This window comes from Juglans microcarpa x Juglans regia, chromosome 7D, assembly GCF_004785595.1.
Source record: "Juglans microcarpa x Juglans regia isolate MS1-56 chromosome 7D, Jm3101_v1.0, whole genome shotgun sequence".
Classification (NCBI taxonomy): Eukaryota; Viridiplantae; Streptophyta; class Magnoliopsida; order Fagales; family Juglandaceae; genus Juglans; species Juglans microcarpa x Juglans regia.
The window spans coordinates 4,179,768-4,289,388 of NC_054606.1; the positions used below are offsets into that span (position 1 = coordinate 4,179,768).

Here is a 109,621-nt window from a genome sequence, read left to right on the forward strand (position 1 = left end):
CTGGAGAATTCTATTCGATCCATTCTCAAGTATCTAGCCATGATAATGTAACTCATGTGGAGCCACTTCATCCACTTTTAAAAGAGAGTGTAAGGGCTTCGGTTGTTAGATTGCATTCAATTCAACTGAATTTAGTTTCGATTTAAATATCTTCTAATATCTAAACACCTAATTTTTAAATTATTAAATTTATTTCAACTCAAAATATTTTTATACGTGATACTCATAATTTTTTTTAATTTTTGATAAATATATTTAAACTCATCTTAACATTCAAGTACATTTAAACTAATATTCGGTAGACTCCACAGAATTCACTCTATCATCTCAACTCATTACTATTTATAGAGAATTCAACTCAGTTCAACATCTTAACGCAACCTAATGATTTAAACTCAATTCATAGTTGACTTAATATTTTAAAATAATAATTAATGCTATAATTGAAATTCTTTTAAATCATAGCTGATTTTATGCTACATCAAGCTATGTCAATTTGTAAAATTCCTTTTATGTGTTTTTGTGGTTAGAAAATTTTCCAACTCATTATATCTGATTCAGCATCTCAGACTAACTATTCGCTAACAACTGAGCCATAAAGCCAGATCGTCTAATCACTTGAACTTTCTATTGATTCTTCTTGAGACATATGGATCCTACGTCCTCTACGCTCTTGACAGCTCATCTTTGTTCCATGGTTCAATTGCCTCTCCAATGTCTCCATCTACCGCCAGAGAAACATCATCATGTAAAGCAGCTTCATCAACTCACTCAATGTTGTAAAGGTTTTGTCACAGTGTCCAGTCCACATCCAATCCAAGGGTCCAAATGCTAAATTCAACATGAATTCTTTTATCGATCAAAAAAAAAAAAAACATGAATTCTTTTACAAGTGGATTTGGATTTCCTAGAGGAGCTAGATTAGAGAGATATAAATCGTGGATTTTTTGACATCATTAAATGCTTAATAAATACTGTAAAATATTATTTTATGTGTATCTCTCTCCTACTTAAGTAATGATATATATACAATACATTACACACAATGTTATAAAATGAAGATATTTTTATAAAATGATGTTACTTTTATAAAATGCTTTATAAAAATACCTCTCATTTAAAACATAATTATATAAAGTATTGTGAAAAATATCTTGTAAATCAATTTTTTTCCCTATAATTCAATCCACTCTTAATAACTTCAGTTCCGTTGTGGGATTTTAAGGGGAAAAAAACTATAGTTTCCACCCTTCAACCATAGAATGTCTCAAACTACTAAAAACTTGCAAGGTGCAGTACCCTTTGTTAAAATCCAACTCTTAAGATTCTCAGTGTCACCCATTTTGGCATATTGCCATCCATCTTGCAAAATCAGACAAATATACTATTTATCAGTTTATGATAGTAGGAAGTGCAATGTGTCGATTTTGATGTTTTTTGATGTAAAAATTGGACCAATATACCATGTATCAGTTTCTGAATGATTTGCCAAAGGCTAGGATTTTGAATTTGGATATGGGTGGGGGAATGAGGTCCTTGACATTCAGGAAAAAGGTTGAGGTATGATTGTTATACTACTATACACGGATGTAGGTAAGCCCGGAAGCAGCAATGCGCAGAGAAGCAGCCAAAATGCGTGCAAGTGCAACTGTCAAAAGCACTAGCTCTGCGTGCAGCCATGTTGTCCTCTTCTTCCATTCAAAGACGATCTATTCATATGGCTGCATTTGAATATTAAGTTAAATTCAGGTGAGTTCAGTTTTTTATAAATAGTAATGAGTTAAATAGTAAAATAAGTTGTATAAAACTCATTTAAACTGAATTTAAAGTGTGTTTTGATGTTAAACTAAGTTTAATACTTTTATAGAAAGTTAAAAAAGATTACGAGTCTCACGTATAAAAATGTGTTAAGTTGAAAAAAATTATGAGTCTCACGTGTAAGAAGATTTTGAGTTGAGATGAATTTAATAATTTAAAAGTCGAGTGTTTGAATGTTAGACTCAGCTTAAAATTAGATTAAACTCAACTGAATCTTGCAACCAAATGCAGCCATACTCTAAAATCAAGCATGATGAATTTTGGATGTCATGCTGGTGAAAAGCCATCTCACTATACTACCATTGGGGAGAGAATACTGTCCATGCCTCGATAGCAGTATAACTCTGCAGTGAAAATACTCGGTTTCCCGGTTTATCAAGCCATGGTTGAATAATAAACACGGAAAAAGAAAAAGGTATGAGAACAACAGTTATCTGTTTAAAAAAAATGCTTAATTTCCCAGGTCTACCTTTAACTTTCAGCTTTGCCTGAGGTATTTGCCAGATTTGAAGACTCCACTCTCTCTTGACTGCCTTCTTGCTTGATGTGGGCTTCATCCAAGGCATTTTTTATTTATTTTTTTTCCGTCCAAGGAATTTGACATATCTATCTTGGCTAAAGATTACAGCATCTTAAAAGTGGATTTGATAGCAGTTGACGTATCAATATTGTCTAAAGATTATCCCCAACATGTTTCTCTGAATCTTAAATAGAGGTTGTTCCTTGACAATGCCGAAATCCTTTGAATACATTGTCCTGAATTTGGTCTTCTATGAGAATCAAAAACTCGCCTCCTCGGTTGTTGGTCGCCTCAAAAAATATCGCAAGCTATTACGAAGAACCTGCCATATTGCATGGAGTAAAATCTACATCAGTATCACAACAAAAGAGCTACACCAGACTCCAAGTTAACGATCTTGGATCTTGTATCAATAAGAAAATAAAAATAACATTGATAGGGACAAAGCTAGTGTACTTTGGACGAATGTTTTTTCAAGTCACACTGGCATCATGGCATGGTCATTCGGAAGGTACTTAAAGTTTATCTGATAATTCGAAAAACAAAGCTGATGCTGCATAATCATTGCCAGAATGTTGGCTTACCTGCTGGAGAGGCTTGATAATGGCTTTATCCCTGTAGCTTACATGAAACTTTGCCTTAGCCAATAACCCCTAGCACCAAAAGACAAAATATACGAAATAAACTACTATACTTGACCTACAGTGGCAAATCAAAGCCAATAGATAGTAACAGAGATTTTATCACCTCTGTGTCAAATTCTCCTGATTTAACGTCAATATTGATGTCAGTGATGATCTTCACGAGATCCACCAATAATCCGGGGCGATCAGCTGTCTCCACATAGAGCAAACTGCAAAAATAATATTATGTTATGAGAAAAGAAAGGGGGGGGGGGGGGGGGATGCTAGGCAGATTTGATAATATGGGGGATGCAGTCTAAAAACTTGTCATAGGAGCAACCCTTGTTGGAGTGCAGGTGCAAATCACACATGAAAACAGCACTGATACATGCATTACCTCCTGTCAGGGCCATCATCATAGATGCTTATATGTGTTGCTACATCCACATCAACCTGGGGAATAACACCACAACATGTTTGAATCAAGCAAAAGTGTAGGTCTTCAACAATTGGCATATATTTTATTGGTTCCCTCCAATCCCTCAGGACACATAAACACTATATATTCCTAATGAGACATGAAAACAAAGCCTACTGTCTTACTTCCACCATGTCCCACAGATGAACTTGTGAACAAAAATCATGTCATGGCACTAGCAACTCTACATAATAGTAAATCAACATTTTGAGAATTTGACAAAGTACTTCTTAAACAAGTTCCAATCCACTGCATCAGGTCTGTAGAAGTGCAGAAAAGTATTTTATTCATAAGCATTTCTTTTTTTATTAAATTTGAAAATTTATTTTTCCAGGGAAGGGTGGGAAGGGGATGGCATGACTTTCTGTAACAGCAGATCCAATCATCATTTCTTAAATAAAATTATTTCTGTGATGACCAAGATGGAAAAGGCAATGTTACAAAAAAAATGAAAACATTGACATCATCAAATCAATGCCACATGCACATTCTCATGCACAATTGCACATGCATATTCAGTGTTCACAAAGAGAGAGCACAGGCATAGTGTACACGTGTACATACCACATAACCTCAAGCCACAGGTTTGAACCACAAGTATTAAAGACATTGCAAACATCTTAACTAAAGATACGTAAACCTAGAAACCTAGCATTGATCTTCCAGATACGATAGTTTAATCCTAGAGTTAACTTTGCAACAAGAAGTGTTCCACCACGGTGACCAAACTCCAAGCAGATGGAAAGTTTACAAATAAAAATATAATAATAAAGAGCTTTAAAACCTGTAGTTCAGGTGGCACTACTCCAAAGGCTACTCCCATTGCTAATTGGGCGCTTGATTCCTGGAACATGATCAGCAAGCTTATAAAGAGAGGAATCCTAGAATAAGTGCTTTACCAGATGTTATCTTGAGAAAATTAATAAAACAAAAGTAAAGTTAAAGATGAAATACCGGGTGATACTGAATCATATTGTTTATAATTGTCAGCCGAATTGCCTCGAGTAATTCTGGATCTTCTACTTTTCTACCAGTATCTCTGCAAACAAGCTCGGAACAAATCAATCAAAATCACCATAGAACAGCCATTACAAGAACAGATTCACAACTTTTTTTTATCAGTAAGAACAGATTCACAACTAGGAACAAGTAACATGTCAAATTCGTAAGGTTTTCAGAGTTATCTAGGAAACTAAGATTTGCAATCATCTCACAATTTTTTTTTGATAAGTATACAATCATCTCACAATTTAATAGCTGCATTGTTATCCATGAACTTGTGTCAAAGTTCTCTCGTATCTTTAGGCCTTTGCATTAGTACAAGGGGTTGTAAAATTTGTGATTCAAATACCACCAGTTGTCAGGAAGCTCACTGCTGAGAAAAGATAAGAAAGTATCTCTTTACAGGACAACAGAGATTTGAACTTTCCAATCTCTTTCCTGTCTAGAGTAACCAGTGGATTTGGTAGAAATCAAGGGAAAAAAAATCAATGGTATCAGTTGCAAATTCGGGAGCTGTCAACACAATATATGAACAGAGGTAGACACAAATTTAAATACGGAGTACAGTCCATATGAACATGTAGGGCACAATAACTTACGCTTTAGTGATGGCAAACTTGTTGTGCTTTCCAGAAGAATCCAAAAAAACATTTGCCTTTTCAACATTGAGTCCAAGATTTTTAAGCGCATTCATCTGAAACCCATTTGCTGATGGTTAATGTTCACTAGCTGACATACTCTCAATAGAGATTGAGATAGATCATACAGAATCATAAATCTTCTAATTCTCAATATACTAGAGACTCAAACATCAGTACAACAAAAACAAATAACAAAGGTAACATTATCATGTAGAGGAGGAGGTCACTAGCTTCATACAGTATCAAGAAGTGCTCCAAGCCGATCCCCAAAAGTTATCTCCACAATAGTTGCACTTGGATCGGAGTCTTGGTCGATAATAACTACAGGAGTTGGAATGGTATCAGCTTCACCGTGACTTGGATCCTGTTAGCCACCCATTTCCCAAATCCAAAACCCAGAAGAAACAAAAATAAGTTATTTTAAACAAGAGAAGATATTTTTTAAAAGTTCAATTAGAGAAGTAAGCGAGTTAATATGCAAAATTCCCAAACATGTTCAACCTCCACAGCAGTAGCCGATGATGCTCGTGGAGTGATTGTAGCCACTGAAGATAACCTTCTGACAAAAATCACACAGGAATTTAACACAAATAATGGCAACAATGCAATGCCTCAGTGTACTCTGAGGTTACATTCATGCACATACAAGCATATATGTATGTATGTATGTGCGTGTGTGAGTGTGGATGGGTGGCTGTCTGTGACCACGGGTATTAAGTACCAAGATTAAATTATTTCATTATTCATTCTGAGTAAGTATCCCTAAAAGATGAAGCTGTGCCAAGTTGAATTAATAAACAAACTAATTGTCTAACTCTGACAATGCAGAAACAGAATCATGGGACAATCACAAGATCGTCTATGCAAGACTTCCTAAAATTCTATCCAGCGAAATCCTTCCCAATGAGATTATTGTCCCATTTATCATTGATCTCCGGAATTATAAAGAAAATGCTATGCTTAGAGAGAATTTGCAAACCGCAGGAATGCCTGGTGCTTCGTGGGAGAAAATTTTGGAAGTGGAGATTGCAAATTTGGAAAAAAAAAAAAAAAAATAGCAAATACCAATCATTGTGATTTACAGTTCTCATGGTGTTTAGATTCACGTGAGGAGGGAGGAAGGCAGAGGTAGAGATAGAGGTGACAAAACATGCTTGTGGTGGAGCAAGAAAAGCAGTGGGTTTGGAGGGGGGCCATCATAAGAGAAATGCTAGTGGGATCAAGCATAATAGTGCCTCTACGGTTGCAAATGGTACAGCAGTTGAAGTCTAGTGACAATCCTCCCCTCTCAGAGACTGGTTCTCCCACGCAGTCATCAGAGGTGGCCTTGATGAAAGCTTGTGATTCATTGAGACCGGGTTTTTTATACCTGTTTTGAGGAATGTGGGATTTCCAAGCAACACGGACAATAGCATCAAAGAGTATGTCACTACTGCCAAATTCTCAATTAGATTGGCTACTCTTTAGGAGAACTTCCAGTTTCAGACAGCTAGGAACAACCTGATTCTCTCTTTCGTAACTCTAATAGATAGTGTTTTGTCCGTTGCCCTATGTAGGCCTGTTTTACAAAGCTTATATTGCTTTTTCTTCGTTGTACAGTTTGTTTGCTGGGGTATTCTTCCTTTGCCTTTATAGTTTTATCCCTTTAAAGACTTATTATTAATTGAAAACGGGAAAAAAAAAAAAAAAAAAAAAAAAACTAGAGAGACTATTTTCATGTCATAATTGAGAAAATTTTCCTTTTGAATAGTGTTCGTCGTATAAATCCAAGTTCATGACATAAAAACAGAATCTTAAAATACAAATAACTCGAACTATTCAAATGAGAATCAACAACACTTGCATCAAACTAAATAAGGAGATGATATTTTTTTCTTCCCAAAACCAAAAAAATAAAAGAATAAAACGCAATAGAAACCAGAGACTTTATGAAGAAAGAAGGTGGAGGGCTTACCGTCTCTTATGTAGAATGGAGAAAGGTTGGGTGGCAAACCCAAAGGAACTCCTGATCAAAGTCCCCATTGGCCCGCGACTCTCAGAGGCTTTCAGAATACTATTATTGTCACTGAGGTGAGTCCCAACAGCCAAGGAAGCCACGGTCATAGCCATTTGTGAATTTTCACTCAAAAACTAAAACCTACCAATTTACCAAAGGAAACCAGTACTGAAGGCAGTCAGGCAGAGAATGAAGAAGAGTCGAGAGAGAAAAGAAACCAAGAAAAGAACCCAAAGGAAGACAGACTTGAAGTAGAAATGCTAATGGGAAAAAGATTCTTTGGGCTAGGAAGATGAACAAAAAGGTAGTTGGGTTGGTAAGCTCCAGAAATATACGCCATCGGATAGAGTGAAAAAAAAAAAAAAAAAAAAAAAAAACCTTTTTTCATCAGCTACCGACCTCTTTCACTTCTTTTTATTTTTATTTTCATAGGCTAAATATCTCATCATCTGCAGCAAAATTTTCTAGCAGCGTCCGTTTCTAATCTCATCTCCATTTTTGTCTACTCTCCTCTACCTCTACCTCTACCCTTCATTTTCAATGCTTCATTGTTTTGTCGGCCCCCATTTGGCATTCAGTCTCATCCTCTGCCATTACATCGACGTGTTGGGTTCAAACTTAAAATAAATAAATAGATAGATAAATAAGATTGTGCTTTCCGTCCCCATCCACATCGTCGGATTCCACTCTCTTCTGTCTTCGTTTGCTTTCGATCGGATAGGCTGATAATTAGGGTCGGTTTGGATTAGAAATTAGATGAGGTAGTTTTAGATTACGTTTTGAATGTTGAAATGGGTTGAGTAGATATTATTAAAATATTATTTTTTAATATTATTATTATTTAAAAATTTAAAAAAATTAAATTATTTATTATATTTGTATTAAAATTTAAAAAAATTATAATAATAAATTAAGATAAATTTAATTTAATTTGATTTCTAAACGTATCTTGAGAAATAAAAAAAAAATATTGTTAAATTATTATTATTTTAGATTTTAAAAAAATTAAATTATTTATTATATTTTATGTAAAAATTTAAAAAAATTTTAATTATAAAATAAGATAGAAATATTTAGTGATTGCGTTGTTGGTACTGAGTCATATCAAAACATCGTATATCTAGTTAATTTTTTTTTTTTATAAAAATAAATTTATAAATAGATGTAATCTTATATTAAATGATTATTATTATTTTTTATTAAATAACTTGTAAAAAAATTTTTGAAAAAAGAAAAAGTTTATAAATTTGGATGGGCCGACAAAATTGAGCCTAAACCGGCCTTATTGCCTATTCTCCGGGACCATGTCTGAAAACATTCGGACCGAGTTGAATTGGATCCAAATATGGGTTTGATTTGGGTCACCCGACATATAACAGGCGGTGTCGTTTTACTGAAGGTCCGCACACCTCGTCCGCGACTGAGAGAGAGAGAGAGAGACTTTAGGGTTTTTCCTTTTCGCGTGGGAGAAGAACATAACTTTTTAGGGCAACGAATCTGATCGGCTGCAATGATTTACGACGTCAACTCACCCCTCTTCCGCTCATTCCTTAGCCAGAAGGGTGGCTCCTCAGACAAGAGGTTCTTCCTCAAATAGCTTTTTTTATGCGTATGCGTATCTTTGGTTTTATATGCCTAGTGATTGCTTTGATTCTTCTGTAGGTTTTTTATTTTTTTTATTTTGATGGTTAGGTTGTGATTCTGTTAAAAACTTAGAAATTGTGAAATCATGAATCGAATAAGTGCCTTTTGGGGTGATTATTTTGAAGCTTTCCACAAAGGGGTTGGATAAAGTAAATTATTTTGGGGACAATATGGTGCGGATTGCTGCTTTAACTCTGACCCAATAGGAGAATAGAACGATACTAAAATGGCTCTTTTTTATTGCAATTAAACCTCATGGAATGCTGTCAACAAATATTGTATTCGTAAAGGAAATCAACTCATGGGTGATTTTGATATTTACTCTTCTATTAATGTCTAGAACCAACCACATCTGTTTTTGAATACTAAATGTGTTGGATAGAATTCAATTATATATGGCATATGCATATAAACGAATTGCCAGCTCATTCATTATATTTCCAGTGCATCTAGTTTAGGAGGATCTGATTTTATCATATGAATGTGTATAAATACTTATATAATGGAGTGCTTGGAGAGGTATCTATGCTCTTTAGTTATACCCATATCATTTGTCTCTCTCTGTGGCTCCCAGTAAATATTCCTTATTATGTGTTAAAGTTCTTGGTTTTGTTGTTAACATTGATGCATGTGCGATAGACCCACCCATTTGGTGTTTGCAAAAGCACATATTGCATTAGACCCACCCATTTGGTGTATGCAAAAAGAACATATGCTTGCATAATTTTTGTTTCGATTTACAATCAGTTGATCTATATGTAATGACCTTTAAGTGAAACTTGTTGATCTTGTTCCTTCGAAATTGTTCTGATTTATGGACGACATTGCATTGTTGGGGTTTCAGGAAAATGGAAGAGCAGAAACCAAAGGAGCAGAGACCCAAAGCAAGTGAGAATAAGCCTATTATGACAGAATGATATCTGTTAGGGCTATTATGTCTTAAATGGGGTAGGATAGTGGATGTCCTAGCTGCTATGGTAAGTGTTGGTGGTTACTTGATTTAACCATGCCGCGATTACTTGTCTCAACCCACGGTTACAGACTTTACTTTTGAGTTTGTAATGGTCTCTGTTTGGACATGGATGTTATCTCTATTTTCTAATGCCATAACTTTCCTTTGAAAAAAGACAAGCCACTTGTTTATGCATGTGGCTCTTGTACTTCTTGTTGTTCTTTTTCCCTAATTTTCTTTAGGTTCTTCTCTTTAATGGAATGATCAAGGACTGGTGGTTGACTTAAAAAGGATAAGACTATTCCTTTAGGATAAAATTGGAAGGTAGATGCAGCCTTTGCACGTTACGATGCCGAAATTGTCAACAGTAGGCCCTAATTGCAATCAGCTAAGCACATGTGACATGACTTTTAAGGTGGGGTCTCTACTGAAATGAATGGATAGCTCCCTATTTGAGTTTTAATAGGGTCAGTGTCTATTCATTTGTGGCCAGGGGCAAATATCAATATATATGCTACACGAAGCTCAAGCTTCATATGACTGTTTCGCAAAAATCTTGGATGACAATGAAATAGAGATTATGACATGCTTGAGCTACTTGTTGGAGCTTGCAATGTTGTGAACATAACTGCTCCAATGGACAATTTGGACTGCCAAATCCGTTATTAGGTTTTTGTGGCCTTTTCTTCCTGTAAAAGAATCCTGAGTTGATCGTCAACCTCGGTGGTCCATGGGTGTCCGCTGTCCGTACCTTGCCATGGCAAGCTACTGGTGTTGAGGTGCTAAGAAAATCAATCCATATGCAAATAAGAATATCAAATGCCCAAGGAAACTAACGAATTATACTTAAAAGTTTGAGTAATTCTATTCATCATTCTATCTTCCATGATCCTTCTATCATCCTATGATGTTGCATTAGGTGATTGAAAATTATTTATTACATTTTACTTGTAAACTTTTTATTTAATGTCACATCATGAGATAATAAGAAGATGATGGAAGTTAAGATGATGAATAGATTTTTTCTAAAAGTTTTGGGGGGGAAAATAGAGTCAAGAAATTTTATGTTTGGAGGGATCGAGGTTTGAGAGACTTGTAGGGGCAAAAGTGTGAGTCATGAGGAGCTAAAATATTAGTGTATATTTATTGGGATGAAACAAAGCTGTCCTGCCTATATTTTGTTCTCTTCTGCTCCTACGATCGGAAAGTGCAAGTCCCGCCGACATACAATAGGAGATCAGGTACATTTTGGTATCGATAAGTTGGTCAAAATGAGATGGGAAAGGAAATCTGCCAAAGGTTCCACTGAGAGTGATAGCATACCGGAGGACCCAAAAGGTTAGCCAACAAGCAGACAGGGTGGGTCTCTTGAGACGTTAAAAGCCATGGACCATATATATAGAGAGGTGCATGCAGGGCACGAACTTGAGTGGCAATGAGTGGCTTCCCATGTGCACTCCCATCTTACCTTCCAAACGCTTCAATCACTCTCTGTCTCCTTATTATCAATCTTCGTATTGGTGAGGCACCCACTCCCACTTTTCTAGTTTAGATATGTTCCATCTACATCTAATTTGAGTTATATCTTCATAGCATTGTTAGTTTTTTTCCCCCATTTTGGAGGGAAAAAAAGGCATCGAATGGATGCGAGGTTATAGGACCTACTTCAAATGTCCATCTCTCATGTTCTAAGTTTTAATTGAAGGTAGATTCGTATACATTTTGTATACAGCAGTAGCAACACGAAGACCAAAGCATTTGGGGGAAGCAAGAGTGGTGGAATGACCATGTTTCACATATGTCATCATGCCGATCTTTTGAAAGAAATATACGTTGTAAATCAGGGTTTTGATTGCTTCAATACTTTCCATTCCGGTCAAAAGACAACTTTTGCAGCCAAATGGGCATATGAAGTTTGATACAAAAGAGATCAAGAAAAGTCCAACCAATGTGTTCCATTAGATTCCACCCATACATACATACATATATATATATATATATACATATATATATTCCTCTTAATTAATTTAACTTGTAATTAATTGAGGTTCATTGGGGATGAAAGAAGATATAGTGCAAGAATTAACACACGATTTTGCCTGGAATAGTGCCTGCAGATAGCTGGGAATCTACCTGTAAATTCCAAACTTTAATATCCTTAAAACAATAAGATGTTTACCATGATAACCATTGTACAGGCATGGTGGTCACACGAAAATTCACAGCAATTTCCTCGGAAAATAGGTGGTTTCCTGGAAATATATGAAACTCTATAAGCCTGTTATATTTTTCTTGATGTGATGTTCTTATTTGTCTTGTACAAATAATAGCGAGCGATAGCGTGAACATGTTAGTTGGTAAATCCTTGTCGGGCAACCCTCTGATTTGTTATTTGCATGCAGAAGATGCTTCAAGCGAAGCTCGAGATTTTTATTATATTGGTAAAAGGTACAGTGCGACATCTAGCAGCAGATTTTCCACTTCTTTACTGATAGTATAAACAGACTCTTCCTTCGACAGAAGTTGATTGGAAGTAATTTTCTTTGAAAAAGACGTTTAGTTTATACAGACTCCATGTAATTATTAATGTGGTCTTACGGGTTTGTTTATCAAAATCTGAAGGAAGAAGGTGAAGAAAAGAAAAGAAAACATGGTGGTTACGGACAGGAAGGAAAAAAGTTTCTAAAGGTGCTTTTTCTTTCTAGCGGTAGTTAGTATTCTCTCTCTCTCTCTCTTCCCAGTCTCTTCCCTTTATTCACGCCGCTCTCACTTCCAATCTCATGCTTTTCTCTTCCACTGCTAGGAGAAAAAAACAAGGAGAAAACTTTCCTGTATCTCCATTCCATTACCATAGCTGAAACAGAATATCACAACCAAGCCTCCGGCCTTCACTCTCTCTTAGATCCCAACAGAGATAATGTCTCAGTTCTCTTTCTCAGCAAGCACCTTCAAGAAAAGAGAATTCTCTAGTCTTCTCCTCTCTGACTTCTTCCATATTTGTTTCTTCATCCTCTCTCACCCTCTTTACTTTTCTTACTTCATTTTCTTCTCCCCATATCTTCTCAAGCTTCTCTCTTTCCTGTCTCCTCTCTTCATCACCACCTTTCTTCTACTCCTTGTTCTTCTCACTTTTTCTCCCAACCTTGTCCAAGAACACTCTCACTCCGAATTGTCAGAATCCGGGTGGGTTTTCTTGTTGGTACATGTCATTCTGTTTTCGAAAGATTACAGTCTATAGGGCACGATGAAGATGAAAATTCTCAACAATTTGAGGATCTTGAAGTGTATAAGATTGTTTTTGACACATCGACGTTTGAAATTAGAGAGGACCCTGCGGAAGTTTTGGAGTTGGAAGTTAAAGAAGTTTGCTCAGAAGCATATGATGCACCGGTTGACAAGAGTTTGGATTGTGGGGACAATTTTATTGGTGGATTGGAATCTCTAACAGGCAATTCAGATACATATCCGGCTGAGACAATAAAGCCGGGAATCACTCAGCAGATTGTCGATGTGAAGAGATTAGAATGCTTTTTTCAAGAAAAGAACGAGTTAGAAACTATGTGGGGTATGGAGGAAGAGAAAGAAGTCAACCAACCAGGCGTAGAGTCCTATAAAGTGGAAGAAAGAACAGAAAAACTGTCCATGAGAAGCGGATCCGAGGCAGTGTGTAATAAAACAAATGATACTACTGTGAACACTGACTATGGTGGAAAGCTGGATTCCAAAATGAGGGTGAATTCCAGGAGACTGGGTGCAAGTATGGAGAGTCCTAGTAGTGATGGAGGGTATAATTCCCCAGTTATGGAGAATTATCAAACATTTGACTCAAATCTAGGAAGTTTTGGCTCCATGAGGAAAGAGAAGGAGTGGAGAAGGACATTGGCATGCAAGCTTTTCGAGGAACGACACAATGTGGATGGAAGTGAAGGGATGGATTTACTTTGGGAGACATACGAGACAGAATCGAGTAAGGTGCAGGCAAAAAGCAACAAGAAGAAGGGGAAGAACAGCGGGGTTGACTATGAGGATGAGGATGAAGAAGAGGAAGACATGGATGCACAGCTGTGCTGCTTACAGGCTTTGAAGTTCTCAGCAGGGAAGATGAACTTAGGAATGGGAAGGCCTAATCTTGTCAAGATCTCCAAGGCCCTGAAAGGTATAGGATGGTTGCACAATCTCGGCAGGAATGGCAAGAAAGTGTACCATTGAATCAAGATTTTATCTTATCAATGTCATATTGGCAATATCAGATATGTGTAATGTTCAAGGATCACAAGTAAATATTGCCTCTTGTTTCACATTTTATTGATATGTTTTCTTCCCTTCAATCTGGGGACAGTGTGCATGTAAAAATTAAATCTCCAAACTGTGTATAGAGAGCAGAAGGGCAAAAGATCACTTCTCTCCAGAGCTTGGATTATTATTCTCTGATTTTGTTGGTGGAAGTGGGTTTGAGATGATGGGTGAGATGGTTACCAGATTAGAGACCCTCCATTCTGCACAATCAGCAATAAGTGTGCTAGGGGGTACATGATGTATTATAGAGAGGCTCCAGCATTTTGCCTCCGAACCCCCCCCCCCACCCAAAAAAAAGAGTGATCAGAGATATATGGTAAAAGTATGCATGCTTTATAATAATGGTGTTAGGGCCCTTTAATCTTATAATGCATGTCATGCGTTATGCTGTGATTTATTTGGGAGACAACCAGATAGATAGGCGTTGCATCCAACAGCCATAATATATATGATATTTGGTAACCTTTAGTAGGTATTAGTTACTACCTGCTTTCACACGGCTAACGTGGGCATCCTAGGCATAACCAAGGTCCAAGGATGTCATGTTTCTTTGTTTGATCTGAAATCCTCTACTTCTTTTTTATCTCTAAATTCCAACAAGATACGTTTAACATAAGAATTCAGTTCTTTAACTTGCAGTAGGTTTTGTATGACGATAATTCATCTTCCAGTTTCTGTTTTAGGTATGAGAAAACATGAGAATAGGCAGCCAACATGTATCTGTTTCATGAGGGATTTGCCAGTTTGTTTCAGGAAAACTCTCAATTTCGTCGAGAGAAAGTTAGGAAGGCTTTGCTCTATAGCATGCCGCCCTGTAAAACAAACATATCATATATATTCATAGACAAATCATCTATCAGTTATTCATCTTCTCAAATGCAACTAAATTCAGAAAGAAGCATGCTATTAACTTTGGAGAGAATAAACCTCAATCATTTTCCTTTTGGAGCAGGGAAACAACCTTAATCATGATCCTAGAAAAAGCAACCCAAGCATGCTTCTTGTAGGATGCTTGTGAGTGGAATATCATTATTTTCTTTTAGAAGTTTCATATTCTTACTGAACTTTCTCAATCACCCTAAACTAGTTTTTTCTTGGAGGAGGGATCTTGATCGAGGAGGTCTATGCACCCAACTATATGAACAATGATCCCTTCTTTAGATCAACTTCTAAGACCTCGTTTGTTTTCGCAGATAAGATGAATTGAGATTAAAGTTAAAAGTTAAATAAAATATTGTTAACATATATTTTTTTAATATTATTTTTGTTTTAAAATTTAAAAAAGTTGAATTGTTTATTTTATTTTATATAGAAATTTAAAAAAATTATAATTATTAGATGAGACAAAATGAGTTATGAAAATAAACTAGGTTAAACCTCTTCCTTCAATGTTAATTTGAGCGAAGTAGAAGATGATGCGCCTAAAGATAATTTTTTATTTAAGAAATTAAAGTCAACACATCCTATATATACATCTTACCTAAATTTGACTTTAAAATATCATTTTCAAACTTCTTAATGTCAAAGGACGTGAGTGAGTGAGGACCAAACCTATTAGCCGTAACGTTTGACAAAGTTTTTCTTCCAAGAAAAAAAAAAGGAGATATTTCTTCGCTTAAAATAAATCAAATACATTTAAACATAATAAATACATAAATAAATTCCGATAACTGTGAATTATTATGTACTAAGATTAATATTCTTATTTCCATATAACTAGTTTTTATAATTAATAAAGCCGACTGATACATTATTAATTAGAAAAATGCTAATGGAGTCTCTTCAAATTATTGCTCAAAGTTACAATTTTATTATTTTAATTATGCTTTATCAATTCATCTTAATTTATTATTATATATTTTTTTAAATTTTAATATAAAATATAATAAACAATTTAATTTTTTTAAATCTTAAAATAATAATAATAATAATAATAATATTAAAAAATAATATTTTAATAATATTTTATCAACTTAACTTATCTCAATTTAGTTTCACATTTTCAATCTAAAAAATTACTAAAAAAAACTAGTGGCACGCGTTAATGCTGGTCGGTCCTTTAGCACTGTCTTATCAATTAAGGATATTAAAAAATTATTAAAAAAAAAAAAAACTAGCGGTACGTGGGTTGGCCCGGTTAGCACTGTCCTATTAATTATAATAAAACAATTATTATATAAATATTATTCCGATAATGTTCTCTGTTTGGGAGGCTCTATTCGGAGAGAACAGTGAGGATTCTCTCTCTCCGTGTCTGTCTTTCAGACAAAACACAATTAACTGAAGTCGAGTTTTCAGATTAGCGAGAAACGAGCACGAGAATGGCGAGCATTCGGACTGCCCGCACTGCCGAGAGAGTAACCGGAGTGGGAGGATCGATCCGGAGCCTGAGTTTCATCTTCCGACTCTTGGCGTCTGCCATCGCCATCGCTCTCTGCCTCTTCTTCACTCTCTCTTTCCTCTTCACTTCCCGCACCGACGACAACACTGCCGACCTCCACCACTTCGTGAGTATCCCTTTGTCCTTCTCTCTCTTAAAGATCTGATTCCAGAATCTGTTTTCTCTATAGACGAAATGCAAAGCAATTTTTTTTTTTTTTTAAAGAATTGAAGTGATTAGATTTCCTTGCTTTAATTGGGGTTTAACTTCCGTTCCTTAATCTATCGTTCTGGATCCGCTTGAAGGAAAATAGTTTGTTTTTTCGCAAAGCAAACGTGTTTCTATTGTAGAATTGTAATGTAAATGCAGGGAGTTTTTATGGTGAAACAAGCAGTTAATTAATGGCTTTCTGTGGATCAGGGTTTCAGTTCTGGTTCATATGGATTTGGAATTACGAGAAGATCCGTACTCGCCCTCAAGTCGGACCCTCTCAAGCCCCGGCTGGATCAGATCCGGAAGCAAGCGGACGATCACCGGTCCTTGGCTCTGGCTTACGCCTCCTATGCGCGGAAGCTCAAGCTCGAGAACTCCAAGCTCGTTAGAGTTTTCGCCGATCTCTCCCAAAACTACACCGATCTCCTCAACAAGCCCTCGTATCGTGCTCTCTCCGAATCCGACGCACTCTACCCTGACGAGTCGGTTCTGAGGCAATTCGAGAAGGAAGTGAAGGAGCGAATTAAAGTGACGAGACAAGTGATTGCTGAAGCGAAGGAGTCGTTTGATAATCAATTGAAGATTCAGAAGTTGAAGGATACGATTTTTGCGGTGAATGAGCAATTAACAAAGGCTAAGAAGCAAGGAGCTTTCTCAAGCTTGATAGCTGCAAAATCAATCCCAAAAAGCTTGCATTGTCTTGCAATGCGGTTGATGGAAGAGCGAATTGCTAATCCAGATAAGTATTCGGATGAGGGAAAGCCAACTCTACCGGTATTTGAGGATCCAAAGCTTTACCATTATGCAATTTTCTCGGATAATGTGATTGCAGCATCAGTGGTGGTCAATTCGGCAGTGAAGAACTCAAAGGAGCCGTGGAAGCATGTTTTCCATGTTGTGACTGATAAGATGAATCTTGGGGCAATGCAAGTTATGTTCAAATTGAAGGACTATAATGGAGCGCATGTTGAAGTGAAGGCAGTTGAGGATTACAAGTTCTTGAATTCTTCATACGTGCCAGTGCTTCGACAATTGGAGTCTGCAAATTTGCAGAGGTTTTACTTTGAGAATAAGCTTGAGAATGCAACAAAAGACACCACAAACATGAAGTTTAGGAACCCAAAGTATTTGTCCATATTGAATCATTTGAGATTTTATTTGCCGGAAATGTACCCAAAATTGCATAGGATTTTGTTTTTGGATGATGATATAGTGGTTCAGAGAGACTTGACAGGGTTGTGGAAGATAGATATGGATGGGAAGGTGAATGGGGCGGTCGAGACATGTTTTGGGTCATTCCATCGCTATGCACAGTACATGAATTTCTCCCACCCTTTGATTAAGGCGAGGTTTAACCCCAAAGCATGCGCGTGGGCTTATGGAATGAACTTCTTTGATTTGGATGCTTGGAGGAGGGAGAAGTGCACGGAAGAGTACCATTACTGGCAGAATCTGGTAATGGCTTGATTCTTTTCTGTTAATTATGTTCTTTCTAACATGCTTGAGCAACATTTGGTCCCTTAAATCAGTATCAAGTTCGTATATTTTTTTATTATGCCTGTTTGCTTTCAAATTACGATGCACTATTTGAACCAATTGATCTTTTTTTTTTTTTTTTTTTTTTCATGCTTTCTAATTCAAATTATGAGGCACTATTTGAACCAGTTGATCTTGATTTTCATGCTTACTAAACGCCCTGCCTGTAGTTGTCTTAGAATTACTTTCTAGTTTCTACTGAACGTAAATGAGGGGGGATATCAACATTGCTAAAGGCTGCAATTTTGTAACAAAAAGTTTTTAGTTTATTGAAAATCATGAACGCAGTCATTAATTTGTTTCTCTTATGCATTTTTGTGGGTGTCTGAACTCTACAATTTATTTATAGGAACTTTCTCAGGTTTAGTATTAACCGATAGATAATCTTGTTGCAGAATGAGAACCGCACCTTGTGGAAATTGGGCACATTGCCCCCAGGTCTAATTACATATTACTCAACAACGAAGCCTCTGGATAAATCGTGGCATGTTTTGGGACTTGGTTATAACCCAAGCATTAGCATGGATGAGATCCGTAATGCTGCAGTGGTACACTTCAATGGAAATATGAAGCCGTGGCTCGACATTGCGATGAATCAGTTTCGGCCACTTTGGACAAAGTATGTTGACTATGATTTGGAGTTTGTCCAGGCTTGTAATTTCGGTCTCTAAACAAGGAGCCATACATACTCGAAGCCTCTCTCTCTCTCTCTCTCTCTCTCCAAGGAATTTGGCTATGCTTATTTAGCCGCAAGCATCGATGCCATAGTTTTGTTGCTATCGCTTATACATTATTAACCAAGTCATCTTATTCGATACTGAAGATAATTTCTTCTGTGTAAGTTTAGACTGCTGCCTAGTTGTATCAGCTTTAGATTCTTCTCTAATTTGTTCATACAAGATGCTTGTTGGGTCATCTCTACAATTTTCAAATTCCCATTTGCTCTTTTTTTCACCTCTAAAATGTAGTGACTTTTTTATATGACCTCACCTGTTGTTGAACATAAATCTATTTATAAAAAATCAGAGCCTGTGAAAATTGTAAGTTCAGTGTATTGCAGCATTCTTGTTTGTGGAATGTTTCTGTATATTTCTTTAATTCTCTGATAATGCGCACTCTATTGCTTATTCATCTCCACGATCTCTGTCTTTGTCGTATGGTAAAGGTAAAACATCAGAATTCCCATTCCGTCACCCTTTTGTCAGGCTGGCGACTCAAACGAGCTTCTTACTTTTTCTCATCTTCACTGAGATCCATTTTGCTTCCAGCACGTATAATGTCAATTTGTCATGCTGCTTAAGCATTAATGAGATAAAAACTTAGAAGAAAAGAAGACGCGAATTAAACGAGCCCATTGATTTCTCATGATAAAGACGAACACAAGGTACAAAAGCATCAAAACAGACTACGACCCAACACTAGCCACTTTCCAAATCTAATGGTGCATGGCTTTGCAACAGTTTCTTCGAACTGAAGAACATGAAAAATAATTGTAAATCCGGATGCACACATTTTTCCACATTCAAAATGTAAAACTGCTCAGAATAGAGACTCGAAATAGGTCTACTACATAAGCCGTTTTTGCCATTAAGAAAAAAAAAATAAAAAAACATATAAAGATGACCTATAGCCCAAGCATGCTCCTCTCACTCCCAGCCCAAACTCCAAAAACTATGATCGGAAGAAAATTAAAATTTAGAACATACTACTGGAGGGTGGACAGGACATACTACTAAATAGAATTTTTAAACAATTATCCACCCGAGATCAATGAAAATGACAGATGGGCGAAACCATAAATAAATTTCATATACCTCGCTCAAAAAAGATCCAATCACTTGATTAACCAACAGAAAAATCTTCAACTGCTATCCTCCTGAAAATCTTTGCTTCCTAGGCAGTAGCAGTTATCCGTGGAGCTGTACTTCTGGCTGCTGCATTTACAGCCAAGCCACCAGCACGATTCACACGCCCACCATTGCCGCCCGTGTGATCAGCCCTCTGATATCCCTCTCCACGGCTAGAAAATCCACCTCGATTCCCATTCCTGCTGCCAAACTCAGTCCTGCCATTAAAGTCACCACGGCCATAGCCCCTTCCACCTCCATAGTTTCCGTTTCCACGCCCTCTTACTCCTTCGTGCCTATATCCAGCTGTCCTTCCAGATGAAAATCGTCCCTTACTGTTCCCTGGAAATTGAAAAACAGCCACAATCAAATGTCACAATATCAAGGTGTTAACTACGATACCCTATACTGAGTGATAAGTATAGGTGTAAGGAGTGATATGGGTGGGTAGTATATGGAATCTCGCATAAAAAAAATGGAATCCCGCATTGCTTGGAAATGAGAATTTCTTGCTCTTTATAATGTTTTCAATGTGACTCCAATTGTATTATTAACTAGTCCTTTTGGAATATAGGCCCAAATGTGGCTTGAGCCTGTAACGGATAAGCCCAAATCTGCAGGTCAAACAGGGTATGAAAACCCTTTGTCTATTTATTACAAATTGCACCAAAGTCTAATCAACATGTTGCAAGTCCCCATCCCTCCAATAATTCAAGCGACATAGGTCTAACAGAAACAATTGCGATACCTAAACACTGCTTTCTTGATCGCTCTTCCAGTGATGAAAAATAGTATTTACCTTCAAAGAAATTTTAAACGAGTAAAGTCAACCACAAAACCCAACCTACCTCGATTGGTAGATCTCTTTTCCTCAACAACAGCTTGGCGTCCACCAATGATGATGGGTGAAGCCTGAAAGATAAATGGAAATATTATTACATAATAACAATATACAATATAACATTAGAAGCTAAGGGCAACAACATCGGATTAAAAAAGATATTATTCAAACCACTCATTAGGAAGAGGTTGAAACATCTACAATATTATTTTTTCCTTTTTTTTTTTTTTTTTTTGTTTTTGTTTTTTTGTTAAAGTGGAAATTTTATTAATAGAAGACCACGCAAAGCCTGAGCACACTGGATATATACAAGAAAAAACACCTAGTTAAGAGGAGGAATCTACAACATTTGTTAATTTTGAACTATTAGAAACATTTACAATAAGGCATCATTAGAGTAAACATAAGATCTTTCTTAAAGAAAATAATTACAACATTCTCTTCAAATTTCTATTAATATAAATTAATGAAGAATTACTGCAAACTAAATTTGGTCAGGTAATTTGGCAAATATCAATATTGAAGAACACCAATGAAAATTGACCCTATACCTCCCCAATAAGAAGGGAGGGAATTCTATATCCACTGAATTTAATGATTCAACCATTGACCAGATAGAAACAGGCAGGACTATCAGCAATCAATCTTCAACCAAACAAAAACAAGCACAACCCAGTTAGAAACAAATATGATCAATATAACTGAATTAGCCTCGACAAATAGGCATCTGCATCACACGGAAAGACAGGTATGAATACTTGATCTCATTAATTGTTGAGGTGAAAAGGCAACTGCACGGTGGGAGCAAAGAAACATGCTTTTAAATTCCAAGAAAGTATGACCATTGGGGGACATGACAAAAACATTAATTTCAAAGTGGGGGACGGGACAAATATTTATTTCTGGCATGATAATTGGTGCGGGGATTCAGCCCTTAAATATGTTTATCCTAATCTTTTTAGGATTGCTAGAAACAAAGGGGCTGCAGTGGCTGACTCTTACCAATTTTCTACTAATATGTTACATTGGAATGTGGAATTTAACAGAGATTTATAGGACTGGGAAGTGTGTGAAGCTGCTGATTTCTTTGTAAAGTTGCATTTTTTTTGTTGGCTGGTGTCTCTTGAGAAAATATTAACCACAGATAATTTGAGGAAAAGAGGTTTATTTGTGATTGATTGGTGTTTTATGTGTAAAAACGATGGCGAATCTGTTAACCATCTTGTTCTTCATTGTGAGGTGGTGACGAAGATGTGGAATGAGATTTTTGCAAGGGTAGGCATTGCTTGGATGATGCCTTAGCGTGTGGTGGACCTTTTGGCTAGCTGGCAAGGTTCAGTGGGATGTGGAGGCAGTGCAGCAGTGTGGAGGATGATCCCCTTGTGTTTGTTTTGGTGCTTATGGTTAGAGAGAAATGGGAGGTGTTTCGAAGATAGCGAACGTTCTATGGGGGAATTCAGGGATTTTTTCTTTAGCACTATAAGTTTTTGGGTGAAGAACCTTGTAAGGGATGAGAATATTTGTAATGTTTTGCCTTAGTTCTGTTTTGCTTTAGCTTGTATTTAGGTGTACTCACTTGTATACTTCTTGTGTACTTGGGCTATGTCTATTTACTTGAAATAAATTCTCTTATGGGTAGTTATAGGGTTACTATCCTATTACTACCCATCTACTACCCAAATGCATTTCAAGTTTTTTTATTTTTTTATCATTTTCTTTTAAGTATTTTTTTAACATCCTTAATCACTAAGAAAAAATTAAAAAAAATATACAACTTTACTAATACTCACTTTCTTAATCATTAAGTAAAATAAAAAATTAAAAAAAAATGTAGTAGATGAGTAGTAGTAAGGTAAGTAACCCTATCATTATTCTTCTCTTATTATCTATAAAAAAAAAAAAAAAGTATGACCATGTCATGTCACTAATTCAACGAGGATCAATAAGTATTGAGAACTTGAAAGAAGTCACTAGACCTTTTATGAACAAAAACAATTAGAGATTCAAAAATAATAAACATGTATAACGGTAATAAAAATTCAAATGAGCCATAAAAAAATCCAAAGTCTCATTCACTTTAAAATTCCACTTTAGTATTAATTAACCCTAGCATCAAAGTGAAGTCTGGTCAGATTAGCATGTAAAAACAGAAACGGCATGGAATCAAAAAATAATTAAATAACCATTATAACACAGCAACAGTTATAGTTAGAAGATAATGATGTCACTAAACATGTAGGTAGGTGTCAACACAAGGCTGAAGATAATTGTCATGGTGTATGTAATCATGTAACTCGCCCGATTGAGTCTAATGATGATAATGATGAGCTAAAAATGTAGGTAGGCGTCAACACAAGGCTGCAGATAATTTTCATGGTGGATGTAATCATGTAGCACCCCCAATTGAGTCTAATGATTAGGGGTGTAAGGTGGCCGGTCCGGACTGGAAAAACCGACCGGACCGACCGGTTCAGTCTGGACCGGACCGAAGAAATGGAGGGTCGGTCTCGGTCCAGAAAGTAGTGTGATTTTGGGGTTCGGTCCGGTCCCGGGGTGGAGATTTCTCGGACCGGACCGGACTGGACCGACCGAAATCTTTTTTTTTTTTAAATAAATATATTATTTTATATAATAATTGTAAAATAAATTATGTAGTTTTCATCTAACCTATCCCTAAATATATTATTTTATATAATAATTGTATAATAAATTATGTAATTTTTATCTAACCTATCCCCATTTAGAATATAAAATTTTAAATATGTAATTACAAATTGTGAATTATATTAATCATATATTATAAATTAACCTATCAATTCATAATTAACTAATGTGTGACCAGTGACTACTGACATCTATGAGACTATGACCTAAGTTGCAACTTTCAAGTAAATATAAAGCATGTATGGATGTAAGGAATCATGGATAATTAAATTATTTATGCTTATTAGTTATTGCTTCATATACAAAATGTAAAAAATTGTAAATAGCTCATTATAATTTATGCATTAACTTAGAAATATCATAAATTATAATACATTAATATACTCTAAGTTAGTAACAAATAACAATTAACATCATCAATATAATTATATAATTATATAATTATAAATTGATAACTAAACTAAATCACTATGTCTATAATACTATAACTATAGTCTATAGTCTATAATTAAAAAGAAATCACTATAAGTCTATAAGACTATAAGTTATAACTATATATAGTATTAAATTATTAATACCACTATGACTAATGACTAATGACTATAAGTTTATAATTAATACTAATATATAAGTTGATATAACTATACTAATAGTATAATATTAAAACTATTAATTTATATAGTCTAATATATTATATAACTATACTAAATCACTATAAGTTTATAACTAATACTAATATATAACTATACTAATAGTATAATATTAATACTATTATATAGTCTAATATATTATATAGCTATATTAAATCACTAAGTTTATAACTAATACGAATATATGAGTTTATAACTATAGTCTAATATTAAATATAGTTATACCAATATATAAATTTATAACAAACACTAATACTAATCACTATAACTAAAACACTATTGTCTATTAAAAATTTAAATGTATTACAAATATATAAATTATAACTGAATTACAACACAAACCCAATCCCGAAACGGCACTGTTTCCTCTCTTTTGCAAACCCTAAAGTCTACGCACAACTGCACAAGCTGCCTCTCTCTCAGTCCCTCGTCTCTGCCTCTCTCTCGTCTTTGTCTCGTCTCGGACTCTCGAGTCTTCACGAATCACAGACCCTCGTCTCGCCTCTCTCTCGTCCCTCGTCTCGCCTCTCTCAGTCCCTCGTCTAGCCTCTCTCTCATCCCTCGTCTCGCCTCTCTCTCAGTCCCTCGTCTCGTCTCTCTCAGCCCCTCATCTCGCCTCTCTCTTCCCCTCATCTCGCCTCTCTCTTGTCCCCGTCTCTTAATCACTGACCCAGCCACCCACGCAGACCCAGTCACCCACCCAGACCCAAACCCAGCCACCCACCCAGCCACGCATAGACCCACGCACTAACGCACAGACTCTTGGGGAATTGGCCTCACAAATTCACAATCACGGACCACGGTAATGAATCCGAAATCTGGAAGACGGTTTTATTAGGGTTTTTGAATCCGAAATTTATTCATTTAGTGATTGTGTTTGTGAATTGTGAATTGTGATTGGGTTTGTGTTATTAATAATTAGGGTTTTATTAGGGTTTTGTGAATTGTGATAGGGTTTTGTGAATTGTGAATTGTGATTGCTAATCACTGATTGGGTTTGTGTTATTAATAATTAGGGTTTTATTAGGGTTTTGTGAATTGTGATTGCCAATCACTGATTGGGTTTGTGTTATTAATAATTAGGGTTTTATTAGGGTTTTGTGAATTGTGAATTGTGATTGCCAATCACTGATTGGATTTGTGTTATTAATAATTAGGGTTTTATGAGGTTTATAACTTTAAGAAAATGATGGTTGAAGTGTAATGTGGGAGTAATGTTACACAGATCACTGATTCACTAGTGCTATATATGTTGTCCAGTTCTAGGTTTTCCCCCTTTTAAGAGTACTGTTTTTTCAAATATTGTTAATGTTGATCAATGACTATTGTTTTTTCAGATTGTGTATTTTTAGGTGAAATATTTTTTCTAAGAACTAAACCCTTAATTATTCTTGATGAGATCGTGTAAGAACTAAACCCTTAATTAGTATTTAATTCCCTTTATTTCTTTTCTAGATGGACTATATTCTAGAATTGATTCCACAAGATTCTACTACAGATGATGTAGAGTCAACACAGGCTATACATGGGCAAGGCATTCCTCCACTCTCATCCAATGTAAGTGCTAATACTAAACCGAGAGGTAGTGGTAGACATAGGTCAATGATTTGTGATCATTTTACAATAATACCAAAAGGTGATCCAACTAAACCTAGGGCTGCATGTAATTACTGTGGTGCTTCGTATGCATGTGATACGAAGACCAACGGTACAAAGTCCATGAAGTATCACATTGAAAAACAATGTAAGAAATGTCCATTGAGACAGACGGATAAGTCCCAAACTACTCTCGGTTGGAAGACGGGTGTAGGAAGTGATAGTGGGGGATTTGTGCCCATATCATTTAGTGTTGAGGCTTGCAGACAAGCCTTAGCAGAAATGATTATTCTTGATGAGTTACCCTTTAGGTTTGTTGAAGGAGAGGGTTTCAAGAAGTTTATGCTCATTGTTTGCCTTAAGTGGGTAGGGATTTCATCCCGTGTCACGGTTGCGAAGGATTGCTTTAGTGCATATATAAGGGAAAAAACTAAGTTAAGAAGTGCTCTTCAAGGGCAACGAGTTTCCCTCACCACGGATACGTGGACATCTGTGCAAAACCTCAATTATGTGTCTCACGGCACACTTTATTGATGATAATTGGAAACTACACAAAAGAATTCTTTCTTTTTGTTTGGTTGAGAATCACAAGGGTGATACACTTGGTAGGGCCATAGAGATGTGCTTGCATGATTGGGGGAGACCGAAAGTACTTGCAGTCACACTTGATAATGCAAGTTCTAATAACGGAGCAGTTTCTTATTTGAAGAAAAAAACAAAGTATAGGAAGGACACTGTTTTGGAACATGAATTCTTGCATGTTCGGTGTTATGCCCACATCCTAAACTTAATTGTCCGTGAGGAGTTGAGGGAATTTGATGAGTCAATTGTGAAGGTGAGATGTGTTGTGAAATATGTTAAGTCCTCACCTCAAAGGTAGAGTACATTTAAAAAATGTATTGGGTTAGAAGAAATTGCAAGCAAAAGTGGCATTTGTTTAGATGTACCGACTAGGTAGAACTCCACCTATCTTATGTTAGAAGGGGCTTTAAAATTTCAAAAAGCTTTTGAACGGTTGGAAGAAGAAGATTCGGGATTCCTTAGTAGTGTTGGAGACGATGATGATCAAATTGGTGATGTGGTGAATAGGAGAACATCAAAGAAGTTAGGGCCTCCCAATAATAACGATTGGGAGAAGGTAAAGTTGTTTGTAAGGTTTCTTGAACTATTTCATGATGCAACTTTATCTTTTTCGGGGAATGAATATGTAACTTGCAACTCTTTTTTTCTGGAGTTAGTTAACATATCCGATGCAATTGATGTGGAGTGTGAAAAAGGAAGCCCCGTGGTGGGATTAATGGCCACAAATATGAAGAAAAAATTTGACAAATATTGGAGCGACTTAAATAATATGAATATGTTGTTTGTTGGGATTATTCTTGATCCTCGGTATAAGATGCGATATTTTGACTTTGCATAGGAATGCATGTATGCCAATGATCCCACAAAAGCTTTTGATTTGAGTTGGAAGGTTAAAAATGCTTTAATCCGCATGTATGAGGCATACGCTGATAATGAGGGAGGCAACAATTCTGATCTACAACAGCAGTGCACAAGTCCCCTACGTGAAGAAGTAAATTCTACAGATGATAGTGGTAGTGGTAGAGTTGATAGGACGGCAGAAAGAATGTCCATATTCAAGCAACGGTTACAATCGGAAAACACTTTGGGGAGCAAGAATGAGGTTGATAGATACCTAGCTGAAAGTTGTGAGGAGGCATTCCCAAGTTTTGACATTCTTATTTGGAGGGTTAATTCAGTTAGATATCGTGTACTTTCAAAAGTTGCACGAGATGTATTCACAATACCGGTATCTACAGTGGCCTCTGAATCTACATTTAGCACGGCGGGTTGTGTCCTTGATCCTTTTCGAAGTAGTTTATCTCCGATGATGGTTGAGGCTCTAATTTGTACATAGAATTGGTTTCGTTCTTCTTCTACTCCAATCAACCTTAGGACTTTAATGAATGAGGTAGAAGATTTTGAGAGGCAGTTGGTATGTTTCTTACTTCATTTTATAACCTTTTTTTTTTTTTTATAAGTACTTCATTTTATAACTTTTTTTTTATAAATACTTCATTTTATAACTTTTATGATCTATAATACTATATGTTATGAAAATTTATATAATATGTTTTGTTTCTTTATTGTATAGAACTTGTTCGGGACGGTGACAATTCTATGGAGGCTTCAAATGCAATGTCTACAACCAATGCAAGTTAATGAAGTGAAATGTATTTTAACTCGTTAGTTTTCAATTTTTACTTTTGCTATTTGCTAATAATTCTTTTGTTTACATTTTATAGCGTATTGTGAAAATTGAAAAGTGAAAAGTATGCCAAGCCAAAAGATGTAGGAAGCTAAGACTTAAGAGCTGCCAGGAGAATAATTGTATAATTTGCATTGATGTAAATTGTAATTTATATTTAAAGCTTTTAATTTTTCAGTTATTTGGGACCTGTATAATTTTTAGTTTTTATTATCTATGCTTGGAAATGGTTTTTTTTTTTTTCTTCCTTCCTTTTAGAAGCCAAATTTGCTTGGGAATGTTTTTTCAATTTTCTTTCATTATCTAGTCTAATTTTTAGTTTTAACCTTGTTTAAATTGTTTGGGTGGATTAGTAGTAAGAAAATCAAGTAGTTATTTCTTTTTTGAAGTTTCTGATGGATATAGATAAAATTTATTTTTTGTAGTACAACCTTTTATTTAAATTTATTCACTGTAATTTAGTTAGCATATTGCTTTATAATTTATTCCTTTTTAGACTATCGGTGAATAGTTTTGTAACTTGCATTTTTTTTATAAGCATTTTGTGGGTGGCCTTATAAGTGTATTTTTTTGCTTCAAATTGGATAAAATGTTAGTGGATTTTACTATTGAGCCGAAAAAACAGAAGAATAAGGTTGGGCTATTGGCCCATCTGGAATAGGGTTGGACCGAATAGGACCGACCGGACTGGACCGGACCTGTCCTTATGCCTATTCGGTCCGGTCCAGGGTGAGAAAACCCTGGACCGAATTGGTCTGGTCCGGTCCATAAAACCTCCTCGGGACCGACCGGACCGGACTGAATTCACCCCTACTAATGATGATGAATGAGATCCCACATTTCCTAAGAGAGAGAGTTCTTGCAATTTGTACTGAAATAAACCATTCTGCTAATTCTGTTAGTGAAGCCTGAATTTGAGGCAAGCATGCCACAGCTGGTTTTGTATCTACATACGCTAGACCAATTGTATTTAGATTATAACTGAAGTGCTTATATATTAAAAAAACAACAGATCAGCACAGAAAAACCAAATGCATACCTCGATTGCGCATTGCACAGCGCTTGCCACCTCAAACTCCACAAAGCCAAAACAAAATCCCTGGTGTATTGATGCATGGACAATAAACATATTTTTATAATTCATGGACTAAAAACATTAGCTGAGGAAACGATCAATAAGCAATTTGAGTTTACATTATGGCATACCTTTTGGCTTCTAACTTGAATACCGTCAATCTTAATAGGTCCAAATTGCTTGAACTCACTTTCGAGCAAGGCAGGCGTAGCATTCACAGGGAGGCCTTTTACGTAAATAGAATGACCATCAGCTGCAGATAAACACAAACATATAGACAATAAATACAATCATACAGAATAACCAACACAACCAGGATGCAGATCATATAGTAAGCTTACTAGCAGAAATAATGGTACAATAACAACTACAAACCTTCAGATTCCTTCTCACCACCATTTTCAGCAGCATTGGAGCTGGAAACTGGTGTCTGAGACACCGGGGCAGGAGGAGGTCCAGCAGTCACTAGTTGCTCTTGGCTCTTGGAAACAGACTTCCGAGGTGCTGGCATTTGGGTTGAAAATGGAGCGGCATTCTCCTTCAAAACCTTAACCTGTAATAGCAAAATATATAGGATTTACAAAAAAGAAAAAAGACCACGTTAAAATGAAATAAACTAGCAATAAAAAGTTAAAGGAAGACCACTTATTCCCAAATCTTGGTCCTTTTCCTATTAAATAATTAGCCCCCCACATTTAGAGATTATCCAAACGATTATTGCCAAGGAAATGATAAGAAATAAATCCAAAGCATAGGATTTTACATAATAGCCACTTACAATATAGGCATATGACTTCTTGGGAGCTTCTTCAATTTTAGAATTAGATTCAACCACTATCTGCCAACCGTCTGAAACTTCATCAACGACCTCAGGAACTGCTGGTTCCTCTTCTTCAATTGAAGCGTGTCCATTCTCAGGAGGATTACACACTTCCTCTTCATCAACAACCTCTGGCACTGTAGTCACTGGCTCTGAAATATGATTCTCCTGCACAGGAGAAGAATCTGCAACAATATACATCCACGAAGTCAGTTGGCATGAGCCAAAAATCTAAGCTTTGAATTGTAAAGTGTGTTTCACATTACCAATGTCAGAAGTAAGAGGTTCTTCGACATCATTAATGAGACCCTCGTTCCCATTGTCAACATATCTAAAAACATCATTCAGAACAAAGTAGCCTATGTCTTGAGGAGCCAGGAAGAAAGTTTGAGTAAATTTGCGCCTCAAACTATCCTTTGCAGTCAAATACCCAGTAACAAGAACAAGGACTCCCCCGTTGAAAGAATCTTGTGAATCCACAGTTAAGATTTCTGCACTTAGTTCACCATAATGAAGCGAGAGTATCTTCTCATTGATTGCCTACTCAAAGAAAATCAGTCAGCATATAAAGAAGGATCAAGGTTTTCACTCCTAATTTTCACCATTTGAAGGTGAACACCTGCCAATTCCTAAAAAATTTTACCATACAAATAAAATAAAAAATGTAATAAAAAGAGAGTCAATGCAACTCGAATCAGTCCCTTGTTTAACTCTCAAACTGCACCTACTTTACCACCCTAATAGTCAGATTTTCTAGATTGCTCTGTTTGGTCTCTGAGAAAAAAAACTATAAAAATTGTTTTAAAACTTAAAAGCCTCTTTTTCATCATACTTTTATTAACCAGAGAATTTTTCTAGTCACACAACCATATTTTCAGCAACTGAAGCATATATAATTGCATAAAGCGAACTGGTAAACAGTAAACAAGCCGCATCATGCAGGCAACTAGGCTTTGCAAGCGTAGATGAATAGGAAAATTAACCAAAAAAAAAAAAAAAAAAAAAAGAGGATAGAGAATGACGGTAGCTCACTTGCATAGTGGTTGTAATACTCATCGCCCCATTTTCTTCTTGACGACCAAGCTTACTAGTATCCTGGTAAAATCGATGAACAAGCTCCGGGGATTGATGCAAGATAAGGTAGTACTGGTGGACAAAGGCGTTGCCAACCTAGGTTTGACCACAAATTCATCCAAAATAGATTAATACCCTAAAAACAACATAATACCTTTAATAATTTTCCCAGTCCGAAAACAATACATACAACATCAGCAGCAGGAGTGCAGGCTGCAGCTAAGACTTCCGGCTCTGAAGATGCCATCACCGAATTGAGTTCTGATAAGCAATAAAAAAACACTAATTACTTTACATAAAAAATACAACTGCCATGGATCTGCTACCCTAAAGGGTGGCTGGATGCCAGCCACACCCCTTAAAACTGACTTCTTCTCCTTCTTTTCCTTCCCATTCTTTTTTAGTTATTTTTTATCTTTTTATTTTCAGCATGACATAGCATTTATTACACCTAGATTACCCATATCAGTTGGTTAGATGACATGGCAAGTGTCACATTGGATGAGACATCAGTTTGTAAGAAAAAAATAGTAAAATTTGAAGAAATTTCAGCATTTTCTCCTGAGACGATTTGAAAAGACATCATAAATTTTTCACAACCATCACGAGAGAATTATACATCGACACTTGGAAGGAAAAAATTTTCGGTAATCTTCACCGAGCAAACATCATCCATCCCGCAAAACAAACAGAGAACCCTACAGACCCATTGGCTACAGCCTACTTCAACGTAAACCTGGAGAGAATTATTAGATTAAAACCTCAGCAATTATTTAAATTTTAAGCCACAACGGTTTCCGTTTTCACGGGAACAGTTTCCCAAGTAAAAAATTGAGCAGGAAATGAAAATGAAACAATAAAATAAAAAGTTGGTTTTTGTTTAACAACGACGATCCATCAGAGGATTTTTCGTGTTCATAACAAAATTTTACCATGTAGCATCTTCCCAAAAAGAGAAAACAGGGCCTAAGAAAGCACAAAACAAAACAACACTCCAATAACACTACTGACGTGATTGAGGAAACGACAGCAGTACCCGATCGAAGAGTGCTGATTGGGCGGAGATTGAGAGAAGGGTATTTAAATAGTAGCTCCGCGACCTTCTCTCACCTCCCACGGTGGCTTTTTTCTAGGGTTTATATTGGGGTTCTCTTCCGGATCTTGAAGAGGGAAGAGAGTGTGCGTGACGGTGTTAGGGATAGAGTGAAATAGAGGGTTTTTCCTTTAAGAAAGCAGTGTAAAGGGCGCAAAATTGGAGCACTTGTAAGGAAAGAGAGATGCTTTAATCTGATACGTAAATAGTAATATTTTGTGAATGTTATTAAAATATAAATATATAAAATAAATTAATATGATTTTAATTTTTTTTTATAAAAATTTAAAAAATAATTAATTTTATTAATAACTAATTTAAGATGAATTAAAATATACTTGCCAATCAAATACAACCTTTTTTTTTTTTTTAAGGAAAACTCTTAGACCATTTCATTATAATAAATAGGAAATATAATGAGGAGTAGGGGTGTGCAAAATTCCGAAAATTCCGACTCCATCCGAATTCCGCTCCGACTCCGACTCCGACTTCGTCGGAGTCATCGGAATTCGGAGTCAGAATTCGGAGTAGCTCCGAATATCTATTCGGAGTCGGAGTCGGAGTCGGAGTCGGAGCTCCAAGAAGCTCCGATTCCGACTTCGAAATTTTTTTTACTGTACACTTGCGCTCGAGTGAGGTGTCGAGCGCAAGTCGAGCACACGTTGTATTGAACATTGGCTCGATCGACATGTCGAGCGGAAGTCGAGCGAACCTCTTCCGAGCGACATGTCGAGCGGAAGTCGAGCGAACCTCTCTGAAAGAGTTCCGCTCGAGCGCCACGTCGAGCGCACATCGAACTCCGATCTTATGTCGGAGCTCCTATAGGAGGTCGGAGCTCCGACCTCCGATCGGAGTCGGTCTCCGACTCCAATTCGGAGTCGGAGTCAGAGCTCCAATTTGGCTCCAACTCTTGTCGGAATCGGAGGTCGGAAACGAGCACTCCGACTCTGTCGGAGTCGGAGCCCAGCCCTAATGAGGAGTATCCTCCATTGTTACAATCAAATTTGAAATGGAAAGAGAATTTTTTGCTAACAAATGGGCCATAACATTGCCATTTTTTCTAACATGAGAAACCTCTCATCTAGCAAAATTTTGCATCAAAAGTTTTGTTTCATAAACAAACATAGAGGCCCTGCTTCTCCCTCCCTTATCCTCATGCAGAGAGTTGATCATTTGTAGGAAATCTCCATCTATGATGACTTGTCTAAGGCCAAGATCCATACCAAATTTAATTGCTAGAAGAGCACCATAGGACTCGACTAGCAAAGGATCAGGAAAGAGCTTCTTGCTTTGCCGCATGGTATTACTTGCCCTTCACTGTCTCTAACTACAGCACCAACACCTATCAATCCCTTCTTTTTGTCAACAAATCCATTCCAATTTATTTTGAACCACTGCAAGGGAGGAGCCTTCCATGCTGCTGGGGATGAGCAAGATTGTAAAGTTCTGGAGTCATTATGCCTGGTTTCTTCTTCCAACAGATCAAGTATGGCTCGAGCTTCCCTAACAAGTGAATTTGGATGAGTGAATTCATTGTTAAAGATGAAGCAATTTCTCCTCTACCAAATCGTCCTAGCTACTGTAACAAATTTTTGAAGCACTTGGTTTTCAGTCAACTGAATGAGAGCAACAAAAAGTTCCAGAAAAGATAGTTGTGGCAGGTATATCTTCTACAGCTTTTTTGAAGCTTGACACCACACATCCTTCGCAGATGCACAACTCCAGAGAGCATGGACCACATTTTCTTCTTCTTTACAACATAAAAGGCATATTGGAGTGGTCACAATTTTCTTCTTAGTTAGATTTGATTGGATAGGGAGAGCCTTAAGACAAGCCCTCCACAAGAAGACTTTATGTCGAGGTTGAACCTTTAGCTTCCATAGAGTGTGCCAAACCTCCTTAAATTGAGTACTACAAGATGTTTAACCCTGCTTTGCTTGTTCCTTAGCTAACTCCATATGGTAAGCACTTCTTACAGAGAAATGGCCATCTTTAGTACCCTGCCAAATAATTCGATCACTCACATGCATAGAACTGATAGGGGTTTGTAGGATCAGGTTGGCCTCTCTTTCATTAAAGACTTCATTCACAAGCTCAGACTTCCATTTGATGGAGTGGTGATCAATTAGCTTACAGAGAGTAGCTCGATTGTCCAAATGCACAACTTGGCTAAGCACTTTACTAGGAACTGGGTGACCAGGCCATTTGTCCTGCCATATTTGAACCTTTTTCCCATTACCAATCCTCCAGCAAGAACCATCGACCACCACATGTCGAGTTGCCAAAATACTCCTCCAAATAAAGGATGGTTTGGAGCCTAATTTTACCGTCAGAAATGTGGCATTTTGGAAATATTTTGCCTTCAATACCTTAGTTGCAAATGAGTCAGGTTCTTGCACTAGCCTCCAGCATTGCTTTGCAAGCATTGCATTATTAAAACACCGAAGGTCCCTGAATCTCATTCCCCCACCAGACTTTGCCTTACCCATAGTTTTCCAAGAAACCCAATGGATCTTATATTCTTTTTCCTTCCCCCACCGGAAATTATGAATGACACTATTTATAGAGTGCAACAAGATTTTTGTAACTTAAAGAAACTCATAGTGTAGGTGGGAAGAGCTTGAACCACTGCTTGTATAAAGATCTCATTCCCTACTTGAGATAGACTCTTCACCTTATGGCCACTCATTCTCATTTTAATTGCATCAAGGATACCTTTGAAAGACTTGTTTCTCTCCCTTCCCACAATAGATGGTAAGCCCAGATATTTTTCATAGGATATAACAAATCTCATTCCAGCCAGTGACAAGACGTATTTTTGAGCCAACCATGAAGTGTTCTTGCTAAAAATTATGGATGTCTTCTCTAGGTTTAGTCTTTGTCCAAAGGCATTCTCATAGTCTTTCAAAAGGCTGAATAACCTTCCCCACTCAAGAGCATTAGCCTTACAGAAAAGAAGGTTGTCATCAGCAAACAAGAGATGAGAGATTTGAATCTGCCCTCTTGCCACTGGTACATCATGAATCACTCCCGACTTCTCAGCTTGACCAATAAGATTACTAAGGGCTTCTGTACATAAAATAAAGAGATAAGGTGAAAGGAGATCACCTTGTCTAATCCCTCTTGTTGGATGAAAAACTGGTTGAGGAAAACCATTTACAAGGATTGCATAAGAAATTGATTTTATGCATCTCATAACAAGGTGCACCCATTGGCTACTGAAACCCAATTTTTTTAACACAGCTCTTAGGAACTTCCATTCAATTTGATCATATACCTTATTCATGTCAAGTTTTATGGTCATATATCCTTCATTTCCTGTCATTTTACTCTTCATTGTATGCAAGGCTTCAAAGGCAATAATCACATTATCTGAAATTAGTCTGTTGGGGACAAAAGCTGATTGGTAGCGGGATATAATGCTTGGCAATATTTTCTGAAGTCTATTGGCAAAAACTTTGAAAATCAGCTTGTATACCACATTACAAAGGGATATAGGTCTAAATTCAGTCACTCTGGTAGGATTTTTTTTTTTTTTTGGAATTAAAGTTATGTAGATGCTATTAATATCAGACAAACTTCCTTTTGAGTTTAGCACATATAGCACTGCTCCACTTACTTGGTCTCCCACAATATTCTAATGTTTTTTATAGAAGGCAGCAAGGTATCCATTAGGACTTGGAGAGCTAAGGACATTCATCTGGAAAAGTGCAGTCTTCACCTCCTGTTAAGTGTAGGGTTTGAGCAACATATTGTTTTCATCCTCAGTCACACAAGCCTCCATGGGTAAAGGCAATCTGCAATGTTCATAGGGCCAGAAGAATAGAACAAGTTTTGAAAATAATCCTGATACAAGTTTGAGATTCCTTCTTTGGAAATAACTTCTTGGTAATTGTCATCAACCAATTTCTTAATCCAATTAGTTTTCTTCCTCTGAGTGGCACATTGGTGGAAGGAATTTGTATTTCGATCCCTTTCTTTCAACCACTTTTGTTTGGCCCTTTGTTTCCATTTGATGTGTTCTTCTTTAAGTAGACTGTCCACCTTCTTTTCCAATTGCTTTATGAATTCAGTGAGGTGGCAAGTATTAGCCTTTTGTAACTCATACAGCTGGTTCAAAAAAGTATTGATCTCTTTTTTATGATTGCCTATATGTTGCTTACTCCACTGCAACAAATGCATTCTACATTTGTTTAGACCTTCAGTAGCAGAGAGTAGTTTATTCTCAACTTCTCTAGGTTTGCTCCAGGTAGGGGTGGGCAGCGGGGGCCCGCCCCCCGCTACCCCGCTCCCGTTCGCCCCGCCCGACATGGAACACTCCATGTGGGGGCGAGGGGCTGATTGACCCTAATGGGGCCCCGCCCCCGCTTCGCACTCCTTCCCTTTTTAATGTAAAAATTTTTAATTTTTAATATTTATATAAGTAATTTATATAAATATATTGTATATAGATATATACAATTTGTTAAAAACTTGAATTTTAATTTCAAGTTAATGGATTGTCTTGGCCTCCTAGGCCAACCATTATATAGGAGGCCAAGGCAATACAATAGTGATAGTTAAGTAATGTGAGACTTAACGCCTAGGAGGCCAAAGCAATCCAAAATATAACTCTAATGAGTTTATATTTTTTTTAATGTATAAATTTCAATTTATATTTTAAATTATATTATAATTTGGGTCTAAAAAATATTTTTAGACAATGGGTTGGGGAGGGGGGCGGGGGGCGGGGCGGGGTGCGGTTTCAACCTCACCCCCCGGTAGCAGGGCGGGGTATGAATCCCCTCCACCCGCATGGTGCGAGGCGGGGGGTGAAGGGGTGCCCCCGCCCCGCACCATGCGGGTAGCACCCCTAGCTCCAGGCACTTTTTACCACCTTGTAGCATTCATCCCTTAAGGACCAGTTGGCCGCAAATTTAAAAGGTTTTGGAGTTCTGTTCAGGTCACACTGAGACTGATCCGTAGTGATGAGCAATGGGCAATGATTAGAGCTCAGGGTTGGGAGAACATGCACTTTTGAATTTGGAAAATTCTCAGAAAATTATCAGACCATTTCATACTGCAGAAAGCTCTATCAAGCCTTTCATTGATAAAGGCTAGGCATTGTCTACCATTGGACCACGTATATTTGTTTCCAGAGAATCCCATATCAGAGAGACCACTCTCCTCAATAGCTTCTCTAAAGGCCTCTATTTGATTGAAGGGTCTCACAGCTCCCCCACACTTCTCTTCATTGCTAAGCACCTCATTAAAACCCCTACACATAACCACCCTATAGATTCCTTAGGTTTGAGGATCTTGAGAAGCTACCAACTCTCCCATCTCTTCACTGTAGCTGGATTTCTATAGAAGTCCGTTAACACCCAATCCATTCTATCATTCCCCCTTCTAGCTAGCAAGGAGATGTGGTTATTAGTATAGGACAAGACCTCAGCCTCAACATCATCACTCCAGAGAAAAGTCAAACCTCTACTCAAACCCTTACTGTCTATAACAAAATTGTTGGCAAACTGCATCTGCCTTTTAAGTCTTTTTATTTTAATTCTTTTACACTTTGTTTCCATCAAGAAAATAAAGGATGGGAGCTTATTCTACACCATTTAATGCAGGTCTTGAACTGTCATTGGATCTCAAGCCCACGACAGTTCCAAATTAGGCAATTCAAGGATCTTGGTGGGGCTGTGACACAGCCACCAACATATCAGAGTTGTGTAAGTCCATAGGATCATCTCCATCTCCTCTTGCCTTCTTGACAAGAGGCTTGACAGGTCTTTCTCTCAACTGCTTAGCATGCCTCTTTTTGTGATTGGCACCCACTGTTGTAGTGACTGGTGGGCCTAAACTGAATCCAATGAAGCACTTGTCTCGGGCTCTTCCTTTCCAGCTAGCCCTTTTTTGGAGTGTTCCAACAGTTGAACTTGGTTAGATAATAATTGGTCCAAAGATGAGACTTGAGCTTTCAAATCACTCGAGCCCACTTGAGCAAGGGTTATGTTGTAACTCTGGTCTTGAGCAGCAGAGTTAACCCCTTTAGTGTAATCTTCCTTGAACACTAGCATAGGACTCGACCCCTCATTTGTTTTGGCAATCATAAAGCTGTCTTTAGAGGGTGCAGACAAACTTTCCTTTTTAGTGAAAGTTTTTGAAAGGGACAGTTCCCTAGAGTCATGCAGCTTTTCCTACACTGTGTCATTGACTTTACCAAAACAGATTCCTGAACATCCTCATAACAATTAGAGTTACCAACCTTGGCATCATCCCTATCCCCCTCCTTTCCTCCATGAGTGAGTATCTACTCGAGCTTGCTGGTGGCCTCCATTATCATATTTCTTGAGAATCAGGTGACTCTCCTTTACTGCAAGAGCCCTTAACCAAGCTCCATATTGTTGCTGGCCCTCAATATGAGAAATGGAAGAACATTCTTGCTTGGTATGTTTAATGATACCACATTTGAAACAAAAAGAAAGTAATCTTTCATATTTGAACTGCACCCAAATTCTTTTGCCCTCCACAATGATGAACATACCCCTTATAAGAGGTTTTGTGATATCAATCTCCAACCTTATCCTCAAGAACTTCCCTCATCCAATACCTCCCAAATCAGCATGAACTTGAAGTACCTTCCCAACAGTACTGCCAATCAAGGATCCAACATCATGTGTCATACATCCAAGTGGCATGTTATACACTTGAATCCAGAATTCCTCTTTGTCGAAAGCCATTTCACTGATGGATATACTACCACCTGCAAACATATCAACCATCTGTCAAAGGACCAAGGTCTCCCAGAGATCACTCTTTCCATGTCCTTTTTTAGATTGAACTCGATTAGAAACTTGTTAGACCCAACCTTAGATAATTGGATCCAACTTTCACATCTCCATATTTTAGTCATAGCTCCCTTGAATGCCTCTTTGTTAATAGACTTCTTAGTCACTATCATTGCTAGTAAACAAAATTGTCCATGCTGTACTGCACACGACATGGAAGTAGGTTGTAAGACTAACCCTTGCTTTTCCTTATCAGTGAGACATAGTCCTCCCACTGCCTTGCTAAGTCTTCTTCCATGGTCACCTCTTCAAGCCAGCTACACTAACTCAAGAGACACACTCTATCTTAGAGAGGAAATCTCACCCTGAGAGGAGAGGACTCGAGAGCCCTCATTGTGGTTTGATCCATGTCCAACCTATAAGAAAATAGTATCCCATATAACCACTATGGGATATGGCAATAGCAAAATAGTAAAATTGCCCATCAGTTTTTAAGTTATCTTTTTAAAATAGTATAATCTCTTTGTAGTTATAGTAGTCCTCATAAGAAAATGCTAAATGTACTTTAAGAAAACTTACAAAAAACTTACTTTTTCATATTTCAGTTATTGATATACTAAAAATCAGAAAATTTGAAACTCAAAATTTAAATTTTAAAAGAAAATTAACAAAATGAGTATTGTGAATAAAAATGAAAGTACATGTAATACTTATCCAAATAATATTATAGACCACGTTTCATGTACAGTCTATCTATCTTCTACCTATTAAAAAAAGAAGAAAATAAAAAAAGAAAGCCTATTTGTATTCCATTTTAGACTCCAACATTTATGTACACGAACTTTTAAGAGATTGAAATCGATCTGAATCCCATATAATTATTGCATATATAAGCTGGTTTTCGAACAAGGAAAAACATTTCTTAAATTGCATTATATATATGTTCAACAACTATTAAGGCCACGTTTCATGTACTGCCCATCTTCCACCATAAATAATAATAATAATAATAAATAAATAAATAAAACTAAAAGCAAAAAAGTTATATTTCTTTTCTATTTTAGACTCTAAACACGTATAAATTTTAAGAGATTTAAATCCAAACCCTCTAAAATTATTGCATAAGATTTTAGAATGAGAAAGAAAAGTAATTTCATGAATTCGATTTTAAGTTATTTATTGAGTATTTATTATTGTCAATGCAATATTCCATATATTAAATACTATAGGATGTTTTTTATGCACCGATTTCTCTTCAACTCTAGGTGGCCGTAGGGTTTCTACAAAATTCCTATACTATCTTAGAGTTGCTACCTGCACCCTCGGATGGGATGACCTTGGTCACGCCCCCGAACCTTGCATGGGAGATGGGACAAATTGGGCCCCAAATCTCGGCACTATCCCTTGTAGGTGGGTGCCCCCATTAAGATGCCGAGGGACGGATTGACCCCTACAACCATCCATCTACCCCGCTAAAAACCAACAGAAAATAAAAAGATAAACATCCAACATCAAACTCTAACATAGAGAGATAGAGACATACCTGGGACAGAGAAGTTGGAGGTGTCAGAGAGAGAGAGAGAGAGAGAGAGAGAGAGGGGATGATCGGGCCGCAGGATTGTGGGCGAGATGAAGACATATTGAGAGAGGGAAGATAAATAGACGCCACAGGGGGAAGGGTTAGAATTTAAACAAAACCTAATCCTGAAACGACATCGTTTTATTAAAAAAATTATTTTTTTAATATATATATATATATTTATATATATGGGCTAGGCTCGGTGGACAGGGTAAACCTCGGGCCGGATTGTCTCACTTTTTTCAAATGATCTATTAGATGCTTACATATTCTAAAATCATATTTAGTATTACTCATATTATAAATATGTATTCCCAAAAAAATTTCCCCTTAAATTCTTGCTGAACTTGAATGCCTCAAGTGTGAGAGAGATAAATACATAAAAAGATCCTATAACATTTATATTGCTCATTCAATGTTGTTCAAAATATTTATATGAGTAGTAAAAAATGTTGTAGGGCTATTTGATATGCCTATCTCGCTCCTACTTAAATTCTTAAGTTGAGTTATAATAATTAGATGAGTTGAGAAGAGTTATGAAAATAAACGAGGAAGAGGAAGTTGATCTTGCATTCCCTTAGAAAATACTAACTAAAGTTTTGGAAATAAGAAGTTCTTTAGTTTAAAAAAAAAAAAACTCAAAGTGCAATTTGCCAAAGGGTAGTATTAGGCTAAAAACCCATTCACAACTTATAGACAACTTTAAATATAATAATATTTTTTATTATATTTAAGCACATCAAATCAAAAGTAACAGTCAAAATCAAATTTAAAATAATATTATTTTATTACATAATTGTATACAAATTGTTATTTAGTAGTAACTTTTTTATTTTTTTTGTGAAAAGAGGATACCCGACCGAGATATAAAATGGGGAAATAAATTTAACTTTGTTATTAAAATTAAGTGCTCTTTACATTAGAGAACAAGATCATGTAAGAAAGGTTTCGAGATCATTTTCTAAATTTGGCCAATTAATTAGATTAATGAGTTAGGGTGAGAATATCTCTCTAATGGGGGGTTTTATGAGGACAAAATATAATGAACCAAACTCATTTATTAAACCTTTTAATACTCAATAATTAACTTAATATATATATATAACTTTAATAGGTATTTCTAATTCAATTAATTTTCAGTGATGAATAGTTGATAAATTGGTTTTAAATAGACCGTCATGTGACTAATTAAATAATTGATAATATCTGGTCAGAGCAAAACGTATGATCGATGTCTTGATTATTTGATTTATCAATTTATTATTTCTACTTATTAACAAATAACTAAGATAGCTTGTCTTTAATTGTATTAAAAGACTATCATTAATTCAAATGAAATTGAGAGATTAAACTCTTACGTGTATCGACTTCATGTAACTCTTCGATCCTTTAGCGTGCACTTGTACTATTGATCACAAATGTTCATTTAATTCCATATTTATCATCAACCCATAAAAAAACGAAAGAAGTTTTTGCAAAAATTGTAAATGCTCCAACTTCCAAAAACTATTTTGGGGGGAACACCATCATGCCGAGTGGTCTGCGTGTATATATGTAACCAGACTTGGACTAAGCGCAAAACCAAGATTCGCGCGAAGAGAATTGCGCGCAGACCTCATGCTTTGAATAGGACACCAAGTCTACAAAATCCACTAGATGTTAAAGAAGTTAAAAGAAAGGGTGCATCAAAATGCAATAGATCATGCGAGTCTCTCTACCATTCATTATAGGAATTAGGCACCAACTTGAGTATATATACCCATTAATATCCTGCATTCCGATTCCCCATCCATACCAATTATCGATCATCAGGATTCGGTGCATCATCCAAAGGCAGAAGGAGTGACGGTAATATGTTTCAAGGGATGGGAGACATCCGTGCCTCCAGCATGCTGCACAAACTCAGCTGGTGAGAATGAGCTTCCATGGCAGACACAGATGATACTAACCTCCGATTTTGTATATCTGTACAAGAATCCAGTAATGGTTTTCCCATTTGGACCATTCCCAGTGGTTGATACATATGGCATATGAGGAAGAGTAGGGGTATTTTGGTTCTGATGACCAGTCTTTGGTTTGGGAGGCTTTCTGGCCATCTTTGTCTTGGCTTCTTTCACTGGATAATTAGGGTTTCCATTTTCAGCATTGGAAATGTGCCTGTGATCACTTGGTTTTGCTTCAGTTTCTGGCATGGCTTCTTCCATAGGTCTAGCTGGGCTAGGTTGATGGGCAGTATCCGAATGAAGCACTTTCTCAATGGGGATAGATGTCCTATCATTAATATTGCCGGTGTCGGATTCTACAGGTTCAGAGGAAGAACTGTGTTCTGACTGCCCCTTGGTATGGTTTGCTTTCTGACCCTTTAACTGAAGTTTCTCTGGTGAGAATTGAGTACTGGACTGGCTTCTGGAGTCACTGCCGCCACTACCACCTGGAAAGATAAAGGAACAATAGGTTAAACCTATCTTGGAAGTCTGATATTCTTCTTTCTTCTTGCAAGCTAAAATGGACAAACTTTGGATGCTCAAATGAACAGTAATTGTGCATTTATGGAAGAATAGTAATATTAGATATAGTTTTAGAAAGCGTAGATCCATCATTGAAAAAATAATATTTTCATATGCTCTTCAGATTTATTCAAATTTTAAAAAAAATGCATGGAAATTACAAATATCATTTCCAAGAATTAGCTAATGCAAATTAAGTACATCCAAAAGCACGAATCTATATAGTTACCTCAGGTTCCGAGTAGAGAAGACACTTCTAATGGGAAAAAGGAATCCTAGTACTCCTACGTACACATATGATCGATTTAGGGAGTTCAGATTGACTGATCAACATTATGAATCAGAAGCTTGCTTGGTTTGATTTCTGTCATGCATCACAGTTCAAACTAGCTAGAACGATTGATACCAAACGAGGTATTTTTTTTTTTTTTTTAATATCATTTTTTCCCTTTCATCTTTAGTATTTAATTATTTTTTCTTATGACAATTTTAAGTTCCCCTAGGTCTTACACACATTAATATTTTTAGAGAAACAATCTTTGCAGTTCTAGTGAGTGCCAGCATGCACACTCATTTTGAAAAAATAGTTAATTTTGAAACTTACATAAAAAAAAAATAATAATATTTATAAATTTCACTTATTTTAAAAAAAAATTTATTATATACAAGCAAATTTGCGTACCAATCTCATACTAATGTTGTTGCCTTCATATTCTAAATTTAAACTAGTATTGTTTTCAATAAAGTCTACTTTCTAATCAATCATATTGAAAATGTGCACGTATTAGTGCGCAGAATCGCTTACAATTATATTTTTCCTTTTAAAAAAGAATGCACGTGAATACATATCATGAAAAGATGTATATGAAATTACCCATATTTTTAGGTCTCGTTTGGATACGCAGTTTAAAAGAGATGAGATGCTTTGTTAAAAATTAAATAAAATATTCTTATAATATAATTTTTATTTTAAAATTTAAAAAATTTAAATTATTTATTACATTTTGTATAGGAGTTTGAAAAAATTATAATAATTATATGAGAAAAAAAGAGATAAGATAGTCTAATTTTATGTATCCAAACTAGCTATTAATCTTTCTAGGCTTGAGTAACAGAAACACATTAAGCAAATCCTCCCATTTGAAATGAAACAGCTTCCTATTCTAAAATATAAGGACCCAATCGTGAAAAGATATGATTAAATCTCGTTTGTTTTCGTGAAATGAATTGAGTCGAGATTAAAATTAAAAGTTAAATAAAATATTATTAAAATATATTATTTTAATATTATTTTTATTTTAAAATTTAAAAAAATTGAATTATTTATTTTATTTTATATAAAAAATATAAAAAAATTATAATGATGAGACGAGACGAGATGATAGTAATTATAAAAACAAATGAGGCCTAAATTGCATTACATTTATTTTGGAGTTAAACAGATCGAATGGTTATGAGTATTCTTTCAAGTGCCAATTCCAAGATATTAAGATTGTGTTTGATTGTTAAATTAAACTCAAATAAACTCAACTTATTATAAACCAATCATTACTTGTTACTTTTTCAACTTTTCAACTTTTTTATAAACTCGTAATTTATTTCATACATACCTATCTAAAAAATTAAACTCAACTCCACTTGAAAATGTTAACCACATCTATTCACAAACTATTATTATTTAAAATTCAACTCAACGTCCAAATAAACTAAAACATTAAAAAAAATTGTAAGGAATACATAACTATGGGCATTAATGAAATGTGTTACGTTTATCCAAAAAAAAAAAAAAAAACTATGGGCATGGTGATAAATTTTCTCGATAAATTCAAGGAAAAAAGAAACAAAACAAAAGGAAATAACAGGAGATCGGTACCTCCTTCGGGGGAAGAACTGCGATCCTCCGAACCTGCAGAGGAACTGCAAATTGGCGAGCTGTACGACCCCGTTTTCCTATTCCCTCCATCTTTCTCGCCATTTAGCTCCAACTTGCACCCATTGGACAATTTGAGTCCCGGCATTTGATTCCCATTGTACGGTCTGAAACTCCGGCACGACGCCGATGGCTCGAACCCGCCACCAACGGGAGCCCAACACGGCATTACGCAAGGAAGACCCAAGCGCCCGTTCGTGTTCGTGAACGGCACGTACTGTACAGGCGCGTACGGATACTGTACCATCGCCGCCAAGGCTTGAAACGGGACTGGATTCGGAAAGTCATTGTGCCGGTGCTGCTGCTGCTGCTGAAGCAGCATTTTCATTTCATCATCGCTCTCATTCAGATTCACATTCATCATACCGTCGTCCGTCCGCTCTTTCTTACAAGCCGGCTGCTGCTCCTCTATTTGACACTCGTTTCGGTACTGTCCGTTCCTCGCTCTACACGTACCCCTCTTCTGCTGCTGCTTCTCTTCTCTCTTTTTCTTCGCTTCATACCTCCGTAACGCATGCATCTTCCGCTTCGCCTGCGAGTCCACAGTCCCCGCATCTTTTGCGAAACTCGGGGACTCGCAGGATCTTGAAAAACCAGGATGCTTTTCCGTCACATCCACACCATACCCGTCAGATTTCGAATCAACCGAAAGAACATGAATCTTCTTCACCGGCTTCAATTTCTCTGGCTTTCCAAAACTCCCTCCGATTGACAACCCTAGATCCAGCTCGATCTCATCCTCCTCCTTCAATCCAGTACTCTCCGAAACCTCCACCATTGCGCAAAACTCAAGCACACAAAAGTCACAAACTAGAAAAGTTTCATTGGAGCGACACAAAAGAAAGGAACATCGTCGTGTTTTCCATCCAAGCTTTAAAAAATATAGGGTTTGGGTTCAGATTTTACGGGGTAAGAGAGAGAGGAAGGGGAACAAGTAAAGGGACATAGCCACGCGGCGGAAGCCGAGAAGGTGAGGAGGGCGGTTGCTGGCACTATCTTCCATAATTAATTCGAATTTATTCAGCGGAAACGCGGTTTTTAGGGTCGTGTGATCGGCCGAAACCGCCTAGTAAAATGTTTTTAAGCATTGGCCAAGGTTTTCTTCGAGTTCTCAAGCGACCACGTGGCGCACGTGCATGAAGAGCCGAAACTTCGATACGTGTTCGTCTCTCCCCCCGTTGGTTATAGCTGTACGTTCCAACAAACTAGCAGAATTACGGACACGTGGTGCGAGATCTAGCTGTCCCCGCGAATCCCGACTTTGAGACAAAGAAAGCTACGTACTTCGTCGCTGCCTTGACGCGTGTAATTGTTATAGGGGGTGGGTCAGGGGTTTCTTTTTTTTAAGTCTGGGGCTGACAAGTGGAGTACTTGCTCAGGCATAACAGCTCAGCATGTCAAGTTGCAGGAACAACCTTTATGGTACGTGATGTGGACGTGTCGACGTGTTCTTAGCTGGAATGTCGAGACACTTGTCGCAAGTGACTTGGAGAAGTAGATTATGTGGGATTTCTGTTGCGCCACGTTAGGTGTTAGTCAATCCAAGAAATCCCATCAAAACTGATCACTTGAATCAAAAACCTTATAAAAGGCAACCAGCTTCGTTTAAAAAAGAGAAATGTTTTTTATTTCGAAAATGTGTTTCGAATATCTCTTTTTTTTTTTTTTTAGTAATTAAAGAAATATTTTTTTAATAATATTATAAATTTTTTATTTTTTTAAAAATGTTTATAATGATTAAAAAAATATATAAAAAAATAAAAAATAAAAAAATAAAATAATCTATTCGAGATGCTTTTTTGGTCAATGTACTAGTTTTCTTTAAAAAAAGTTACGTAGACGCAGAAGTTTTACCGCATTCCTTTGAAAAAACAAATGAATTATTATTATTTAAAAAATATGTTTTTTATATAAATTATATATTTATAAATATTACTTTTTTTAAGAAAAAAAAAAGAACGAAAATAAGAAAAAAGAGAGAGACATTAATTGAAATGTCAGATTTCGAACAGTGGCTTTGATGCAGGCTCTGGATAAGCTTGAAAATACTGCTGTGATATCCAAACCTGATTTCTAAACTGACATGGTCATTACAAGTTGGCCTTGCATGAAACTGCAAATCGAAGAAAGATGGGGAGGGTGAGAGAGAGACGTGTTACAGACTCGGATGGAAAGAAAAATGAGAGAAGATGGGTGAGAGGGGAAAGGGGACAAGAAGGAGACAATGAGAGAGAATGTCAAGAGAAAAAAGTGAAAAGAAAAAGGAGGTATTAGACACAGAAGTTTCTCACAATTGCCGAGGTGAGAGTGTCAGATAAAAACAAACCAAACGGCCAGACGTTTAAGTCTAATTTAGTTATTAAATTCATCTTAATTTATTATTAAAATTTTTTTAAATTTTAATATAAAATATAATAAATAATTTAATTTTTTTAAATTTTAAAATAATAATAATATTAAAAAATAATATTTTAATAATATTTTATTATCATAACTCAATTTAATTCAATTTATTTTAATATTTAAATATATTTTTAAAGAGATATTTTTCAACTTCTCGACCAACAATTCAGAGAGAAAATCTCATCCAATAAATAAATGATCGTCGATTTTTTTTTTGTTACAGTATGAAATAAGAGAATACGAGAGATTATAAAATATTTATATTATAATAAATATTTCATTTTACAAATTCTCGTAGATGCAGGTATTTTACCGAATTATATAAATTCAGAAATTTCTCTCTTTACTTTTTCTAAACTTATTTATTATTTATTATCATGAACGCACCCACAACCTCACCAAATTATTGCTGGAAGTTTTAGACCACACTGATCGCAATCCAAATAGTCACAGCGAATCAAGAATGACTGTTTCTCTTATGTGATTTTTTCGATATCAATAAATTTGATTTTTTGAGACAGTAAAAGAATGTAAAATTTATCTCGATGTGAGAATATTCTTATTGATTTAGTCAAAATCAAAGGATGATTAAAATTTAGATAAAAAAAATTTCACATTGAATTGAACATCTTTAAAATAATTTAGATTTCAATTATATTGCTTCACTAAATATAATTAACTATAATTGATTCATCAAATATTAAATTATTAATTTCTCACTCAAAGCAAATAAATTAAATTAATTAGAATATAATTAATATTTAATATTTATAATATAATTATTATTAACGTTTAATAATATTTTTTTAATATTAATTTAATTAGAGTATAATTATTATCAACATTTAATAATACTTTTTTTAATATTAATTTAATTAAAATATAATTATTATTAATATTTAATTGATAAAACTTTAAAATGTGATAAAAATAAATTTAATTATTTATTTATTAAATAATAATATTTTATTATTATATAAAAAATAAATAAATGATTTGACGTGAAGATTAAATTTAAATGAAATAGTTAAATATAAATTTATATAATATTAATTAAAATTTGAAGATGTATTTAATTAATCTAACGAGAATGTTTTGATAATAGCAAAAGTCAGTCAAGATAAATGTCTGGAGACTCTGGACTACTTCCGAGCACAAAGCCGCTAAGAACCAGAAGTACCCGTTGCCGACCATAAACAGATACCTACCTCCCTCTGCTCTCGTAAATCTGCATGCATGGATAAAAAACATAATATTGTTACCTCCGTGGAAATTTAAAAGTAGTATTAATCCAGAATGTTATCAGTTTTAATAAGTATACCAAATTATTAAACAAATGAAGGTTTCTAGATGTTAAACTCCTCACTTTCCATCAATTTAAACTTAACAACTAGCGATTTAATATATATATATATATATATTTATATATATATATATATATATAATATCAGAGTAAAAGTTGTGAATCATAACTCTAATTTTACTAAAATTCAAGTGCTCGCTACTTTTATATAAGGTTTTCATGATTAATCTCAAAATAACAGAATCAGTTTATGAGCCATATACATTATATAATTAATTGCAAATGCTTAAAAGTATAATAATCTGCAGCTTTATATCACAAAAGTTGAACATTGTAGGCTGTAGCAAACAGTTTCTTGAACCCTTTCCAAACGTGAACCAATTAAATCAACACCAAATACACATAACTAAGCTGCCAGTCTCTTCTTATTGAGCTGATCTTAGCATGTAATGCGATGGCCAAAATGAGCTCAGATTGAGTGACACAGTGTGGAACCTTACAATTTCTAAAACTAACCTCAATTTGTTGAGATAAATCTTAACAGCGACTTGGAATAATCAAATTAATTACCAAACAGTGAAAATAATACTCTCTCACTTTGTGTGAATCTGTTAAGAGGTAATTTAATAGAGAATAATTTAAAACAAAATCATATACACACAAAGGGCCAATAATTTTTTACATGGAAAACCCTTCAAAGCAAAGGAAAAAATCACGGGACCTATTCCAGTTAAACCTTCCACTATCAACAATGATGTGTACACAAATGTTCTCTCTAGATAACACTAGAACAATCAACAATAATCTCAAGAAAACACTTTCCTGGCAACCAAACAATGTGATAGAAGATATTTCACCAAAGATGATGCGTTATTGTTCACGACTACGAACACTAGAAAGACTACTCCCGATCTTCATCGTTCAGATTGTAGAGCCTTGAGTCGTGAATGTGTTTGTAAAATTTCAGCTCGATCGGAGCACAGATGACGCCAATCGGGACATTTGCTGGAAACTATACGACTTGCTCTGGTTTTTATAGCCTCTTTTTCTTCTTCTTCTTCTCTTACACGATTTCTCTCCTTTTTTTTTCGCACACTCTCTTTTACTAATAACAGCAGCACTTAGGTTTTAGTAAACCTAATTAAACTGGGCGTAAACCCTCTTTCCATGTGGGCTTAATGGACCCACATGAGCTATCCTCCATATAGGAAGGAACCCACACAACAAATCACCCCCTTCCCAACTATGTGGAGGGACTCACCATACTTGTTTTTGCTTTGCATATTTCAAGTTTTTGCATAGGTAGTGATTTTGTCATCATATCTAACTCATTCTCATTAGTATAAATTTTTTCAATCTATAACAACTTCGTATTTAATGCATTACAAATCCAGTGATACCTCACATCAATATATTAGAATCTTTAATGAAAGATCAAATTCTTACTGAGATGGATGGCACTCTGATTGTCACAATAGAGAGTATACTTCTCTTGTTTCTGACCTAGTTCTTCTAAGAACTTCTTCATCCATATCAACTCTTTGCTTGTTTCACTTATGACAATATACTCAATTTCTGTGATAGACAAAGAAACACATTTATGTAGTTTGTATTGCCATGACACAGCTCCCCTTGAATAAGTAATCAACTACCTTGAAGTGGACTTTCTGAAATCAATGTCAGCAGCTATATCTGCATCTGTAAAACTTTCAAATATAGGTTTACCATTTCCAAAGGATAAACATATCTTGGAAGTACCTCTGTGGTATCTCAAATCCATTTAACTGCATTTCAATGCTCTTTCTCTGGATTTGAGAGAAAACGATTGACTACTCCAACTGCATGAGCTATATTTGGCCTTGTGCATACCATTATGTATATTAGACTACCCACTGCTGAGGCATATATGACTCTTTCCATATCTTCATTCTCTCTATTTGTGGAATGACTTTGATTCGTGCTCAACTTAAAATGAGTAGCAAGAGGAGAGCTAATTGTCTTTGTTTTATTCATATTGAATCTGTCGAGTACTTTTTCAATATATCGTTCATGTGACATACACAACTTCTTCTCTTTTCTATCTCGGTAAATTCGAATACCAAGAATTTGCCTTGCTGGCCCATGTCCTTCATAGCAAAGGATTGATTTAACTGTTTCTTCAGATTTTCAATTCTTGAAGAATTCCTGCCAACAATCAACATGTCATCAACATAAAGCAGTAATATTAAACCTTCCACTATCAATAATGATGTGTATACAAATATTTTCTCTAGATAACACTAGGGCATATAATCAACAATAATCTCAAGAAAATACTTTTTTGGCAACCAAACAATGTGGTATAAGAGATTTCACCAAAGAAAATGTGGCACTGTTCATGGCTAAGAACACCAGAAAGACATTGCTTTAAATCTGATCTCCACCGTTCAGATTGTAGAGCCTTGAGTCGTGAATGTGTCTGCAAAATTTCAGCTCGATTGAACCACAGACGATGCCGATTGAAACATTTGGTGGAAACTGTACGGCCTACTCTGTTTTTGATAGCCTCTTTGTCTTCTTCTTCTTCTCTTACACGATTTTCCTCCTTTTTTTTCACACACTCTTTTCTACTAATAATAGCAGCACTTAGGTTTTAGTCAACCTAATTAAATTAGGCCTAAACCCTTTCTTCATGTGGACTTAATAGACCCATATGAACCATCCTCCATATAAGAGGGAACCCACATAACACAATTATCCAAGACGATGATCCCTACAGCGTGGACGGTTTTCGAGGCAATGAAGAAGTAGTTGTGGTCTTTGATTGTCAACTTCAAAGCCACCAAAGCACAAAGAGAAAGTGTTGTTCAGAGATAAATCTTAACCCTCGTTGACAGCCTCCTCACCCATTCCAACAACTCTCTCTCTCTCTCTCTCTCTCTCTCTCTCTCTCTCTCTCTCGCACTACAAGTCGATCGGATACAGAATATTAAAGACAATTGTTCTGAATATCGATCGGATGTGGTGTGTGTGAGAGAGAGAGATGGCCACTTTTGGAAAGATGGGAAGAGACAGGTCATGTAGTTGAACTTGAAACATTATGCGTTTTGAGTTTCGCTTTTTTCTTTCATTTTCGAGTTAGATTATGGAGGCCGGGAATAAATTATAATCGAATCAATGATTCAATATGAAATATATAAAAGCACACTACCATAGTCTTTTTAAGTGGAGATTGGAAAGTCACGAGTTGTACTTAACTTTATTATGTGATGAAAATTTTTATTTATAAGTTGGTGTGGACAACACATCTAGTTCATTACTTCTATACAAGCCTATAACTTGCGCAATGCACAGATAGTTATAAAACTATTAATCTAATCCAAAAAAATACATATAGACAAATGGTAGACCTCTTTCACATTAGTTTTATATATCCAAGAAACAAATAGGGAAGAAATAGTGTACTTATTGAAAAGAATGCAAGAAATCGTGAAACCGAATGTCTAGAAATACCTTGAATGATTTGGGAACTTTCAAATGTGGTGGAGAAATAATCCAAATAAAACTATGAATATAATCCAAATAAAATATACAGAAATTAAAAAAAGATGGAAGAAATTGTGAACCTATTAGAAATAATTCACCTTGCAAGAATGTTTGAGAATGTTCAGATGTGGTAATTCACCTTGCAAGAACGTTTGAGAACCTTTGGATGTGGTGGAGATTTCCTTAAGTGTTTCAAAGAGTCTTTAGAAATCCACTGTTATAGATTTTCTTTTACACCGCTTGACGATTCGCTTCCATCCTGCAATTCTCATTTTTCATTCGGTGCCTTATAAAATGGAATTGTCATTTTTGCGGTACGAATGCAACGGAAGAGAGTTGGGATTGCACCGCATGACGTTTCTTGAATTTGAAAAGATAAAGTAACCTATTTGTAGATGAACCGATACAATGAAGCCGAATGAACCAAGGAATGCGATTCTTGAATTTGAATAAAGCAGTTGGACCCGTGTAGTCAGATGTTGCAAAAGCTATGACCCATGTAGTTTACATAGCCAAAAAAATTGCTTTTAATGACAACTAGATGTCTAAAACTCAGCTTTTATGTTATTAAATAGATATGACATAATTTAAGTAATATGGATAGTGTGACAATATTTGAGAATATTATAACTCTTATGTTATTAATCTATAAGCATTTTCGAAATTCCATAGAATGCAGTACATACCACAACATCACAAAAAGACTTGCATACTAATTAATTACCAAAAAAGTTGCACGCACTTGCTGAAAACAGATTATTCTAGGCAACCAAACATATATAGTTGGAATGTGTCTCTAACATTCATAGAGTTTGGAAGAAAGGCGCGGAGTGAGGACAACTTCTAGGGCAGTTGACTTGGCCAAGATGACGCCTGACCCCTCAGTCATGTCCACTGGCTTGTTCAATGGCGTTGTTAACTCAAATCCCTGAAGCAAACGAGCTAGTGTCAATTGCGATACTTGCAAGGCAAACATATCTCCAGGGCAAGATCTTCTTCCAGACCCAAATGGTATGAATTCAAAATGTTGCCTTGAAGCTTCCATACTTGCATGGCTTGAGAGAAACCTCTCGGGCAAAAATTCATCAGGCTCCTTCCAAACCCTTGGGTCTCGATGCAACTTCCATATATTCACAAACAAACGAGTTCCCTTTGGAATGTAATAGCCACAAACTTGACAATCTTCCATTGCCTCGTGTGGAAGTAATAAAGGGGCTGGTGGGTATAAGCGCAAGGATTCTTTGACTACGGCTTGGAGGTAAACCAGATCTTTAATATCGTAATCTTCCACCCATCTATCCCTTCCAACTTTGAGATCTAGTTCTTCTTGGACACGTTTCAAAGCATGTTTATTGTTTAATAATAAGGATATGAGCCATGTCAGGTTAAGATATATGGTCTCAGAACCACCCAAGATGAGAATCTACAACATGAAAATAGGGCCATAGTTAGACAAATAAAAGAAATAAAGCTACAAAATTTATTAGAAAAGAGGTCAAAATTAGCTCATGAATAAGAATCTTATTTGATTAAAATGAGGTGTGCAATTCTATCAATTACCAATTTTATAAATGTGGACTTAATTGCAATGAAGAGAAATGTTCGTGGAATGATTTAATTTATATATTATTATCTATCAATTATTAAACTAACTCTTATTATTTTTTTTTTTTTTAAAAAAAAAAGTTGAATTTGGGCAAGATTATCCTATTGTAACATACGATTTAGGCGTTTACAAAAACGTTACTAACATTATACATACCATTGCAGTAGCCTTGATAATGGTTTCTCGAGTATGACCGAACATGGAATCCTCCTCAATTTGTGATATCATGACATCGATGAAGTCTGGCTCGTGGTTTAACCTCCTCGCAGTATGCTCTTCAACCCAACTTCCTATTAGAGAGTCAAATTCCCCTGCAACACGCTTCATAGATTTCACTTGGCCCTGCAAATCAAACCATCGAAGAAATGGAATTTGATCAAACATGCCAGGAGCCCCAGCTAAATACATGAATTCGCTTATAATTTTCCCTATTCGTGCTGCCTCTCCATCACTTCCACGGCCATTGGCATAACCAAAATATCTCTTCCTCGCTATAATTTTGCTTATTATTTTCAGGGTTAGGCTCTCAATCCATTCACTAATCACCACCCTAACTGGGTTGTGTTCGTTGCTCCTGCAAACAGAGTACAAATCTTTAACAAAAGTATCCACCTCAGAGACTTGCATATTTTTTAGTGTCTCAAGCCGGCGGCTAGAGAGGAGTTCAGAAACTGCTAGCTTTCGTATCTTACTCCAATACGGTCCATAAGGGCAGAACCCAAATCCTGCATAGTTGTAACCAAGGTACTTTCCCCGGACAGACATAGGGCGGGTAGCGAAAACCCTGTCATTTGTGGTGAAGCACTCCTTGACTGCCTCATGGCTACTAATCACAAGTGTACGTTTCATGCCAAACCGGAGCATGAAGATGGGACCATGCTTATCAGCCATGGCAGCCAAGGTTCTGACGATTGTGTTTCTGGAACGAAGTTGATGAAGGTGGCCAATAATCGGCAAGGCACCCGATGGTTCTGGGGCTAACCTACCCTTAGTATCATGACTAACAGTTACCCTCCTTAGATTGTACAATAGCACCAATACTAAAACCCCTGCAATTGCAAGTAGATGAGAAATGATTTCCATGTGCGTGTACGTTTTTGTGGTGATATTTGACTACCGGGCCGATTCGATTCGCCCAAGAATGATAAGAAGTAACTGAAATTAGTAATGGTGGTGCAATAAATATATAATGCAAATGTTCAGCCTAAAGAAGGGCTCACGTTGACATTCTGCCATGCTATCTACGTGCTACTTACTGCTTTTTATTTTAACGAGATAGGCATGTAAGGGTGTTAATAGAGGATTCGATTTGTGATTTCATGAGTTGGCAGTTTGAATTTATTATAAATAAGTTTGGGTCCAAACGCGTTGCTTTGATAATAAATGATTGATAAACGGCGTAATTGTGCGTCACCTTGCAAGACTAGCAATCAATTATTTTTAAATTATATAATATTTATTTTTATATACAATTTTTTTATTGTTGGGAGATAATATTAATATTAATAGTTGATTAATTACTTAATATTTTAAACTATTAATTTTTTTTGTTAATATATAATTCTATTTTATGAAAATATTAATTTTCTTATATGTTATTAGTTTGGATATTGATAATAAAATATTATATCATGGATTTTTTGTTATTATGAATGGTTTATATTGTTATCGTTATATTATATATGAAATTATATTAATTGAATTAAATATAAATATTCGGGTAAACTTAATACATTTTAACATATGAAATGGGTTGGAACATGTTAAATGGATCATGTTCAAGTCAATCCATTAATTATTAAACCAATTAAACATGTCATATCGTGTCACTTATTATTTATATAGGTCGTATTAAAATTTTAGGGTCTGATCCATTTAATTAAACATGTCATATTTGAGTTGACCCACATTATTTAATATTCATGAATTGATGTGATATGAACATGACCCATAAACACAAATTAGCTATTTTTTTTTTAAAGTAAGTTTTTTGTGTGCCAACAAACTTAGTTATAGCTCTAGTTTAATAAATAAATAAATAAATAATCCTGCCTTGGTCCCAGGGAAGGGAAGCTAAAGACGAATAAGTATTTGATCATGTTAATAAGTCCAGGTTTGGTAGTTACGTTATCAGTTGCTTGATTGTAATAATAATGTTAATAAATCCAGGTTTGGTAGTTACGTTATCGGTTGCTTGATTGTAATGATCATGTTAATAAATCCAGGTTTGGTAGTTACGTTATCAGTTACGTTATCAATGGCATAAGTTTGACTGGGGTTGTTCTCTCGGTGATGAGAGCATGATTAGGGATCTTCGTAGCAGTCTCAGAAGTTGGGATTAAGATGATATCATCCGATGTTACAGCTTTCGTTTGTTCAACGAAGAGATTGATGTTTGATTTATCTTTTGTCAGGTTGAGAGAGGCAGAAGAAGGGCGTTGCTACAGCAACCGCTCTTACTTCTTGCTTTTGATTCTCCCTTGACGTGAAATGCCACGTTACTTTAAAAAAAAAAAAAAAAAAAAAAAGTGTCATTTACTTCTTTCTTCCTTCTTTCTGAATAAAAAATGTCCCAAAACTCCTCCCCGACTGATCTCGTCTAGCACCGGTACTAGTCCACAGGGCACAAGAGACCCATTCCGGCATTCTTTATTACGGCTCTCTTAGTCCGACCTCCAATCCAAGAGGTAGATTTATTTCCTTCTTCTTCAAACTAAACTATCTCTGTTATTTTTGGATTTTGCATCGTTTGATAGTGTATTTTGTACAAAAAATCCTACATAGATAGCAGGTGGTGCCACATTTCTTTGGGTACAGACTGCTTGTATCTCATAACCTTCGGAGAACAAATGATGCAAGCGCGAGATGTCATTGAGCATCTTTGAAAAACAGAGACCATCGAGAAATTAGGACTAAAAAAACAGAGGCCACCCTCCCAAGCATCTTTAAAAAATAGAGGCCATGATACGAATATTTGCATGAACCTTGGCCAAAAGCAGTTGATCGATTGAGGGGTGGGGATCGTATTGCAGGCAAATAGTTATAGGTTTTTTTTTGTTGGGCGCAATATTATAGTTTTTTTTTTTTTGTAGACAAACCCGGCACCTGCATCGCTCGCCCTCAACTCCTTTCCCTCGACACCTACATCGGCAAATTCACCCACGGCGGTAGCTTCCACCTCATCTTTCAGTCTTTGAGTATCATCTATCCAAATGCCAAGCACAAAGTTTGGCTCAAACCTACCTCGTTCCTATACAGGAACCACGTTTTTGAAAACTAGGTTAGGGAGGATTACCGAGAATATTGCGCCCAGTGACAGCGTTGTGGTGTTCTCCATGTCGGATGTGCCTCTGGGTTTTGGGATTGCCGCCAAGAGTACCCAAGATTGTAGAAAGTTGGACCAAAATGAGATTGTGGTGCTACACCAGGCAGATATTGGGGAGTATTTGAGGATGAAGGATGAGCTTTTGAGTTTTTGGGGGAGGACTTGCAGCTGATTTGGAGTTTTGGAGAGGTTTTGGCGAATGAGTCAGTGGTATGTTGTGATATCTAAGGGTTTATATAAGTGGATCTTAACTGATTTTGGTTAATACGAGGTCGAGTTATGTGAAGTTTTGATTATCAAAAAAGGAAAAAAAAAGGACAAATCCAACACTACACAAAATGCAAGGAGAGGGGAGAGGATTTTCGAGAGGGAGAGATGGTTTGAAGAAGGTAGCGTTTTTATTTTTGGGAGGGAGAAACAAGTAGGGTTTTCAAGATGTAGGGAGAGGGGACGGAGAAGAAGGTAGTGAGTTTTCAGGAGGGAGAAGCAGTCGTTTTTGGGATGTAGGCATGGTATTTTTTAAGAGTATTGCTAGAGCCACCGCTAGTGGCTCCCGTTGGGAGCTATCGCTGGCCTTTTTTGATATATTTTTTTTCAATTATTTTTTATAGAATTTTTTTGATAATTTTTAATATTTTTAAAAAAATAAAGTAAATTTAAAATATTATTAAAAAATACTTTCTTAATTATAAAATAAAAAAAATTATTAAAAAATACTTCCTTAATCACGAAGTAAAATAAAAAATTATGAATTATTAAAAAAAATATTTGTTAATAATTAAAGAAATAAATTTTAATAATATTATGAATTTTTTTATTTTTTTTAAATATTTAAAATTGTTAAAAAAATTTATATAAAAAATATTAAAAAAATATAAAAATAAATACATAAAAATGCTAAGCGGTAGCTCCAGTGAGAATTGGGAGTGAGACGCTTAGTATTTTTTATTTTTTAATCAATTAGATCATGACACTTAGATGTCACATCAATCGGAACGCTCAAGCGGGAAGAAAGAGTGATGGGGCTATCATTTTCTGGTGGAAGAATGGTTGGTAGAAGATACTGGAGGGTGGATATGGAATGGTAAAAGAAGGGTTTGGTGGGGTTCATAAAGTAGAAACTATTGGAGGAGAGAAAGAAACTCGAGATTCGTTTGTTTATATGAGATGAGATTAAAATTAAAAAGTTAAATAAAATATTATTAAAATATATTTTTTAATATTATTTTTATTTTAAGATTTGAAAAAATTAAATTATTTATTTTATTTTATATAAAAATTTAAAAAAATTATAATGATAAAGTGAGATGAGATGAGGTAAAATATTTCTTAAAAACAAACTAGACCTCATCTTCAGAGAGAGGATCCTTACAGTTGGGGCAGTGTTCTTTCACAGAACGAGTCGAATTCAAAAAATAATAGACGAGTAATTGTTAAGTGATTCTAAAAAATCATCAGAATAAATTATTTCAAGGTTAGCGCATGATCAACGTTAAAAAGTTAGAATAATAATCCTTCGTAATATATATAATAATAAGTACGAGACTTTTTTTAATCCAATCCAATTGGTCACATTTCTTCAAATCATATGATTTGGACAACTCAGAATTTTAAGAATTTTTTAATTTTATTAGATAATAAAAGGAGATAATTCGAAATGAAAGTTAAAATTTAAATATATTTTTTAATATTATTATTTTAAAATTATAAAAATAAATTAATAAATTATTTATTATATTTTATATAAAAATTTAAAAAAATTATAACGATAAATAGAACAATAATCTGTTAACCATGTTTACAAAACCGACAAATTACATCTATAAATGTAACTTTTTGACATTTGAGCCTGCTCTTGGAAAATGTTCCAATGTGTGGTACCAGGGCCTGCCTCATCTACCTTATCCCAAAATTTTTTTATCTTATTTCTTAGAAAAAAGTCATATGCAGTTGTCTGTGACAAGTGTGGGACAAATGCGTCTTACGCAAAAAAATTAAAAACGAACCGTTTCGTGTTTGACTCTATTTCTCAGATCATCGACTCTCTCTCTTTCTATTTTCCTCTCTTTGTATTTCGCTGAGTTCTCAACTGTTTGTCTTTTTCTTCATTCTTCTTTGATTGCTTGCTCTGAATGTGGTGTTGTTCATCTTCTTCTTCTTTTCATTACAGATCATTTTCATTACAAATCAATTCTTATTTAAATATAGATCATTTTATATATTCTTCTCATCCCAACAGTTAAATTTTATCTCCAACACGAACTTTGCATTCCTTAGTTTCCATCTCCTCTCTGCTTGGCCTGTAGTTCGATGCTCTCTGATCTCCCTCACGCTCATTGGTTTCTCCGCTTCTAAGTCTACACACACGCGCCATCGGTACATAATCTAGTGTTTCGACTTGCATAGAGAGAAAGAGAGTTTGGCAATGGCGAGTGGCGGTGTTAGCGAGGAAGTACTGAGAAACAAGCAGGTGATGTTGAGGGACTATGTCAGTAAAATATTAAAATAATATTTTAGTTTTATAATATTTTTATTTAATTTCTTTTCTTTTCTTTTCTAAAAATTAAATAAAATATCTTAATTCAAATCATTTTACTATTATTTAAAAATAATTTTACTACTATTCAATATTATTTTATTACTATTTACAAATTTCTCAATATATTTTCTTTTCCCAAGCATTCACTTGATCTTGAATCGAATCAGATAGACAACCCATATCGTCGCCATGAAGATGGTGAGATTTAGAACCGTGACTGTCGCCCTCAACAAAGAGACTGCAGCAATCTTGCAATTAGGACCAGAGCTGTGAGTTCTTGACTCAACCTCATACTCATCTACCAATTCTTTAAATTATATACATCCTCCTATTATTTCTAATTTTATATACACTATTACCATTCATTATTTTAATATTACTTTTTATATATTTTTTACTATTTTTTATTACTATTCATTACTATTTAATATTTTATAATAATTTTTAAACTATTATTTACAGAATATATCAGATCACATCATTATTCAAACGTAACCTAAAGTAAGAGTGTTTAACTGGACCCTTTTTTTTTTTGGATCCGATCCGAAACTTGAAAATCAAGATGCATCCGGACAGTTATCCACCCGTATTACACCCGGGCAGTTAAAAAATTCTAGATTCGGTTATATGACCCGATTATCTGTAACCGAGTCATTTAAAAGGAAAAAAACCCGCCACTTTCTCGTCTTCAGTCGAAATTGTCTTCGACTCTTCGGGTTTGCTTTCTCGAATTGTTAGGGTTTGCTTTCTCATCTTCTTGAATCCGCCGTCTCTCTCGGTCTCGAATCTGCCTTCTCTCTCACTTGGAGTTTGCAGCTTTTTCGTCTTCTCCAATCCCTTTCGGCCTTCTCTCTTAAGGCTCTGTTATCTCTCGCCTCTTTCTCGTCTTCAGAAACTTCAAAGTGTTTTGTGCATCTGGGTGAGACACGCAGAGACTACCATTCGTATCCTCTCTCTCTCTCTAAGCTCTTAAGATATTTTCCTTTACTCTGTAAGCTTATTTCGATACTTTATTAGTGGATTTTTTCTTTTGCTCTGTTTTTCACATGAGATTTAGTTTTAATCGTTGTTTTATGTAATACTCTGTTTGTTTGATTTATATTATTTTTCATTTGCTCTGTTTTTCACATTGGATTTAGTTTTCTTGCCGTTACAGTGGGTTTATGGCATTATACCTTTTATTTCCGTCTGCTTTTGGTATAATATAAGGAATGTTTTAGTACTACTAGCTTGTGCATATATATATATATATATATATATATATATATATATATCTACTCTCTTTTGTACCAAAATTATATCTACTCCTTGAATTGAAAAACTCATGGAGTTTTAATTAATTACATATATATAATCACTTGACAACTACTAATTTTTTGTCTTAAGCTGATGATTAATGAGCACAATAATATTATTAATCCAAGACAATAATATCAAATATGCGCGCGCACATATATATATATTTATATATGGTTGTAAATATAGAAGATTAACTTGTTTCTATTTGTGAATATAAATGTATAGCTAGCCATGCATGGAGACAGATATGATTTTGGGATATAAATTATATATACACAATAGTATTATTTTTTGAACTTATTAATATAATTTAAAAAGTAATTTTGTAAAATTAAAATATTCAAATCGAGAAGAATATTTTAACATTTTGATGAGGTTATATATATTGTCTTATTAGTTACTGTAAAAGAATTACAAAAGTTATCAGTGTAACAATATTCATATTTGATATATCAAGATTTGCCTGCTTGAAGAGTAGCTGCAGAGGGGTTTCTCTGAGGATGGAGAAATGGACTTGTTGGCTTCAAAGGTGTAACTAGATACTTGTTGTGCATATATCTTTATATACTAGTGCAGAGCAACGTGCTAAGCACATTTTTCTAGTTTAATGAAATGATTAATCTTAAGAAATAATATGAATTTTATAAAAAAAAAATATAGTTTTCAATCAATAAACAATTTTAATTTCAATAAACAATTAATAAACAATTTGATTGTTTGTATTGCGATTTCATTGATTTCTATGCACTACAAACAATCAAATTATATATACTTTAAATAAAAAAAAATGAAAGTAACAAAATAATATATCAAATCAAAAAATACCAAGACAAGAAAACCTATTCTTTGAAACCTATTCTAATCAAATTTTTACATTTTTTAACAATAGCAATGTCAATATTTATTATAACATTTGATTAGCTGACATTTCATTGTTATATTAATAATTAACTAATTTTTATTTATTAATTGATAATTTAGTGATTATATGTATTGGTAATAAAGAAGCTAAAAGTCTAAATAAAAATACCTTAAAATATTGGTAATGAAGAAGTATTGGTAAAGCAGTCAATTGGTTTAAATTTTTTTTTTTCCTTGGCAGTGTTGCTCTGTCTCGTAAATATATCCAACGAGTTTGCTGAAAAATCTCTTTATACGTAAAGCTGCAGTGCAGAAAGATGACTTACGATTTCAACCAACGCACACAAAATATCAAGATCGAGTCTTAATATATCTTCTATGCCAATTGGTCTACACCTCGATAATCACTTTTACTTGTCTGTAATTCTGTACTCCTGCCTAAATCCTAGTGCCCATCAATATCTTATGTCGTTAATTTCAAAATCCATCTATTAGGGTGATATTATAATAGTATCCTTTGTTAATGGTCATGGTCAGAACAGAAATTATATATAGAATTATATAGGAGAAAGGCCATGATGGCCTGCAGTTTGCTTGCCGGAGATCAATATCATCATTTATTATTACTTGTTAAATTAAAAAACAATTCATTCTCATCAGTTGTGTCAGGCTCAGTGATTGATAGAGGATACTTTGTTTATATGCTTGACCGCCTCTGAATGTGAGTAGGTAGTAGCTGGCTAGAATTTTGGGCCAGTTTTTCCTATTAATTGAGGTTAGTTTTTTTTTTTTTTTCTTTTCTGTAGTAACAAAAAACAATCAAATTATAAATAAATAATAAATGCCATTAAAAAAAAATATGCTGGACCTTTCTTATGCTCATTGGGCTGCCCAAGAACCTGGGGAAAAGATTTTTTTTTTTTTGTTTGAAAAAAAATAATTATGAAGAACTTAATGATAATTGGAAAAACAATTTTGAAGAACAATTATAGAGCAATATTAGGAAAAAAAAAAGAACTGAATGATATTAAAGAGGAGCAATTAAGAAAAGAAACGACAGCAAATATAGTTTCTTAAATATTAAAGCTAGCTAGCATAATTAAAGCGGGCACTATTTCTTGATTTTAATTGAGATGCAAGATGAAATCATGAATTCTCTGATCAATTAAGGCTATATATAGTGCCGATAATTCAAAAACCAGATCGTCTATGGTTCTCTCTCTCTTCAACCATGGCTGTCTCTCTCTATGGTTCTCCATGGCACCGTACCCAACCTCCAAGCTTTGTGGTTGCCATCGATCGAGGGCCACTCGTCCATGAGGTGCGGTGCCTATCCGTAGCTCCTTCGTGAGTCAAATCACTGGCCAGGATAATCCTGCCCAGCCACCTAAAAGTGACGTAGCGTCGTGCCCCCCAGCCCAGGCCCCAGATCCGCCGTTGTGATCAGCCAAGGAGCACCGAAGTCGTTTGACAACCCCTCGCCAAATCCCTCTCTCCTCGAGCTCCTCCCTCAACATGCAAATAAAAAACAAAGAATCCAAAATCAGATATTGGATCATCTTCAACAACATGAAAAAAGATCTATTTTTTCATAAAAAAAGTTACAACTCTGGATAGAGAGAGGGGAAGAGGGAAGACGCCCAGGGTAGTCCAGCTCAGCCACTTGAAAGCGATGCAGCGTAATGCTCCCCTGTCCAGATTCGCCGCTGTGATCTATTTTTTTATAAATCTGTAAATCACACAACTAAAAGAAAGCCACGACTCCAGATAGTGAGGGGAAGAGGAAAAAAATGCAGAATGATAAGATCACAAAAATTTATCTACAATCTTCAAACCAGTTCAACGGTATGAAATAAAAAATTCAATGATGCAGAATACAAACTTGAAAATAGAAGATGCAAAGAAGAGATAGATAGAGAGAAGAAGAAGATGAGAGAAGAAGGTCATTTCGGTGAGATAGATAGACGGTAGCGTCCTGGAGTACAAACCCGGGCTTGCTTGGCTAGAGAATGGCCCAGACAATGAGCACAGTCACCAAGACGATGAGGTTGAAGATGAGGATGCCGCACCTCAATGGAACAAGAAGCGCCCTGAGGATTAAGGAAATTGTCGAAAATTTTCGCTTATATGGACGAAAGCTGCGTTCTTTAACGCGGATACAAAATCATTAACACAAGCAAAATTATCTCTTTCCTATACACTGACTATTGACCTGCGAAAGAAAATTTTTTTTTATGGGTCTTTTCCTCAGCTTTATTTTTTCTCTCATCCTTAATCTTTTTCTCTTTTATTCTTTTTAAGTGTTATGTCAGATGGATGGGTTGATCGATAAAAATAAGGGATAAAAAAGGTAAAAATACGAATAAAACAAAATCAACTAAAGTATAAAAAGGATAAACGAACAAAATAAAGTGATAAAATTGTAAAAGTGCAAACAGTAAACTGCGGTGACAATTAACGTTAATTTAACGGATAATAATGGGAAATAAGAATTGCCGTTTAGTCACCGTTTAATAGCTGCTTATATAATAGTATAGATATAGATATAAAAAGGGATATGAAACGGAATTTTTTTGTTTTAACAGTTTTTATTGTTTTCCCGTTAAACGCTAACGCCGTTTGATTAAATTTGTACTGTGGTCTAACTTGTGGTCTGGATTACTCTGATCCATTTTTTTGAAGCCGATCTTTCAACTTCCATAGTTTTGACTTAAATAAAGTTCAAGAACAAATTCTCCAAACACGGACAAGGATACAACAGCCAGTTGTGCTGAACGTTAATGGTAGAAGCAGATTCTCTCAACAAAATTACTCTGCTTGAGATTGTTCTTCAATAATTTTTTTTTTCTTTCTGATTTTTGGGTTTGTGCAGCTATTGAGGCGTGTCAGTAGCTGGTTTTTTGTCGGATTTTTCCGATAAAACAGTCTGCTTCATCCGATGATGATAATGAAGAGCCCCATTCGCACGAGGCCAATAAGGAGACGGTGATCCGCAATGATAGTAAGAAGAAATCTGATTGGATTAGATCTGTTCAGTTGTGGAATAACCCAACCTCAGATCCACGACCCAAAGAGGTAGAAAATGAAAAAAAAAAATTTTTTTTTGTAGTTTTGTTTGGTTGCTGAGTAAACTCGAGGGAAAGGATGGGAAAGATTGAAACTTTTTAAAGGTTTTTTGCAGGATGTACCGAGAAAGGCAACTGATTTGAAGAGGAACGGTGGCAGTGGCGGTGGTGGTGGTGGTTTCCTGCCTTTCTAAAGAGAGAAAAGTGTTGGGAAGAGCAGTGCATCAGAGGGAAAAATGCCTTCTTCTCTGGCACAGGAGGCGGCGCCAGCTGTGGGGGTGGCTACGACGAGTTCTTCATTTTTGTGTCGGTGCTATGTGGGTATGGTTTTTGTTGATTCTATTTCTTTTCACTCTGTGGGATGTGAATTTGAAGGATGGTTTGATTTTTTTTTTTCTCGTTTCGTATGGATTTTTTTATTTCATTTTTTTTTTGCTCGTTGGGTTTTTGTTCTCCATTTTTTTTTTTTTTTTATGTGAATCTGCTTGTTGGATTTTTGTTCTCAATTTTTCTTGCAGTACATGGAATGTGAAGCAGATAAGAAACCATTCCAGCTTGTTTATCTTCCTATCAAGAACAAGTAAAAAAAAAATTATAATGTTAGTTATGCCAGCATATTATGGTTTACATTACCTCATTAAAGTACAATGAGTAGATTCATAAAATTTTTTTTCTTGCCTTATGTAGATATTACATGACTTGTGCTTGTGTTGATTACTGGGGAGTTATTCTTCCACGCCTTTATGTTTTGAAGGGGTTATCTTTGATCCAGTTGCGTGGCCAGATGAAGCAGGTAATATTAGCACACTGAGTCAATAGGTGATATTTGCGCATGTGAACTTGACATTCCAGATGTTGATTGTATCCTGCAAGTAGCTTAATAGCCACCTAGATTGGTGTAGCCTATTTGTTCTGTTATAAAGATATATTCTTTTTTTCTTTTAAATTTTACTTTTAAAGCTAAGTGTTAAGTGGTGATTTATCTATTGGTTGCTCTTACATATGATCCTCCTCAAAACCCAGATGTTTTCATACACAGAGTCGGCCGAATTGCCCGGATGGGTAGACAAGGAAATGCCATTGTTTTTCTATTGCCAAAGGTGAAATTCTTAGATCAGTATCCATGTGATAATTAAGCTCTATTTTCATTCATTTTTCATCTGTTGGTTTTAATTTAAGATGAGAATATTTTTAGTTCCATTCTTACAGGAGGAAGCTTATATAGAATTCCTACAGATAAAAAGGGTTTTTTCTTCTAGAGAGGAAATGCTCAGATGAGGCTCCTGATGTTGTTCCTCAGGTAATCATTAATTTGTGCCACTCTCTCTCTAAAATGATAACTCTCTTTCTCACTAAAAGTGCAGCATTGAAAATGTATAAAAAGAGCAGAATTCTTTTCCCCTTCTGGTAGATCTTGTAGAGCTGTCTTTCAAGTGAGATTCGAGAATGTTAGGGCTTTCTTTTTCTGATAAGAAATTTGTCGGAAAAAAACTGTGGAGTTGAGGTAAATTATGCTACACTTATATATTGGTTTTTGTAGTTTTGTTTTCGTTTGATTTGAAATTTGATGTCTTTCCAATTTCTTGGGTTGAGGTTTCATTTACAGTTTGTTTGCACAATAATTGGGATATGTTAGTTGGATATTTTGGTTGACATATCATGTTTCTCGTGCAGAGCGTGAACTTTATTGTATGAGAATTGGTCTGATTCATTCCCTTAGCACAGATTAGTGAGTTTGTGTAGTGGGTGTATACTTTATTTGCGTAACGGATTTATTGATTTACCGTTGGTGGTGGTATGGGTGATTGGAGATTTTGGATTGTGTTCAGGCAATATGAATCAGAATAGGACCAGAAACCAGAGGAGCAGAGAAATGTGGCAAACGCTCTTTTCACATTAAACCACTGCTAAAATTTGTTAGATAATTTATTAATCATTTTTCTTTTGTAAAAGATAATATAATTTTTGTAAAAAATCTAACTAGGCAAACGTCCCTTGGACGTTGCTCTATTACTAGTATATATATATATATATTTATATATAAAGAGATGTTCGCCTGCACCTATATGATCATTACCATGAAATTATAATAATAACTTCATTGCAATCTGTTGGTATAATCAAAGCAATAAATGGAAATTCTTAGGTTATGATATATATTCCTGTTCGAATTATATTTACGTCCTGGGTTTTGTGAGGTTAATTAATGTTTTGGTACCTTCCTTTGAATCTTTCGGCAATTTCGATTATAACATATATATATATATATATTCTTCTGAATTATATATGTTTAATCTTCATACCAAAATGGCCGGCATTTTGAAGGATAAAGGTAAAAGATGAATCATGAATTGGGTTGGTTTCTACATAAGTCTGATCTGATCATATATATATATATAAATATATATATATATATACACACACACACACATATATACTTTTGTGGATCTGAATTCCTGCTTATGATCATCAGAGAACGCGGTGGTTCCTTGCACTTTCTCTACTTTGCTGCTTACTAAAAGAACATATATACGAGTAGTACTGCAGCTTTGAGAACATTTTTTGGTTTTTTTATTTTTGTGTTGCAAGCAGAATTCTTCCATGCACAATAATTTTTTTGGCTATCACATTAGCTATTGGTTTGATTTTTACTATAGATTTTTTTTTTCTTATGTTTAAAACAGATGCAAGGTAGTTTTAGTGGTAGTGTTGGTGGATCAGCGCCTATTTCATTGGACATGGAGGAAAACACTAGTCCTTTAGTACCTTCCTCTATGAATACCCAAAACCCCACACCTTCTCTCCCCCCAAAGTCAAAAAGGGCCAAGAAGGTTACGAATTAATCTCATGTATGGGATCATTTTACAAGGGTTAAACTTGTTGATCCCATTGCACCTAAAGTTCAATGCAATTATTGCTTTAAGATTTATGGATGTCATTATAAAAATGGTACTTCATCAATAATATCATACCATCTAAGATATTCTTATCCGAACTCTCCCATTAGAGATAATAAAAATCTTGGGAAGGATAAATCATCATCATACACTGAAGTTAGGATGGATGGTAAATGATCAAATCTTCAAGTATTAGGACAATAATCGTGAAAAATTAAAGGCGATGGTTTCCAATTTGTTTATCCAGTGTGAATTGCCATTCAAGGTTATAGAGCATTCGGCATTTGTTAAACTTTTGGGTTATTTAGAGCCTAGACACACTTTGTCATCCCGAACCACCTTCCAAAAAGAGTGTATTAGTTTATACAAGGAGGAGAAGCAAAAGTTGAAGGCATTGTTGAGCAGTCAAAGAGTTTGTTTGACCACCGATATTGGAAATCGGTGCAAAACAAGAATTATATTTATGTTACATGTCATTATGTTGATCAAAGTTGGATATTACACATGAAAATTATAATGTTTTTGAAGATTCCTAATAGGGGTGTGAGACCATTGTTTGGATGTTAAGAGTCTTGCTTAGCGGATTGGGAGATTAACCGCCTTTGTACGATCACCATGGATAATGCCTCCTCTAATGATGTTGCTATTGATCATGTGATGAGAAACATAAGAGATAATGAGTTCACAATTTTGGGAGGCGAGTTCATACATGTGCGATGTGCTGCACATATTTTAAACCTCATTGTATGTGATGATTTAAAAATTATTCATGATGATGTAAATAAGATTAGAAAAGCAATAATATTTGTGAGGTCCTCACCGGCAAGGCTTGATATGTTTCAAACGTGTGCAAACGAGCTGAATATTGTTTGTGAAAAAATGGTGTGTCTAGATGTTCCTACTAGATGGAACTCAATATACCTAATGCTTAGTATTGTTGAAAAATACGAAAGAGCTTTTGTACTAATGGGAGTGAAGGAGTCACAGCTTTTGGCGCCTCCGTTTGAAGATTGGCAAATGGCTCATATTTTTATTAAGTTTTTAAAAGTTTTTTATGATGCCACTTTGAAAATCTCTGGCTCATTGTATGTGACCTCTAATATGTTATTTCAACAAATTTGTACAATTGAGAACACTTTGAACAACATGGGTCAGAGTGAGGATGATATGTTGATGAAGATGGCTTCTACTATAAAACTTAAGTTTGATAAATATTAGGGGAAAACAGATAGGTTGAACATGATTGTTTATGTAGTATTTGTCCTTAACCCTCAATATAAGATTACAGTCTTGTCATATTGGTTAAAAAAGTGCAAAGAGGATGAATGCGGAGATAGAATTGAGGCCAAAGTAAGATTGCTCATGAATCGTTTGATTGAGCAATACCACAAGTTTTATGGGTTAGGTAGTAGAAGATCAAATATGGCCCATAGAAGTTTCTCAAGTATTATTGGTGATGACTTGGACTGTAAAGATTTTGATACAGCTCTAGAGCAATATCTTGAGAAGCAAAACAGTTCAATACTTAGCTCGGACATGGATAGGTATTTGTCGGATGTGATTGAACCAAAAATACCCGAGTTTGATATGTTGGATTGGTGGAAGAACTCATTTAGATATCCCATCCTTACGGAGATCGCACGTGATGTATTGGACATCCCTATTTCCACCGTTGCATTCGAGTCCTCATTCAACACCGGTGGACATGTAATAGACCCATACCAAAGCTCATTAGCTCTGGAGACTGTCCAAGCACTAATTTGCACTCAAAATTGGTTGACTTGTGAACTACTTAGTTCTTGGGAGATCAAGGAGCATGTAGAACACGTTGACATCGAAGGTAAATACTTTTATTTGTTAAGTTTGATTTTTTATTATTAATTTATCCATTTAACTTAACCTTTACATTTTTTTCTGCTTAAGGTAACCCTCTTCCTTCAACTTCAGCAACTTAAGCAACTTTAACTTCAACTTAACCATCTTCTTAAGGTTCCCTTTATTTTTGTAATAATTCATTTAAGGCTCTGTTTGTTTGGTTTAATATTATTTTTCCTTCTGTATCAAAATTCCATTGTCTTGTAGATTCTCTAGGATGAGCAAGAAGCAGCAGCAATTAAATGCAGAGATTAATGCTGGTTTGTTTTGATTTCTGGTTTATATGGTCCAGATTTTGATACCAATAACTGCAAGGTATGATCATATAGGACAGATCTTGAGCTCCAAATTCTTGATTTCCTTTATGAAAATTCAACTAGAAGTGACTGAAGACAATTGGTCTCAGCCTAGTCTTTTGTTTTAACTTTTTAATGCTCCACTCAACAGAAAGGTATCTATCATAAATGTGTTTTCTTCATCACTGGATAGATATCTGACAGGTAACTTGCTCAATGGACCTATTCTAGAATGGATCAAGGGAAGAGATAGCCGCTAGTATGTTTTCCATCTGAACTACTGCAAAACGTTTGCATGAGACCTGGATCCATTTATGAGTTTTTTTATTTGCGACTCAGAAGCATATTCGTTTATCTATAATATAATTTTCAAAGCATGACCTTTTCTTATGTTGAGTCAAGTCATCCATTTTTCTGTTATATAACCAAAAATTTTGTAATTTAAGTTTAAAATAATTTGAAATGATGTGTCAACAAATATGTAACGTTTTATATATATCTAAATTCATATGCATGAAATCTTACTCTTGATGGGGTTTCTTCGCCTGACCTCTTTAGGTGTTATTCTTAGAACATTTGTTGTGAAATGGGTGAAATAATCCCATTTTGCAGGCAGCTTCATTTGTATCATTATCCATGTGGTGCCACCAAGAAATAGTGTCAATTTTCATTACATTATTCAAATTTTCTTGATTTGTCTTTGGTAAGATCATATGTCATTAAACCATTGATGTCTGTTCACAAGACTTGATACATCATTCATTAGCTCAATTTAAGAAATTTTATATTTAATGGGTTGAACCTTCACCCTAATTGAAGCCTGGTTGATAATATACTGTGATTTGGTCATTTTCAAATTTGACTTTGATTGTAAAATATAGACAAGCATCTTATGTCAAACTTGTTTGTTGCAGTTGAGCATTGGGAAACAGTGGAAGGAGCGTCTCGATTACAACGAAACAATAGGATTTATAATCCATGTAAGGATGTTATTTTTGGAGCACTGATGCTATCAGCATTTTTTTAAAATTTGGCCACCTATTTTTTTTTTTTTTTTTAAATTCCTGTGGTTTCCATTCCAGATTGCTATCAGCATTGATACCATATTCAAGATGTGAAGACTAATGCATTTTGATCTTTGTAAATTTATGTTTTAGTTTAGTTAGTTGTGATATATTATTATTTCCTTTGATCTTTGTAAATTTATGTTTTGCACTGTGATGTAACAACAATATTATTTATTTTACATTTTTATTGATTTTGTTTGTTAATTGATTTTTTTTTATAAAAATATTTTAAAAAGTGTTTAAATTATTTTTTTAAAACAATCTGGGCAATTTAAGCATATCAGAATTTTTTTTTAAAATCATTTTTTTTTAAGTTTTAAAGTATTTTTAAAATAAATAAAATAAAATAAAAGCCGGATTTATCCGGTTATAACTGGATTAAATCCGGTTATATGTCTGGATTAAATTCAGATTAATCTGGACGGATAACCGTCCGGATTTTAACATTCAGATCCGGATCCGGTTATGGCCAGATATCCGGATCCGGATGAACACTCCTAATCTAAAGTACTTTGGGACTTAAATTTTGGCTTTACAACATTTCTTGCAGATAGATGATGCCTCTCACGCCATGCCATTGGGAGTGATCTTGACGTCAGATGAAAGAAAATTTTGCATTTTTCCCCAAGGAAGGAGTAGAAAAGTCAGAAAAACGAATTAAAGAGTGGTGTTCTGAATAATATCGATCGGATGTGGTTTGAGAGAGACATCAGCAGTTTTTGGAAAGAGAGGAAGAGGAAGGGCATGCAGTTGGTCTTGAAACATTACGTGGCTGGCATTTATTTTCCTCGTACGTACGTTGGCCCATTACATGCTAAGATCAGCTCAATAAGAAGAGACTGGCAGCTTAGTTATGTGTATTTGGTGTTGATTTAATTGGTTCGCGTTTGGAAAGGTGTTCAAGAAACTGTTTGCTACAGCCTATAGATACGTTTGTCATGAATTATATTAGCATTGCAAAAGAGCCAAAGGCAAACCAATCATCAAACCAACTCCTCAACAAATATATGTATTAAAGTTGCTTTGAAAATTCATAAAATTACAAATAATAACACAAATTCATAAAATATATAAATACGTATATAGTGGTGAGATAAAAAGGAATCTTTATCTTGTGGTCCAAACTCTGGAGCCAAGAGAATGAGACTCAAGGCTGAAATGGAACCAATGTTCAAAACTGAAAAAGTTTTTTTTTTTTTTTTTTTTAAATGTAGAATAGGGAAAAATATTACTTTGAAGGAAAGCAAGAAGATCTGAATGAATTTAAAAAAAAAAATATTACTTTTAAAAAAATGAATTTAGTTCTTTACCCGCTTGTCTCGAAAACTTCGTGTACCAAAAAGCACTATAAAAGAAATCATATTTATAAAAGATAAAACACTATACAAAGAATGAGAAAACTTGGCAACATTTCAGTTGCCTTTTATAACAATTAAGCATAAAGGAAAGTACATATAATAAATAATATAATTTTTAAATATATTATGAGTTAATAATTTAAAAAAAATACTTATATAACTAAACTTATATCTTGGATAGAATTAATAATATTTAACTATGGGCTATAGACTATGTCATAAACATTTTATACAAGATACAATTATAACATATAACTAGTCGAGCAAACGAGTCGAATCGAGTATAAACGAGTGGGCCTTAACGAGTTTTAGTCGAGTCGAGTCGAGTTTAGTCGGATATGTGCCACTTACTAATTGAGCGAGCATCTGCTTTCACAGGCGAGCTTTTTTTTTTTACGAGTCAAGTTCAATTCGAGTTTAATCGAACGAATATCGAGAGGATTATCGAACAAACTGGTTCATTTACAATTCCAAGTATTTTGATTATAGATGTGTTGAGTGTTATTCTAATTTATATTACGTAATGCACTTTACCATTAAGAGGAGATGTTTGAGATTTGCTAAACTGGATATACTTGTAGAACAATTTAATAAGTTGTGCTTTAGGTATTTTCTGTTGTGTTTTCTTATATCTGACATTTCAATTAATGTCTCTCTCTTCTCTCTTATATTTGTTATATTTTTTTTAAAAAACTGATGTTTATAATTTGAAGACATATTTTTAAAAAAAAATTATAAATATGTAATTTATATTAAAAAATACATTTTTTTTTTTTATAATTAATCTCACTTATTTTTTTCCCTCGAAGGAATGGTAAAACTTCTGCGTCAACGTAACTTGTTTTAAACGAATATTTGGTTGCCGTTTTGATTCAAGTGGTCTATTTTGATTGGATTTCTTGGATTGACTAATCTGCAGTCCGTTTACGTACTGAAAAGATACGGGGTGAATTGAAATAATTTATAAATAATAATAAAATTATTAATTAAACGGACACTAACGTGGCGAAACAGACATCCCATAAAATGATACTTATTTCTCTTTAGAATTAGGTACCAGGCCTTATCTCAATTTCGAAATATCTCCTTCCTTTTTTCGCTATACATACCTTTTATAAATAAACTGTTCAGGACTAATTATTGCAGATGTTTCTTCACAATAATTATGATAGAGAAAATGATCTGCTTCTCCAAGTCACTCGCTATATCGACAATCCAGCTAAGATCACGTCGACACGTCCAAGTCACGTAGCATAAAGGTTGGTCCTGCAACTTGACATGCTGAGCTGTTATGCCTGAGCAAGTACTCCACTTGTCAGCCCCAGACTCACAATAATAATAATAATAATAATAATAAAATAATAATAATATATTATATAATAATATTATAAAATAAAAATATTTTTTATTTAAAATATAATTGCATAAAATGTTTTTAAAAATTTTGTGTAAATTATTTTTCAAAAAGAAACCCCCGACCCACCCCCTATAACAATTACACGCGTCAAGGCGGTGACGAAGTACGTAGTGGTAGCTTTCTTTGTCTCAAAAGTCGCGATTCGCGGGGTCAGCAAGATCTCGCACCACGTGTCCATAATTCTGCTAATTGGTTGGAACGTACAGCTATTTTTTTTTAACAGAAAACGTACAGCTATTACCAACGGGTGGGAGAGACGAACACGTGTCGAAGTTTCGGCATGCACGTGCGCCTCTCACCTTCTCGGCTTCCGCCGCGTTGCATTTCCCTTTGCTCGTTCCCCTTCCTCCTATTAGTATTTCTCCCCTCCCTCTCTCTCTCTTACCCCGTAAAATTTGAACCCAAACCCTATATATTTTTTAAAGCTTGGATCATGGACGGAAAACACGAGGACGGTGTTCCTTTCTTTTGTGTCGGTCCAATGAAAATTTCGGGGTTATATCATGGAGTGGAATAATCGAATCAGTATGGAATATATAAAAATAGTAAAATACACTATCTAGCCTCTTTAAAAGGAGACCGGAGAGTCACGAGTTGTTCATAGCCTTATTATGTTATTAGAGTAGTGTTAGAGAGTAGTTACTATAGCTGTATACACATTGTACATATTATGTGACTACTTCTCATCATTTTGTTCTTGTTGTTGTTGTTTTTTTTTTTTCCTGCAAAATGCAGACTCCATCGTCTCTCTCATCAGCGTGCTCTTTTTCTCTCCTCGACTCTCTCTCCCTCCTCTACTCCCTCTCTCATCTTGATTCTCTCTCTCTCAGCTCTCTCTCTCATCATATCTCTCTTCTCGACTCTCTCTCGCGTGTTCTCTCTCTCTCTTGCTGCTCTCTCTCTCTCTCATCATTTTTCTCTCTCATTAACTCTCTCAATTTACTAATTTCAAGTTTAAGAGATGTGAGATATGTGATTTGGATGATGCTATATAGTGTGTGCAAAATAACTGCCACCAAATAATGGCTGCTCTCCATATTATTTCTATGCTACTAATTTATAAGTATTTAAAAAAAAAAAAAATTAGGACCACATGTTTAAGAGTGACTATTTCTAAATTTCATTCATAAGACCCTCATTTATGGCTAAAAAAAATCGTGATTATAACAATCACTTGGTTACAAAACCAAAACCACATCCTTTTACTCTATAACCAAAACCAAAACCAATAATAACAGGAAGACATATAAAACCAACATCAAACAAAATTACGCAAATCCTTTTTTTTTTTTTTTTTTTTTTTTTAAGCAAGCAAATCTAACATAAGGAAGCCCATTTTATCAGTCTTATACTAATTTATAAGCATTTTCCATACAACAAAGTACCACAAAAATACTGCAAACTAATTCCCAAACAAGCTGCACATTCACAGACTTGCTGAAAACAGATTATTCTAGGCAACCAATCATATATATATATATATATATATATATATAGTTTGAAGGTCTCTCTATCATTCATAGAGTTTGGAAGAAAGGCGCGGAGTGAAGACAACTTCCAAGGGAGTTGCCCCGGCCAAGGTGCTGCCTAAGCCCTCAGTCATGTCCACCGGCTTGTTCAATGGCGCCGTTAACTCAAATCCCTGAAGCAAACGAGCTAGTGTCAATTGCGATACTTGCAAGGCAAACATGTCTCCAGGGCAAGATCTTCTTCCAGACCCAAATGGTATGAATTCAAAATGTTGCCTTGAAACATCCATACTTGCATGCTTTGAGAGAAACCTCTCGGGCAAAAACTCATCAGGCTTCTCCCAAATCCTTGGGTCTCGATGCAACTTCCATATATTCACAAACAAACGAGTTCCCTTTGGAATGAAATAGCCACAAACTTGACAATCTTCCATTGCCTCGTGTGGAGCTGATAAAGGGATTGGTGGGTATAAGCGCAATGACTCTTTGATTATGGCTTGCAGATAAACCAGATCTTTCATGTCGTAATCTTCCACCCATCTACCTCTTCCAACTTTGAGATCCAGCTCTTCTTGGGCACGCTTCAAATCATGTTTATTGTTTAATAATACAGATACGAGCCATGTCAGGTTAACAGAAATAGTGTCAGAACCACCCAAGATGAGAGTCTGCAACATGAAAATGGGGCTATAGTTAGGCAAATAAAAGAAATTATTAAGCTCCAAATTTATTAGAAAATGGTATAAAGAAACGTCAATTAGCTCATGGACAAGAACCTCGTTTGATTAATGGAGGTATGAGATTCTATCAATTACGTTGATGGATAATGAGGCGTACTCGTTATACTAGATCAATTGGGACATGATTCTATTCTACTGTAGGATTTAGGCGTTTACAAAAACATTACAAATATTATACATACCGATGCAATTGCCTTGATAATGGTTTCTCGGGTATAACCAAACATGGAATCCTCCCCTATTGCCGATAGCATGACATCGATGAAGTCTGGCTCGTGGCTTTGCTCATCATTCTTGAGCCTCCTCGCAATATGTTCTTCAACCCAACTTCCTATTAGAGAGTCCAATTCCCCTGCAACATGCTTCATCGATTTCACTTGACCTTGAAAATCAATCCATCTAAGAAATGGAATTAGATCAAACATGACAGGAGTCCCAGCTAAATACATGTATTCTCTTATAAGTTTCCCTATGCGTTTTGCCTCTCCATCATTTCCATCATCCGCGTAACCAAAATATCTCTTCCTCGCAATAACTTTGGTAACTATATTCACGGTTAGGCCCTCAAACCATTCACCAATTGCCACCTTGACTGGTTTGTGCTCGTTGCTCTTGCAAACAGAGTAAAGATTTTTAACCAAAGTTTCCACCTCAGAGATTTGCATGTCTTTGAGTGTCTCGAGTCGGCGGTTGGAGAGGAGTTCAGAAACCGCTAGCTTGCGCATCTTACTCCAATATGATCCATAAGGGGAAAACGCAAATCCTGCATAGTTGTGACCAAGGTACTTTCCCTGGCTAAACAATGGGCGTGTAGCGAAAACCCTGTCATTTGTGGTGAAGCACTCCTTGACTGCCTCATGACTGCTAATCACAAGTCCAGGTTTCATGCCAAACCGGAACTTGAAGATGGGACCGTGTTTATCGGCCACGGCACCCAAGGTTCTGGCGATTGTGGTTTGGGAACGAAGTTGATGAAGGTGGCCAATAATTGGCAATGCACCCGATGGTTCTGGGGCTAACATACCCTTACTATGACTTCCAGTTTTCACCCTCCACTGATTGTACCATAGCACCAACACTAAAACTACCCCTGCAATTGCAAGTAGATGAGAAATGATTTCCATGGTGTCAGGATGAACTTTCCCACTTCAAGTTTGGTGGTTTCTAATGTTCAGCCACGCAAATATATAGATTTTTATGATGTCTAAAATTACTTTTTATTTGTAAAAACACTTTAAGTTTAAATGACTCTATCCATTACCTAGTTCAACAGTAAGCTGTGACGATGAGATACTCTTATATCATTTGAGTTGATTTATAAACAATAATATTTTGTGAGCTGTTTGAATATAAATAGATTAAATAAATTGAGATAAATTAATTTTTTTTCTAAAAATTTAAAAAAATAATAATTTTCATTAATTACCGGATTTAGATAACTTCGTCAACCAAACCAAACACAGCGGGTAGTTACGAACTGTGAAACTTGTCAATATTTAAAGGGCAGGTTTGGAGGTTTGGAGGGTTAGATGAGATATAAAATTTTTATCTTATTATTATATATTTTTTAAATTTTTATATAAAATATAATAAATAAATTAATTTTTTTAAATTTTAATTCACTTTTTTTAAATTTTAAAATAATAATAATATTAAAATATAATATTTTAAACTTTCGAACAAAACTGACTATCTCACTCTAGTGAGAATTTCAACAGTTAAGACCGGTTTTTGTACATATTAAGGATACTAGCAACAAGATGAAAATAATTTTTATCATTTTAAAATGTATAAGTTTGATGCATATTTTTTAAAAATAATAATGTAACATATTATCATAAATTATATAATTATCGTGCAATCTCATTTTAAAAGAGAGAAAAGTTTATTATTAAAAAATTATTTTTTTCATATAAATTTCATATTTATTTATTTTTAAAAAAAAAAATTAATAACATTTACGTATTTTACCATTACAAATATCTCTTAAAAGTGGATAAATATCTTTTGTCCTTGATTTTTGCTGATTTGATATCTTTGTCTCGTCTTTGTGGTCAATCAATGAAAAGTAAGTCTGCGGCGTTAAGGTCTAGTTAACTTTCACAGAATTGTTTGAAAAAGACTACTCTACTTTGAGTGAGTCACTCTGACGGTAGAGTAGTCTGATTTATTTTTTATCTTATTTTATTTAATTATTTTAATTTTTTAAAATTTTTATATAAAATATAATAAAAATTTTAATTTTTATAAATTTAAAATAAAAATAATATTAAAAAAATATTTTAATAATATTTTATCTAACTTTTAATTTTTATTTTAATTAATCTCATCTCATCTCATTTTATTTAAAAACAAACGAGACCTGAGTTAATGTAAAATATTATTTCATAACTTTCAACTGGTTTATTTTGAAGACTAAAATTTTAAAAATCTCTCATTTCAGTATTATAATTTTTCTAAAAATTTTTATATGAAATAAAATAAATAATTTAATTTTTTCGAAATTTAAAATAAAAATAATATTAAAAATATATATTTTAATAATATTTTATTCAACTTTTTAATTTTAATATTAACTCATCTCATTTCATTTTTAAAAACAAACGAGACCATATTAAATAAGTGACTTTATGTTTGATATATGTGGGATAGATCACAACGAGTTGTTACGAAATTAATAAAGAATAAAACTATTTTGTCTTCACACTTTGACCGTTTCATTTGGTTGTTGGTAATTTTTTTTTACTTAGTGATTAAAAAAATGATTTTAAATATATTAATATATTTTTTTATTTTTTAAAAATATTTAAATCTATTAAAAAATTATAAAAAATAAAAAACCAGACGACATTGTAACCCCACTCAATAATAAAAAAGGCAGCTCATATTAACTTTCAGTTGCCTAAATGGACTTAATTGCTATACAGATAAATATTTATGGAATGATTAGAGAGTTATATTAAATAATAAGGCAATTGGGGCAAGATGAATGCATTTTCCATGATTGAAAGATGTACTTGGGACTGTTAAAGATCATTTTCCATGATTGAAAGATGTTGGGCTGCCGGCGCAATTGAATCGTTTTCCTGGTTAGGTATACTTTTACAAGAAAATTAAACAATCTCTTCACAAATTCCAACCCATCTTCTTGACTCTAGACTAATTTTTATTTGAAAAATAATATTTATCGTTTAAGATATATAAGTTTTATATATTTATTTTTTTAAAAATAGAAAAATTTAAGATTAGTATAAAAATTATTTTTTTAATAATAGACTTTATTTTTTTTTAAAAAAAATTTATAAAATTTATACATTTTAAAATTATATCTAACATTGCTGTTTTTTTTCTTAATTATCTGTTACAATTAAAGTAACTTAGACACCAAAATTAAAGATTGGAAGGAAGAACTCCCGTGATGGTTTATATATATTGCCATTCTGCCATTCGAGTAGGCGTTTGAAAAAAATTACCAACATTATATATCCTCTTATACATAAAAGCGGCAATGCAAAAAGTAATAGTATTTTTGTCTCACATTATTTTCTCAATTTTTGTCCTTCTCTCTTTTTCTTTTTATTTTTTTTTTATTTTTTATGTTTTACCGTTTTATCCTTGTTATTTTTTATATTTTATTCGTGCTTTTATGGTTTTACCTCTTTTTTTTGTTTGTCTACCGGTTTTGTCCCTCAGTTTGTTCTTTTTTTTTTATCCGTGGTTTTATGTTTTCACCACTCGGTTCTATTAACAGTGGCTTCTCGACTATTTTTCCTTTTTGTTCAGATGTAAATAAAAAAGATTTCCATTTAGAGAATTGGAGATATAAAAAGGATAGATCTTAGATCATATACATATATTAAATTAAACCAAACTCAAAAAAAATCTTCAAAAAATATGTTCAGATCTAAAAAAAAATTAATTCGTTCCACAAATCTAAACAAAATGCCTTTAAATTTCTATAAATTTAGTAAATATATCATACCCACTTGGATTTGTACAAAAGAAACCATTACATAAAATACCATTCGGATTTTTCTAGCACCATTAAAAAAAATACCACTTACATTTGTACAAAAATAAACAAAATCAAAAAGGAAATTATACCCATTTTGTCCCTTCTACAATACTCATTTGATAGGCTGCCATGAAAATATCCATTTACAATATTAACGATAAATAAATAAAACCATACTATGAAAAGATTCAAATAAAAAGAAGAAGAATTAGATAAATGAGAAAGAAGCGTTGATTATTCAAATTTCAAACCATGCATGTTATATTGGATTATATGTTCTTGTATATGGAGCGATATTGTAAATATTAAAAGATATGATGATATTATTGATAATAAGAGGAAATAATTGAAATAATAATAATAAAAAACAGATATATGATATATGATATATTGTAAGAGTTTGTATGTAAAATAGTGACAGGGGTAGTTTGGGGATGTGTATTTGTAGGTCTTTATCCGGATAGTGATAAAAATTAAAAACAACGAGATCTTCAGCCCAGACGAGGCGGCTCATAACCTTCAGCTGCCTATCTACCTGCTTCTGCTTTTTATCATACACATGTAAAGGTCAAAATATATGCCACGATTTGTGATCTCGATGTTAAATAAGTGGGTTGATATTTGATATAAATGGGTTACGTCATAACGAATAACGAGTTGACTCGATAATACATAATTAATAAACATATTGAGTCGTGTGTATATCAATCTAATAAAAATTAATAATAAGAATAGAAGCCATATCAAGTTAAGAGATATAGTATTAGAATCAACCAAGATAAAAATCTAGAATATGAAAATGGGGCCATTGTTAGGCAAATGAAAGAAATTAAACTCTAAATTTATTATTAAATGGATCAAAGAAGCGTTAATTAGCTCCTGAATAAGAACCTCATTTGATGGAATGATTAGAGAGTTATGTTATAAACATAATACTACAGGTACTCAATATAGGATGTAGATGTAAAAATTTGGCTAAGACTAGGTGATTCAGTTGATAAGTTTGTATAGGATTATGTGACTAAAATGATAGAGTTTATCCTATCATTAAGTTAGTAATTTTGGATGAATGTAAATTATTTAATAACTTTATTTATAATAATATTAAGTTTATCGAAGTGATATTAAATGTTGTTTAGATAAGTCATAAGTAGGAAAATCGAGTCCAAATGAATCTGCACTTATTCAGAGAAGAGGTTGATCTGAAATCTGTTACTGCAGTGAAGAGTTATCGCAAAATGTCAGCATTCCATTAGGAGACGACTTTGCGACCGTCAGCAGAGTTCTACTGCATATCAAATTCCTATTAGACTCATTCAGTTAGCAGAGTCCTACTACAGATCAAACTCCTATCAGATTTATTCTGTCAGTAGAATCCTACTGCAATTAGAATTGATTTTCAGATTATTTATTTAAGAGATCCTATTGGTTATGATCAATAAAGATTCAGATTTGTATATTTTTTAGAGCAAATTCCAGTACATATTTTGGTGAGAAAATTCATTGGAGAATTTTCATACTATTTCTCTTAGAGAGTGGTACTTGAGTGTTGAGAATTTTTCTCGTGTTTTATCTCTCTTTTTGAGTGCATGCATACTTCGTGTTGGAGTTGAGGTGATTGAGTTCAGCCACTGGAGTTACAGGAGAAAAATAAATGTTTGAAGATCATTAGAAGTTCTGGTTGCTACTGCAGTAGAAGACAAATGGGTCATTTGTCTGATAAAGTAAGAGTGTCAATTAAAAAAGATTTTGTAATTGAGTTTTACTTATAATTGATTTTCAAATAATAAAATTAACTTTTATAGATTTGGCTGTCTTGTAAAATTTTACTTTTAAAAAGTTCTTTAAAAAGTTTTCCTTCGATACCAATTTTGGTATTACGTATTTCATTTATTTTATGCATTTGATTGTTTATTAAATTAATTATACTTGATGACTAATTAATTTATTAAGTAAAGTAGTAGATATTTTCTTTACGTTACATGGTTAATTTGATAATTTCATAGAACAATTGGGGCAAGATGCATGCATTTTCCATAATTTAAAGATGTACGTTTGGACTGATAAAGATAATTTTAATCCGGGATATTGGGCAGTCGTTTTCATTATTGTACGTCTCGTAATCTTCTCCGTTTCACACACTCTCTCTCTCCGTTTTCATTCTTTTAACAATTCTTTTATATATAGTCGATCGCTTCAAATTTAAAATAAATTCTTTTTCTTTCATCAACTCTCTATCAGTTCAGTCTTTCCTTCTCCTAAGCTCTCTCTCATCAACTTGATTTTTCTCTCATTAAATATCTCCATGTTTGCACGCTATTTACACCATGTACTTGTAACAAATATTTTTCTTCTTTTAACGTATGTTGTTAGACTTTATTTTTAAAGATGAATTGAAATTGAAATTAAAATTTAAAATTAAATAAAATATTATTAAAATATATTTTTTAATATTATTTTTATTTAAAAATTTAAAAAAGTTAAATTATTTATTTTATTTTATATAAAAATTTTAAAAAATTATAATTATGAGATAATATATTTTTAAGATTTTCAAAATTTTAAATTTTAATCTAAAACAAACCAGCAAGCAGAAAATTAATCTCGTAGTCCTCTCCTTTTCCAAATATATATGACAATTACCGGCCGGCGCGATTGAATCCCTTGTTAGGTATACTTTTACAAAAAAAAATTATACAAGCTCTTCACAAATTCCAAACCCATGTTCTTGACTGTTGACTAATTTTTTTATTAAAAAATGATATTTATGATTTTAAGGTACATAAGTTTTATATATTTATTTTTTAAAAAGTAAAAAAATATAAAATTTATATAAAAATTACTTTTTTAAAAAATGAAACGCGGACAAAGTCTGAAACTTACACAATCTAAAAATTGTATTTAACATTATTTTTTTTTTCTTAATTCTCTTTACAGTTAAAGTGACTTGACATCAAAATTAAAAGATTGGAAGGAAGAACCATCGTGATGGTTTCTTTTATATTGTATACTGATTATTTTCTTTTGTACAGAAGGGAAAAGAAATAATCTGCAAATTTTAAGGTCTTTAGATAGGTTCGGATGTGCAGCTCGTTCGAGTTAGGCTTTTGCAAATACATTATCAATGGAGGGACAATGAAGACTACTTGAGTATTGTTGGAAAAGTTCAGCCTAAGAGGCGGCTCATAACCTTCAGCTACCTATAATGTACCTGCTTCTGCTTTTAATCGTATGCATGTAAAGGGGATAATATATGTCACGATTTGTGATCTTAATGCTAAATAAGTAAGTTTATATTTGATATAAACGAGTTGATTCGATAATACACAATTAATAAACAAATCAATCGGGTCGTGTTCAGATCAATCAAATAAAAATTAATAAAAGAGGCAGCTCATATTATAATTTTCAGCTGCCTAAATGGACTTAATTGCTAAGATTAATATTTGATGGAATGATTAGAAAGTCATATTATATAATAAGGCAATTGGGGCAAGTTGAATGCCTTTTCGATGATTTAAAGATGTACTTGGGACTGATAAAGATCATTTTAATCCGGGATGTTGGGCTGCTGGCGCAATTGAATCATTTTCCTGGTTAGGTATACTTTTACAAGAAAATTAAACAAGCTCTTCATAAATTCAAAACCCATGTTCTTGACTCTAGACTATTTTTTTCCTTTGAAAAATGATATTTATTATTTTAAAATATGTAAGTTTTACATATTTATTTAAAAAAAATGATAAATTATGGATCCATTTAAAAATTATTTTTTTAATAATAAACCCTACTTTTTTTTTAAAAAAAAGAATTCGTGAAACTTACACATATTAAGATTGTAGCTAGCATTACTTTTTTTTTTTCTTAATTCTCTTTTATAGCTAAAGTAACTTAGACATCAAAAATTCAAAATTAAAAATCAGAAGGAAGAACTCTCGTGATAGTTTCTTAAAATAGCAATATATATATATATATATATTCTATATTGTATACTGATAATTTCTTTTTTTTACAGAAGAAGGAAAAATAAATTATTTACAAATTTCAAGGAATTTAGGTAGGTTTGGATGTGCAACTCAAAGATTCTATTCTACCATTCGAGTAGGCGTTTGCAAAAAGATTACTAACATTATATATCTTCTTATATATAAAAGTTGCAATGCAAAAAGCAATAGTATTTTTTGTCTCACATTATTTTTCCAATTTTGTCATTTTTTTTGTGTTTTTTCGTTTTATTCCTGCTTTTTTTTTTTTTATATTTTGTTCGTGTTTTTACGGTTTTACCTCTCTTTTTTGTTTGTTTATCCTTTTTGTCCCTCGATTTGTTTTCTTTATCCATGGTTTTACATTTTTGCCACTCAATTCCATTAACAGTGGCTTTTCGAACATTTTTCCTTCCCGATCAGATATAAAAAAAAAAAAAAAAAATTCCATTTAGAAGATTGGAGATATAGAAAAAGTAGATCTCAAATCATACATATATATTAAATTAAACCAAACTCAAAATAATCTTCAAAAAATAGGTTTAGATCTAAAAAAAAAAAATTAATTCGTTCGGAAATCCAAACAAAAAACCTTCAAATTTCTATAAATTTAGTAAATAAATCATACCCAATTTGTGCAAAAAATAACATTGGATTTTTCTCACACGATTACAAAAATACCACTTGAATTTGTAGAGAAATAAACAGAATTAGAAAGGAGGAATGAGGAAAACATTGAAAAGTTTGGGGACGTGCATGGTCTTTATCCGGATAGTGATAAAAACAAGGAGGAATGATGAAAACATTGAAAAGTAGCTAAAATTATTAATGGAGGGACAAGGAAGTAAAAGAGGCGGCTCATTACCTTCAGCTGCCTATCTACCTGCTTCTGCTTTTTATCATGTGCATGTAAAGGTGATAATATATGTCACGATTTGTGATCATAATGTTAAATAAGTAAAGTTGATTCGATAATGCACAATTAATAAACAGGTTAAGTGGGTCGTGTTCAAATCAATCCAATAAAAATTAATTAAAAGAGGCAGCTCATGTTAACTTTCAACTGCCTAAATGGACTTAAATGCTATACATATAAATATTTGATGGAATGAATAGAGAGTTATATTATATAATAAGGCAATTGAGGCAAGATGAATGCATTTTCCATGATTTAAAGATGTACTTGGGACTGATAAAAATCATTTTAATACGGGATGTTGGGCTGCCGGCGCAATTGAATCATTTGGTTCATTTCCCTGGTTAGGTATACTTCTACAAGAAAATTAAACAAGCCTCTTCACAAATTCCAAACCCATGTTCATGACTCTAAACTAATTTTTTCTTTTAAAAATGATATTTACCATTTCAAGATGTGAAAGTTTTACATATTTATTTTTTTTAAAATAGTTAAATTTAGGATCCATATAAAAATTATTTTTTTAATGATGGATCTAACTTTTTTTAAAAATGAATTCGTGAAACTTACACATTTTAAGATTGTATTTAGCATTATTTTTTTTTCTTAATTCTCTTTTATAGCTAAAGTAACTTGGACACCAAAATTAAAGATGGGAAAGAAAACTCCCGTGATGGTTTCTTAAAATATATATATATATATATATTTTTTTTATTGCTATTCTATATTGTATACTGATAATTTCTTTTTGTAAAGAAGAAGGAAAAAGAAATTAACTACAAATTTCAAGGTCTTTAGAGCATTGGTAGTAGTTTATACATCTTCATATACAAAATCACATTTTTTAAAGATTGATTTTGCATATGAAAAAAAACTCTCGCATTGAATTATGCATATTTGAACTAAATAATAATAAAATATTAGTTATTTTATAAATTTTTTCCTATAAATCTGGATGGTCTATTTTATGCATCTAGATGGTCTATATTAATCTAGATGGTCCAATAAATTCAAGTCAAATTCCAGCCGAAAGTCCAAAAATTCAATAGACCATCCAACTCAAATAAATTCACCTTAATATAATGTAATTCCATACCAATTCAACTACCAACCCAAATAAACTCTATACAAATTCAACTGCCAACCAAAATAAATTCCATACAAATTCAACTTCCAACCAAAAAAAATTCCATAAAGATTTAAATAAATCCCATGTAAACTTGATTTTAATACAACTTGAGCTACATAAAGTTGGACTTGGCAACTCCATAGCAGCTCAAATTTCAGAGTAGCTCCATGGTAGCTCAAATTTCACAGTAGCTCCACGTCAACAACCACCAGCTCCACAGCAACCCTAATAGTTTCCATGTGATTGATAGCAACCAGCAGTACAAAAAAAATGATGGAATTTGGTGCAACCAGCAGTACAAAAACACCCAAAATATGTCACTATAGTCAAAACAATTACAAAATAGCTCCATGGCAGCCCAAATTTCCACAGCAGCTCCATAGCAACAACCAGCAGCTCCACAATAGCTCCCAACAGTTTCCATGTCATTGATAGCATCCAGCACTACAAAAAAATGATAGAATTTGGTGCAACCAACAGTACAAAAATATCCAAAATATGTCACCACAGTCAAAATAATTACAAAATCATCATTATACAAACATACAACTATGTATGAGATATGACCTTATTCCTTTGTTTCTCAATGATCTCCATTTAAAAATTATGAAAATACTCTTGTTGCACTCCATTCATGGAATCAATATCCAATTTCATAATTTCCATGTTAGTTTTTCTCTTCTTAAGAGCTACTAAGTCAGATCTATCTTTTTTAGCCTTAATTTCCAAATCAAGTTTTCTCTTCTTAAGAAGTAGTAACTCAAATCTTCATTCTCATATTTTAATTGTGATTCTCTTCTCTTCATCTTACAAGTCCTCCTATCATCTTTCATTAGGCTTAAGGCCTCATTAATAATTATATTTTGTCTTTCATTACATTTTCTTTCTTTCTCTCTTGCTTTTTCAACATTATTGTCTGAAGGTTTCTCACAATCGACTGACACATTTTTCATGTCTTCTCCTAAATGTATTGAGTTTGGAGTAATACCTGAATTTGACCCTTTTTTTTTCTTTTTATGAGGTCCATGTGTACTTGCCATTTTGGTTGGTACCTCAATAAATTCCAACAATGATCCATGTTAAAGTTATGTTTTTGGGTCTCTTGGTACAAGATTTTTACCTTATCAATCTACAAAATAGTAGAACAATTAGTACTAATGTCATTGCAAATACTTAATAATTAAAGGATAAAATGTTACTAAAACAACATAAGAGAAAAGTATGTATGCAGTGCACATGAGAAAAACAAAATATATGGCTACTGCTTGCTGAATATCTTTGGAGATTACATTTTCTTTGGCAAATGATGTGCATCTACCTATTGTGTTTTGGGTTCCAGATTTTTATAAGCTATTGTGTTTCATATTTCTTTTTATAAGCTATTGTTTCATTTAATCAAGCTTTTAATTATTTGGGTTCCAGATTTTTGGAGATTATATTTTGGACGTTATATTTGTGGAGATTAATTATTTGCCAAACAAAGTATGTATGCAGCGCACATGAAAAAACAAAATATATGGCTACTGCATACTGAATACCTTCACCACTTTCCAGATTTTTATAAACTATTGTGTTTTGGGTTTCTTTTTATAAGCTATTGTTCCATTTAATCAAGCTTTTAATTATTTGGGTTCCAGATTTTTTTTTTTATAAGCTATTGTGTTTCAGATGTGACCATGTAAGGAAAGGCTAAGGCTTCGTTTGGTAATTCAAATCATTCCAATTCATTTAAACTCATCATAACTTTTTCAAATTTTAATACAAAATATAATAAACAATTCAACTTTTTTAAATCTCAAAATAATAATAATATTAAAAAATAATATTCTAATAATATTTTATTATTTCAACTCAATTCAACTAAACTCAATTTAACATCTAAATCCAGCCTAACACTACTTGGGAGAGACAACGAAATAAAGCCTTCATATAGATCTTCAAAAGGAAATAAATTGACAATGTTTTGGCTGATTTTTATAGGGAGCTTTGCTAGCCGTGGACGAAAATGGTTCAAATAACAAAAATTGCAGGGTCAAAGATGGAGAATGTCTGCCAAAGACGAATCAGATTAAAAATTAACAACCTCCCAAGTAGTGCTAGCCTTTCCTTATAATCTCCAAAGAACCAAACCAAACTTAACAAATTTAACAATCTAAAAAACCCAAGAACCAAACCAAACTGTTTTATGTATCCCTATTTTCAGTTCAATATCAGGGGAAATCACATAAAAAAAATCCTAAAAAACTCTAATCGAGAAAAATCACACAAAAAAATTTGTGAAATCAAAAGAAGTGGATTGCACGAAATCACATTTTCTAGGTTTTTCAAACAGTCGCACAAAATGAAGTACTGAGTGAGAGAAGAGGTCGTCGTTGATGAAGTAACCACCAGCTAAACTTGTGGGTGATGCAGATGAGACAAGCTTTGGGCAATGGTGTAGCAGAGCAGAGATACAAGGTGAAATCGTGAGATACAACCTTTGGGTTGGTGTTGAGAAGAGAGCAATTTGGTGTCAAGAAGAGGGTAGAGAGAGCAAGGAGAGAGAACTTTCGAGAGAGCTCCGTTGAGAGAAATACAAGAGAGACGTGTTCGGATAGAGAGAGATCGAGAAAAAATATTAAAAATAATATTTGGAGAGTGAACAATATTGTTTATAACTATGTAAAAATTTAGAGATGCATAAACTAATGTATATGAATTTAAAGACATATTATTCAAATTTAAAAATGAAGATAAAGATGAATAAATCATTGCTAGTGACTCTTAGGTAGGTTCGGATGTGCAACTCAAAGATTCTATCCTGCCATTCAAGTAGGTGTTTGCAAAATGATTACCAACATTATATATCTTCTTATATATAAAAGCGGCAATACAAAAAACAACAATATTTTTTGTCTCACATTATTTTTCTAGTTTCGTCCTCTTTTTTTTTTTTTTTTTTTTGGTGTTTTTCCGTTTTATCCCCCCTTTTTTTTATATTTTTATTTTCTTCGTGCTTTTACGATTTTACCCCCCTTTTTTGTTTGTTTACCATTTTTTTCCCTCAGTTTGTTTTTTCTTTTTTTTATCCTTGGTTTTACATTTTTGCCACTTAGTTTTATTAACAGTGGCTTCTTGACCATTTTTCCTTCCCCTTCAGATGTAAAGAAAAAAAAAAATTCCATTTAGAGAATTGGAGATACATAAAGGGTAGATCTCAGATCATATACATACATTAAATTAAACCAAATTTGAAACAATCTTCAAAAAATATGTTCAGATCTAAAAAAAATAACAATAATTTGTTCCACAAATCCAAACAAAATGCCTTCAAATTTCTATAAATTCAATAAATAAATCATACCCACTCAGATTTGTACAAAAAAAACTACTACAAAAAATACCACTTGAATTTGTACAGAAATAAACAGAATCAGAATGGAAATCATACCCATTTTGTCCCTTCTCCAATACTCTTTCGAAGGGCTGTTATGAAAATGCCCATTTACAATATTAACGATAAATAAATAAAACCCTGCCATGAAAGTATTCAAATAAAAAAGAAGAAGAATTAGGGGAAGGAGAAGGAAGAGAGCCTCTGATTATTCAAATTTCAAGTCGGCAAACCAATGCTAGATCGTGTGGTAGAGACAATCAAAAGTGCCATGTTCTCAATATAACAAATTTCCATAATTTTCAGCCACCTAACATAGCCTTGCACAAAAAAATAATATTGAAAAAAAACCTAGAAACCACTCCACAAAGCCACCATAGTCTCCCTTTCCACCAACCCACCTTGCCGAAACCAATTACCGAAGACACTAAGGAGAAGTCGGAACACCACTTGGCAACTCAGAAACTGCCGACTTTGACTCTGGCCAACAAGATCCACCACACACGATGTCCCTTTCTTTTTCATAAGACCCCGTCGACTCCTTTCTTTCTCTTTCCTTCACTGTGTTTCCTCAACCAAATAATGAAAAAAGATTCGACCTTTTTTTTCACTAGAAACTGTTGTCGCCATCAATCTCTGCTTAGCCACCAGGAATCCACCGTCCTCTATCCATTCTCGACCAGCCACCCATATTTGCCGTCACACCTCCCAATCCCTTGTGATTATCTAATTCCATCATGTTAAGGATTCAAGTCAACTAAATCAAACCCAATTCCTTGTTATTAATTAATTCCGTATTTTAAACCTTGTAATCTGTTTTATACAGCTGCATGATCATGTCTCATGTACAGCTGCACATTTATTGCATAATCGGTATATAATACAAGACACTACACACTATATTCATGTGTGCGCTATGAAAAACATTTTCTAAGAACATTGTTACTTCTATATTAAAAGACTTGAATATGAATGCTGAAGGTTTATATAGATAGGCACATGTTGGCCTTCTTTTCGTAGGTTCATATATTGATTTTGGAATGATTCTACAGCTATGCGCCCCATGTGCCTGCTATTTTTAAAGTAAGATTTTTATGTGCCAGACATCAACCTTATAAACATGTCTCTCTGTTCCCAGGAAAGAATGAACTATAATAGTTAATTTATAGTCATGTCAACGGATGCTCGTTAATTGTTAATGGCTCTCGACTCTCAATCATGTCATAACCTGTAACTTTCTTTTGATGAAGGTTCTGCACTATTGGCTAGGCTAGTACGTAACACATCATCATGACTACTCCTGTAAGGTTTTTTATTTTTTAAACTCTTGAGATCTGTACTGGAATTACGTTTAAGTTTTGGTAAAATGTGAATATTTCTAATACTTAGGCTGCAAGATGCAAGCCTCTATATCTTCTGCTTTCTCAATTCCTCATGTGGATGCAGCTGTTGCAAAATCAAACTTATTCTTGAGCATGCAAGAGCGTGCATGGTCGTCGTCATCATCGTTCTAACATGTTATGATTATATTTTTTTTGATGTAAAAATAATATGTTGGCACGTTCTTATGAAAATATATTGAGTAGAATCTAGGTCATAATTGGAACAAAAAGTCTAAAGATTTGAATTTGCAAGAACTGATGAGATCACTACAAAAAAAGAAAAAAAAAAAGCCTTTTACAGCGATTTTAAATTTGCTGCACCGCAATTACTGTAGCGAAAATAAAAATTGTCGCGGCCTTTTTACAATTTAAACACGGTGGGGTACGAGATCATATATGCAGCGATTTTATGCCTTTTAACGGCAAAAAAATTTCGACGCAACTTTAAAATCTAGTAGCAACGGGGTAAAATCGACGGGTTGGGCCCCCAAGCCTTACCCAGTCTTCATCACGGTACCTTCTTCGTATATTCGAATTCGACCTTCTTCCCCGAGCCTGTGCACTGCCGCCCCTTCCCACGTTATGCCGCTACCGCGATGTCGCCGTCGCCGTCACCGCCTCACCTAGCAGGTGAGTGTCTCTCTCTCTCTCCTGCTCTCTCTCTCTTTCTCCTTCTCCGTTCGTCTCTCTCTCTAGTTATCCTTTTTAGTTTTTTTTTCGTGAATACTGTATTATCAGTCTGATTTTATACAATGACTATCGATTTTAGCATGTTTGGGAGATTTTTTCTATTAGGGTTTCATGAAAACAGAGGATTAGGGTTTTTACCAGTGGATTGTAGTTTTGTATGGTGTTCCGTTGATAATTTTAGGTTCTTTTTTATTTTCTATTGCATTTTGTTGGAAAGTAATCTTGATTTTAGGTTTTTTTATTTTGAGTCTACTCTCTTCTCAGAGTCAATTTGACTTAAACCCTTTGGTTTTCTGTGTCTTGCGTGTGATCTTTGTTTCCTTTAGTTATTTCGTTTTATTCTTAGTGTTGTTATTATGTTCTTGTGGTGATTTACCTACCATCCCCTGCAACGGCCAATTTCAGGTTCCCCTTTTAAAGGCTTTTTAAACATCATTTATGTTGATAATTTTAGATGTGAACATGTGAACTTAGAAGGTGTTTCCGATTCTATCACTGCAGGTACTTACTGCATATGTCAAGAGTATACAAGACCATGGTTACATTCTTCATTTGCGCGTACTACATTCAGATTTTTGTGGACATTCATATTTTGTTTTGCACTGTACTACATTGGATCAGATTAAAGATCATTTTTAATTTGTGTGCGCGTGGCATGCAGTTGTGGGCTCCATAGCCAAAGTTGATTAATGATCACGACTAATTGCTGCTTGCATGAGGTTTCAAAGTAATACTGTTAGTTTCGCATTAATTCATGTCTACAAATTGATTGCTATCTAGCTGATGACCCAAATTAAGCATTATGCATGCAGGTCGCCTTAGCTTATCTGACTACTGCTGCCTCTCTTTAATTTATTTCCAATATTCCATATTAAGCCTAGCTAGGCCTCCCTCTGCCTCTAGTTGAAAAAAATTCCAAAATTTTACTTCTTGTGCTTTTTAAAAAAAAAAAAATTAAGAATAATAAACTTTTCAGCTACCAAAATCTTTACCACTAGCCATGGACACCAAGGATATCACACATACCACTAGCCATAGGCACCAAAATCTTTACCACTAGCCAAATTACCACTAAACTTGTTCCAAATTAACATGGATTGCCAAAGTTTAGTCATACTTTGTAGTTTTTAATCCTGTTTTACATTGTAAAGTTTTATTAATATAGTTTACTTTTCAGTGTTGTATACATAGTTAGCTGACTTGAGTACCTGAAGTACCTGACTTGAGTACCTGACTATTAAACCATACATGAAGTACCTGACTTGAGTTAAAATATTGTGAACTTGGGGTTCTTGATTGCTGCTTCATTAAAATTTCAGAACACTTATGAAGCTGAACACAATAATTGCTGCTTCATTAAAATTGCTGAACACTTTTCTTGCTTGCTGGTAGAACCAATTTTTGCTGATAGATAGAGCGAACCTATAGGTATCGCAAGGTATGCATTATTTGGATCATCTCTGCTTTTGCTGTGTTTGGAATATTGTTTCTTGTTTTACCTCTTGTTTGGTTTTATATGCTAATTTGTGCATGTTTATGCCTTGTATATTAATCCAACTTATTAAAGAAATTGTCTTCTAACAGAAATTCTAATCACACTAATATTCCAAATTGGAATATCTCTGTTTTTTTAACAATAAGGTTCATGCCTTCAGATGCTCTACATGTGTTTAACATCTATTTTATATTTCAAATTCGTAAAACTTATAAAGAAAATATAAAAGAAAGAGAAGTGGTTTTCAGCTTGTGTTTTGTGCATTCTACTGGCCTTTGTGACCGCACGCACTACAAACTTCATTTGGTATGTGGTTCTGTTTTAGTGCAGTGGCATTTTAGTGCAGAAGGCAGTTGTGGTTCTTTTTATGTGCATCTGTGTTGTGGGTCTGTTTTGTGCATATGAGTCGTGGTTCTGGGTTGGTTTGTTAATTATTTTGGTATTGTTTAAAATACACTACTACCATGCAATCAAATTTTGGTTCTGTTAGTTGTGGTTCCAGTGCATGATAGCAGCTTTGGTTTGTTAAGAAGCTTGTTTCTATGTGCTCTGGAATTTTCCTTTTGGCTTTAATTTTCCTGTGTGCCATTTTCTTTTGAAATAACAAAAAGATTGTTAATCTAATTAGTGAAATCTTTTGGGCTCAAATGTAGGATATAACTTTAGTTGTTGCTTTGGGGTCTGCAGCTCAAATTGCAATGTTTGTGGTGAGAATTTAAAATAGAAGCTAGCTGCATCAATTAAAGCTTTCTTCATGAGATTTTGAAAAAAATACTAAGCTTTACACCAAGCAATGTTTGTGGTGAGACCATAAAACATAACATGAAGCAGCTCAACTGTTGATTTTAGGTTTTATCATTTCCTTATAGTTCACTGGAACTTTGCAGTTATGATTTTGCAGGATAAGACTAATGGCCGGAATGAAGAATGTTGCTCATATACAAGCTCAAATAGAGGGAGTAGGGAAGATGCTCATGTTTAGGAGGCACTGATGAAGAATCTTCTGCAGCCTGCACAGCTGCTGGTAATGGCCATCAGCTCTCTCTCTCTCTCATGCATGTGTTGGCATACATTTCCTGACGGACTTTTGTTATTTTATTTGTTGTTTTTTCTCCTGAGTTGAAGAGTGTATTTTGCCATTCGATTTTTGCTTTCCTATTATTGTACTTGACATATTTTTCTTGGAATGCAAACTTTTTTTTTTTTTTTTTTTTATGCATGACATACCTGATAGGAATTGTTAATGGTGAATTTTACGACCTTGGAGTGGTTTTGGGTGAGCTCCTGCAACTTATGGAATTCTCAATACAATTACTATATTTCCCATGGCTTCTTACAAAATTTGTCTTTGATATTGTATATTACAGTTGTAGTTAGCATGTAATGGTCATAGTTATAAAGGTTAGATCAATAGGTCTTGTAGAGCATACTAATTCTAAAGGCAGGATCACACGGGGATTAGGGTAAATACTAAATAGTGTGTATTGGAGCGAACAACTATCAAGCAGAATGTTTTCTCTAGTTGGTTAGAAACTATATATTGTAAAACACAGTCGATGCCTGTTTTGGTCATATTAGTAGCGTATATTGGATCTTTTTTGAGTATGTAAAAAGAATATTAGTGCTAGAGGTGTACAGGAACCGCTGGAACTGGCTGTGAACCGATCAGACTGATTGCTGGAGCACGGAACCGGTCGAAACTGGCAAAGAACCGGTTGGCTGTCGAGAGGAATTGAGGGAAAACCGATATCGGTGGTTTGGCGCCGATTTGAATCCCAGAAAACTGCTGAACCGGCCGATCCGATCTATTTCTATTTATTTTTTTGAATATATGTATATAAAACGGCGTCGTTTCACTTAAATGAGTGAAACGATGACGTTTTAGAGGCTGAAAGTAAAAAAAAAAAAAAAAAAAAAAAAAGGAATAGAACAAAGTCAAACGGTGCCGTTTCAAACCCACCCCCCCCCCCCCCCCCCCCCCGCCGCTCCTCTTCTCTTCTTCTTCCCCATGTCGTCTTCTTCCTCTCTGTAACTTTCTTCTTCTTCCATGGCAGCAATGTTGTGAGGCTTTTTCCTCGTAACCTCAATTACTCCTTCACAAAAGATGCCGATGGTGGACTGAAGACTGCATCAACACACATCGAGACGATATGATCGATTTTCTCTCCGCAAACCCACGATTTTTGCCAGTTCCATAGACCCATGGCAAACGTTAGTGGTGTATTGGTTTTGCGTCGAAATAGACATCAAACCCATCGGTGTACAACCCTAATTAGTGCAATCCATAGTGTAAGGTAAAATTGTGAAGCCTGCAAAACTTGTATTTGTATTAGATTTTTTTATGTATTTTGTTTTCCTGCATTTTTTTTTAAAATTTTGTGAAAAACATTTTTCGGTGAGTAAAATTTGTCGAAAATATTTTTTTCATCGATTAAAATTATTTGCAGCAATAAGTTATTTCTGCAAAAAGATCTATTTCGGCAACAATTACCTGTTGGTAGGGGTGTAACTGGTCCGGTTCGGTCCGGTTTTGGATAAAATTTAGGACCGAACCGGTATGTACCGGTTTTGTATTTTTTAAAACTGATTACGCACCAGTTATCCTCCTAAACCGGTACTTTCAATTTTACTGGTTTCCGATCCGGTTTTCTTGTTTTTTTAAAATGTAAGTTTCACAATTTGTTATTAAAATTTGTTTATAAAAAAAAATTGATTTAAAAACAATTGTTTTATACTTTTATTAATATATTAGACTATATAATAGTATTAATATTAGACTATTAGTATAGTTATAAGTTATATATTAGTATTAGTTATAAACTTTTAGTGATTTAATATTAACATTTTATGTAATAATTTATAAATTATAACAAGAAATTACTTCATATATGAATATATATAATTATATATATTATATATAAAAATTTCACATAAAAATTTATAATTATACATTATATATAAAACTTATATATATTAGTATTTAATATATATAAAATATTTTGTATAAAACTTATATATAAAAATATTATTTTTTATTTTTTTTAATCAACCGGTCCGGTCCGGTCCAAAAAATCCTGAAACTGGAACCGGACCGAAACCGGCCGGTTTTTAGATTTTAAAAACCGGTTCCGGACCGGACCTTTTCCGATTTTCCGGTTTGAATTTACACACCTACCTATTGGTAAGACATAATTGCGACGATAATTCATTATCGCTAAAAAAAAAAGGCAATTTCGGCGATTTATATCTTCGAAATTGACTTGATTATAAAATATCCAAAGTTGATCAAATGCAACTATTATTAAGGGTATTTACGACGATTTTAAGTGCTAGAAAAATCCTTTTTTCTTGTTGTGTGCATGATCCAAAACATACATGCAATATAAATGTTTTGGTTAGTGAAAAACCGAGTAAAAAGAACATTTATATATATCGATAGCTCTTGAGTTTGCAAATGATAGCATAATAATAATAATAAACCATATTTCAAATCAGAATGTTGAGCAGAAATGTTTGTCCCATGAACCATATATATGACAAGAAAAACCATAAACAAACTTACTATCATGATTTCTAATCACACGTCCACAACAAGCCATGCCAGGATTCACTTTTGAACTCCCATCCATGTAATCGAATTAGCAAATTTCCCAAGCCATTCCCTTCAGCGATCAGAAAACATGATTGATTTGAAAGTGCATATAGAAATGGAGGGCAATAATGTGCATGGCAATTAGGTAGGTAGGAGGTTGCTTCTGGCGCGCGCGCACTCGAGATTTAAGCAAATATCTTCACTTCTCATGAATCAAATCAACTTTATCCTAAATAAAAACAATTCAATTATCAATTCAGATTCAAATACGAACCCCAAATTTCATCATACATATATATATATATATAAAATTTAAAAATCAAGAATTAATTTATTCCAATTTACTAATGAGTAGCATCAATTACGTAGGTGATAAACATATTGATCATATAGGCAATATGTCAAGCGCTGAGAGTACAAATTGTCAGGTTTTCGTTCTTTATGATGTAAATAATTGCCAATTTTAATAGTTTACGGTGCAATTTAAACAAACATAGTAAATATATTGACATTTGTGGATTCTATGATAACATCCGATAATATTAATTCTATATTTTCAAGAATTAAAAAAATAATAATAATAAACATATATAACGCAAAAAAAGCAACCAAATGAGTGTCACGATTTTTCCAAGATCAAGAAGTCATATATTGCATTCGTTTTTGAAAAATAAAAGTAATTTCTTAGTGTGAATTTTAAATAAAGATGATTGAAGAGACCCTATTTACGAAAAGTTGTACGTACCGAGAACTTGTTAATAGGGATCATCTAGCCGTACAAGAGTCCTTTGATCGATTCCCAATCTGTGACTATCTATATATAAAATAGTATGAAAAGAAAGAAAAAGAGAATTAATTTGACTGCACGGAGAAAATAATAGGAAAGTGTATGTAAGTGTTTGTGTGTGGGGGAAAAGAAATGAGATGGATATACGTATTTGTATATATCAAAAACAGAAATAAAAAAAACGCATTTATTCTATATGGATACAAAAGAAAGAGTTAATAAAGAAATCAGCAAAACAATTCCCAATGCTCACATCAACTTACACATTATAATGCCAAATCATATTTCATTTACTTTTACTTTTATTATTGTTTAAGAAAATTTGATCTTATAACTTAATTAAAAGCTTTGAGGTTGCATGGAGCTCTCACCTGTATTCCATTCATCGTCTCCTTGAATTGGTCTGCCATCAATCTTTATGTTGGGGACTCGAGCCACCTTGAGCCATTCTTTTCCATTTTTACTTTCCAACTCTTCCTCCAACACAGGACATTTCATTATCCCTAAAAAATGAAGGGAGGCAGGGAAGCCCTCTTCTGGCATGTACCTGAGGTTTGGACAGCCATGGATCCGCAATTGTACAAGGGAGGTGAGGTGTTGAAACCCCTCATTGTCCAATGATTTCAAATTTCTAATTGATTTGATCCGAAGATTGGTCAGGGTGGTGGGTAGCAACAGCTCCCCAGGAAAGGACTCCACATGATCTTCTAATTTGTAGTCGCCGATTTCCAACCATTTAAGAGAGGGGAGTGTTCGCAAACCCCATCCCTTCCGGTTAGCAATGAGTTTCTTACAGGCCAATATCACAATTTTCTCCATATTGGAAGGGAGTCCCTCTTTTGAAAATGACTTAACTTCTGGACAATTTTCTAACTCTAAATAACGAAGAGACGGAAGGAATATGTGCATCTTATGCGGCATTGACCTCAAGCTCTTACAACATTCGAGGGAAAACGTTTCGAGGTTAGGGGCATGCAATCCTCCTTTTGGAAAAGATACAAAATTAGGACATCCCCATATTACAATTTTTGTTATCACTAAATCACCTCCATGTTGTTCTAGAGATTTCAATTTCTTGCACCTATAGATTTGAATACTCTTCAAATTTGGGAATAGGTCTAATGAAATAGACGTCAGGGAATCACAACAATCCTTCAAGTACAATTCTTCAAGGGATGAATATTGCCGGTGCATGGGAAGCACCAACTTCTTACAATCATAGATCGAAAGTATTTTCAATGTTGAGAGTAAACCTTCCCTGGGAAGGGACACGAGTGAGGAACAACGACTGATTCGTAGCTCTTGAAGACGATTATTGAAGTCCGTTATTCCATCATGTTTTTGTTGTTCTGGAAGTGCAAGTGATTCCAAAGTACCACACAGGGCGATATCAAGTTTGGCTAACGAAGGAAGATATACAGGCAACCTTCCTCTCAGCTTGGGGCAGTTCTTAATATACAACTCTTCAAGTTGAGAAAAAGTTTCAACTTCATTTTCTGCATCCAAATGAAGCCAGTTTTCCCAATTTGACATATTCTTGAATGTCAGAAATTTCAAACTTCCAAATGGCTTCATTGAAGAATTACTACTATTTTCATAAAATTCTGGACCGACAGTAACAACTCCATCCAGCCCATGAATGTAGAGTTTCTCAAGAAAAGGTAGGTACCCAAGGGGTGGCAAGGCACCACAATATTTGCAATCAAATAAATTCAACTCAGACAATGAAGTAAGCCCTCCTATCCAATCAGGAAAACCGTTCCCGCTGTAGCAGTTGATGGAGAGACTATTCAAGTTCACATGGGGCTGCAGATTTTCAAGTACACCTCTTTGACTTTCTGAAATACCAAGTACTTCTTCTAGAGCAATATTCCATTCTAACACCAACTTCTCGAGGTAACCCTTATCCTTCAAGCTTGCATCCAAAGCATCATCGGCTGATCCAACATTTTGGAGCTCTTGAATTAAAAGCTTTCCTCGAAGATTTTTTAGTTTTCCCAATTCTCCAATGCTAGACCCACTGGCACTGTCATGTTTGCTGACGATGAATTTTGGCAACGTCTGGAGACAATTTAATCTATCCATTTTTATCGGCATCTCCTTTAAATTGTCAGTTCGATCAATTTCAAGATGACGTAAATTAATGAGTTTCCACATATCTTTTGGCAATCTATCCAAATTATAACAACCTGTTAACTTCAGAGTTTGCAAATTGCACAAATCACATATGGAATCGGGCAACCTGTTAAATTCTGCCCAAGAAACATCCAAATAACGTAGATATTTCATCTTGCCAATTGAATCAGGCAGCTTAGTTATCCCAATGCCTATTCTGACTAGGGAGAGAACTCTTAAGCACAATATTGTCCTTGGTATTTTGTTTTCCCAATACCGTACTCTTGAAAAATCTAATGCAAGGAAAGTGCGCAATCGTTTAGCCTTTAAAAGATCATCGTCAATATCCTGGAATGTACCCCAACTTTTGCTGAAATCCGATACATAGCGAGTCACCTTCACAATTTTTTTTATACTATCAGTGCCAAATTGCCCAGCCACGGAATTTGCCAAGTCGTTGACAAGATCATGCATTACAAAGCCTGAGTTAGTTACACGACTTGATTGTTGAAATAATGATCTTGATACAAGAGCATCGAAGTAACGATTGCCAACTTCTTCCATAGTTTCTATTTCGGATTGTTGCAAGAAGCCTTCCGCCATCCATAACAAAACTAATTCATCTTTCTCAAAAATATGATCTTTTGGGAATATAGAACAATAAGCAAAGCATCGTTTTAAATTTGAGGGGAGATACTTATAACTTAACCTCAAAGCCGGAAGAATGTGTGTCCCCTCCATGGGAAGATCCCATAAATTGCTCTTCAATATATTCGTCCATCTCTCCACATTTGATTCAGACCACAAGAGATTGCCAATGGCTTTGATTGCTAAAGGTAGACCTTTGCACTTTTCCACAATTTGTGTACCTATTTCTTTTATCTTTGAATCTGCGTTAGAGATACCATTACGAAATGCATGTTTTTCAAAAAGTGACCAACAATCACCCTTTGGTAATAGCTTTAGATGATGAGTTTCAGTTGCCTTCATTGCCAATGCAACGCTTTCATTCCTTGTGGTGACAAGGATCTTACTTCCTCGAGCCCCATATTGCAAGAGTTGGCCTAGGAACTCCCGATGAATGGGTTTCACATGCCAAACATCATCTAAAACAAGAAGAAATTTCTTCCCGTTCAAATTGTTCTTTAGTGTAACTTGAAGCTGCTCTGGATCCTCAGTAAAACGAGCTGACGAAGTTGCAGCCTGAGCTATAATTGATTTCATTATCTTGAGCCCATCAAATTCTTCTGAAACACAAAACCATATTTGAAGGTCGAAATGTTGTTTCACCCTACTTTCGTTGTATACCAGTTGAGCAAGGGTAGTCTTGCCGATTCCCCCCATGCCAACGATGGCAATCACGCACATTTCATTGTCCTCGGCATCAGATGAGAGCAATAAGCCAATTATTTTTTTCTTATCCTCATCCCTAGCAAAAGTGTCGGACTCTCTAACAGAAGAAGTGGTCAACCTTTCAGGATATTGTTTTTCTCTAACTCCTACTTGTAGACCCATATAATCCTTTTGTTTTGCTAGATGTTCTAGTCTTTCAAGTACCTCTTGAATCTTTGGCTTTAGGCGATGGATAAAAGGATCAAGGGAAGTACTAGAGATGAAGTTTCGTACCTTTCCTGCAACGGGTTTGAATTCAGCACGCAACTGGCGTTGGAGGGCTTCAGTAGCAATCTCATCTAATATGTCTTCTGCAGTATAGGCAACATCTTTTAGGTCATCAATCCACATTTTCACGTTATCATTCTTAACTTCCCCTTCTTCCGCGTCTTCCAGTACCATATTCATTGACCGCAATGATATCTCTATCTTTTCTAAGAGTTTTTTGGTTGATTTTTTTCTGCAAAAGAAACCAACGACCTCTGGAGAGGTCATTTTATTAAATACGACTCCAAGGAGGGCAGAGAGAAATGCCGTTCCCACCTCAGTCATGTTTTTCTTCTTCGAAATGAAAGAAATCAAAGAAAATGAAGAAGATTTTTTAACAAACAGCAAAGCAAGATCAGGTTGTAAGCTATATGTTGCTTTTTATATATGTCGAAGATGAAAGGAGATCATCTTATTACAATAAATTTTTAAAAAATAAATTTTATTTTTTTTTAAATGACTGTTTACACATACTTTAATAAATTTTACTCTTTAATTAATTAGCTGGCCTCGAGAAAATCCCTGGAAAGTGCTTCCTTCCATTTATCTTTTCTAATTCATCGGAGATGACAGCTATTCTAACTTTTCAGAGTAGCCAGCTAGAAGCTTCGAAATGCTTATCCTGAATAAAAACAAACAGAAAAAAAAAAGCTGCAAAATGATTGTTCTGACTCTGATGAGATGGTCCATCACAAAAAAACAAACAAAAATGCTTGTTCTGACTCCAATGAGAAGGTCTATCACAAAAAAACAAACAGAAAAAAAAAAAGCTGCAAAATGCTTGTCACTCTGATGAGATGGTCTACCACACCATAAATAAATAAATAAATAAATAAATCTACTCTTTCCGTTAATTTTTTACAGGCCGATCATAGGAACAGATAAAGGTTTCGTTTGAATTTAAAATTTACGTTAATTTATTTTAATTTATTATATTTTATTATTATAAATTTTTTTAATTTTTATATAAAATATAATAAATAATTTAATTTTTTTAAATCTCAAAATAATTATAAAATATAATATAAAATTTAATTTTTATTCTACTATTTATAAATTATCTCAATTCTTTTTAACTTATTTTTAAATTTAAATTACTCTTAAAAAATCTTTATTTTATAATAAAATTGATCAAAATATTATTAAAATATTATTAAGTTAAAATAAGTTGAATTAAATTGAATTAAGATGATAAAATATTATTTTTTAATATTATTAATACTTAAAAATTTTAAAAAATTATAATAATAAATTAAAATATATTTAAATTTCAAAAATAAAAAACAAGTCAAAAATTTGAACTCATTTCGATTTCCTTCTCCCTTTCTGTGTCGTGTATTTGGACATCTGCAAACTGCCGTGCATGTGGGTCCTCTACTGCCATTTATAAAGTTTAGGTTTTTTTTTTTTTAGCAATTTAATTTTGTGTGAACTGCACTACATCGCCGTGCATATTTAAATTTTGTTTTTTTCTTTATCTGCTAACTACCGTGCATCTGGGCCACCTACTCTTGTTATGCGTGATCACGTGTGTGGGGGCATTGTATATTCAAACGTGTGTCCAATGGATAAAGTCTTCATTCTCTGAAATCTGTTCTTTAGAAGCACTAGATCCTTGCCATCCAATACCTTCTAGGCTTCTAAATCATTCTGAATATCTGGCAACATGTGGTTCACATTCTCTAAATAATTGTCTAATCTACAGCAAATGTCTTCCCTCATTCCAAGAAGTAAAACATTGGTAAAATATACATTTAATAAGCTAAAAATATTCGACGTAAAGTCGCATAGCACAATGTCGCATAGGAAGTAGCGACTTCCTATATACTCATAGCGACTTTCAATAAGAAACGACTTCCTTATTGAAAGTCGCATAGCGAATTCCTTTGCTCAGCTCTGGATTTTACCGAGGAAGGAAGGGAACTACGTCTGAATTTCACTGAGAAAGGAAGGAAGTTATAGATGTGAGCTTTCCTTGGTTTTGTTACGTTTTTGGAAACGCTCCGTTTTATCGATAAATGAAATAAGAGTATTTCATTTAGGACTGCTTTGCAGGTCATGCCCGTAGACTGTATAATAATTTTTTATAATATAATATTATGTATTTTAATAATATTTTATATTAATTAATAATTTTATTTTTACTTAAAATATCATTTTATAACTATTTTTTCCCCAACCTAATTATTTTCTCATATATTTCATATATCTGCATAATTTGCATTTACCTTTGTCATGGATTTTATTCATCAATATTCTCACCCCTAAAAATAGAAGTAAACTAATTTCATGTGCATACTCAAGTTTATTAATTAGGAATGTAACGTACTGTTTGTGTCCATCTTAATCTAATATAAGCAGTACAACATCAGTAATATATAGATAAATAATGCTACGGATCAGCCCTTGTTCACGGCTGATCTGTAGCACACCTTATGTGTCACTTTTTTTTTTTAAACCCATTTCTCTCTCCTCACCCATTTTCCCCTCCTTTCCGTTTCTCTCTTCTCACCCTTGTCCCCATTGCAGACCAGATCCACCACCACCGCCGTCGATTTGGCCTCCCACTGCAGCCGCTGACCACCACCACCGAGCCCATCCTCCTCCCCAGCCTGAGGCCCGAAGCTCTTCCTCCGCACGCACGCCCGTAGCCTAATCCCACACACCCACATCGCGGCTCACATTCCGCCACCTATAGCTGCGTGTCGCCGCCCACAAGCACACCGAACGTCCATCTCTCGGTCATACCTTCCTTCTCCAACCCACACCGACTGCCCACACCAACCGTTTCTCTCTCCCTCACATGCCCTCTCTCTCACGGGTCTTATCTCCCTCACGGCCAAATCCACCACCGAACTACTGATTGACTATCGCCATCTCGACAGTTGATGACACCTCGACAGTTGCCGCCACCTTGACAATCGACGCCCGAGGATGGGCGAGGGGGGGAGGCCTTGGGTGACACGGGTGGTGGGAGAGGAAGGAAAAATGAAATTCGAAATGGGAGGGAAGTGGGTTTTGTTGGGAGTATTTTTGGTCATTTTCCTATGGTGTGTTTTGGATGATCTAAACAGTGGGTTGGTGCAAATACTTTTTCTATATAGATATTGCTTTTAAGCAACGTACTCTCATCTGAGACTCTGACGGAAGGAAAGAGCGGGATAGTTGGACTAAAATAATCATTGGTTTGTGAACAGTAAGGCTGCGTTTGATTCCCGAACTCAGTTGAGTTCAGTCTAATTTTAAGTTGAATTTAACATCTTAATATCTAACTTTCAAATTAATAAACTCATTCAAACTCAAAACCTTATTATATGTGAGACACATAACCTTTTCCAACTTAAAACATATTTATACGTGAGATCTAGAAGGGAAGTTGACACAAATCAGGAAATTCAAATAAGCTAATTCAAAGCCAAGAATAATGGACACAACTGCTGTAATATGTGCTTGCCGAGAATCATGTGATTTAATCTTTGTACTTATGTAATTAGTAAGTACTATCATTACTGTCATTAAGTTTGTATATTTCCTAAATTAGAATTGAGTCTTGTATAAAAATGTTTGTCAGAGTCAATAAAAGTGTGATTGAAGTTTCCATTGGAATTATCCTTATGTCTCGGTTTCTATATGGTATCCAGAGCCTAAACTCTAACGAGACTTCGATCCTTCTTTTTTTTTCCCTGCCATGTCTTCCCTAACCCCAACCAACCCAAACACTCAGCCAGCCTCTTCCACCGATTCACCACTTGTTGTTTTTAATATCACTGCCCAAATCAATGAGAAACTCACACCCTCCACCTTTCCACAGTGTCGTGCCCAATTCGAAGCCTTTCTAATTGGTTATGACCTTATGGACTATGTTAATGGTGACTCTTTGTGTCCAACCTCTAATGGTATCTCATCTTCCATTTCTGGCAGAAATCATTGGGTTCAGCAAGACAAACTTATTCTAAGTGTTGTTCTTGCCTCTACATCCCCTACCATCACCCCACTCATCGCCATTGCCAAAACCTCTCATGAGGCATGGAAAAAATTAAAAACCATGTATGCAAACAGATCGCATACAAGAGCTATGCAACTCAAGGAAGAACTCACCTTGATCCAGCGTGGAAATCGATCGGTTTCAGATTATTTACATGTTATCAAAGCTCTAGCCGATGAAATCACTCTCATAGATCACCCGATCTTCAACGACGATCTCACTCTCTATGTCCTCAATGACTTGGGTCTCGATTTTAGGAAAATTTTTGCTCCCATTCGAGTAAGGGAAAAATCTCTTGCCTCTAAAGAATTGCATGACCTGCTTGTGGGGCACGGAAATTACTTGAGGAGAATGGAAGCTGCGACCCAGCAGCTTATTGCTGCGGCTAACTTCACGAGCAGGAAGACTGGTTCATCTGGAGGTCAACACCAGAAAGGCTTCACTAAATCGAATGGGTCCTCACGGCAACAAGGCTCAAATCGTTACTCTCCTGGACAACCCAAGGACTAGCGTCGTCTCAGCTCAAATTCGGGCAAGCCCAATTCCAATCAACAACATTTTCAGCCCAAATGCCAGTTTTGTGATCAATTGGGCCATACAGCCAAGACTTGTCCACAGCTGCAGCAACATGAAGTGATGATAAATTGTGCTACCTCCTCCAATGCCAATGAAAACAAATGGCTCATTGATTCGGCAGCTTTCTACAATATTACTGGTGACCTCCAAAATTTATCTATTTATTCTGAATATAATGGAACTAATGAAGTTGTTCTTGGTAATGGTACAGGTTTGACAGTCTCACACATTGGTTTTCTAGTTTTACGTTCACCCAAAAAATTTTTTTACTTGTGTGATACAGTCTGTGTTCCCAATATTCACAAGAATTTAATTTCTGTTTATCACTTTACTAAGCAAAATAATGTTTTCATTGAACTTCATCCGTCTTATTTTTTTGTGAAGGAATATAACACGGGGGTGATATTACTAAGAGGTGCATGTGAAAATGGCATCTACATGTTTTTGACATCACTGGTGGCATCATTTCCTAAAATGGTTGCTAATGTGCACGAACGAACATCGATTGACAGATGGCACAAGTGTCTTGGACATCCATCACTTAAAATCGTTCAAAATCTTGTCAATTATTTTTCTCTTCCGCTCACAACAAATAAATTTTCATCTTCATATACTTCTTGTTCTATTAATAAAGCACATCAACAACCATTTCGTTCCACTAGCTTTCAAAGTCATGCTCCTCTTGATATTATTTATACTGATATTTGGGGTCCCGCTCATAATATTGGCCTAGATGGTTCTTTGTATTGTCTTATACTTGTTGATCATTGCACCAAGTACATGTGGTTCTATCCTATGGTTACAAAATCAAGCGTGTCTAGCATTTTCCTACAATTCAAAATTTTAGTGGAAACACGCTTCAACTCAAAAATAAAAAGTTTGTACTCTGACAATGGCGGTGAATTTATAAGTTTAATGAAATACTTATCTTTTCATCGTATTAGTCACTACACCACTGCACCATACACTCTCCAACAAAATGGTGTTTATGAACGTCGTCATTGTCATCCTCTACTTCATGATGCATCTCTTCCTCTCTCTTATTGGCCTCATGCGTTTCAAACCGCCACCTATCTCATAAATCGACAACCCACTCCACTTCTCCAAAACAAGTTCCCTTTTGAGGTCCTTTTTGGACAAAAACTCAACTATCTCAAATTCTGAAAATTTGGGTGTTTTTGTTATCATCTCACAAAGCCTTACAACATAAACAAACTACAACCAAAGTCCATCCCGTGCATATTTCTTGGATACTCTTAGAATCAAAATGCATATAAATGCATAGACCTCACAACCAACAAGATGTACATCTCACGGCATGTTCTATTCGATGAGCTCCAAAGCCCAATCTCCCAACCCAGCCTATTACCAACTGTGAGTTTGGTTTCGGATAAGTCCCCTTCCTTCTTCATTTTGCAGGATCTCCCATTTGTTCCTTCTGTTGTCGTCTCTGCCTCAACTCCTGCGAGTGTCTCTCCATGCCCGTCATTGCCATCAATGATCTCAAAAACTGTTGCTGCCACTACCGCATCACTTCCAAGTAACATCTCTACCCATCCAGTTCAAGCAATTTCTCATTCTAATGTTTCCCTGGATTCATCTGCTTTAAATTCGAATTTACCTTTGTTAAATTCTAATTTAAATCTCATATCCGCAAATCTTCCATTATCACTATCACTTGCTCCTGATCCTGTTACCGATCCCATGAGTTCTGCCCAACCCGAAACCCTTCCTTCCCGAACCCATAAAATGGTCTCAAGGTCAATGAACAACATTTCAAGCCCAAACAACTTCACATCGTTACCAAACATCCAATTCCACCCACTCTTAAACCTACGTGTGTGAGCCAAGCTGTATCACATCCTCAGTGGCGTGAAGCCATGTCCAGTGAGCTTACTGCCCTTATGCGCCATGGCACATGGGACCTAGTGTCTCCACCAAAAAATTGTACTCCCGTCAGATGTAAATGGGTGTTTAGAGTTAAAAGGAAAGCAGATGGATCTATAGATCGGTTCAAAGCCAAGCTTGTTGCCAATGGGTATAATCACGTCCTGGACTTGATTATAAAAAAACTTTTGGCCCCGTCGTTGAATCGGCTACTATACAATCTGTCTTAAGCATTGCCCTTATAAATGGATGGGAGTTAAAACAAATAAATGTTAATAATGCATTCATGCATGGACAGTTGACTGAAACTGTGTACATGATGCAACCACCTAATTTTAGAGACATGTCCAAACCTGATCATGTGTGCAGGCTGAGAAAAGCCATTTATGGTCTCAAACAAGCCCCCTGGGCATGGTACTCAGCTTTGAAGAATGCTCTCCTGGTACTCGGTTTTTAAAATTCAAAAGCTGATTCTTCTTTGTTCATTTATTGACGTGATCTCATCACTTGTTATTTTTTAGTTTACGTTGATGATCTTGTCATTACGGGCAGTGATACCCAATTTGTGAATTCCGTTATTTATAAAATTGGTGAATAATTTTCTTTGAAGGACAAGGGCTCTCTTCACTTTTTTTTAGGAGTAGAAGTCATATCCACTTGTGCATGGTTGTTCTTATCACAGCATAAATATGTTCATGATCTTTTAGAGACAACAAACATGATTGGTGCCAAGGATGTTTCCACACCTCTTTCCACTACCAGTCTCTTTCTTTAGTGTATGGGACGGCTGTTGTTGACAGCATTGAATACAAGCGAGTAATAGGCAGCCTGCAATACCTCTCTTTGACTCGTCCTGACATTTCATTTGTGATCAACAAGTTGTCCCAATTCATGCATAAGCCAATTGTCACACATTGGATAGCAACCAAGCGTCTCCTTCGGTATCTTAAGCAGACCATTTTTCATGGTATTCAACTAAAAAAATTTGCAGCTTCATGTCTAACAACATATAGTGATGCTGACTGGGCTGGAAACATTGATGATTGGACTTCTACATTAGCTTATATCAGCTTTCTAGGCTCCAATCCCATCTCCTGGAGTTCCAAAAAATAAAGAGCAGTTGCACGATTATCTACGAGGCTGAATATCGAGCTCTTACTAATGTTGCGTTTGAAACTATGTGGATTTTTGCTTTATTTCATGAACTTGGATTTTCTCTCAAGGAGAAACTCTCTCTTCTTTGTGATAATCTTGGTGCCACTCATCTAAGTTTTAATCCGGTTCAACACTCAAGGATGAAGTATATTCAGATTGATATTCATTTTGTACATGATCTTGTTCAAAGAGGAACACTCCATGTTCGTCATGTTCACACTCAAGATCAACTTGCAAATTTAATGACAAAGCCTTGTCCAAGTAACGTACTGAATTTCTGAGAAATAAGACTAGTCTTACCGATGGAAGTCCAATTTTGCAGGGGCATATAAGGGAAGTTGACACAAATCAGGAAATTCAAAGAAGCTAATTCAAAGCCAAGAATCATGGACACAACTGCTGTAGTATGTGCTTGCCGAGAATCATGTGATATAATCTTTGTAATTATGTTATTAGTAACTACTGTCATTATTGTCATTAAGTTTGTATATTTCCTAAATTAGAATTGAGTCTTGTATAAAAATGTTAGTCAGAGACTCAGAATCAATAAAAGTGTGGTTGAAGTTTCTTTTGGAATTATCCTTGTGTCTCAGTTTCTATAAGATCCATAACCTTTTTCAATTTTTTATAAAAAGTATTAAACTCATCTTAACATCAAAACACATTTTAAACTCAGTTTAAATAGATTTCACATAACTCTCTCCATTACTCAACTCGTTACTATTCATAAAAAATTCAATTCAGCTGAGTTAAACTTAACATTTAAATTCAGCCCAACTTGTCAACGTATAGTCTCTTTATTTCTAATAATATTTTATTTAAATTTTAATATTTATCTCATCTTAACTCAATTCAATTTAATTCAACTAAATTAAATTAAAGAAACAAATCAGGCCATAATGAAACAATTTACTTTATCATGGTAAAGGGAAGGGAAGCAGGAAAAAGGAAAAACATGTTGCTAAATTGCAGAGAGTAACTACATTTGAAAAGATGTAAAAAAAAAAAAAAAGAAAAAAAAAA

The 109,621-nt window shown here is 34.6% G+C and overlaps 9 protein-coding genes and 1 long non-coding RNA gene across 12 annotated transcripts; 3 read left to right on the forward strand and 7 right to left on the reverse strand.

Moving 5' to 3' along the window:
• Positions 1–2,370: 2,370 nt before the first annotated feature.
• Positions 2,371–7,626, reverse strand: LOC121238729 (ACT domain-containing protein ACR11-like). Of its 2 annotated transcripts, none has more exons than XM_041135737.1 (10): positions 7,037–7,626; positions 5,584–5,638; positions 5,321–5,446; positions 5,041–5,135; positions 4,394–4,478; positions 4,224–4,283; positions 3,359–3,414; positions 3,086–3,191; positions 2,923–2,991; positions 2,371–2,660 (listed from the first exon to the last, which is right to left on the reverse strand). In XM_041135737.1, the coding sequence occupies exons 1-10, from the start codon at positions 7,189–7,191 to the stop codon at positions 2,598–2,600; spliced, it is 870 nt and encodes a 289-aa protein (XP_040991671.1). In that variant the 5' UTR covers positions 7,192–7,626; the 3' UTR covers positions 2,371–2,597. The 2 variants fall into 2 exon arrangements, with proteins under 2 accessions (XP_040991671.1, XP_040991670.1); XM_041135736.1 differs by having other exon boundaries at positions 5,584–5,641; positions 7,037–7,621.
• An 835-nt stretch (positions 7,627–8,461) lies between these two features.
• On the forward strand, positions 8,462–9,964 carry LOC121238730 (wound-induced basic protein). The gene is made up of 2 exons (XM_041135738.1): positions 8,462–8,659; positions 9,567–9,964. The coding sequence occupies exons 1-2, from the start codon at positions 8,589–8,591 to the stop codon at positions 9,637–9,639; spliced, it is 144 nt and encodes a 47-aa protein (XP_040991672.1). The 5' UTR covers positions 8,462–8,588; the 3' UTR covers positions 9,640–9,964.
• Positions 9,965–12,300: 2,336 nt separating this feature from the next.
• On the forward strand, positions 12,301–14,097 carry LOC121238731. Its single transcript, XM_041135739.1, is given in 2 exon segments — positions 12,301–12,911; positions 12,914–14,097. Coding segments are annotated over 2 exon segments (1,290 nt in total). The 5' UTR covers positions 12,301–12,591; the 3' UTR covers positions 13,884–14,097.
• Positions 14,098–16,153: 2,056 nt separating this feature from the next.
• LOC121238733 (galacturonosyltransferase 8-like) lies at positions 16,154–19,146 on the forward strand. Its single transcript, XM_041135740.1, has 3 exons — positions 16,154–16,477; positions 16,771–18,018; positions 18,495–19,146. Exons 1-3 carry the CDS (start codon positions 16,292–16,294, stop codon positions 18,768–18,770), a joined length of 1,710 nt encoding a protein of 569 aa, XP_040991674.1. The 5' UTR covers positions 16,154–16,291; the 3' UTR covers positions 18,771–19,146.
• A 440-nt stretch (positions 19,147–19,586) lies between these two features.
• On the reverse strand, positions 19,587–32,209 carry LOC121238734 (nuclear transport factor 2-like). The gene is made up of 10 exons (XM_041135741.1): positions 31,972–32,209; positions 31,126–31,196; positions 30,894–31,031; positions 30,128–30,401; positions 29,820–30,046; positions 29,417–29,594; positions 29,173–29,294; positions 29,006–29,065; positions 20,795–20,858; positions 19,587–20,288 (listed from the first exon to the last, which is right to left on the reverse strand). The coding sequence occupies exons 2-10, from the start codon at positions 31,180–31,182 to the stop codon at positions 19,993–19,995; spliced, it is 1,416 nt and encodes a 471-aa protein (XP_040991675.1). The 5' UTR covers positions 31,183–31,196; positions 31,972–32,209; the 3' UTR covers positions 19,587–19,992.
• Positions 32,210–41,945: 9,736 nt separating this feature from the next.
• LOC121238735 (ninja-family protein 5-like) lies at positions 41,946–45,947 on the reverse strand. The gene is made up of 2 exons (XM_041135742.1): positions 44,758–45,947; positions 41,946–42,808 (listed from the first exon to the last, which is right to left on the reverse strand). The coding sequence occupies exons 1-2, from the start codon at positions 45,590–45,592 to the stop codon at positions 42,201–42,203; spliced, it is 1,443 nt and encodes a 480-aa protein (XP_040991676.1). The 5' UTR covers positions 45,593–45,947; the 3' UTR covers positions 41,946–42,200.
• Positions 45,948–52,797: 6,850 nt separating this feature from the next.
• Positions 52,798–54,734, reverse strand: LOC121238736 (xanthotoxin 5-hydroxylase CYP82C4-like). Its single transcript, XM_041135744.1, has 2 exons — positions 53,808–54,734; positions 52,798–53,468 (listed from the first exon to the last, which is right to left on the reverse strand). The coding sequence occupies exons 1-2, from the start codon at positions 54,732–54,734 to the stop codon at positions 52,842–52,844; spliced, it is 1,554 nt and encodes a 517-aa protein (XP_040991678.1). The 3' UTR covers positions 52,798–52,841.
• A 7,963-nt stretch (positions 54,735–62,697) lies between these two features.
• LOC121238737 lies at positions 62,698–63,827 on the reverse strand. Its single transcript, XR_005935156.1, has 2 exons — positions 63,664–63,827; positions 62,698–63,404 (listed from the first exon to the last, which is right to left on the reverse strand). It is a non-coding gene; the product is annotated as an uncharacterized LOC121238737 (long non-coding RNA).
• Positions 63,828–75,000: 11,173 nt separating this feature from the next.
• On the reverse strand, positions 75,001–77,029 carry LOC121238738 (cytochrome P450 CYP82D47-like). The gene is made up of 2 exons (XM_041135745.1): positions 76,042–77,029; positions 75,001–75,787 (listed from the first exon to the last, which is right to left on the reverse strand). Exons 1-2 carry the CDS (start codon positions 76,981–76,983, stop codon positions 75,164–75,166), a joined length of 1,566 nt encoding a protein of 521 aa, XP_040991679.1. The 5' UTR covers positions 76,984–77,029; the 3' UTR covers positions 75,001–75,163.
• Positions 77,030–97,433: 20,404 nt separating this feature from the next.
• LOC121238739 (putative disease resistance protein At3g14460) lies at positions 97,434–101,306 on the reverse strand. Of its 2 annotated transcripts, XM_041135747.1 has the most exons (3): positions 98,724–101,306; positions 98,612–98,641; positions 98,314–98,446 (listed from the first exon to the last, which is right to left on the reverse strand). In XM_041135747.1, the coding sequence occupies exons 1-2, from the start codon at positions 101,278–101,280 to the stop codon at positions 98,622–98,624; spliced, it is 2,577 nt and encodes an 858-aa protein (XP_040991681.1). In that variant the 5' UTR covers positions 101,281–101,306; the 3' UTR covers positions 98,314–98,446; positions 98,612–98,621. The 2 variants fall into 2 exon arrangements, with proteins under 2 accessions (XP_040991680.1, XP_040991681.1); XM_041135746.1 differs by having other exon boundaries at positions 97,434–98,446; positions 98,612–101,303.
• Between the last annotated feature and the right edge of the window lie 8,315 nt (positions 101,307–109,621).

Excerpts from the sequence above, each read along its gene's own strand:
- LOC121238738 (XM_041135745.1), bottom strand. The coding sequence starts at position 76,983 with ATGGAAATCATTTCTCATCTACTTGCAATTGCAGGGGTAGTTTTAGTG. Across the intron at positions 75,788-76,041 it reads TTATCAAGGCAATTGCATCG|ACTCTCATCTTGGGTGGTTC; the intron begins GTATGTATAATA and ends TTCATGTTGCAG.
- LOC121238736 (XM_041135744.1), bottom strand. The coding sequence starts at position 54,734 with ATGGAAATCATTTCTCATCTACTTGCAATTGCAGGGGTTTTAGTATTG. Across the intron at positions 53,469-53,807 it reads TTATCAAGGCTACTGCAATG|ATTCTCATCTTGGGTGGTTC; the intron begins GTATGTATAATG and ends TTCATGTTGTAG.
- LOC121238739 (XM_041135746.1), bottom strand. The coding sequence starts at position 101,280 with ATGACTGAGGTGGGAACGGCATTTCTCTCTGCCCTCCTTGGAGTCGTA. Across the intron at positions 98,447-98,611 it reads CCTTCGTTAGCCAAACTTGA|GATCTATGATTGTAAGAAGT; the intron begins TATCGCCCTGTG and ends GAAAATACTTTC.
- LOC121238734 (XM_041135741.1), bottom strand. The coding sequence starts at position 31,182 with ATGGCATCTTCAGAGCCGGAAGTCTTAGCTGCAGCCTGCACTCCTGCT. Across the intron at positions 30,047-30,127 it reads ACCTCTTACTTCTGACATTG|ATTCTTCTCCTGTGCAGGAG; the intron begins GTAATGTGAAAC and ends ATATTGTTGCAG. Across the intron at positions 29,066-29,172 it reads TTCAAGTTAGAAGCCAAAAG|GGATTTTGTTTTGGCTTTGT; the intron begins GTATGCCATAAT and ends TCAATACACCAG.
- LOC121238733 (XM_041135740.1), top strand. The coding sequence starts at position 16,292 with ATGGCGAGCATTCGGACTGCCCGCACTGCCGAGAGAGTAACCGGAGTG. Across the intron at positions 16,478-16,770 it reads CTGCCGACCTCCACCACTTC|GGTTTCAGTTCTGGTTCATA; the intron begins GTGAGTATCCCT and ends TCTGTGGATCAG. Across the intron at positions 18,019-18,494 it reads ACCATTACTGGCAGAATCTG|AATGAGAACCGCACCTTGTG; the intron begins GTAATGGCTTGA and ends ATCTTGTTGCAG.
- LOC121238729 (XM_041135736.1), bottom strand. The coding sequence starts at position 7,191 with ATGGCTATGACCGTGGCTTCCTTGGCTGTTGGGACTCACCTCAGTGAC. Across the intron at positions 4,479-5,040 it reads AAGTTTGCCATCACTAAAGC|AGATACTGGTAGAAAAGTAG; the intron begins GTAAGTTATTGT and ends GCTTGTTTGCAG. Across the intron at positions 2,661-2,922 it reads TTATCAAGCCTCTCCAGCAG|GTTCTTCGTAATAGCTTGCG; the intron begins GTAAGCCAACAT and ends GCAATATGGCAG.
- LOC121238730 (XM_041135738.1), top strand. The coding sequence starts at position 8,589 with ATGATTTACGACGTCAACTCACCCCTCTTCCGCTCATTCCTTAGCCAG. Across the intron at positions 8,660-9,566 it reads GGTGGCTCCTCAGACAAGAG|GAAAATGGAAGAGCAGAAAC; the intron begins GTTCTTCCTCAA and ends TTGGGGTTTCAG.
- LOC121238735 (XM_041135742.1), bottom strand. The coding sequence starts at position 45,592 with ATGGTGGAGGTTTCGGAGAGTACTGGATTGAAGGAGGAGGATGAGATC. Across the intron at positions 42,809-44,757 it reads CAGTTCTTCCCCCGAAGGAG|GTGGTAGTGGCGGCAGTGAC; the intron begins GTACCGATCTCC and ends TTATCTTTCCAG.